The sequence below is a fragment of the Rosa chinensis genome, chromosome 5 (genome assembly GCF_002994745.2).
Source record: "Rosa chinensis cultivar Old Blush chromosome 5, RchiOBHm-V2, whole genome shotgun sequence".
NCBI classification, from domain to species: domain Eukaryota; kingdom Viridiplantae; phylum Streptophyta; class Magnoliopsida; order Rosales; family Rosaceae; genus Rosa; species Rosa chinensis.
In genome coordinates, this window is record NC_037092.1 from 53,239,969 (window position 1) to 53,384,147 (window position 144,179).

The window sequence follows — 144,179 nt, forward strand, 5'->3', positions numbered from 1 at the left end:
CCTGACCTCGGCCTTGATCTCTGCTCCACTGTCCTTCGTCGCAGAAAGGGTATCCCGACCCCACCAACTCGAAACCGCCCTCTGCCACCCATACCACCAGCCGGAACGCAGATCTCGCCAAGACTGGGACACCTAGCCGCCAAACACCTTCACCTGCGCCGCCCTCCGTGGCACGGACCTTGGTTCGACCCGAGACTGCGCAATTGCTCCGCCACACCCAGTCCCCTCTCAGATCGGAGGGACTCTGACCAGCAGAGCCTGACTCCTACAAACCTCGTGGCAGCAGCTCCCCACCACCCAGATGGTCTAACTCGAGTTCCTCGCCCAACCACCTCATCGCCATCCTTAAACCCGATTTCAGTCGAGCCCGGCTTGGTCATAATCTCGACGCCGTCCCAAACCAGAATGGGAAAGCAGCCTCTTCCCCACTCTGACGAAAAGCACTACAGGAAGACCGGATCTAGGAAAGCACCACATCCATGGCTTCTTCCCATTGACACGACACACGATCAGAATGAAGCTGATCAGAAGAACTTACCACAAGCCGAGATGCGAACCATGATCCGATACAGGGAACGATGGGAGCCGTGCGCACAACAACCGACACCGAGGACGACATCGGAACAGTACTCCATCGATGATGGAGAAAGGTATAGAGAGGCTGGAGGCAGCGCTCTCCCAGCCCTAACAGAGCGCTAGGTATTTTCATAATATTACTTGGGACTTAGCAACATGCAAAGAGTATATTGCTCGAGGGATTCTAAAGCTTTTACTTTAATTGTTTTCGTTTTCTAAACATAAAAAAATCCCAAGATTTCGTTGCTTTCTTTTGTTTTTTCATGTGTTTTCCTTACTTTAGTTTGGTTTTTGTTTGTGTTTTAGTTTAGATGTTATCTTTGTGTTTTATTTCGAGTTTGTTTTAATTTTTAATTTGTTTACTAACGTTTTATTTGTTTGTATGTGTTTTATAGGTACAACGTGAAAAGTTAGAAGTGTCCCTCAAATCTTTGGCATAGAACAATCGCTTTACCATTCTACAGTTTCTACTACAATCAAAAGGCTACAACGAGAGTGTAAATTGAAAGCTTATTTAGGCCTATCAACCTGGAAATTACTTTTCTAGAGTAGTGACCCTGTTATTCCCGATCCCCCCCGATCCCATCAATTATCGATCATTGTTTCGAGCACAGGGAAGAAAGATAAGAGATTCTTCATTTGTTCCATATCAGGATAATACACTTTAAGATGCAGGAATTTAAGAATTGGAAACCAAGATGATTTCGATATATCACTAGTCACCACCCAAAAGGGACAAATTAAATTTCAACCTCCAAAGTGTGTTTGGATGAGTGAAAAAATGATGAAATTTAATTGAAATTAAGGATTTCATAATCCTTAGAAGTCAATTCCCTCATTTGGCATTATCAGATTGGAAATTTTAAATTTCTCTATGGGAAAAAAAGAAAAGAAAAGGGAGTTCATTGTCTAAATTTCTCACTTCAATTTCTACCAAAATAGATGTCATTTATGAATTTCTTTGCATATTCAATTTTTATTTCCAAAACAAGGCTTTTTTATTTTATTTTTTTATTTGTTTTGAACTTTCTTAATAACGCATTCTAATTCCTAAATAGATACGACCAAGCAATAGAAATTGCAATTAATGAAATTTTTTTATTAATAGAGTTGTAGATTCCATCATCTATAAATTTTTACGAATTCCCAATTTTCTCATCCAAACGCACCATAAAGAAAACAAGAAAAAATATCTCCTACATTTTTGTATTTGTATGCTGGTTTATTTGGAAGTGGAGAAACAAACAGATACTTGATCTTTCCTTCTCTATTCGTATATGTCCTGAGAAAATTATTTTGGACTATAGTGAGCAATGGAAGAGTGCTTAATTCAAGGCTAATGGTTCTAGTATGTATAATTACACTATGCTCTCTTGGAAAAAGCCTCTTGTGAATTTTTGCAAGCTTAATATTGATGGAGTTGCTAATTTTGGTAAAATTTGTGCTGGGGGAGTAATTAGAGATCATGTTGGGAATTGGATTGCTTGTTTTCAGATTAACTTAATTAGGAACCGGTGAAATCTTTGATGCTGAAATTTTAGGTTTCTACTATTGTCTTAACTAGGTGTGGGGGTGGTCAACAAATTTGACCCTACAGTCAAGGCAATTAAAGAGAATTAACGGCAGTAATAAATGCGATAGTTAACGCAGCCGTAAATGCGACTATTAATGCGACATTCAGTGTGGCCATCATGGCCGCCAATGAATGACGGTTATTGCGGGAGTAAGTGCAGCCTTAATGGTGACTTGCTAGTCAAGATATTTGTGGCTTGCCAGAAAAGTTTACTTGCAGCCCAAGTTGTAAGTCGGCTATAAAAGGAAAGTAGAACGACCAGGTATAGAAAAAAGGAAAAAATTTGATTGAGTCCTATATTCAACTAAGGAAAATACTAACTTAGGCATCAGAGGGCCTTTTGCAGGTACCCCCCCCTTTCCTTTCTCACACCGACAACGGAGAGGAGTTACAGAGAGAGGTTACGTAGGGAGATTACAAAGGGAGGCTATGTAGGGAGACTGTATAGAGAGGTGATGAAGCAGAGGGAGATTACGGATAGAAGCAACGGAGGGAGCTCGCATAGGGAGGATACGGAGGGAGCTCGCATAGGGAGGATACGGAGGGAGCTCGCATAGGGAGGATACGGAGGGAACCCGCATAGGGAGGTTACGGAGGGAGCCCGCATAGGGAGGTTACGAAGGGAGCCCGCATAGGGAGGTTACGAAGGGTGCTCGCATAAGGAGGCTACGGAGTGGAGAAGAACCGTGGAGCGAAGACAAGTTACGAAGCCAAAAGGAGTCTTCACTTCATCAACATAAAGTCAACGACGAATAGAAACCTCTCGATTATCCCCGATTTAGCTTCCGCTCCAGTCTGCATTAATTGTTGGGTCAAACTCCTCTACGAAATTTTTCACCTCCAACAAGTGGCGCCGTCTGTGGGAAACACTTATCCCTAAAAAGTGATGGCGGGAGCTACCCCTGACGGGATTCCATTTCTGTCACTAAGGACTGGTAGTGACGAAATTCCTCCCCACCAACCGCCTCATGGGTCTATCCCGAGCCCCATTGGCGACTTGAACTTGCCTCCAGCTGACGAGATGCAAGGGCTGCGGCAGGAGCTCGAGCAATTTCGGAAGGAAAAGCGGGACCGCGAGGCTTGTCGTCGACGAAAACTTGAAAGGTTCCTGCAACTTGACAATGATTCGTCAGTTACTTGGGAAGACCATAGAGGTTTACATTGATGACATGGTGGTTAAAGGTAAGCATCGGAAGGACCACATAGAGCATCTAAGAGAAGCATTTGAGATATTACGGCGCTACGGCATGAGGCTCAATCCAGCCAAATGCATGTTCTGGGTATCCTCTGGATAGTTTTTGGGACATCTCGTTAGCAAAAGAGGGATCGAACCAAATCCGGAGAAGGTGGAAGCCATCATACAAATGCGCGATCCAGAGACCAAAGAGGATATACAAGTGTTAACCGGTCGCATCGCCGCGTTGAATCGCTTCATTTCTCGGCTCACTGATCGATGTAAACCCTTCTTCTGTGCATTGAAAAATAAGCGAGCCGATTTTTGGGGCTCGGAGCAGTCTGAAGCTTTGGCTAGTTTGAAAAAGTACTTATCCGGCAGACAGTTTCTATCCGTACCCCGCGACGGCGAGCCCCTTTGCATATATTTGGCGATATCAGATGTGGCAACGAGCGCTGCCTTGTTCAGAGAAGAGGGCTATCGACAAGAACCCATAGCATATACGAGCCGCAGTCTCCTAGACGTCGAGACTAGATATTCCCCGTCTGCAAAAGTGATCCTCGCCCTAGTTACTGCAAAAAGGAAGTTACGACAATATTTCGAGAGGCATAGCATCATAGTATACACCAATCTGCCAATTCGTGCCATCCTGTCGAAACCGGATACATCCGGGAGAATGGCCAAATGGGCTATCGAATTGAGTGAATTTGACATCACATATAAGCCGAGGTCGGCACTCAAGGGCCAAGCGTTAGCAGATTTCTTGGTCGAGTGTCATTTCCCAACACCAATCTCGGAGGGTTCATGGATAGACCCATCTTGGGCGATGCAAGTCGACGGCGCGCCCAATTTCTCAGGAGCGGGGGCAGGTATTGTACTTCAAAGCTCCGAGGATATCCAGATTGAGTGCGGATTTTCCAGCATCCAACAACGTGGCTGAATATGAAGCTTTGGTGATGGGCCTAACCCTGGCGAAGAAGCTGCGAATCCAACACTTGCAGGTATATTCCGACTCGCAACTAGTCGTTGGATTGTCCAATGACGACTACGCCGCCAAGGACGAACGCATGTCTAGGTATCAAGATTTGGTTTGAGGATTGATGTGCGGGTTTGAGCAACTTTCATTGGTCAAGGTACCTCGTGAGAAGAATTTCCGTGCGGTTGAGTTGGCTAAAGCCGCTTCAGGTTGCACAGAGATCACCAACATCGCTAAAATTGAGGTGCTCGAAGGACCAAGCATTGAAGGTAACAAGCCGCGCCATCGGGTCATGGCGGTCGAGTCAATTCCAAACTACTGGAGAGGTCGAATTGTCAATTACCTTGAATTTGGCATCCAGCCAGACGATCCGATGGAGGCCAGAAAGCTTAGGATGAAAGCTGCATGGTACCTTGTTGTCGAGGAGGAGCTTTTCAGACGTTCATTTTCCGGTCCCCATCTTAGATGCTTGGGACCTTCTCAGGCACTGCTCGTCCTCGAAGAAGTTCACGAGGGGTCATGCGGGGCACACCTCGGCGGCAGGACCCTCGCACATAAGATACTCTCTCAAGGATATTATTGGCCGTATCTCTCGCAGGAGGCTGAACAATATGCCAAGAAATGCAATCAATGCCAAAAGCATGCGCCAATCAGTCGTTCGCCAACTGAAGAGCTCCATGCACTAGCCGGTCCATGGCCGTTCGCCAGATGGGGAATGGATATAGTCGGCCCCCTACTGACAGCTCCCGGAGGACTCAAGTATGCGCTACTGGCTACGGATTACCACACAAAGTGGGTAGAAGCAGAATCGTATGTCACGATCACGGGGCAAACCGTGACAACATTCACATGGAAGAACATTATATGTCGGTTTGCCATTCCGCGGTATATCATATGTGACAACGGAACGCAGTTCAATAACCGAAAGTTTAGAGCTTTTTGTGACCGACAGGGCATTACGCTGCATTTCTCATCAAGGAGTTACCCCAAGGTAATGGCCAAGCCGAAATCACAAATCGAACTATTTTCGACGGAATCAAGTGGTGGTTGGAGCATAAACGAGGAAAATGGAGTGATGAATTGCAACATGTTCTTTGGGCTTATCGAACCACCCGCCGAAAGCTGATTGACGAGACTCCGTATGCCTTGACTTATGGGATGAAAGCTGTCATCCGTACTGAAATCATTCTCCCTACGGTTAGAACTCTCACGGAGGAGAGAGGAAATAACGAGAAGCAAATCATAAGGCACCTGGATCTCCTTGATGAGTGGCGAGAGGCCGCCGCCATTCACCTTGCTAACTATCAGAGTCAAGTGGCCCGATATTTCAGCAAAAGCGTTCGACCGCTCGCGTTTAGGGTGGGAGAGCTCATTCTAAAATGAGTAGTCGAAGACATCAAAGACCACGGTGCGGGAAAGTTTAAACCTGTCTAGGAGGTACCTTACGAGGTAACGGAATTCTACAGCAAGGGGACATACTGCGCGCGCCTCGGGAACCTAGGCACTGGACGCACGCTACCCCGCCCATGGAATGCAATTCATTTGAAAAAGTATTACAGTTAGGTAGGCCGCGGCCGGGGTGGCGACACGGGTAACATAGTTTCCTTCATGTCTCTCATTGTATTCAAACGCTGTTAACAACTTTCGTTCTTCATTGTATTCACATTGACTTTTATGGCCAATGGCCGGGATAATGCGGTGTTGTTTAGATAACTTGCGTGACCACATGGGCCTTACCCTCGCCGCAGGCGGGGGTGGGATGGCGTGCCTCTCCCCTTACCGCGGGTGGGGGGTGGGATAATGGACCACACCCTCACTGCGGGCGGGGGTAGGATGGCGAGATAGGTTTTTACATTTGCAGGATATGGCAGTTGTGCACGGGAAATGGGGGCAATTTTACCCCCGGAGGCCGTACATAACCACTGCTCGGTGGGCGGGTCATCCGGTTCGGTTTGGTTTCATATCCTTCACTATGCCACTTTTTGGCTTTTTGGAAGGCTCCACACTTCGACTAGTCTCCCTTTATGTTGTTTTCCTTTCTGCGCGTTTGCACGCATAGACAAGGCAAACAAGGGGGCAACTAGGGAATGGAGTACGCATCTAAGTCATGGAAATTCCGGTGACGGTGATGTGAATCTCAACACCCTCATCGAGGTTGACACCAACAAGGAGGGGGCACGAAGCCCGCCGTCAACGTGGGAGAAACCAAAGTTGTTTGGAAAGGCTAGCTCGTCTTTTCAAACGTACGTGAGGCCGTTCACAAGTGATATTTAAAATTTCGTTGCTGTATTATTAACATATCATGAAAAAGGAAATAGCAGTCACTTCTCGTGCGACTTTTATTACATAAGCACGAAATACAAAGACAAGGTAAGATGCGAGCATCCTCAAAACCGAGGAATGCCATCAGGTCCCACATAATATGGCAAAAGAGATTGGTTAATCTCCAGGAAGTTCATAATCATGCGCTGAAGATATTCGATCACCGCATCACAATAGCCATAACCCTGACTTCGTCTAAGAACCTCTCCCGCCTATAGCATTCACGTAGCTCAATTTTTAGATGTTCGGCGTGATCTTTGGAGTGGTGAACCTCCGCCGACAAATCACAGATCTTCACCTTAAGCCTACGGACCTCTGACATGGTGTGTTCTAGCGAATCTTGCAAGACAAAAGATTCTTCTCGGAGAGCTCGAAGGCGGTGCGATTCCTGGCTCTGAGCCCTGTCGATGCTCATGCTTTGACGTCGGGGCCTGCTGGAGCCAGTATCTCCCCCGGAGGCAAGGCGAGTGTTCATCTCCACAGCATCAGGAGAATCCAGCATGTCTTCGAGGTAGCGACAGAAGTCGTCGTCGAACCGACCCTTTTTTGCGCACCCGCGTGATCTGAGAAAAATCCCCCCCCCCCAAAAATAAATTCTGAAAAATGAATATATGGAATAATAAGGTGTGAACAGTACAAGAAATGCAAAGACCTGTTTCGATGAGCTATCAAACATGATCATGATCGAGGAGGAAGCACGACGGTCAGGAGTGCGTTCATTAACAGTAGGGATTTTTTTTCCATGACCTGCAGAGGGAAGTTCGGGTGATCGGGCACGAAGGCTGAGGATGACTCTAGAGGGCGTATTTTGGGGTGCCATGATAATAAAGTTTCACCTATATGATAAGGGAATTATGAATCAACCATGAGTGGAGAGCTACTTATATAGGCAAAGTTGAGATGGTATAGAATTCAAAATTCTGGAAATTAATCCAAGAATTAAAGAATCTGATCTTATCTCTAAACAATAAATTCCGACATTAAGAGCACAAGGTGTAACTGCTAATTCGAAAATTTGTCATTCAATGTGAAATATTCAAATCAGGATGGAGCATTGCCAGGAGATTTCGATATGAATGGATACAATCAAAATTTTAAAGTGGGGAAGTCCACATGCGAGGAGGCGTTAAAAGGGACAGATGATTCATTTATTAAAAAATTGCTGCAAGGGGATGACTGGAAGTGACGGAAAAAAAAAAAGAAGAAGAAGGAAGAATCAAGAAAAATGAAAGCAACAGACCAATGAAAAGTAAAAAGCAAAGCTCAGTTGCATCACAAAATATGCTAGAAAACGGAAGTATGAAGTAGTTATTTCCACTTCAAAACCAAACGCACTCACGCATCAAATGACACCTCCTCATCCTCATCGCCGGACGCGCTCGATGCCGACGAAGGAACATCTCCTGAAATCATGCCGCGAATGGGAGAATAAGCCATAGGTTCAAACCCGAAAAAGCGGTCAAACTCATCAGGACCTACGTAGCACCTCTTCTCTTTGTCTGTTAGAGCCTGATTCCACCCAAGTCGGAAGTATTTGGCAGACACACGTTTGATTTGAGCAGCCCCTTTTTGGAACTCCTCATCTTTGCTTCGAGTTACCAAGGCCAGGTCATTCTTCAGCTTCGTTATCTCTTGGTTTTTGTCCTCAAGGATGGAGGTTAATTCAACCATCATTGTCATCTGATCGTCGAGCTCTTTCTCCTTGAACTCGAGTTTACGATTCGCTTCATCGAGTTTCTGTTATTGTTTGGAGTGTAGAGCGTCAATGCCGCGTAAGAGGCGATGGGATGCCAGGAGAGCCTGTGCAAGAGGAAAGGGAAAAGGGAAAATTAATTAACAAAAGCAGAGATTCCGGAAAGAAGGAAAAAGTAAAGGTACTCACATCAAGTTGAGAGGCACAAACGTCATCGTACAGCGCTATAGGGCTTTTGGAGGGACCTCCCAATTTAGGGTGCGATGCTACAAAGGCACCAGCAACCGCCGACGCTGCCAAGCCATTGGAAGCAAGAGATTCCCCTGCTAAAATATAGGAACCGTCCCACTTCTTTAACTTGAGCTCCAAAGCTTTACGTGGCTGGGGGCACAAGAGTGGTTGGGTCCTCTTGCAATGAAGAAGTTCTCTAGATCATAGGATTAGCAGCCTCGCCCAGAATAGGTCCCTGGAAAAGCGAGCCTCCGTGCGAAGGAGAAAGCGGCAAAGGGCTTCGAGACGAGCTGGCAGAAGGAACATCAACCACCCCAACACAACGAGGAGGGCTCTCAACCTTCCGCTTCTTCAATTTCCGAGGAGGGGGAATCATCTGAGGTAGCTCCCTCACAGTGTGGAAAGGCACCCCCTCTTCCACGCCATCGCCATTAGTTTCCTCTTCCCTTTCCTCGGAATCCTCATGTACATCATCCTCCCTAGCCACCAAAAACCCCGAGCCAGGGATGACATTCCTGAACGTTTCCTTAGCTGTGAGGTACTCGACAAATACGAGTTCGCAACGCTCCGATACATAGAAGTAGCCCTCCATGCGCTTAACCTGGAGGGCTAATGACTTTCCTGAAAGAGACTGATCCACACATTCTGTACTGGCCAAACAGAGCAGAGGGGCGAATGGACGCCACATCAAGAAGGTTCCCAAGGGTTGCAAATTGGGAGGGATACCATCCTCGCCCAACCAGGTGTGTCTCAAGCCAGTCGGGTGGAGGTTGAACTTAGCCTGAGAAATTTTATAGGTTGGAAAATGAGAACTGAAATCAATCGACAAGTTGTAAAGAGAAATTATCATAATAAAGAGTGCTATAAGGACATATGATACGCACCAAGGTCGTTGACGAAGGCTTTTGGGGGAAGTAAATTCAATTCAGGAGACCGCCAATCACCCAGAATCATCAGGGCCCTAGATTTCCAATCGTTGTCGCGAGCGGAAATCCCTGTGAACACCTTCATTTTTGGGAAAGGTGTGAAATTGAAGTACCGAAAATGTTTGTTCAGCTTGGCACAGTTGTAAAGGTAAAGAAAATCAGACAACCCTAGGGAGACTTCCCATTTCAAACCCATAATCAAAAAAGCAGACAAGACAAGGTAGGAATTCTGGTTAAGTTGAAGAGGATGCAGACTGAGCACAGCCCACATAAGTTGGAATACAGGATGGATGGGGAACCTGACATAACGTAAATGATCGGGAGACAGTATCAAGGCATCGTCAGGAATATTCCTACCCGTGTAGATATTTGCATTTGTGGGAACAACTGAAAGCCTAACCGATGACGGGATATAATACTCCTCAGCACACTTCTCCAGAGTCGAACACGTCAGTTGCCAAGGCGTGGGTTCTCCATGGGTCTCCAGGCTCCCGTTCTGAGGTACAGATAAATCGGAAAATTTGATGCGTGCCATAGGGAGCGCAATGCCAAGCTGTAAAGAGAGAGCTAAAAATCAGAATAGGGGCAAGCAATGATAGCAGGGCCAAAATTTACGCACGACAAGAGGGCAAATTTAGATTTGGGCCAAGAGCAAATGTTGAGAGTGAGTTAAATACTACTAGAATGGACGACAACAACAAAAAGAGAAAAGGAAAAGAAAATCCAGGCAATACGGGGAAAAAAATAAATAAATATATATATATAGATATATATGGTAAAAGAAATAAAAGAAAGAAAAGAAGAAGGGAGGAGGCAATCGCAGCAGGGGGACAGAAGGCTTACCACTAGCTCTATCGAACTCGATGGAGCTGTGCGAGGCGTGGCCTGATGGATCAGCGGCGGTGATAGTAGGGTGGAGCACCGATGACCGAAGCTGCCGCGTCAGGGAGAAGCCGGAGCGTCCGGGTCCGGTGGAAGGGACGATGGGGCACGGCGAGGAGGCGTGTAGAGGGTGGAGTCTGGCGCCGAAGACGTGAGACGTCGTCGAGAGCGGCGAGGCTCCGGTCGAAGGCAAGCTGCAGACGCTTGCTTCCGGCGTCGTTGAGAGAAAAAGGTGGAGCACAAGTCCAGGCCGAGCTACCCTTTTTAGGAGAAGGACGGCGCTGGGCATGCAGAAGAAGTCAGAGAAGATTGGGGAGCCAAATCCCAAAAAATTCGGCCGAAATCGGTCCTGAAAAGCACCAGAATGGGCCGGAGACGGGTGGCGATCTAGGCAAGCTGAAGTCCGGGTAGGTTAAGGAGGGACACCGCATAGGGAGGTTACAGAGGGACCCCGCATAGGGAGGTTACGGAGGGAGCTCGCATAAGGAGGCTACGGTGAGAGGTTACCGAGTGGAGAAGAATCGTGGAGGTAAGACAAGTTACGAAGCCAAAAGGAGTCTTCACTTCGTCAACATAAAGTCAACGACGAATAGAAACCTCTCGATTATCCCCGGTTCAGCTTCCGCTCCAGTCCGCATTAATTGTTGGGTCAAACTTCTCTACGGAATTTTTCACCTCCAACACTAGGATTTTAGAAATCTTTGAGGCTAGAACTAGGAGATCTAGTTCCTGTTGTAACTCTTAGTCTTTTATTTGTTTATGTTTGGGCCTTTTAGGCCCCATTTGTTACAAAAAAAAAAAAAAAAACTACCAAAAATTTGTAAATAAATTTTTAAGTTTTTTTTGGAAATCAAATAAAAAGTAACTTAGAAAAGACAAAAAATGAGTGGATCATGTAAGAATTTAAATACATAAAACCAAGATCTAGAACTTACATGATCTCACAACATTAACCGTAAGGTGGAAAACATTAACTACATACCTTGTTCCATTGGAGCAATATGTAGTATATCAAGACGCAGCAGTTCGGCAAAGTCATTAATCCAAAGGCAATGGTTTCTCTCTCAGCCCTTGCACCTCAAACTCTCATACGTGTTTTTAGTACTTTATGTGTGTGCATAAGATGGAATTGTGCACTGGTTATATCGGGTGAGAGAGGACCAATTTCCGTCAATGACTTAAGTGATTTCCATCCATCATGGATATAGATATAGGAAATTCCCTCTGATTGATCAATTAGGATCCATCAATTAGTCTATCAAATCATATATGGAATATACACCATAAGCACCAATTATTTCATATGATCCACAATTAATAAAGGAGTAAATTCTTACATTCTCCTACTTGGATCGTGTGATAGAAAATTGGTGGTTTAATATACAAACATTAGGCGCGTAATACAATCGATTGAATCCATACTTTCATATGATCATCATACACACCATTGCAAGCACCCTACTAAAGTATGTCATGGCGGTCGTACATCAAATTTAAATAATCCCTTCTATGTACTGATTCTTAGTAAACTACAAACAGTAGCCAATAAGTCAGAGGTCTCTTAATGGTCCAACCATCATAACTCTAACATATAGAGAATTTCCTGTTGTCATTCATCCAGACTCATACATGTACATTCAATGAAAAACAGGAAATTTATTAATCAGAAACATATTCATTATAGAGCTTAGAGTGTAGCAAAAATAGAACAATCATTCTACAGACAAAATTTTGAACAGTCATGGGTTATGAATAAGACCCATTCTTTCAGCATGCTCAATGAATGCCTTTGGTCCTAACCCTTTTGTAAGTGGGTCTGTAATCATGAGTTTTGTTACTATGTTAACAATAGACACTCTTTGTTTTTGAACATCCTCCTTCATGGCAAGGTATTCTAGATCAATTCGTTTAGCACCTTGAGAATACCTATCATTTTTGGAGAAGAAAACAGCTGCGGTGCTGTCACAATGAATTCTTAGTGGCCTAGCAATACTGTCGACAACACTAATGTGATGCCCCAGAATTTCGTATTTATTTTCTGAGGATCTTCCTAAATCTAAATTATGGTTATTCGACGGTTTCGTGGCTCGTGGATGGAGCGAAAGTGTTTCGGATGAATTTTCATTCGGAAAATGTGACTTTAGGGGTGGCGCAAAGGTTGACTTTTTATTCGTTGGGATTCTCTGAAAACTTCCTTCATGAAAGTTGTAGAGCGCGTCGATACGAGTTCGTGGACATGTGGAGCGTGAGAATCGGAGTTCGTATGAGAAAGTTATGGCCATTGGAAGGAATTTCCATTTTGGTATAAATAGAAGTTTCCCGAAGGAGAAACTTACTATTTTCATTTGTTTCCTTTTCCGGAAACCATTTCACTTCCTCTCTCTTCTCTCTCGGCTGCTACCTTCAGTATCGAAGATTTCAAACTGACCTGACCCGAACCCAGACGATCCGACCCGACCTTTCCGGCGACGAAACTTTCCAGATCAGTTCGTCTCCTCCGTCTGGTCGTCCCTGTGGTGTCCTCTAGCATCGATTCTCGGTGGTGGCGGCGGTAGAAGGGGGTGCAGGTTGGTGTTTTCGGACCCGGTCGGAAATCCTTGTTCCGACGTCGGCGAGGCTTTAAGTCTGCTTGGTTGAGCTCAGAGCAGCCTCGTTGATCGATCCTTGGTGGTTGTTTGGATCGATTCACGTGAAAATTTGATCAACTCGGATTGGATTACTGTTCATGGCTTGTGAGGTAGTTTTCGACCCTTTATGCTTGTTTTCTAACTTCGAGCTAGTTAGGAAAGTTCACAAGCATGCTTAGATGAAGAATTTTGATGTTGGGAGTTTTGTGAAATATTGAGTTTTGGCCGGCGGCGGTGCGTCACAGCTTGTGGCGGCGTTCCGTAGGTGTTCCGGCCACTTAAGGAACTGTTTTTGGTATTATATATGTTCTACTCGTTGATACGAGTGTTTCGATATATAATATGCAAATTTTGGAGTTCGTATGGAATTGTTATGATTTTTGCAGTTTCATACCGATCGATTATTCTATCCGTGAGGATTTGAGCGTCCGATCGACTTGTGGTTAGGTCACATTGATCGTGGACGTATTCCGGAGACTTTGGGAGGTCTCGGATGTGGTTTCGCCTTGATTGGAGCCACTTTGGGGATTTTTGTTCAAAAACAAGGGTTTCGGACTTAAATCATTTGTGAATCGTTACTGATTTGAGATCATTGGTGATTAGGTGCTTCTCAAGGTGAATTGGACGAGTTGTTGGTGATAGTGTTAGTTCGGTTCTGTATAGAAGACACAATGGGATTCTGAGGTGAGTAATCTCACGAAGTTCATTCACGAACGGGAATACCCTTATTGTTTTGAGAGTTACTTATTAACTGCAAACTATAGATGGTATTAGTAGCATTTCTAAGTAGATGACTATGTGTGTGTGTGTGTATATTATGGGATGTGTATATATATATATATATATATATATATATATATATATATATACGTATTCATGTATTGGTAGGCATTCCTGCGCGGATGACTACATATAGATATATGTTTACATGAAATATATATGTTTTGGTGGTTTGTGGATTTATGAAAACAATATGCATGAAATGATGCTTTTTATTGTTTTGGGTTGTGGCTTTTGGAAAACAAATGGTGGGAAATGGTATTTCTATTGTTTTGAAAAGTGTTTGAGGATTTGAGAGTTACAGGTTGTGATTTCTCCTTTTGATTTGATTTAACGTTTTGATATGACGACCGGTGGTCTGAGGATTTGAGAGTCACAGGTTGTGATTTCTCCTTTTGATTTGATTTGACTTTTTGATCTGAGGGTCAGGTTGGCCCAAGGATCTGGGGTTGCAGGTTGCATCCTCATGGCAATATTATATCGTAAGATTGAACCTTGGCCGGGTGACAGGTTACGATTCAGTTAGAGCTCTAGTCTGTCTGCCATCGTACTTCAGGGATCTAAGTAGGTTACTTAAGACTCCTGGGTACATATTTTGTCCAGGTTGGACCTATTTGCTATTTTGTCCAGGTTGGACCTAATTATTGTTTTATCCAGGTTGGATCGATTTATCATATTCTACTTGTTAGGTTAACAATAGGTATGATTTATTTGTGTTGATGCTTTGTCCAGGTTGGACCTATTTGCTGTTTTGTCCAGGTTGGACCTAATTATTGTTTTATCCAGGTTGGATCGATTTATCATATTCTACTTGTTAGGTTAACAATAGGTATGATTTATTTGTGTTGATGCTTTGTCCAGGTTGGACCTATTTGCTGTTTTGTCCAGGTTGGACCTAATTATTGTTTTATCCAGGTTGGATCGATTTATCATATTTGAATTGTTAGGTTAACGATTTATATGATTTTGTCATGGTGTGACTTTTGTTGTTTCTTTTGGGAAAAGAGTATTGTTTTTGGAAGCATGGTATGTTTTCTTTATTTGTGAGTTGAAAGGTTTTCCTCGTTTCTGGCGTGAGTTGTGCATGTATGTTTAGGATAATCGAGGTTGAGGCAGCGAGTTAGCAGCTTTACGGTAGGAATCCATCCTTGTGACTTTACCTTTGATAAGGACTTCCGTTGTATAGTTACTCTGTGCAGCCTTTACGTTTTATTTTGTTGTTGACAATTTAATTCGTAAGCTTATGTAATATATAACTCTATGGAGCGAGTGTATATTAACTTTGAGGGTTCAGGGCATCAATATCTGTGTAAGTTAAAGGGGAAAAAGATTTCAGATATTTTGTATTGATGACTGAACGTTCACGCATGTATAATTATGGGATTATATATATCGATTTTCATGTGTGTAAAATCAGGGGCTTGACAACTAAGCCCTAAGATAAAATTCCGCAATCACAATGCATGAGTAGTGGCCTCAAAGACTGCTGCAAATTCAGCTTGCATGGTAGATGTAGTGATACAAGTTTGCTTTGCACTTCTCCATGAAACTGCCCCTCCAGCTAGTAGGAACAAGTAACTAGAAGTTGATTTTCCAGTATCAAGACAACCACCAAGATTAGAGTCTGAATAACCAACTACCTCAAGGTTATCAGGTCTCTTATATATGAGCATATAATCCTTTGTTCCTTGTAGATACCTCATCACCTTCTTTGCAGCTTTCCAATGATCCATTCTTGGATTGCTTTGGTATCTTCCTAACATCCCAACCGCAAAACTGATGTTTGGTCTTGTACAAGTTTGTTCTTAAACCAAACTTCCTACAGCGGATGCATAAGGAATTCTTTCCATGCCCTTCCGCTCCAATTCATTTAGTGGGCATTGGTTAAGGCTAAACTTGTCCCCTTTCTGAATTGGAGCAATGCTTGGTGAACATTTTTCCATTCCAAATCTCTCTAGAACTCTCTCAATATATGCTTTATGAGACAACCCCAATAGTCCACGTGATCTATTTCGAAATATTTCAATTCCAATCACGTAGGATGCCTCACCCATATCTTTCATTTTAAATTTCTTAGAGAGAAAATTCTTGGTTTCATGTAACAAACCAAGATCACTACTAGCAAGCAAAATATCATCAACATATAAAATCAAAAATATAAACTTACTTCCACTGACCTTCAAGTATATACATCGATCAACAATGTTTTCCTTAAAACTGAAGGAGACAACAGTATCATTAAACTTGAGATACCATTGTCGGGAAGCTTGTTTAAGATCCATATATCGATTTCTTTAATTTACAGACCATGTGTTCCTTTCCTTCTGATGAGAAGTCTTCAGGTTGATTCATATAGACTTCCTCCTCTAAGTTCCCATTTCGAAAAGTCATTTTCACATCCATTTGATGTAACTCTAAATCAAAATGAGCTACAAGTGCCATAATAATTCTGAGAGAGTCCTTCTTAGAAACAGGAGAGAAGGTTTCTTTGTAATCAATGCCTTCTTTCTGAGTGAAACCTTTGGCTACAAGTCTGGCTTTATATCGTTTATGTTGCCATTAGAGTCACGTTTGGTCTTGAAAACCCATTTACACCCAACTCTTTTACATCCTTCAGGCAACTCAACGAGTTCCCAATCTTTGTTTTCGTCCATTGATTTCAGTTCATCATTCATAGCATCAATCCATTTCTCAGAATTCTCACACTGAATGTCTTGTGAATAAGAAACCGGATCCTTACTTACTCAATGTCAAATTCAGATTCTTGCAAGTATACCATATAATCATTCGAAATAGCAGGTCTTCTATTTCTTTGAGACCGTCTTACTCCTATTTCTTGTGGTTCTTGTGCTACAAGTTCATTGTAAATGATTTCATTATGTGGGTTTTGGTCATTCATTTCTTGATCATTCACTACTTCTTGATCGTTCATTTCTTGATCATTTATTCCATGATCATTCATTTCTTGACCATTCAATTCTTGATTATTCAGTTGTTGTTCATTGTCATTAGGCTGTACAACAACTAGAGGAACAACACTTCTTTGAGAAGATATAAGTGCAGAAAATTGCATCCTAACTTCTTGAATAATCACTTCCCTCTTTTCACTCCCACTAATTTCACCATTTTCAATGAATCTAGCATTTCCGGCTTCAACAATTCTTGTACTATGGTCAGGACAATAAAACCTATATCCTTTAGACTTTTTTGGGTAACCAATGAAGTAACCACTTTTTGTTTTAAAGTCGAATATCTTTTCTTGTGGATTATAGAGCTTAACCTCTGCAAGGCATCCCCAAACATGTAGGTGCCTTAAATTAGGTTTCCTTCCCGTCCATAGTTCAAAAGGAGTCTTTGGAATTGCCTTACTAGGAACTCTATTCAGTAAGTATATAGCGGTTCTTAAAGCATGCATCCACAATAATATAGGTAATGTTGAATTACTCAACATACTTCTAACCATATCCATAAGAATACGATTACGCCTTTTAGCAACACCATTCTGCTATGGCATTTCTGGCATAGTGTATTAAGCACAAATGCCATGCTTTTCAAGGAACTTAGCAAAAAGACCAGGATGTTGTCCTGACTCATCATACCCTCCATAGAATTGACCACCTCTATCTGATCTTACAATTTTCACTTTTCTATCTAACTGTCTGTCAACTTCAGTGATGAATACCTCAAGGGCATTTACAGATTGAGACTTTTCATTCAATAGATAGATATAACCATAACGTGAAAAATTATCTATAAAGGTGATAAAATATTTTTCTCCACTAAAAGATGGAACATCAAAAGGTCCACAAAAGTCTCTGTGAATAATTTCAAGAAGCTTAGAACTTCTTGTGGCACCTTTTTTTTGTGTGTGTTTGGTTTGCTTTCCCTTTATGCAATCCACACAAACACCCAAATCAGTAAAATCTAAGTTCGGAAGAACCTCATTCTTTACCAATCTCTCCATTCTTTCTCTGGATATATGACCCAGCCTTTTGTGCCACAAGAAAGAGGAAGATTCATCTATCAAGCTACTTTTAGTTCCAACCTTAGGATGCAGGGTTAAAAGTGTTTCAACAAAAAGACCATCAAGCTTAATTTTATACAAACCATCAATCAAAATACCAGAACCAACAAAAGATTTATTCTTCAAAAAACTCAAACTTTTATTACCAATATTGAAAGTAAAACCATCAAGATCAAGTTTGGAAACAGAATTTAAATTTCGAGAACAAGTCGGAACATAAAGAGTTTGAAACAAATCCAAATAATGGCCGGTATCTAAAATCAAACGAAAAGTTCCAATGGCTTCAACTGGTGCTTTCACCCGGTTCCCCATATAGATAAAATTTTCATTTGGATTTAGGCTTTGGGTTGTAAGGAATCCCTGCATCGAATTAGAAACATGAATAGTACTACCTGAGTCAGCCCACCAAGTATTATAAGGAACTTCAGCTAAATTTGATTCGAATAATACATAAGCCAAAGGCTTACCTTTCTTTTCGAACCATGCCATACGTTTTGGGCAATCATACTGATAATGTCCATCCTTTCTACATAAATGACATTTGTCCTTCAGTCCCTTATTAGGAGCCTGAGCAGCATCAGCAGGTCCATTGTTCTTTGGTGGTCCGTTCTTAGCACCATTTCCAAGTTTTCTTCCAAATTTTCTTTCAGCTCTATGACCTACAAGATGAATGGAATTTTGTACTTGTTACTTAAGCCTTCCTTCCACTTGAACAAGCATACTGGACAATTCATTAACATTCCACTTATCCTTAATAGTGTTATAGTTAATCTGAAATGCTTCATACTGAGGAGGCAAGGAGTTCAAAATAAATTGAACAAGAAAGAACTCATCCACATTCATTCCCAAGACTTTCAACTTTGCTGCCAGATTAGTCATTTCAAGAACATGCTCATGCATGCTTCTCCTACCATCAAATTTCTTGGTGGTAAGTTCAGCCATTAATGTCCCTGCAAGAGACTTTGACATGGCTAGTTACTAACTTTTTAATTTCTATTCCGTCTGGCTGAAAGAGGTTAAACTCAAGCGCTGCTTGGGAGGCAACCCAATTGAAAAGCAGCTGTGAAGGAGTCAACAACACAGATTTGCTTTCTCTTTCCCTATTTCTTTTTATTTTTATTTTTCAATTTTTCTCTTTTGTTTTTGTTTTCGTAAATTTCTTTCCTATATGCTTAATTGTTTCATTGCATGCTTATGATTGATTACATTGAGGACAATGCAATATTTAAGTGTGGGGGAAGGGATTTATATTTTTGTCTTTTATTTTGAGTCATTGGAAAAGAAAAAAAAAATTGAAAAAATGTCAAAAAAAAAAAAAAAAGTGTGTTTTTAGGTAGTCCATTTTGTGAAAAAAAAAAAAGGAAAAATGTCAAAAAAAAAAAAGTTTTTGTTTTTGTTTTTGAGTCATAGGATGCCCTTTCAACTGTCTAGGATGATTTTATATCTCTGAAATTATGGCTAAAAGAGGATCACAAGATTGAGATGATTTTAAAATGGTATTCTTTGGTTAATTGAGATATATGAAAAATGTATGCATGTGTAGTGGATATGGATTTCGTGACCTTGGTACAGAATATGAGCATGTTAGGATGAGTTTTGATTCATAAAAGCCCATGTGAGATAATTGAGCCCATGTCCCTTTTTCTTGGAGTGAAAAAAAAAAAAATTTCTTATTTTCTTGGCGATGTTTAGATGATCTCATTATTCTTTCATTTGATTGACTGCTTGCCATAGATTAAGTTTGATGGACTAGAGAATACTAGAATTCTCTCTTGTGCTTGTTGAGACATTTTATCAATACATGACCCTGATTCTGGAAAGGATAGAGGCACCCTAGGAATTATCACCATTGCCAAATAAGCCTGTGTCCCCTTTTGTGCCCGTTGTGGGACTCCCCTAGATAAACCCATTTGAGCCTACATTAAGCCTTTTCTTTCATCACCCTTAAAATCTTTAACCTAAACCTTTGTATAGCTACACTCCTACCCTTTGTTCTAAAAATTTAGTGGAGCTATCTTTTGTGATTTTACTTGAGGATTTGGCATTGAGAATGAAGATTGAGACGAGGTGAAAGTTCAAGTGTGGGGATAGACTTGTCCATGAGAAAAAAAAATATGTGAAAGCTGTGGAAAAAGAAAATGAAAAGAAAAAAAAAAAAAGAGTATGGCTAGGAAGGAAAAAGAAAAGAAAAAAGAAAAAAAAATATGTGTTTATGGATTTTAGTCCCCCATACTTAGTGATCTTGGAGTTTGTTTTGAATTGAAGGCCCACTACAGAAAAATTTGGCCTTTGTCCATTTCACTAGAGTTCAAGGGAAGTTTACATTGAAGATTGGGCCCAACATGAAGACATTTGGCCCTTTTATGAGCCTTTGGGGATACTTGACATTTTGCCTTGGTGGATTTCGAAAATTGCCTCTCTACATCTACATAAGCTCTGCTAGGTTTTTAGGACACTTTGATAAATCTTTTACCTTTCGTTTCTTTAAACCTTGAGCCTTAGCCTCATTACAACCTTTGAGAAGACCTTCTTGATCCTTAAGATGGGACAGCCTTTGATGTGGAGATGAGTTACAAGAGTTGAACCTATGGCTTGGGTCCATTCGTGCAAGTAGTTGATATCTTTCATGAGATCTTTTGAAAAAAATTATATTCACAAAGTGCTTTTCGTTTCTTATATATGTGAGCTATTTGATTGCCTCAAAATATGTTCTCTCACATATAATTGAGTGATTATAAGCTTTTAAGCATTGCCTTGATCTGAGAGAAGAAATAGTGGATATACCTTGTGAGGATATGAATCATACTTATCTGAAACATGCTGAGCTCCACCCCATCACCATTGTTACACCCAAGTCCTACTTATGTATATGTGGATTATATGTTTCAATTAACTCTTGAATGCCTAAACATTGATTCTTGGTTGAGTGCTAATCTTGATGTAGTGAAAGTAAGAGATTTCTGAGACAAATAGTTGGAAGGCTTAGTAGTTTTTGAGTTAAGTGTCCTTGAGTCTTTTACATTTTCTATTCTTAGTGTTTTTGATGAGTCCTTGAGTCTTTGTTTTTAATTTCTTTGTTTTTATTTTGCTAAGGGACTAGCAAAAGCTAAGTGTGGGGGAATTTGATAGGAGCATTTTAATGCGACGTTTTAATTGTTATTTCCTCATATTTACTTAGTTATTTCCTTAAATAAATCCGTCTTGATTAGGAAAGTTTCCATCTTTAGAAAGTTTCTATTTTTAGTAATTTTAATAAAAGTTTCTATTTTCTAGGTACATTGGAATAAATGACAAGGAAATGAGCTGAAATGAAGAAATGGAGTGTTCCTGGTCCAACTAGGAATCCTAGTCAACGCAGGAATCCTGATGAGGCTAGGAAACCTGAAGGCATTAGGAAACTACATGGCTTGAAGATATTATGCGTGATTAAATCTGATTTTTGCATGGGAAATGATGGAGATAATGTGGAAATCAAGGAGATTACGTTGAGAAAATCAAGGGAGAGTTTCAAGGGATTGTGCAACAAGAAAAGGCTCAAAACAAGTCCAGATTCGTTCCTTAATTCCCTCAAGATATGTTGGCTGAAATTAGAGAATAAAATCTGCAATTTTAATGTGGGAATCAAGAGAAAATCAAGGGGAGGACATTAAGGATAAAGCCATGGAGAGATTTAAGGGAAGAAAGGTCCAAAATGCATCCAGATACATTGTCTAGGTTCATGCCTAGATATTTGGCCGAAAATTAAGAGAAAAATCAGAAATAATATTGGGAAAATCAGCAACAATATATTAGGGATTGATTTTGGAGCTTCCTGATTGGTTGAATGACATGGCAGAGCTGACGTGGCATTAATTCATTGGTTGGAGCTGTGTGGTGCAACCAGAAAATTCCTTGGAAATTAAATTCATGAAGCCTTGCCTTCCCCTATATATACCCTCCTCTCTAGACACCAAGACACCAAAAAAAAAACAGAAGAACAACACCACAACACCTCTTCATTCAGAAAAATTCTCTCCATTCTCTAGTTGCAAAGCTCTGCGTTTTCAAGCAAGGAGAAGAAAAAGAAGAATGAGCCGTGAAGATCATATCTTCCATCATCCACCTTGAAGGCTTGCTTCCAAGATTCAAGATCCAACCATCTAGCTCTCCATCTCCATCTCCACTCACGGTGTAATTCGTTCCTTTTCCTTGTAACCTTTTTGGTTTCCTTGTTTGATTTCGTATGAACTTGTTTCTAGTTAACAATAACGTTTAGGGCAAAGTTTAAGCCCAATTTCTATGTTTAAATAAAGGGAGGCCAAGGGAGAAGAAGCATAGCCGTGAGCATCCATCATCCATCTCCAACCTTGAAGCTTGCTTTCGAGATTCAAGAGACCACCACATCAATCGTTCATCACCATCTCCATCTCACGGTGTAATCCGATTCTCCTTTGTAACCTTTGCTTTGAACTCGTGGAGATGACTAGAGGATGGAGAAACTCACGGCTATGCTAAGAAGATTTTCTGATTTTTTTCTAAAGTGTAAATTGTATGGGGGAGAGGAACCCTTGACGTTGAGAAAAGGGGAGAATATATAGGGGCACGGCTAGGGTTCTCCAAGCAATCAGAAATTTCCACATCACTTCAACCAATGGTATGATGCCAAGTAAGCCTTGTGATGTGGTCCAACCAATCGTAGAATGCCAAGTAAGCCTTGGTGTGTCATCTAACCAATCAAAACTCTCCAAATTAATTCCCTAAATTCCTTTAATATATATCCTTGCCGAAATTATATAAGGATTTTCTGATTTTCTTCATTAATTTCGGCCAAGAATATCTTAGGAGAGAGTAATTGCCGAAATTCCATAAGTAAATTCTGATTTGCTTCACCAATTTCGGCCACAAATATCCTTGGGAAAGTAATTGCCGAAATTCCATAAATAAATGCTGATTTGCTTCACCATTTTCGGCCAAAAATCACATTTAAATCTTCCAAGAATATCTCTTTGCCCTTAAAAATCTCCCTTGAATTACTCCAATCAAAATCTTCAATTATATTTTTAGATTTTCATGTTGCCTCCTCCTTTTCCTCTTTGCATTTTACGGCAAACACATATTGTGATGCCCCGGAAATTCGTATTTATTTTCTGAGGATTTTCCGGAATCTAAATTATGGTTATTGGATGGTTTCGTGGCTCGTGGATGGAGCGGAAGTGTTTCGGGCGAATAATTAATTGAAGAATATGGTTTTAAGGGGGTTGCCTAAGGTTGACTTTTTTTACGTTGGGATTCTCCGAAAACTTCCTTCACGAAAGTTGTAGAGCGCGTCGATACGAGTTCGTGGACATGTGGAACGCGAGAATCGGAGTTCGTATGAAGAAGTTATGGCCATTGGAAGAAGTTTCCATTTTGGTATAAATAGGGAATTTCCGACAATAATTTCATAATTTTCATATTTCCTTTTTCGGAAACCCTTTTCTCTCCGTTCTCTCTCCTCAGCCTCCGTGCGACCCGACCCAAACCCGGTGACCCGACCCGACTTTTCCGGCCGTTCCCGACGTCCGCCGGCGACGAAACCAACGCAGACGTGATCGCCACCATCTCGCCGACCTCCCTCTGGTGCTTGACGGCGACGGAGACCATCGGAAAGTGGAGATCGGAGGAGCTACAGTAGACGTAGTCGGATCCTGTCGGATTTTCTCAGTTTCCGGCGACTCCTCGGCCGATCGTTCTCAGTTTCGGAATCTCCTCCTCCTTCTGATCATCCTCATAACCACCTTGTAGGACGATTTTGCGTGTGGAGTGGAAGATCTAGGTTTGAAATCTACGGTGCACAACGAATCTGGGGTTTGATCAGACGGCTGCGATTGGCCGATCTTGCAAGCTTGATCTAGGACGATCTAGGCCGAACCAGGCTTAGCTCCAGGTATGAAAGTTGCTCTACTCATCATGATGAACATTTCTGGTTGGCTTGATTGTTGTGGTGTTGAGTTTTGGCCGGTGGTAGTTGTGGTGGTTGCACCGCCGACTGTGGCGGCATTATGGTGGCCTTCCGGCCATGTAATGGTTAGTTTCTGGTATTGTATATTATCCACTTGTCGATACGAGCGTTTTGATATATAATACGCAATTTTTGGAGATCGTATGAATATATTGTGATTTTTACGGTTTCGGACCGTTTGATGCTTCGATCCGTGAGGATCCGAGCGTCCGATCGACTTGTGGTTTGGACATATCGATCGTAGAAGCGTTCCGGAGACATTGGGTGGTCTCGGAAGTGGTTTCGCCTCGATTGGCGTTACTTTGGGGATTTAGTTCAAAATAGGGGTTTCAGACTTAAATCGTTTGTGAATCGTTATTGATTTGAGGTCATTGGTGATTAGGTGCTTCTGAAGGTGAATTGGACGAGTTGTTGGTGATAGTGTACTAGTTCGGTTCTGTATAGAAGACGCAGCGGGAGTTTCAAGGTGAGTAATCTCACGAAGTTCATTTCACGAACGGGAATACCCTTATTGTTTTGAGAGTTATTTAGTTAACTGCAAACTATAGATGGTATTAGTGGCACTTAGAGTAGATGATTACGTGTGTGTATATATATATTATGGGATGTATATATATACATACGTATTCATGTATTAGTAGATATATGTTTACGTGAAATATATATGTTTTGGGTGGTTTGTGGATTTATGAAAACAATATGCATGAAATGATGCTTTTTATTGTTTTGGGGTGTGGCTTTTGGAAAACAAATGATTTGTGGAAATGATTGATTTCGATTTGTTTTGAAAAGCGTTGAGATTTGAGAAAAGTGTTGAGATTTGGGTATGAAAACAATAGGCATGAATTGATGCTTTTTATTGTTTTGTGTTATGGCTTTTTCTGAAAACAATAATTATGGAAATGTTGATTTCGATTGTTTTCAAAAGCGTTGTGATTTGTGTAACATTTTGGGTCCAATGCGACTCCTTTAATGTTTTGCTCTAAGGGACATTGCGGCCCGAGGATCGAAGGTCTGAGACCTTGGGCAGAATACCAGGTGACCACGTCTTTGGCCGGACGAGTGGTTACGTTTTTCAGTTAGAGCTCTAATCTGTCTGCCATATAGGTAATTCATGGGGTAACGGGAATTGGTTATTTACAACTCATGACATTACGTATTTTTAGGGAACAAGGTGTGAGTTGCTTCCTTATTAATGGTTTTTAAGGGGACAAGGTGCAAGTTGATTTCCTTATTAACGATTTGATAGAAATCAAGGTGTGAGTTGCTTTCTATGGTACGATTATGGTACAACTGATAGAATTCAAGGTGTGAGTTGTTTTCTATGTTTTAACTGATAGAATTCAAGGTGTGAGTTGTTTTCTATGTTTTATTGATAGAAATCAAGGTGTGAGTTGCTTTCTATGTTTTATTGATAGAAATCAAGTGTGAGTTGTTTTCTATCAATTTTCTATGTTTCGTTTTAAAAGGAAACAAGGTGTGAGTTGCTTTCTTTTATTTCGATTTGAAAGGAAATTAAAGTGTGAGTTATTCTCCTTTATTTCGTGTTTTAAGGAATCAAAGCGTGAGTTGTTTTCCTTATTTTTGGCGTGAGTTGTGTGTGGTTTGAGTTACTCATACGGGCTTGCAAAAGCTTACCGGGTTTGTTGTGTGACAACCCGGTACACTATTCAAACGGTGTAGGGGTTAATTCTGCAGGTTAGGATAATCAAGGTTGAGGCAGCGAGCTAGCAGCTTTACGGTAGGAAACCATCTTTGTGACTTTACTGTTATTTGGACTTCCGTTGTAGTGAGCTCTGAGGAGCATTTACGTTTTATCTTGTTGTTGACAATTTAATTCGTAAGCTTGTGTAATATATAACTCTATGGAGCGAGTGTATATTAACTTTGAGGGTTCAGGGCATCAATATCTGTGTAAGTTAAAGGGAAAAAGATTCCAGGTATTTTGTATTGATGACTGGACGTTCACGCATATATAATTATGGGGTTATATATATCGATTTTCATGTGTGTAAAATCAGGGGCGTGACACATATATATTCTCCAAAAATATCTCTCATGTGTCACAAACCCTAATTTCCATGGGCCTTTATCCATTTGCCGAAATCCATAACCTCTTGAGAGTTCTTGGGCCTTTGTGCGTCACCTTCAAGCCATGTCATCTTCTAATGTCTTCAAGAAGCTTCTTTCAATGCCATGACACTTCATTTTTCTGCTTTCCTTTCTTGGTTGACTCAAGAGTCTTGTTTTGGCAGGGTTTCCTCTTCTGGACAAGGTTTCCTGGTTGAAACAGGATTTCCTGGTTGAACCAGGAAAACTTCATTTCTTCTTTTCAGCTTATTTATGCAGCCCTTTGTATCTCATTTTGTCTCCTTCCAACATTGGCGAGCTCCTCTTTCCATTTGTGAGTTCATTTCCACTTTTTAGCTCCGAGGTCCTGAAAATAGAAACTAGTAAGAAAAATAGAAACTTTCCTAAAATGAAAAATGGCAACTTTCCTAAACTGAAAATGGAAACTTTCCAAAAATGAAAAATAGAAACTACAAAAATAGAAACTTTCTACAAATAGGAACTTTCCCAATCGAAGAATGGAAACTTTCCTAAACAGAGTTTTATTAAGGAAATAACGCAGAAAATGTAGGGAAATGCAGTTAAAACGTCGCATTAAAATGCTCCTATCAGACTTGTCAGCACTCTTGAAACAATCCTCAATGTCCTTCAAGAATTCCTTAGCAATTTTAGCTTTTGGAAGTGTAGTCTTATGTTGTTTGCTATAGTCATTCGCATAAGCATAATATAATACTCAGTCTATTTGACTTTTCCCAAGCCTTATGGAAAGCCTTTTCTTCATCAGTGCTTTAATTAGTTAGCGCAGCAGGTTTCTCGGTTTGGAGTGCCGAATCCAGATCCAGAACACCTAAGTGAAACTGAATTTGTTCACACCATTCCAAGAAATTCAGTCCATTGAGCACTGGAATAGATGAAGCATGCAAATGAAGCGAAACATGAGTTGCACCACAATAATACAAGGGCTCACAATGTTAATTCTTTGAGTCACTAAACATGTATAAACAGTAAGTATATCAACAGAATACTCCTTTGGGTAGTTATCATGCAGATAATTAACTAAAAATGATGCATTTATCGTCATTTGAGCAATGAGTATATTCCCAATCAGACAAGCTAGTAATATTTGGATCTCCAAAACTAATCAAACAGGATATATATCAAAACTCCATTCTATTCATTAATCATATGAATGGTTAATCTACCTTTGGGTGATTCTTAAATTCTTATGAATAATGAAAATTAATATTCTCATGAGTAAACCTTAAAACTTTACAAGGCAATTTTTCATTTCATATGCATCAATATCATAAGCAATTGATAATCATCTAATTTGATATTCATCAGACCTTACTAGTTTAACCACTTTGGTGACTAACAAACCGCCATACTATGAATTCAAAAGTTAAATGAAATAAACAATCAAAATTGACATTCATAAAACTAGCAAAACCAAACTACTAGCATTATGCCATTATTTCATTTGTGCTTACAGTACCATATTCAGAATCATATATCATAATACATAAGATGCAAGTCTGATAAAAAACAAATAGCTACAGATGAACAACATATGACCAAACCAGATTAATCATATAACTAGCGAAATGTTCATAAAAATATATTTTGTTGTAAATAAAATTCATATGCATATATAAAAGTGCAGGAATTATATGAACAACAAAACAATATATATTCCATTAACGAAGAATCATGAAAGCTCCATTACTGAGCTTTGATACCACATGTAAGAATTTAAATACATAAAACTAAGATCTAGAACTTACATGATCTCACAATATTAACCGTAAGGTGGAAAACATTAACTGCATACCTTGTTCCATTGGAGGAATATGTAGTATACCAAGACGCAGCGGTTCAGCGAAGTCGTCAATCCAAAGGAAATGGTTTCTCTCTCAGCCCTTGCACCTCAAACTCTCATACGTGTTTTTAGTACTTTATGTGTGTGCATAAGATGGAATTGTGCACTGGTTATATCGGGTGAGAGAGGACCAATTTCCATCAATGACTTAAGTGATTTCCATCCATCATGGAAATAAATATAGGAAATTCCCTTTGATTGATCAATTAGGATCCATCAATTAGTCTATCAAATCATATATGGAATATACAACATAAGTACCAATTATTTCATATGATCCACAATTAAAGGAGTAAATTCTTACAGATCAGAAACACAATAATAATCCAAAAATTGTTGAGCTCAGTTTCCTTACTTTTTATTCTCTTCATTCACGCTATGTTACTCTGGACATCGCACGGGTATAATGTTATATTAATAGAATAAGTAAATAAATAGTGTCTTGCCCCAAAAACCTAACCCAGTGGGTGAAAACAAACATAAAAAAGCAGTGAACAAAGACCCTAACCCCAACTGGTGGACTTGCTCCAAAAGATGGAAGAAAGTCAAGAGCGAAGTCAACCAAATGAGAAGTAGCCAATAGGTAATAATTAGTGAATGAATTTATTGCATTTGTTAAAGTGCATCTAAAACATAAGCTATTGCACTAGTTAATGTGCATCTAAATCTTTACACGTGTGCTCGTTATGACATCAAGTACTTAGACATTTTCCATTCATATCAATCAAATGATCTCTTAGCTTCAAATGTTAGTTTTCTACATAGATTTTTAAACTTCTTGCTTCTAATTCCGATCTTTTAGTGATATTGTGCATTCTTAGAATATGAAGCAATTATGTAGCTAATTAGAGCACAGTACAAGACATGAAGAAAATGAGCATGCAAATGATGATTAAAGGTAAATAAATGAAGTTAATGTGTGCACCCCGTGGAGCAATAAGATCCATGTGGCAATTCCATGGTAGGAATTAGCTTGAAAGGCTAAGCAGTTGACATGAAACAACGTGTTTTGACAACAAAGTTGGCCACATTGGAAAGAGAAAATTCCAATAATATTTTAGACATGATGAAACATTATGGACCTCGGAAACCCTAAAAGTAAAAAAGTGTATTCATTGACATAAAATGGGATTATCATGAACCACTGTCTTTTTATGGAGACATGGGATTATGAATATCATTCATAATTACAGTGTTACATATTATATTGAAGAGAGACATATAGCATGTTGTTGTCGTGGTATATTACAATTATCTAAATGGCACAGTGCTGCATATCCCAAAACATAAAGTGTATTTATATTGCCCAAGGCAACTTCCTGCATGAACGGAAAAGCTTTAAACTTACTCATGGAATAAGGAAAAAGTCCAAAGCTCATACGCACTCATTTTGTTATAATAAAGGTACGGCTAGCTACTCTGTTCACCACAGTTTCTATCTATATCAAGATAGTTTGGTTTAAATGTGTTGTTGATACATAAAAAAAAACAGTGTTGTATATTCATTCTCAATCTATGTGTTATCACCGAGTAAGTGTTGTTTAGGCACTTGAATAATAAAAATAACTAGTTTAGTAAGCAAAGTGCAATAAACCACATACATAATGCAGTTGAATTTTTAACTCTTTACTTTTCCTTTTCTTGCGTACTTGTGACCTTTTGGTCTCTGCTTCTTATTGAGTCTTTTTTGAAAGGTTCTTCAATTTCTTTTTAGGAGGCTCAGAAACAAGTGTAGGAGCCAATGAATGACTCTCATGGCATGGCAGAAAGCAACTGACGAGTTGAAGTATCTTCTTTATGTGGACGCCTTTGATTATTGGTTTTCACTTGTAGTTCCCAAAGTAATGTAGAACTTGGATTTATGAGTTCTTCTAAAAGTTGTTTCTTATTCTCATCATTTTATTCCTCAAACCACTTCTCAAATCTTCTCATATGTGGTCTCACATGAACATCGTTTAGATAAAAAAATTCAGCTTCATATTGGCAAAATGTCTTGCCTATTCTCTTTTTTGCAATTCTATTTCTATTTCTCTCAAGTCATGTAGCTGAATAAAGTTCTTGGCCCGCGCGCGAATCATAAGAAAAAGTCAAAAAACTGTCGAAGAGGATTTAATCCAGGCCTAATATCATCGATCGTCCCTCATTTTTACCGCCCATCTCTCCTCTCCTTATTTCATCTTCAGAGAGTTGATGAGGAGGGCGAGTTTCACTCATTCTAATTCCTTCTTAATTTTCTTTTCTGAATTTTGTACTGAAATTCAACTTTTATCATCAGTTGCTTATCTTAGGAATTGAAAATTGATTTTCTAAATTTTAGTTGCTTTTTGAAAATTGAAATGGCGAATGAGAAAGAGAATTGCGAAAGAATGATAGTTAAGACATTTGGCCAAATAAAGCTGAATTAAAAGAATAGAAAAATTAAAAAGGTGTAAGAAATAGATCCACAAGTACGAGAATGTAGATTGATTGTTAACGTTTCTCTATAGTTGCAATGTAATGCTATTCATACATGAGATTTGGTTCTATGATAATTAATGGGATCACGAATTTGGCTTAGACTACTTGCATAAAAATTCAGTTATCTCGGGCATTCTGGTTTTAAGTTTTCAAGGGTATCCATACATTTTTTCAACAAGGACTTTGCTTCGCCATTTTTCTCCACTTCGTACAGATGCAGAAGCGTACCCCCAAATTGTACATTAGTAGAGTCAATTGACCGAAGGTCTCCATAAAGCGTGATGATCACTAGAAGGCACTCTGAAGCAGTTACATGAACCTATAAATGAGGACACAAAATGCAACATACATTAATAACTAAAGACAAGTAGTATCTTTTCAGGTCAAAATTACGTCTTACTAAAGGCAAAAGTTTTTCGGAAATCATCTAAATCTCGGGTAATTATTAGTTGCTAAATTAATATTCATTAACTTGCAAGTAAAGGACAGTAAAAAAACTAAAAAAGAATCATTGAGACAAAGTAGCAAGAGAAAGGTGGAAAACAAATAAAAATGCAATGGTTGAAAAGAAAAAGAAGATATGCAAGAGGGCGGTTGGTAAGGTTTTGCAAACAAATTTACTATTTTTCAATGAATTTATAAGAAAAATAAATGCATTTGAAAAAAATTCTAACAAAAAAAATGAATGTAGAACGTTTCACCTCCCCCCATTGTACCAAAAAAACAAAGTTAACTTTAGGAGGGTTCTCAGATTTAGATAGCTTTTGTATTTTCCAGTCCAATAAAAGATGAGCAAAATTAAGAATGAAAAATAAGGTCAATCCACAGTCTAATTTAATAAAGTGGCGGGTAGGGCATAATCTTTACATATGTTTACTACACATGGGGATCCATTACTTTTGATTTCCTGATATTTACTTTAAAGCAATGGACAACAGGATACCGAATGTAATGTGCACAAGATACCAACAGAGGAAAAAGGTCACAAACCTGCCCAACTTTAATTGTGCTTATGCATTCGACAACTTGAGGTGCCACTGAGTGAAACAACTGAACAGAAGCAGTAAGAAAAAATAGATCAATAAATAAATAAAATAAGAGTTTACATATTGCATGGAGATATATAAAGGTCGAATAATCTCGCCTACCTCCCGAACTAACAAAATTATGTTGGCATGAGCGTAAGTTTCTTTGGAGTCACCCAGAACCTTCTGGTAACTTGAAACAAGTTCCTTTATCAATGAAAGGGCAGATATTTTGACTGCCACGAATATCAAATACCAAAGGTTTAGTCTTGTAAAGATAATTAAAAAAAAAAAAAAAAACAAAAGAGGGCCACACCACAAGAGGGTACCTGTCCATGGAAATCCAGGTGACAGAGCAGTAGTCAACACTTGCATCAAGTTCTTATGTTGTTCAAGAATATCTTTTATATTAGCCACATGAATGCAAGCGGTCATGCAGTCCAAGATTTTCTCATGTGAAACAGGAACCTGCTCAATTTGATCCTCATCTGCAAAGAAAGATATGTTCAAGGAACTGCAGTATAAAAAGCATGACTGCAAGGAATTTTTACTAGATTGTTTCCATAGAATAAAGTTAACTACATACATGCAGAGGCATGTTGATGCTTATTTTCTCTTGGAGAACCTCTAAGAGTATGTGGACAGTGGGGAATTATCATTGACGATTTTCCCCAGACCTCCCTCCCTTTCCGCACACTACACTTTTCCAATATGTTGTATATCTAAGTTCTTTTATAAAATGTATAAGAAAGTCAAAGTGAACTCCATGGTTATCCTTGCATAAGATCGATGAAAACTAATTATACCAACCTGCTTTAGCACCATTGCCAGCCAAAGTTGCTTTCCCAGAAACACTGAGAGTGGAAGCATTACACATATCGTATAACAATGGAAATGCCTCATTAAAGAACTCTTGATTACCAAAGGCTTTTACAACCTGAAAGCAGACACAAGAAGGAATGTTAACAGACATGTGTTAAGAACTTTGCTTAAATATTGTTATGGGAAGCAGAAACAGAATATTTTCCACCAAGGCCCACCAAAGAGTTAAAGAAAGAATATGAACGCAGGCATACAACTAAACGGTAATTCTGGGGACTGCACAGTACACTGCAGACGGAAAGTCTGAAAGCTGTACAATCAACTAGTTTGACAGGAAAAGGGAAAGACTGGAATTAGAATATCATCAGAAAGGATACTCGGGTTGACTAAATTAATCACTCAGGAAAATAAATCAGATTTCAAATTCATCAGACATTCGATTTCTTTGAAAATTCAACCAATACCAGATCTTGTTTACACCAAATTATTGGCAATGGGTAAAGAATGACAATATTCTGTATGTTATTATACCCTAAATGGTTAGAGCTCCCAAATAGGGGGTTCTATATTCTTCAAAACACAAAGTATATGCAAACCAGGTGGGCCCACACACATGAGTCGATATTGGGTGACAATGAGAACACAGGACCAATTCCCTCATCGAATTCATCTGGCTCAGCATGAATCTCCCGATCATGATTCCAACCCGGGCTCAGAGTGGTTCTAATGAATAGCTTGATTTGATACCATTTGAAATAATCTTATAACTAAACGGGAATAAAATCTTTCAATCTCAGGTGAATCAAAAAATAAATCTTTCAACCTCAGGTGAATCTTTCAAGGCAGGCAGGCGTTAGCAAAACCATTACAATACAATTCAGTTAAGACCATAGCAAGTTCTTGTTGATCGCATACCAACAATCTCAAACCAGGCCAAAGTGAAACCATCCTGTCCAGGAGAGAAACATCCCAGCCAAAATAAGATGGCTGCACTTCTAATATCTGCTAAAACAAAATTAAAACCACACCGCTGTTCTGCACAGGGTCCAACTTGAAAAAGTTCCCGTAAAAAAAGAAGAAGAAGAATTATTTACTTATAATGTTCCTTCCTTTACAATTTACATTGGTACCATCCCGACATCCAACTCTTCCACAACCATCAAGAAATTAAGATATTGTTATAGATTAGGAGTATAGACCAATAGATAATCTAAATTTGTTCATGCATTAGAAGCAAGGCCAACAGCACGAAGTGTGCACCTAGTCTGGGGAACGCAAAGAAATAAAAAAAAGGTACCACGGATCCAAAATGGAGTATTACCTGTTCAAGACACGATAGAGCTGCTTCACGATATTTCTTTGCCTTTTTCATGCATGCTGAAGATAATACCCTCAAAACTTCATTCAGAGTATGAGGATCATCAGTTGATATTGCTTTATGACAAGACACAGAAAGTGCAGCAATTGAATACAATAGAGCTTCCTTTCCCTGCCCACACCAGCGGAAAGAACTATTACTTTAAGTAAATACTCTGCTATCGCTAGAAGTGGAAAAGAGCAGTCAGTAAAACATCTTGCTTATTTAAATAAATGAATCTGTTCTCTACCTCCCATAACCGACCAGGAATCTCTTTCATAAGAGATTTGAGCAAGACATTATAGTAAGAAGCCAGGGATTCACCCAAAACTTCACTGAGTTTGGAAATAGCCTGGGCTGACTGCAAGTTGAAAAATGAGACATCAAAAATGTATATCAATATTTGAATTATAAAACTAATTAAAATGCAATTTCTAAACAGAGTGATGGCAGGGTAAAAACAAAGCAATAACATCTACCTTCTTTTTACTTGCCCAAGAAGATGTTGCAATGCTCTCACAAATAAGAGAAACAATTTCTGCCAAGTATAACTGGAGGGCAACACGTTCACTACTTGTATGCTCTTCCCACAACTCTTCAAACGAGCCAGAAACATACTTGTCATCGTCAAACCTGTTCACAAACATGTCAGATTATAAGGCAAATCAATAATATATGAACAAAATTTCATAATCTTTAGAAAGTCTCTAAGGACAAGAGTCAGCATGTTCAATGTCTAACAAAACATATACAAAAATGAAAGGTATGTTAACAATTTACTGAAGTAATAGCTTAGCTGTCATGCCTACTAAGATAACTCAGCACTGTACTCAAACTCATATGGCATATGTTAATAAATAAGATGATGAAACCTTCAGATAAAAAAAGAGAAAATATTATTTCTGGACTTATAACAGTAATAAAAGGAACCAGTAATATCCACACCTTGAGATAAAAATTACTGGAAGTATAGCTGCAAGATATCCATCCAAAATGTCTGAGGCCTTGGATGAATAGCTTTTCAATAAAACCGCACACGCCACTTGAGCATTTCGGTCACGTATATGCAAAGCTGCAGTGTCATCGATCAACTTTTCGGCCTGAGAGGCTACTGTATGTTTTAAAAGTACTGCACATGCATCAGCAAAGGCTCGTTTTGATGCAGCACTTTTTTCGTTCTCCACAACTGGAAACAACAGCCTCAGTAGCTTGCTCGTATATGGTTTGATTTCAACACCAACTTCTTGAACTAGTAAGGTAATAAAGCTGGCAACACCAACCCTGCACCATATACACAATAAGTCGTTAATAGAGTATTCCTCAAGTCATTAATGTTAGGTTTTTTTTTTTTTTTTTTTTTTGATAAAATAGAACATACCAATAGTATGCTCCAGTTCATAGATAAAGAATAGTACAGAAGACTACTCCATTGAAACATTTCTACTCAGAGTAGTCTATGCCACATAAAAACACCTCGCCTTGCAGGCAATCTAGTTTACCTAACTTTACACGCCGAGCACGCAATTGTGGTACGCTAAAACTAAATACTTCCACAAGACTCATAGAGACATTCTTACTAGCATAGACAATTAATCCAACTAAAACAACAAGACCACTACGTGCTCTTCCCCTCTAAAAGGGTTAGAGCTTTCGACAGGCCCTACCAGCCCAAACACGAGACCAAGCCCAAAAGCCCAGGCCAAGTGACAACCAGAAACAATGGCAGAAACTCCAATCTGCATCTGCCAATCCATCATCGCCGCCGCCGTCAGAGGTTTTGGCGGACGGCCTTGCCAGCATAACATCAACAACTCCATCCCTGGCCTCTTCACGTGCAGCAGACCAGGTTGATTAGCACCGGAGTAGGAACCCGATCTTTTGAGACTCGATCTGTCTTTCCTCCACTCCAATCAGCAGCAGCGAGGACAACAACAAACCTATGAGCACGACCACCACCTGCGCCCGATCCCACGTCCTTCGGGTAACACAGGTCCACACCACACAAGCAAAAGAGAAGCCAAGATCCTTGCAAAGGTAGGAAAGTCAAAACGAAAACCAATCACCAAAGAGGAAGAAACAGGCAACCGCGTCTGGGCGCAAGCGTGCCCAAGGCTTTAGAAGAAACACGCCGACAGACGACGGCATCTGGGCGCAAACGGGAACGTGCGCAAGACTAGAGCAATGAGGAGCTCTGCTAGGGTTTTTTTTTTTCTGAAATTCTTCATTAATGTTAGGTTGTGTAGTAGGGACTTCTTTTGAACTAGAACTGGAAAATGCTTACATTCTTAGGAATAGACTACAAAGTTATCGAAGAGAACAATGTAAGCTCAGCTCTTATTGCCTGTTGTTAACTCTCATGACAATGTTGGGAAACATTTTAACAAGATAAGCTTTTGCGAACCAGTGTAAAGAACTAATAAAACTAAACATGTGCGGAAGCAATAGATCCTATGAAAATGCAACTTCCCAATATTAACTGAAATATGATGGGCACTCTAACATTGGGAACTAGGAAGAGGCCAAGCTGTCAGAGGAAGTGCAATAATACAAACAAGTTGTTACAGTTAAAAAAGCTTAATACTTTGGGAACGTGGTAAACATAAGGAGTTTAACACTTGTAAGAAATATAATTAGGTTAGACAACAAAATTTAATCCAGAGATTTTATGCTCATCAAGAAAAGTTCAGAAGTAAAAGTAACATTATGCTGGAGAGTGTTACCATGTATATATTAGAATTATATATTTCATCACCAGAGTTCTTATCGCATCTCACACTCTGGAGTATCTGATGCAGGACAAGTAGCAAAAGAACTGTAGAACTAGGGTTTGTTCGAGTACTCTTGGATTTGGTTGCTGTGTTCTTGTTTTTTAAGAAGAAAAGGGATTTAGAATAAGAAAGTTAAGAAGAAAAGGATAGAACTACCAGCATCACACCAGTAAGTTTCTAGGCATCACACCTAAGGTTAGGTTGCATCACACAAACACGGATAGAAGCAAAAGCTTTCAATTTTTATCAACTCAAATCTGAAAATAAAAGACTACAAAGGCCTCTGTATATAGGGAGGCTAAGATAATTCTAGAAATCTAGAATAATTAGGAATATCCTTAAAGAATCCTAAAGAAATAATCCTAATAATTATAAGAATCCTAACAATAAAGCCTAGATTTATTTGAAGGGGCCGTGACCACTTACCCAATTTCAGCTTAAAAATTGTCCGCTTGCTCCACTAAGAGTTTTCTAACCCCATTTACCTAATTCAACATCTACTGACAGTTTTGCCCCTATTAATCAAATTGAAACTCACAGATCTCTCTCCTCTTAGACTCTCTCTCTCTCTCTCCAGCCGGCAGTGGTGACCACTCCTTCAACACCTTCTTCGTCGACCTCGAGCCCCGTGCCGGCTAGCACATCCCAAGCCCCATCTTCGTCGACCTCAAGCCCACCGTCAATCGCTGATCACCGTTCTGGTGCCGATCACTGATCTGGTGCCAACCACCCTCAATCACCGATCACTGATCTGAAGCTCCCATCCCGTTGCTGTGCCGGAACCTCACCAAACTAAAGCTCCGCACATGCCGCGATTTGACTGACGCAGGCATGCTGTTGTCCACAAAGAACTCCAAGGTTTGAAGAAGCTATCCTGTGGATCGTGCACCTTCGGAGCCAAGGGAATGAACGCCGTGCTGGAAAATTGCTCGGCTTTGGAAGAGTATAGGTGAAGTGGCTCCGGTTGATCTGATCTGGTGCCCAGAGCACTTTTTTTTTTTTGTGGTATACCTTGAGCTCCGAGAGTGGGGAAGGAACATGTACAATTGAACATATAAATTGATCAATTGTGTCTGTAATATATTAATTTTGGTTTTGGGAGTTTATGCAATTCACTTGAGGGCAATAATATGATTATTGGAGGGTAATAATATGATTATCGGGGGGCAATAATATGGTTATTGGGAGGCAATAATATGATTATTGGGAGGCAATAATATGATTATTGGGGGGCAATAATAAGATTATTTATTTAAATAAACCTACAAAACCTTCAAAATTATAAATATCTTCATTGTTTATTAATTATTGATCCCTAATAAACTTGTTACTGGGGGCAATAATATGTTCATTGGGGGGCAATAATATCAGACGCCGGAATCCGGTCACCAGTCCGGCAGTCGGATTCCGGTCACTGGACCGAGGACTCCGGTCACCGGTTGCCGGAGTCCGCGGCCGGCCATTGGTCACCGGAGCACATGAAGGTGGAGGATGACTTCTCTCTCTAAGTGAGAAACGAGAGGGCAAAAAAGCCAAAAATAAATAAAAAGAATAAAAAAAAAAAATTGGGTATTAGGGAAATAATCTCTTAGAGTGTTTTGGGTAAATGAGGTTACAAAACTGTTACTGGAGCAAATGGACAATTTTTAAGCTGAAATTAGGTAAATGATCATTTCCCCTTATTTGAAACTACTTTCCAAATCCGGACTTAGAATATTCTGCTCGTATCCTTCATCAGTATCAGACACCTCTCACGTTCCTTACCATATGTCCTCTCATTGTCTCCTTAGTCTGGCCCATGTTCATAATCATAGGCATAAACAATTTGTGCTATGGGTAGTGTATATATGGGTCCCTAGTCAGCAAGGTTACCAATATGAAACATAATCCATTTTCCTTGTTATATGTCCTTTCATTGTCTCCCTAGTCTCCTGTGTGTTTGGCTGTTATGTTTATATGTTCATATCCATAGGCGTACAAGTTTAAACATAATTGCGCTTTGAAGAACGTGTTTATTGGTTACGTATGTCATTCCCACCAAGCTCGATCTCTCCCGGATGAACCATATAGCGAAGAGAAACCATGAACCAGAATGGGAGAGCTTTCCCCACCCAGAGTCATTCCCCCCAACCCACCAAAGTGGAGTTGCATAAAAGCAGAATTTTTCGACTTTAAATGAGGATGATGAAGGCTTTAATGGTTCAACTGGAGGACATGGGTATATGCCTGACAGCTTTATAATTGACATCATGGGTCTGGGGCAGTTAAAATCAAGATGTTGGATGGTGTCATGCGTTCTTAGGCTGGTGTGGCAATGTTGGATAGTGTCATGCCAACTTTGGATGATGTAGCGTATCTCCCAAAGCTACAGAACACGTGTCGTGCGTACTTTGGCTAATGTGGGCATATCTCCCACAGCTACAGAACAATTGAATATCCTTGAACCACAGGGCTATTAGTGTTCCATACCAGGCAGAAGCATCAAAATCATGCCTGGTAGCATGGTCCTAATGAAGGGAGAAAAGTCTAATTAATAGTATCATCCGATAGGTACTACTCAGGCCTCAATATTATTGAGAAATGAAGTGAACAGGAGATCAAGAACTTGATGTAAGCCTAGTTTGCAGACATGGTAAATCATAATCCTCTTAAACTCCAATCCAGTGCAGAAGTTCCCATATACAGATCCATGACTGGGAAGAGCACAATTTTTTTTGGGAATTTAGTGGCGCTGATGACAAATGCAGAAGTGATACTTCTAACTCCACCAGTTCAGAGTGTTTAGAATGTAGAATTATAAGTTTTAATTTCCTCTTATTTAAGCATGTTTCTTATCAGCAGGAGAAAAGAAAGAAAAGATCCAGTCATCCGATATTTAATTTTTAGAAAAGAAAAACCATGAGAAAGTGATTGGAGTGCAGATAAATCATATATGTTCCTAATTGTCTGTTCCTTATGTTGTGCTACATTAAGTTGTAAAATTATATACCTTGTATTGAGACCAACCCCAGACCGAACCAATTGACCAAGACGAGGAACCAATTGATCTAATGATCCTGCGTCCACGACTTTTATGCAGAGATCAAGAGTTTCCCACATGGGAGAGCCTTTTGAGATCGAAATTCTCAAACTTTCGAGCTTCTCTGTCTGTATCCCAGCATTTGCTGCATGCAACTGGAAGTGCAAAACGAAATTGAACAAAGGCACAAGAAGACAGAATGAGCTAAATTCTAAACACAACTTACAAATAAAATCTTGCCTACCTCCACGTAATTAAGCCCTTGGTCCTCCAGGCTCGATAAACTTTCCAGCATGCAACAAACTAGATCAGATAAATGTGGACGAATTGCAATGCCAGCCCCCTGAAACAAATCAAAGATAAACGATGGTTGTCAATAACAATTGAATTCTAATTCAAACAAGAGAAGATTGACCATTTAAGGTTGAACACACACACACACATATGTTAGAGATGCTAACAGAACCTTTTTTTTTTTTTCCATTGTATAAGATTCAAATTAGGTAAGCATGAACAAAAGAACTATTTTTAAATCTCAAACAGAGGAAGAACAAAACATATATATCCGGGCTCAAGGAGCTAACCAAGTTAAGGTCTAACCAGCTTTTTGGTCCACATTGGCAAAGATTCACCTAGGCACCACTACCATGTTCAGATAGGTACTGTGGTCAACTGTGCTTATAATGACTAAATAGTAGTAGCTAGACATGCCACAAGAATAGAACAGGAAAAAAGAATTATGTTCCCTTAAATGGAATTAGCAACAAAACCATTTACCCTTGCTGAAGGAGCCAGCTGTACAGTTAACACACCTCAACAAAATGTAATGAAATTGGAAGTTTATCATATCATGGAATGTTCAACTAGTTAGGTATTGTTACTTGGTAAAATGGAAAGCATTATATTATGCTGGGGTTCCATATGGCATTTCCCTATAAGACAACTCCATAATGTATTTAATAAATACTCGACTTCCCTTGAGAAGTGTATATAGCTTTTGGACCTTTCATTTCTTGCATATCATGTGGAAGTCTGACTATCTAAGGCTCTGCTGTTACTGAGGTTCTACTGCGGTTATTTCTAACTTCCACAGTAGGGGCAGTCTATTTCTTATGTATTTTTTTCTGTTACTTGTTTTTTCTTTGTATGAGTATTCTCTAAGTGGGCCTCTGCTAACTTCTTGTTTTATTTTTCTATAGGAAAAGACTTGTTTGGGTTGCTGACGATTGAGCAAATAAAGTTGGTCCGTTTCCTAAACCAAAGTTAAACAAAATGAAACTAAAGAGAGAAAAAAAAAAAAAAAAGCAATGCCATTGTTAGAGAACACAACTTTGTGTCCAGTCAAAATATTTCTTAACTGATCATAAAGCAATGCTAACTGGGGAATAGTTATTTTTCTATAAAGCAGAAGAACAATACTAACCTTTGCAAGCTTCATAACAACCACTATAGATGCCTTTCGAATACTATCAACTTTACTTAGTATGCCTTCTGTAAGCAAAAGAGGCAGAACAAGATCCATTGTTTGGCTTGCATCTGATACATCAGTTAGGGTGACATCAGAAAGCCTCACCGTCAATGAAGTTAAAACACGGCATAACTTGTTGCCAGAATTTCGAACAGTCTCTTTAATATCATTCATGGCATGGAACGCTGCTGACCATAACTTCCTTAAATGCTTCCCAACCTTTTAACCCCACAAAATAGAAAGAAATAGAGCCAACAAAAACCATATTAAGATTTTATCAATATAGGAACAAACAGAGAACAAATTATGTAAATATGGAATTATGCAGATCACCAGCGTACTCACTCAACATAAATAACGATAACAGAAAAAGAGTGGATAGAAATATGAAAGTTTTTATTCCCAATATATGAGAAGACTAGCACCTACATATAGGTATGAACTGAGGGGGCAAAACACAAAATATGGCAAAAATAAATACTAGTTCAGGACAGACACAGGCCATGTTCGGGAAGTCTGTGAGCACACACCTATACAAACTAACAAATTTTTCTAAAGTCCCGCCAAGTCTCTAAGAACACTCTTTTTCTTTTGTATATATGTCCAGTGTCCAAAGTTCAATCACTTATTGTTGAGAGAAAAATAAAAAATAAAAAATAAAGTTTAATCACCTTATATAAGTTGATAAATTAGACCACAGCAAGGAAAACAAATAAATATATTTCATTGACCAAAGTTGCACAAGCAGGACTTCACAGGGGATCACCTTATCAGTAGGTGAGAGATATTGAAAAAATGGTGCGTAAAGTCGGGCTTGCACAACTTCATGCAGGAGAAGATCTCTGAGTTATCTATATCTTAAACATGTAAGCAATGTAACTTAAAAAAAAAAAAAAAAAAAGTCCTAGTATTTACACCTAATTCCACCTACTGCAATTTGCACTATATAAACGATGTCTATATCACCTGATCAAACTTCCGGCCCTGGATAATATCTGCAAGGGCAAGACAGGATGCCTCTTGTGTGCGCCAAATCCTAGATCCACATTGTATTAACAAGTCATCAATAATGAGGTCCAAGTGTTCATCAATGGTTTTCTTTGAATCTTCCACCAGTGACTTCCATATGTGTGACATAGCATCCTAGATACATCGTATGAAAGTATGAACAGAAAGTTAATACAAAGATGGATACTTTCAATCTGTAACAACTCGTAATAGAAGGAAAGATGAAGGATGAAATACAACTAACTGAAGAATATAGGAAAGACACATTAATAATCATTTGACATTGAGAAACAGATACCACAGATGAGTTAGAAGTTATAGAGTTGTCACTGTTAAGAATCCATAGCTTTCATAGTTTAGGAAGAATACCGACTTATCTCATACCTGCACATTTTTGTCAGGATCGTACTGATAACGAACAAGCCTTGGAATTAAGGACCGCAGGTGTGGCTTCAGGGCATCTCCTGCTTGCTTTGCTATCTTTGAAAAACCAAAGGCAGCACCCCTCTTTGAATTCAGAGAAGTTTGATAATTAGCCAGATCCATAAACTTATAAATCAGATCTGGTTGTCCCATCTCATTCGCTACATAGCACAGCTCCTTGTATGTACTGAGTTTGCCTCCACTAAGACCTTCACCAATAACTCCCTTTGGAAGAACGGAGTCTTCAGCAAGCTAAATAACAAAATTCTAAACGCCTAAGAATACAAAGTATTGCAGATTGACAGAAAGAGACAGAAAGAAAGAGATGTATATACTGACCTTTATAGCCCTTTTTCTCTTCCCGGAACCTGTCAGAGTGTTTACAAGTGCATTTACCAAGTTTCCTTTCATTGATGCATCACCAATTTCATACACAACACTCATCCCTTGTGAGGCCAGCTCCTGCGTAAGTTCATTTTGTTCACCAAGAAGGTGTGAAAAAGCCTCCTACATGTACACAAAAATTTATAATCTCATACATCAAGTTACAACATCCATCACATGTCAATTTAAATATTCATCAGAAATGACTGATCTGTATAAATTTCCTCCCCATAACCATAAGCTCCATAAAATAAATGAATGAGACTAGATACATAAAATAATAACAATAATTTACTTTTTCATAGTATGAGCAAATGAAGAATTAAACAAAGATGAGTTTCATGGTGAAGCAACAGTATATTCTATAAATGACAAACATGTCAGAAGGAATTTAAATATAGAAAGAGGTTTAACTCAATAACATATAAGTAAGGATACTACACTACCAAATGTCATATTCTCATTGATCAACATAATGATCATTTTTCCTTGAGTAGTTTAAGATCTTGTGTTCTAATCAACTGTAAAATCTTAAATCCTTGCAGTTATAAAGACAACCACCATGACGATCTCTTCCAATCAGTCTTGAATTTGCGAATTCCTTATCCACAACCACCTTTTTTTTTGTAGCTCACTTGTTCTAACAGAACTTTATTTCTTCTTACAAAAAAATTTGGAATATGAAAACGGTGCTAGCTGATTCCATATTTGACCATGGACCAATTACATCCGCGATTAAAATACCCTGATGGCTATGATTAAAGCACTTTCATTTGAGTATTGTAATGTAATAGAAGATAACTTTTTAAATTGAATCGTGTGAGAAGGTGAATCAAAAAGATATGAATGGCTAAATGATGACTGAAATTCTCCAAGCAAAAACCTGAATTTCTGGCAGCATTTTCTGAATAGCTCGTTGATGGCCACAATACATGGTAATTGATAATAGCCATACAGTTCCAGCACAGCGATCTTCTTTTCTTGTACTGTATAGAAGATCGTCAAAAAGCTTTTTAGTAATTGCTTCTCGAACCATGTCATCACGATCTTTATTAGCTTCATTCATTTCCATGGGGCTATGTTTTGAGAGAGATAAACTCGCATCTCCCATGAGAAACTTAGAAGCCATGGAGAGTGAATAATTAGTGGTGAGAATCAAATCAGTAGTCACCGGAACACCACGCCACAAAAACGACAGTGCCTCGCCAGCGGCAAAGAGGATATCCTCAACCTGTGTTAATCAACAGTTGCAAGGATTAGAAATTTTACTTTTGCATGCGGTTGCAACTTAGTACTTCCACCTAGGAAATCAGCGCGCCAGCCTTTGTTAATTTTCATCCGCTACCAGACTTTTTCAGGAGCTTTTGACTGAGTAATGGTGGACATATTTAAACCTTGGTAATTTCTAAGTATGCAATTATTGACTAGTGAATGACAAACATGGATAAGACGACCATTTACATGTTTTCTATATGTGCACTACCTTACTAAGTATAAATGACTCCAGATGCTTAACATATATTTCCTCACTGGCAAACTCAACTTTGCTTAGAATTTTTCTTCTTTTCTTTAGTTAATAGTTGACGTACCCACAACATATCCCCATATCATTATTAGATTTCATAAACTAAGTAACCAGAACCAACCTAACAAGCTTCAATAATTAATTCAAAAGCACTCTTGATTCTTATCTTGTTATCCAAGTTGGGATAGGAAAATAGGAACTGAATTCCTTTCTTACTGGTGGAGAGCTTACCTAATAAGACAATTAGTGTACAAGAAATATAAGAATTAGTTTGTACAAACCTTAGATCGGGAAAGACTGAATATCAACTCCAGGGCAATATTAAGACACGCGGATGATGTTTCCTTGACACAGATGTGGCCAATGGATATAATAATTTTCTGAATTGCTTTGGTATCATCACCCTTTACTAGCTTTCGCAATCTTTCTTGTAAAAGCACCAGAATATCAACTGCAGTTCAATTCATGAGTAATAAAGATCTGTATCTAATGGTATAGATAATACATGATATGAGAAAAAACAAGTGGGTCACCTGAACATGACTCAATAATAAGTGAAGGCAATGCAACGATCAGTCCAATATGACCTAATGCTTGGACCGCTACTGATGCTAGTGTCGCAGTCTCAGAATTAACAACATCGACAAGTAACTTTAGGGTAGTTTGAAATAATGCCTCTGGGATCTGCAGAAATATAGACGTAGTCAGACATAATCACATAAAACAGCGAACAAAACAAGTTCAAATTTGAACATAAGCAAACTGAAGACTTTTATAGATATAGAAAGGAAAAAGAAAAAGAAAACAAATGAGCAGTAACTGAAGACAAAATTTATTTGGTAAATAGCAGACAAAACCAAAAGAACTGAAATAAAGAGTAACATAGCTTACATACTAATTACCAAGGGAATTATAATTCTATACGTTGCAACCGCTAGCCCAAGTCAATATGGGCCAGCTAGCCCAAGTCAATATGGGCCAGCTAGCCCACTTGGGTATCCTAAACCCTGCCAGCACACACACAATTTTGGTTTCCTTACACAGAGAGCAACTACTAGATAGGCTTGATGACTGAACATCTGGAAACAAAGGATGGACTTGGCATACTTATATACTATCAGCAAAACAACTGAACAAAACAAAAGAAACAAACAGAAAATCTAATGAAATACATTAAGGTGAACAGGGGCTATCAAGGCCAGATTTCTTTTCCTAACAGAAAAAATTAAAACATAAAAAAATAAAAAACAAAACAAAAAAAAAAAAAACAAATTTTTCTTTCTGAACTAATTTATGTTTGAGAATAGTCTTCTCCTGTGTATTCAAGAGCTTCCTTACTTTCTTTGTTTATTAGGATATGTAATAATACAATCCTGCCCACCTAAGAGACAGTTTTAATGAACTGTGAGGGACATCTCAACCACATATTAAATTTAAAAGCTGAAATTATAACAACTTAAAACTGTATATTTATTTTAATCCATTAAATTCACTTGTCCGTCATAGTCCCTCAAAAAATGATCCTTAGCTGAGCAGGCCTCATATAGATATTATAAAGGAAAGCTCGAGTATCACCCAAATAACTGAAAATATAGAATTAGAGGGAACAGCATCATTTATATAACTTACAGCTGGTTTTCTAGACATACAATCTGCAGTTACATAACCTAATGCACATAATGCTCCGTGTTGAACCTCAAACCTGGTAAATTAAACCAAGTCATAAAATGAGAAGTTATGTCTTTATAAAAGCAAAATGTAAAACTAGAAGACAATTTTGCTAATCTCAAGCAGGTAAACATTATTTTTTGTAAAAGATAGATGCAACCAACCTTAACTTATGTATTCCCCTTACTGAGGCAATTATTTCAGAAATAAGATCACATGAAGCAGCTGGAGGAAGAACGGAGGAAGCAATACCAAGTAATCGTGCTGCAGCTTCACGGGTATCTAAGTCAATATGACTCAATAATTGTTTTAGCCATTGAACTTTTTTTGCATAACGTGAAGCTACAAGCTGTAAAGAACTATGATTTGTCAGATGTGCACATGAAGAGAACAGGAAAATAGGAAATAAGATAAAATGCAGTCATGAGTCATGATCATGACCTCTGGAATATGAGATCCAATCGCAATCAATGCATTGGAAGCCTTGGCATGCAACTCAACAGACCCTTCATATGCCATAGCATGTTCCAGAAGTAAGCACATTGCTTCTACAGACGAGTGAAACTGAGTTGATCCTTTAATTGAATTATTATGCTCCAATTCTGACTCAAAGCACTTCAACAAAAATTCAATAATAACTAGATACGTTTTTGAGGGAAACTGAAGCTTCTGCTCCCGCATCTCAGCTGGTTCTGACAAGTTTGGCCGATGTGAAAGAATATAATCTAACATGTCTCCAAGTTTGGGGTAATGTAGCTCTTGTATCTGCTCACTCATACTTGACCCATCATCTTTCATAGGAAAAAGGCCTTCAAATGCAATCTCCCTTCGTAAAAGTTAATACTTTAGGGTTCCCATAATAAATATATCTATACAAGGATATTACAAAGAAAAAAATGCAATAAAGAGGATGGCAATAGTAATTCTATGAATAAAAGGTTTATAGAAATGTGTACACGTATGCATGTACATATATTATTTTCCCTTTCTTTTAAAGAAACAAAGATACAATTAAACTAAAACAAGATACAAACAAGGTGGATAAGAACCTAATGAGAAGCGAGGTAAAAATAGAACCAACTGAAACCCAAACAGCAAAAACAACTAAGCCCAATAAAAGCAAGATGGGACATTCGGACTAAAGAGCTAGAAGAACAGAGCCCCTCCCATATATGCAATTGCTGAGAACAAGTCATCCCTGAAGTTCAACAATCTTAGAGAGGTATGCAGCTGTCCAACAATTTTAGGTCTAGGGACATTGTTGTTAGTTGGATGATGACTTCTGTAGTTTGAGGATCGAGTGTTGGATTTATGGGCCACTGTCAATGTACTAACTTTATGCTTTTGTTGGATTAGAGCACATGGCCCAAAAACAGATGGGAACTATAAATAAATATGATCTTAGCCAATAAAGGTTAGACAAGTAGTCCAACACAGCAGCAGTAACACGAATAGGAGGCTCAGATGGGGAAGCAATTTTCAAGACTGTACTTATCTTTCCATTTAATAAAACGCTCTGCTTCCTATAAAATGATATAAATAAACATCCTGGATCCAGTTATCACTCACTCGCTTACATCCACAATGAAATGAAAGAATTTGGTAAAGGGATGAGAAACAGAAGTTGGAGTGGGAATAAATAACTGATAAATAAGCTGTTGGTCAGGTTGGATTTATTGTGGGAAATCTGTTCTCACCTACTGCTTCGTCTCTGTTCATATGTAATCCGTTTGTTATTATTTTATGATAATGACCCTATTACATGGCCTCCTTATGAGTTGGAACTTTTTATTCTGCAGAGTGTTACAGACATTTCATAATTTGGTGAAGCCTATGACAACAAACTCAGGATTTGTATTGTATACGTAGATAACTAGGAAACCAAATCCTTCAAGCGAATAGTATCCAAAGTCCAATGCAACCTAGGCAAGGACAAAGCCACTCCAAAGTGGGCATAGCTTATGGTATTTCTTGTCACGCCTAGTGGTTTTGGCTTGGCTCCAGTAAGATTGGGAGAAGATGATTCAGCAGGGGTGTGGATAGTAAAGATAAAATAAAAAGCATAAGCAAGTTTATGCTTATTCTAGAGTTACCAAGAATAGAAGATTTCATTACCTTATATCCAATTTAATATCAGCAGCCCCAAGCATACAGATATACCGGCTTGGACAATGTTGTAAGTCAAATAAAGAAGTCGCCCATCTTATAGCGCAGAATCTTACTTCACTTTGTTCCTGGTGTGCAAAAGTAAATTAGAACTCGATTAGGAAAAGTATTATGAAACCCCCATGAAGAATATATTCTAATTCCAGAAATTTAGAATAGAGATCGATTCCACCAACATGCCAGAGTAAGATACCTCTTGAGTATACTTGAGCAAAAGAGTCTCCAGATCCTTTAGTACTGTTGAGGGGGCTCCCTGTAGGTTAGATAATTACCAGGATCACTAACTTGTATTATGCATAGCAGTAGTTGTTCAAAGGACATAAAAAAATAATTTAATTAATTAATAAAAATCATATATATGTAAAATCTAAGTGTCATATATATATATATATATATATATATATATAGACACACACACAGTCCGTCACCACTATGGACGTCCGTTCCTTTTCTTAGGTACGGATTTCAAGTTTTTTCCCACTTTCCGATCACACATTCGCATCTTAACCGTTCAGTTTTGAGGTCCTAATGTATAGATCATCTCTGCAAAATTTCAGCCAAATTGATGATCGTTAACGCTTTCAAAACTGCAATTTACAACAATGTACACGAACGGTTCCGGTTTGACAGATTCGGTTCGTTCATGTAAATTGCAGTTTTGGATGCCTTAACGATCATCAATTTGGCTGAAAATTTGCAAAAGTGATCTATACATTAGGACCTAAAAACTGAACTATTAAGATGTAAATGTGTGATCGAAAAGTGGGAAAAAACTGGAAATTCGTTCCTAGCTTAGGAACGGACCTCCGTTCCTGAGCAAAGTTCTATATATATATATATATATATATATAGGAAGCATAACAAGCCATGAAGATAAGTACTCCTATACGAGAGCCCATCAACTTTTACAATAAGAAAGGTTAATGAAAAGCTACAAACTCAAGGGAGAATAATGTAAAACTTATGGTTCTTTTGTTTCAGTCTTTCCCGCTCTCTTTTCTGATTGCAAGCTTGGTGGATTTCTTTTCCACTGTTTTGTATCTCCTCTATTTAAGCTATATTGTTTCATCTTTCTTTTTACTTAAAAATAACCAAATTTCATTCAACTGAATTGTTGTTTCCTAAAATGAAATAATGATTTGATGTTTAGATCAGTTTGTAGTTGTAGACGAGTTGTAAATATTGTCTGTTGGATAACTTGTCCATGGCATAAACTTTTTCCAATCACTGAAAGCATACTATTTCATAATTAAAAATGAAAGATCATCTGAAAATAACTTTAACCAGAAAGAGAGAAACTAGTATACCTTATACGCAGTGGAAAGAGAATTTGTTGCTTCTTGAATACTGAGGCGAAAATATTGGGTCTCTACCTTCAATGCATCAAAAAGACGCACAGCCATGTCAGTCGTATCTCTGAAAAAAGAAAATTCAAAATTAAATATTGTTACACAATAAGTTCGAAAAAGAACACAGATTTTTTATTTGAACACCCATACTTACTAGATATTAACTAATAGTAAATGGTACAGAAATTTCCAACCAGTAGAAAGAAAGCAAAGAAATTGAACCTGAAAAGCTGAGGCATCCGCTGTGCAAGCAATCCAATAGCTTGATAAGCGAAAGTTCTGGAGTCCCTATGAGTAGCATCTGGGTAAATTTGGTACCAATATCAGAGTGAGATTCTACCACTTTAATATAATGGTAAAAGATACAAATAAACGAAACTTGCGGGTTTATGGAATAACCTGATTCTGAACTTGAAGCAGTGTCAAGTGACTTCAGTATTCCACTCAGAATGACAGGGCCCATAAGTTTAAGTTGATCGATTATGGACTGCACGCATATAAATTAAAAGAAAGAGAAAACATAGAGAAATAAATGTTAATTGACTAGACAAGAAAATTCAACTTAAAGAGTTAAAACCAATAGGAAACAACATTAAAAAAGATAAAAAGAAACATAGAGGTGAAATACAAAGAATGAGTGATGAAATAAGAACTAACAAAAAAATTGACAGGTTTTTATATTAGTTTGCATGTAAATAAGGACCTTGACAACTGTCTCAAATTGAACACGAACTCTAACTTAATAAACCCCAATAATTTTTCTAATAAGCCGAAATCAGACTTCCGTAATGTCATCATGTGAAATAATTCAGGTACTGAATTGGTGGATCAAAATCCACCAAATTATACATGTTTTATTCTTTTTCTTCTCCATTTCTCAATTTTTCATTTCAAAACCGAATAGCTAATTACTGACAACTATAAAGCTAACATGTCAAACTGTAACCTAGAGACGCCTTCTTCAGCATACCTCCTCAAAAAAAGTTTCAGAGGGAAAACAAGATATGCACCAAATCATGAGATCCTTACATGTTTAAATACCCAGACAGTGAATTCCATTCCCAACTGCTTCAACCTTGATGTGGTATCACTTCCTATTAAGTTTCAAAACCAACATAACAAAAAGAATTATCAGTATTAAGGCTTTCTATCACATTGCAATACATAGGTGACATACAAAATAGAAATAATTATGATCAAGACAAGTATATCCAGAAAAAAGAGATATAAAATGGATCAAAGTTGGAAATTGTTTGCAGCTGATATCATCTTGACATTCAGTCAAGAGGAAGTTGGTTACAGCAGATGTTATCTTCAGATGCAGTGAAGATCACGTAACTAGCATTAGTGGAATTCTAGTCCTATGTGTTATATTTTGTTTCTTTTTCTTTCTTCTTTTTTGGATAGATGAGGGCCTTAAAGAGACTTTGTTTATCCTTTTAATAAGGTTAGCTTCATTAAAATAATATATATAAATAAAACATAAATACTTTTGCAGCTTGCAGATTGGAGTACAGAGATGGCATCGAGCTGATAGAAAGTCTGAATGGTTGCAGCTAATTTCCATCTGTGATATTTAGACACTGTTCCTACAATTTTTGGATTCCTCTGCTACAAATTGTTTCTAATTCAATGGCATTGTTGTAATTTCTAAACAAAAAAAGGGCAAAATCATCCAGATATGCATGAGATAGGCGTTCACCTTACTCTGAAGAACAATTTAATCTGACGAATGATCAAAAAACTTTGGACCACACTGAAACACTCGTTAACACCTTTTGGTTGCAAATGAGAATATGGATCAAAAATATGGGAATTCAATATCTTTTTTACCCTGAGAAGACAATTTCCATACCATAGATGCAACCAAAAATGCACTGCAAGGTTGAAGGGAAACTGTTAGCGGCTGTAATAGACCGGCAGAAAATAGACATCATTTTTCCTTTCAAAGCAGGACTTGCTGGAGTGACTCTAGATTCAGGACCAACATTTTGAGATGTAGCAGTTCCTGCATTTAATTGGTACATAAATGTGTTAGATACAATAAAATAAATAAAAAGATATTGTACATGAAAATGAATATTCGTTTTAGCCCCTGTATATCAAAAAAAAAAAAAATGCAATCTAACTTGGCTGATGTAAATAAAACTAAAGTATAGATAAAAGGCCTGAACTCCATGCATGTATATTAAAGAAACAGAATCAAGGTTTAGAATACAAGTACAATGGATGAGAAATTTATCAAAAACCTCAAGACAAATACATAAACCAAAACAGGAATGTGTTTGATTTGTCCTAAAACTGATGTATAAAAAAATTAAAAAATTAAAAATAAAAACTGAATTTCATTTTGATAACTAAAATAGTATCTGAACCCTGAAGAGAGCAAAGCCCAAAGAGATGCTCAAAACGAACCATAATCTCATCCCAGCTTCCACAAAGATCCTTTTTTTCCTCTCCATACAACGATAAAAAAAAAATAGCCAAAAAATCATCTCTCCCTAAAACCATGCCCCCTTTCCTGCCTCTGAAGACAAGATGAGATGTAGAAACATAGGCTATACTTCTTTCATTCATTCCTGTAGCGGATGATTCGCTTCTCCGCGGCAGTCTACTCATTCATTGATTAGCTGGTGGTATCTGATACCACTCTATCTGTGCTTTTCTAAATAGAAGGAATAATTACATCCCAGGTGACAAGAAGTCTACTGATTTGCAAGCTATGTGGGGAAAACTATAACTCAAAAAAGCAATAAACATCACAACAGCAAGCAAAATAGAAACAAAAGAGCTAAAACACAGCAGCACTCTAATGATAAGAAAATGCCTGGAATGGACTATTTCAGAATTCTGAAAAGTCAAGAAACTGACCCCAACTGGAGCTATAATTTTAACTAACCATAAAAGTCACCCTGTTATGCTAGTTTCTGATTAAAAAAGGACTATGAGCAGCAGAGTAGCTCAAACATAGCTCCACATAAGGCCAATACAGATACTAATGGTATAATAGAATTTAGAACAATCAGAAAAGTGAAAATCAAATCCAAAATTATAAATGGCAACCAGCACATGTAAACCAATTAAAACAAAACAAAAGAACTTTATACCCCTACCATTAAATAACAAAAAAAGTCTGTTTATGAGGACTGAATCATCTGAATTAGCTCCAGCAGCCTTCTTCTTTACAAGCTCCTCTCCTCTCTTGACGACAAGCTCTTGACTAGATTCAATCAATCATAAACAAATACAAATCCAAATATTAAAGACCTATCAAAATATGAAGGACACTAATTAAAATGCTATTAAGATTACATATAATGGGAAAATTAGTATATACCAATCTATGGAGGCAGTCAGGTAGAAAGGATAAACGAGCTCAGGGGCCAGCTCCATGGCCTCAACAACATTCAAGATCCCTAACTGCTTGCAGACAACAAAGTGACTAAATGTCCTATTACCCAATATATGTTTACTCTAAAAATAAGATTGCTACGAGAAAATAATCACACGCACCATGAGTAATATGCAAGGACTAATAGCAATAAAAAGTTCTACTGTTAAATTAACACTTCTGTAGGTAAAAGAAAATATTAACACACACCATGAGTAATATGCGAGGACTAATAGCAATAAAAAGTTCTACTGTTAAATTAACACATCTGTAGGTAAAAGAGAAGTTATCTTTGTTTCTTTTCTTCTTCTTCTTTTTTTTCAGAAGACATGATGAGTTTAGTATATAATAGAGATAGACCAAGGGCGGATAACCAGTCCATAGACAAGGGCTGTGAGAAAGAATCTACAAAAAGTGATAGAGACTAAGAGCTAGAATAACAAGAGAAACAATTCTCACTTCATAACAGCCAAATCAGTATAATATAAGGGAGCAACCCTTAAAACCAGTAACGGCACTCGATCCTAAAGCTTTTCCATTCCCGCGCTTTTCATTTCCAATCGAGAAAAATCAAGAAACTAAATAACCACATAAATAATGCCAACAGCAAGCTCTCCGTATCTCTCTTGCCTTTCCCCAAAAGCCTGGAAAAGATTACTCAACAGCTAAGGAGATCCCTATGGAGTATACAACAAGTTCCAATCTCCTTGAGATTGGAGCATGTGAGGTCTTTCATAGGTTTGGAAGATGAGGAGACGAAACGGGAGGTAGACCTTTTTCTTTCACCCCAAAGATCCTTAAACCCCCAATTTGGGAGTGGAAAGAAACAAAAAAGTTCATAATGCTTAAATTTTTTGCCAACATAGCCATTTAAGAACTACAAATTTAGGGAAAATGATAGGGGTTTCTTTCTGCCCTAACTCTCATCCAAATAAGGGAAAAACACTTTCCCAACATTTTCTTTCTTCCATTCTCTCTCTAACCAAACAATAAAAAACAAGACCAGACATATTGCATAATGTCTTCCTACCCATTTGTCCCGTAAGTAAATGTAGCATTAGATAAACCATCTATAATGTCTATATGATAATAATTAGTATCACAGAACAAAGGTTTTCAGCCTGTACTAAACCTACCTTTCTTGTTAGAAGCATATCACTGTTCAATGATTGTCTAGCTGTTACGCGGTTGGCTTGAGCAATTGAAAGTCCTGGCGGGCATTCTCTGTTTTGAAGAGGCATGAACAATTTTTAGTTTGATATTGCAAAAAGAATGTTGTTTAAAGAGAACTGCTTTGAGATTTATATAACTCCACTAGACCTTTGAGATGATGGCTGATATAAGATTGTGTGAAGGCAAAATTCGATAAAAACGTTTCTGTCTTGAGAATCGTTTATCAGTCCATACTTTGCAGCAACTTCTCCATCTATTCCGCTTGTGTGACGTTCACCAATGACCTGAAATCAAGTGAGAACACAGTTATAAATATTCATGTAAAAAAGAACCCACACATTGCAACACTTATTGTAGGATTTTCTTTGCAGAGGTTTGACTCGGATACCATGCCCAGCTTTGTTGGTTTACCATCTTTTTTGTTTTTAAAGGAACAGCTTTTTATTGAAGAAACAAAAAGCATAATACAAAGGAGCGGACAGGAAGTACACAGAAAACACTAAGGGAGATAGCAAGAGCATTAGACTAAGCATCTCAGCTGTCAATAAAACAGCAAAGTCTAAGAATGCTAGACCACAGCAGCTTGCTATTTAGAATAATAGAGGAAAGTGTAATATTGAGGCCCATAGACAGCCCAGAATTTGGCTCTCTCCCACAGATCTTCAATCCACGCCACCATATGCTTCAAAAATCCCTTTATTTCTTTCCATCCATACCACCGCGCATCCCCAAAGGATTTGGCCTGTTTTTCCTTTGCCAAATGCAGAAGGCTTTCACTTAACAAATAAATCCTCCCAGCCTCCCTAAACAACTTTTTCCATAAAGAAGTAGCCACTTCACAATGCACGAAAACATGATCACACTCTCCCCTTGAGCATTGCATAGAATACACCGATGTGAAGGGAAACAACAGCCTGGTCTCCTCCCTTGAAGTATACCTCCCATGCACAACAAGCCATCCCAAAATCTTTACCTTAGGAGGAACCTTAGCTTTCCCGAGAAAGTTTGCCAGAGCACAGACCAGATCTGAGCCATCACTATTCACTAATTAGGTAGCTGTGAAAGGATTTGCATGAGAACTTTCAAGCACGCTTGAGCCACCATCTCCTTTAATCCAGGTTGCAAAGTGATTGGAACAGCAAGTTTTTAAACTGTTGAGTTGTTGGTTTACCATCTATAGTAAATATTTAGGCTATTAAGCTGCGAAGCAACAATTTTTTAGGCCAAATTCACTTTGTTTAAGCCTCTTGTTTCTTCTTAAGCCTAACCTATGACAGTATATCTATCTAAAATTACAGTACAGAGGTCAAAAATAAAAAAAAATAAAAAATTGTGCGACAAGGGATAGAAGAAAACCATATAAAACTGTGAGATACCTTTATAACAAGTCTGAGTATAATTTCTTGGTGCTGTTGAGGAAGCTTGGAAACGCCCAACAGAAGCATGGGTGACAAATTTTCCTTCTCCTACAACAGAAACATGAGATATCATTCGATTTTGTCAACACTAACTAATGAACATAAGAACAGCCCAAGGGAAGGAGCAAGAAGAGAAACCTTTCTATCGGCACGATCCATTGCCATCTCGAGGTAGAGAATGCAAACATTCCTCACGATTGGAGCAGAATGAGCTTCCGAGTATATAGTCCATAGTTCAGTCAAGGGCAAACCAATCTCAGGTTGATGCTTCACTCGCTTGTTCACATGACTAAGTATTTCTAGCACCTGTCAGAAAACCCCAATTTCAATTCAATTTCAAGTCCACAATCTAACTCTACACCGATATAGTAGAATTTTAGCTGTGAAATTGAAGATTAAAACCCTAGACACACAGAGCTTGCTTCAGAAAACCAATTAGAGAGAGAGAGGGAGGTGACCTTGTTCCGGACGGCGGAGGAGTTGGAAGAAAGGGAGGAAATAGTATAGGGGAGGAGCTTGGAGAGTAGAGGTTGGAGGTTGGAGTCGTCACGGAGAGCGAGGCGGGTGAGCAACCGGTCGAGCATCTCTTCTTTCTCTTCATCCGATTTGGAAGATGATACCGACGATGGTGTTTCCGCCATTTCTTTCACCGCACGACACACAAATTTGGCGGTAAAACTTTTTTTGCAGACTCGACTGCTGGGTTTGATTTCTTATAGCTTTTTTTTTTTTTTTTTTTTATGTCTTGTAGCTAGCTTGTGCAACATTCAATGATTTCAATCATATACCAGCCCCGTCGACTGAGAAAAAAAAAAAACGCATATGAAAGGACAAAAGAAAGGGCGGGGGCCCCAGAAGAAGAAAGAGGGAGAAAAAAAAAAGGAGCTGACGCGGCCAAGTGAAAAAAAAAGGAAAAGAAAGGGCGCGGGCCCAGAAGCAGAAAGAGGGAGGAAATACATAAGGGGCTGACGCGGCCCAAGTGAAAAAAATATTAAAAAAGGGCGCGGGCCCTAGAAGAAGAAAGAGGGAGGAAAAATAGAAGGGGTTGACGCAGCCAAAATGAAAAAAAAAGAGAAAAGAAAGGGCGCGGGTCTCAGAAGAAGAAAGAGGGAGGAAAAACATAAGGAGCTGACGTGGCCCAAGTGAAAAAAAAAAAAGAGAAAAGAAAGGGCGCGGGCCCTAGAAGAAGAAAGAGGGAGGAAAAACATAAGGGATTGACGCGGCCCAAGTGAAAAAAAGAGAAAAAAAAAGGTGCGGGCCCCAGAAGAAGAAAGAGGGAGGAAAAACATGAGGGGCTAACGCGGCCCAAGTGAAAAAAAAAAAGAGAAAAGAAAGGGCGCGGGCCCTAGAAGAAGAAAGAGGGAGGTAAAACATAAGGGGTTGACGCGGCCCAAGTGAAAAAAAGAGGAAAAAAGGGTGCGGGCCCCAGAAGAAGAAAGAGGGAGGAAAAACATAAGGGGTTGACGCGGCCCAAGTGAAAAAAAAGAGAAAAAAAGGGTGCGGGCCCCAGAAGAAGAAAGAGGGAGGAAAAACAGAAGGGGTTGACGCAGCCCAAGTGAAAAAAAGGGCGCGGGCCCCAGAAGAAGAAAGAGGGAGGAAAAACATAAGGGGCTGACGCGGCCCAAGTGAAAAGAAAGAAAGGGAGTGGGGGCCCCAGAAGAAGAAAGAGGGAGGAAAAAAAGAAGGGGTTGATGCGGCCGGTTGTGCCCACTTGCACCAACAAGTTTGTATTCCTACTATTCTCTTAAAAAAAGACTTCTAAGGGTAATCATATTTGGGTAGTGCATTTTATATCCTATGTTGACTTTTGGGTCTAAACTTTGTTTTTTCTTAGAAAATCTGTTTACACTCTTGAGAAAAACAAACCTTGCATTCAACATGCTTAATTTTTTCACCTAACGGTTACTTTAACAGGCGGAATCACTGCTACTTGTTTCTATCTTAAGCTGAGGCAGACGTTCTAAAAACAGAAAATCTAGATTTAAAAGATAATAAAGGAATAAGGTTTAACACAAATAAAAGAAACAACATGTTTATGTTTATATATAAAGATTGACAAAATGGATGGGTTATCTGAATTTATTTATTCAAACATAATTACAAACTAAGAAATTCAGAGCCTCATTCTCAGGTAAACAGCTAAAAAGCTGTTTAGCTATCCATAAGAATGATAGATACTTACTTGAGAAAGAAAGCACACTACTCCACTCTAGACAGGAAGGAAAGAGCACACTGCTACTATGACTTTCTTACTTCTTGAGAGAAGACTCTTCTGCTCAATTTTTTTTCTCATGCCTTACAAACTGAACCTAAGGCTCCATTTATAGGGAGCGGAACTCAAACTAGATTTCAAAACATCAAATGTACAGCACAACTCCATTATTTCCTGCTTTCATGAGTGCTCCTAATGATGGAGGTCGGTTGGCGAAAAGAAGATTCCTCTAGGTGAAATGTTTTTCACCTTGTTCTTTTCTGAAAAGCAAAAGCATCTTTAGGAAAAACCAAAGTTGCTTTCGGTGCTTTTTGCACCTGCTGCTTCATATGTTGTCGTCTGTTTCAGAGTTGTGGCCTAGGACAAGAGAGTTGTCATCAAGGGTCGAAAAATCGCTAGGCGCTAGTCGAGTGGTGGGCTGGGGAGGATTGCCCAGGAGCCTAGGCGGTTTTGTATTTTTTATTTTTATTTAATTTTTATAACTTTTATTTATGTAATTAAAAATATATAAACTTATAAAGACTCAAAGAATAATAAAATTGCACCTAGAAATCTAGAATATTCAAATTTTAAGAGAGTCCTAAATAAGCATACATAAAGATTAAAGACTAAAGTGATAAAATTGCACCTAGAATGTTCAAATTTTAAGAGAGTCCTAAATAAGCATCCATAAAGATTAAAGACTAAAGACCTAAAGTGATAAAATTTCACCTAGAATGTTCAAATTTTAAGAGAGTTCTAAATAAGCATCCATAAAGATTAAAGACTAAAGTGATAAAATTGCACCTAAAATGTTCAAATTTTAAGAGAGTCCTAAATAAGCATGCATAAAGAGTTAAAGACTAAAGTGATAAAATAATTGCAAGCCTAAATGGCTAAATCTCTAACTCTTCCTCTCCATATCCATCCAAAACTCATTCGGTATCGGACTCAAACTCAACATCCTCTTCTTCTCCCTCCTCTTCAGTGTCCTCATCCGATACAAAATCTTCATCATGAAGCTCTCTTACCTCTACATTTCTAGAACTTCTCCTAAGCCCACTATCCACTCCCGAAGACTCTCCCTCCATTTCACTAGTAATATCCGAGTCATCTTCTTCATCACCATCATCCACAATCCAGCCTTGAGCCTTGCTAGCTTCATTACCAAGTAACACATCTACACCCAACTCTTGAGCCCTTCTCTTTTTGTTGATAATCTTGGCATTGAATTGGACATAGACTAAATTGTTCAATCTTGAAGCATCTAGTCTATTCCTTTTCTTTGTATGGATCTACATTAAAAAAAAAAAAATATATATATATATATATTGATAAGTTAGTAACAAATCAACCATTATGAGAGAGTATTCTTCTAGTCATTTGAAAGAAAACACTTACTCCCTCAAAAGTGCTCTAATTCCTCTCGCACCTGGATGAACTTGTAGTTAAAGAGAGTATTCTTCTAGCCATTTTTTGCAATTTGGGTGTTCCATTTCCATAATGGGACCACCATCCAACTACATATGCACAAACCCACAAACAAAACAATAACAATAAGTAAACAAAATAAATATCATGACTCATGAGTTAAACAAATTAAATATCATGCCTTGTAATTTTCACAAAATAATGAAATAGTCTTAGTTTCTTACCCGGATCATACTTGTCATCATTCTTTGCTGCTCTTCCAAATCTACCCCCTTTGCTCTTATACATCAACAACTCTTCATTTGTCACCACACTTTGGGTCTCAAGGTCATCGGGAAAGAACTTCTCCACACAAAGAAAGAACCCTTCCATGACAACTTAATCATATTGAATGTCTTCATCCTTGTAGAAGTAATAGGGGTTCAAGAGGTAAGCAGCCAAATGTAATGGACTATCAAGACGACCACGGGCTTTTTCATCAATAATCTCTATAATTGGCCGATAATTGGCCTCTTGATGTTTGAATGCCTCTTTAATGTCTTCCTTTGCCTTGAGTAATTCTCCATACAAAAAGCCCATTGATGGCTTTTTATCCCCATCCACAAGGCGAAGCACCTTAAACAAAGGAGCAAACACTTTCAAGAAAAGTGTTACCCCATTCCAAAAAGAGGTGCTCAATACGGTATTATATGCCACTTTCCCCTTGACACTCTTAGAATGTTTGCAAGCGGTCCCGTCATCACAAGCAACCATACACCTCAACTCACTCTTCTTCTCCATCAAGCTTTGCAAAGTTAGAAAGGAAGTGGCAAATCTAGTGACTCCCGGCCTCACTATGTCTCTTTTCTTTGTATGCTTCCTCATCAAAGGCAATGTCTTGTGATGTGCATAGCATAGATAAAGAAAGTGAATGCCTTTTCCTTCTCAATCACTCCTTTGAATCTTGTTTGGTTATCAATCCCTTGAAGCATGAGATTCAATGTATGAGTGGCACATGAAGTCCAAAATATATTTGGCCTCTTTATCTTCAACAAATTCCCCGCCGCCATATTGTTAGTAGCATTATCCGTCACTGCTTGAACTACATTTTGTGCCCCGACTTCTTCAATGCATTTGTCAACATATTCAAAGATATAGGCCTCGGTGTGTGATTGATCCGAATCTTCCCTTGAAGAAAGAAAAGTAGTGCATTCCTTGCAATTGACACATAAGTTCATAATGCTTCTTCTTTTTCGGTCGCTCCAAGCATCGGTCATAAATGGAACAACCATTCTTTGCCACTCTTCTTCATGCTTCTTGAGTGAATTTTTAGTCCTCTCAACCTCTTCCTTCAACAATGGCTCTCTTAGTTGGTATTGAGTTGGAGGTCGGTAACCCGGGCCAAATTGACCAAGCGCTTCTACAAATCTTTTAAAGCTTTCATTATCAATGACATGAAATGGAATGCCGGCTTCATACACCTACCTAGCCAACCATTGATGCACACTATGTGTTCTTTCCTTCCAAATAGCATCATTAATGTTTTGTTGAACCATCTTCTTGCTTCCATCAATTGAATAATCGGGAGTGATTGAAGATGCAAACTTGTCCATAGGCCCAAGAAAGTGCGGCCTTTTTCTTGACAAACTTGGCCATTCAATTTCTACATCTTCTACATCATGTGATTGAGAAACTTCAACTTCTTCCCTCACTTCCTTCTCATGCATATCTTTTTGCTTTCTCTTAATTTTTGCTCCCTTTATTGCGGCTATACATTTGGCTTTATCGGCATCCGTAGAATTCTTGCGTGAGGCAACATTCCCCTTGATGTTGGCAATGTGTTGCTTCATTCTATGTATTCCACCACTAATTACTTTCCCACGCAACTTACACTTCAACTTATCTAAGTTGTGTGGATCCGCCAACACCGCAAAGTCTCATCCAACATCGTTTGACCCACGACTCAATGATCTATCCACTTCATTAGTAGCATTAGATCCTCCGGAAGATGCCATCAGGGAAGCCCTATTAATAAACAAAAACAAACAATGATTTAACAATAGTGGCACTGTGGCAGAATGTATAATTGTACATGCATTAACTAATTTAACTCATTAATTCATTATATATTTATATGCATTAAGCCATTAACTAATTGTCTAATTTAAGTCATTATAATTTAACTCAATGATACAACAGAAACATTGAGATTATCAATTTCCAAAACAACAAGCCTACTACCTACAAGGCTACAACAGAAACATCCAGATTATCAATTTCCAAAACAAATGCATTATCAATTTCCACTTTTCCAGCAACAAGAAGAAGATTATCAATTTCGAAATTTCCACTTTCCAGCAACAACTTAACTCAACAAGAACATTATCAATTCCAGGCTCCAGCAACAAGAACAATAACATTATCAATTTCCATTTTCCAGCAACAAGCCAACAACTCAACAAGATGATTATTACTTATTCACTTTCCAGCAACAACTTAACTCAACAACAAGATTATCAATTCCAGCAACAAGAACAATAAGATTATCAATTTCCATTTTCCAGCAACAAGCCAACAACTCAACAAGAACAAAGATTATCAATTTCAGATTATGATTATCAATTCAAGCAAAGATTATCAATTTCTCAGAACTTACTGTGGAGAAGCTGGAAAATAGAGGAGTTGTGGAGCGGAGGGGCGAAGAAGCTGCCGGTTGAGATGGTGGAGGAAGAGTCGATACTGAAGCGAAGGGGTGAAGAAGATTCCGATCTAGTTTCAGAGCTCAGTCGGCGTAGAGCAGTAGAGTAAAGAGAGAGCGACGAAGAAGCTGCCGGTTCCGATCTGGTTCCAGAGTGAGCCGCGCGCAGAGCCGCAGAGAGAAAGAGAGAGTGACAAAGAGAGAGAGAGCGACAGCACGGAGGAGAGGCTAACCAGCGACGGAGGAGACTAAGCTAGATTTGCGGCGTTTTGGCCTTTGGGACGAACTAACCCTTTGAATTTGGGACTTTAGGTCTTAATCTCGCGAATTAAAAAAAAAAAAATAGAAACGCCCGACTCACCGCCCAGCCGCCTAGGCGCACGCCTAAATCACAAACGCCCAGAAGCTCCAATTTGCCATTCCTCGAGGTGGAGAGGCGCCGCCTAAGCGGCCTGGGCTGCCGTGTTTTAGAACATTGGTTGTCATCCATTCTACCTTTAACTTCATTATCTTCTACGTCTGTATCTGCATACATCTTATAGTGGTTGTTAGTTTCAAGCTTTTGGATCCACTGTAAGCATGCTAATGTAGAATCGATCTCCTTTCTCTTGAGAGATAGAAAAAGGTCACTGCTCACAACTTTAGGATGATCATAGGCAGTGATTATAATTTTCTCTCCTGCTGCCAGGAATGTGTTTTCTTTATCTTCTTCGATGATCTTCTGGATATAGTCGAGGGACATGGCCTTCATCCAAGGAATGCTAGAGTTTGGTTGGCGATTGTATCCCACACATGCAGGCTAAAGGTACCTTCCTTGGGATAATCCTCACATAATGATATGGGGAAATATATTCAACCTCACCATTTCTATTCTGAATCCATTCTGGAGGAGTTGATCTGAATTTCAACCTGAGGATACAGTCATTTTTTCTGACATTTTTAACTGTATTGACTATAATCGGAGGTAATCCTTTGAGATCATCATTGGTTTTAGTCCAGAGATTATGGACAATCAATAGAAGTTTACTGACCCGGCTCTTCAATCAACGATATATTGCTCCCTCTTAGTAGCAGATGCCCATGCTTTGATTCGAAAGCCCTAGCCAGCCCCAGTAAGATCGGAGTATTGAATTTATCCTCCATTCATTCAGTCCAGTTTGAACCTGTCCCAGCAACGAACACCTTCCTAATGCAAGGTGAGGCTCTGCCCTTCCACTAGAATCCACTCCGGATCGGGGAGCTGCTAGTCCAACTTATTGAGCAGCCGAGATATTAAACAAATGAATTCCTTGGCCTCACCCGGAGATGAGAGGGAGGGTCGATTTTACTCGAATCCTGGACCTGATCTATAATCCACCCGTCTTTCCCAGTCCCCGAAACAAAATCATTTTTAACAAGCCAAAGCTTGTGTTCTTGAGGGTGTTCACTCTAAATATTGACTACATACCTTCCAACATAAGGTCCAGGGACTACGAAGAGAGTTGGAGGGAAAGAGTCGGAATTCTGACTTCCAATGAGAGTATGAAAGTCAAACCAGTCTAGTTCTGTTAGTGCTAAAACAGGAACTCTAGCACTTTCAGGATCTTCAAGATACTGGATTTTTTTTCATTCTGGACAGCCATCTGTTGTGTATTTTTATAGACTTCTTCAAACTGTGGTCTAGCATTTTCATGGAGTTCTTCAGCTAATGCAAAGAGAGCTGGGAACATGATTCCACTGTTTTTTTCCTAAAAGGTGAATAAGAGGTTATCTAAAATTGCCTTATGGTGATATGCTAGCCTCCTGCCAGTTCTGAACACAGGATCAGCAAAAGTTTTTAGTTCATAATTAAAAATTTTGGCCTCGTAACCCCGTTGGGGTAACCGGTGGTTTTGGCCTCCGGTACCTGGTGGCGTGGCCCCAGGTAGAATGATGTAACCCCGTTGGGGTAACCGGTGGCTTTGGCCTCCGGTACCCGGTGGCGTGGCCCTGGGTAGAATTATGGCTTTGGCCTCGTAACCCCGTTGGGGTAACCTCGCCGATTGGAGAGGATTTATGTAAGGATATGACCTTAGCTTACCCATTGGGGGTACCGTGCTCGGAGCGAGGATTTTAAGTGCCTCATGTTGCGCTTATTTAGTGCCGCATGTATGCATGTAGTAATTTTAATTGACGGGCAATTAAATTGAAGCATGGCATATGTGTTTAACATGTACTTGTAGTGGAAATGCTAGTGAGAATTTGCACTTTGTAAGCATGCTTAAGAATTATGGAGACATTTAGAGCATGACATAAATATTTAGGCATAGTGAATATGTAAAGCATGGCATTGGCTCCACGTGAAAGAAAGTAAGATAATGACTTATCTGGAGCCGATAGAACGAGATTTTAATAGTGTGAAAAGAATTGAAGTATCCGATGATGAGGCTTTATTTGAAGTGCTCCAATCGACCATCGAGGTATTGGTTCCATTATGAGGAAGTTCCCAATAGGGATAATCGAACCTCAAGAAAAAGTAAATGATTAGCATATAAGTTTGTAATAAGCAACATCAATAGTTTACTTATGTGTAGCCTATCAGGCATGTGAAGCGATGCGCATATAGGATCTGTTTGTATGGATACAAAGTGCCTTGAAAACTAGAAGTGTATGAGGCTATTTGATTATGTAGTACCAATGAATAAACATAGAGTGCCCATAGATGCGAGTAATTGTTCATGGAAATTTGATGGACTAGATTGCTCTACGTAACTAAGACTTCCTTGAATCATGGTGAAATAGCATAATTATAGTTACATGCATGACAAGTAAACTAGACAAAAGTACTACTCCAACCATAGGTATTGAGTAGGCATTTGAAAGTGTAAAACTTCTAATTTATTCTTTGCTGGAAGAATAAGAGGCATGCATGCTTGGATTTAGAGGTCACCATGGGCCGGGCTAGGGCCAGCCTTACCATAAATTTTAGGGCTTAGGATAGGGCCGGGTCGGGCTTTGACCAAGTCAACAAAACTTAGGGCCGGGTCGAAGCTTCAATGTGTAAGCCCTTACCCGCCCTTAAGGCCCATTCCGCAAGGGTCGAAAGGGTCGGGCAGGGCCAGCCCTTTTAGACAGGGCCGGGCCAAGCTTACTTGAAATAAACTCAAACTGGAGGGGAAAAAAAATTCTTCAATATATGCAATTAAACAGAAGTCCCTTAAAACTTAAGAAAGTAGTCTGCTGTCTAATGATATCAATTTCATCAACTGAAACTGAAACTTTCAATTACTTCTTTAAAAGCAATGAGAAGAGCTGTGATAAGAAGAGCAGTCTGATGATATAAATTACTTCTTCAAAAATAAAAAATTACAAAATAAATCATTCTTGTGGACTTGAAGATTCCTGCAATTATGTCAATGAACTTCCACCATGCTCTATTGTATTCAGAATTCCTGCAATTATGAATAAAGATTCCTAATTGATCAGTACTCAATTCAATTTATATGAGAATATGCAAATTTACATTGATTGAACTCACAGGAAACTTCCCTTGTTTGACAGATTCTGGTGATTCATTAGACTACAAAATTATCAACTGCAGTGTTGAATGAAAACAAAAATAACCAAATTAACAGATGATGAAAATCAATATTCAAACCAAAACATGTTAACAGCACAAAATGGCTAATCTACATGAAAATTAAATCCACAAAGCAATATAACCAGACTTTAAGGAATTCTAATAGATTGGACATCATGTATTTTTCTCATTAAGATTGGCCCACCAAAATAATAGAGGGCACGAATAAAGGTTTTTTGAGCAGACAAAGTTTTTGCTAAAACAAACAGAAACTTGCAGAAAAACAATTCAATTTTTAACACATAAAAAAGCTCTGGCCACTAGATCTATGATGAAGAAAAAAAAAAACCCAGCTTGGGCTAGTGGGAACTAAGACTACAAGTATAATCAATAATACAGATGTACATACTAGGGAAGTCTTAACTAGGTTTGGCACTATCGGCTGGGCCCCATCGGTGCTACCAGGTACTATGGCATGGGCCGGGTTCACGACCCACCATGGCGGGACTCATATGGGATGTCACCCTGGGCACCCAGGGCCCGGGGCAAGGCAAGCACAGCCCATCTGATTACACAGCAGAAGGTTGATGAGGCATCAGGAGAACAATCTGCGTCCCACATTGAAGATAGGGGAAACTCCTTTCCCATGCTCGAGTATTAAAGCATCAGTACAACTACCTTTTACGGGTAATAACTCCTTCATCCACTATTTACTTGATACACTTGTATATTAGTTTCTCACTCAGGCATCGGAGAGGTGTAAACCGTCCGGTACGGTTTACCCCTCTAACTCTGTGTTCTTGATTCAGGATCTAGGAGTTGGATCGGTACCCCAAACGGTGCAGCATTCTGTGTGAGGTACCCGGAGAAAGCCACCAGAAACATTGGCACGCCAGATAGGGGCTAATCATGACCGAGCCGGAAGGAACGGCAGGAGAGGGTAGAAGTGTCGCCCAGGCACTGATATTCTCTCCGGGTACGTCATCAGCAGAAACGCTAGGTGTTGGAGGAGAAACGCATGGTCTCGGATTCTTGGACCCACAGAGTACGGGCAATCCACCAATCATCTAGCAACCGCAGGCCCCGGATCAAGTAGCCCCGGTATCAGAGTTGGAGTCTATGCGAGCGGAGATCGCAGCCTTCCAGGAACAACAAAGTACCGATCGGGAACAGCAGAGTACCGATAGGGAAACAAACCGCCTTTCTCAACAGATCAGGAGCTGGAAGATGAAAACACTGCGCTGGCCCGAGCACTAGACATGAGACACCAGCACAATGAGGCACTCACCCAGGCCCTGGCTAGAGCATCCCAAGTAGCGACAGGCGTAAATGCTACCCCGGTAACGGTAGGCCCCAGCCTCGCCCCATCCCCGTCTACGGAAGGCGGTCACCCGATGATCCAGGTACCGGTAGACTTATTCCTGGAAAGCCTGAGGCATCTGCCACCACCACCGTTACCACAGCCAGTTCAAAGTGACCCACCAGTAACCGATGCAAACACGACATTGCTTTTGGAAATGAGAAACTCTTTGCATGCCCTGCAGGCAAGGGTAGAGGCCACAGAGAATAGGGACACCTAGAGAGCCCTGACCACTTACAAGGACCGTCCGGGTCCTTTTACCCAACAAGTTAGAGGCGCCATTCGAGCGAATATATTAAAACCACTGAAGATTGACTATACGGGAGTTGGGAACCCATACCAGCACCTACAGGCTTTCCAATCGCAAACAAGCTCCAAGGGATATACGGATAAGGTGTGTTGTAATATGTTCCAGGAGACCTTGTCAGGGGAAGCTTTGAGTTGGTTCTATGAACTGCCGATCGGTTCTATAGGGAATTTCAAGGAGCTAGCTGACAAGTTTGTAGCTCGATTCATCTTACGTACCGATGGGATACACACACCAAAGGGCCTGCTAAAGAAACTTTGAAGTCTTTTGTAAATCGATGGCAGGCGGCTACCGCTAAGTGCCGGGACCTTAATAAGGAACTGGCTGAGCTGGCTTTCAGGAGGGGCTTAAGGTGCGGAGAATTTCTCTACGAGATTAACCATAACCCTCCGGCTAACTACGACAAGCTGATGGCTACAGCCATCAGACACGCCCAGGCTGAATTTGAAACGTACGGGGACACCCCCAGACTAGAGCTAAGGGTTTCCACCCCAGCCCCGGCGGTCATGGATGAGCCACTAAAGAGGGAGTGGGTCCATAGTCAGGACCGGTCACCCCATACCTCGAGCAAGAGAAGCAAAGAGTCCTCATCCAGGTCCAACAGTTACGGGGCCACTCAGCCTCACCGGGAGCAAAGGGCATAGCAGGCCCCGCGAACACCACCAGCACCCCGGTACGAGGTGTTCACTATCCTTAACGCTTCATACGAGACTATTTGGAACGAGAACAAGGATGAGATACCTGGACCACCCCCGAGGAAGTTCCCAAAGAGTAAACTTACCCAGTAGGATACCGGAAGGTTCTGCACATATCATGAGGATGCCGGACACAATACCAATCTCTGCGTGGCTTTAAAAATTACTATTGAGTCCCTTATCCAGAGGGGCAAGCTTCAGCCGTACCTGCCTGCTAAGGAGATAGGAGCTATAGATGTGTACGGCCAGATCTTCACGATTCACGGTGGGGGCCCGAAAGAGTTACCTCCCCAGAGGAAGAAGCGAAATTCTAGTTTCGGTCACCCGGAAGTTTTCAATTTCCACAAGGCCCCGCAACAAGACGGAGGTACCGGATGGACATCTGTCACATTCCTGCAGGAGAAGGAAGTTGATCTGAAGATGCCTCATGATGATCCCTTCCTGATCACACTCCAAATGGACCATTACATAATGTCCCAGGTACTCATGGATACCGGGGCCTCGGTTAGCGTATTATTTCGCGACGCATACAAAGCTTTGAACAGAGGAAGGGCCAAGCTGTCACAAGATAATGAGCCCCTCATTAGCTTTTCAGGAGATATCGGCCAGCCACTTGGATCAGATTACCTATAGATCACAGTAGGGGAGAGTCTGAATTGTTCAAGCATCAAAACAAAGTTCATTGTAGTTGACTGCGTCTCATCATATAATGCTATCCTGGGTCGACCGGCACTCTGGCGTCTGAAAACCTTCATTGCAGGTCACATGCTCATGATGAAGGTGCCAACGCCGGTCAGCATCCCCACCATCCGGGGTGATCAGGCTGCGGCGAGGCAATGCTATTCTTTGACTGTATCTCGCGGCAAGGGAAAGTCTGAGATGTTGCCCGTAGCTACTAACCCTCTGACGGACAGGTACGAGGATCCCAGAAATGATACCGACTCTGACAAAGAACGGCCCAGTGCCGTGGAAGACATTGAAGAGGTGGTACTATCAGAGCAGTTCCCGGACAGGACTGTCAAAGTAGGTACCAGGCTGTCTCCGGTTATCAGGGAAAAGTTGATCTCGTTCCTCCGCTCTAACGCATCTGCTTTCTCCTGGTCATACGAGGACATGCCTGGTATACCAACTGAGATAGCCACGCACAATCTAAGCATTATTCCTTTCTCAGCACCGGTAAGACAAAAGCGAAGAGCCTTCACACACGATAAGTACCGGGCTATCCAGGTTGAAGTGAAGAAGTTGATGACCATCAACTTTGTCATGGAAGTGACATACCCCCGGTGGTTAGCCAACGTGGTCATGGTACCAAAGAAATCTCCGAGATCATGGCGCATGTGTGTGGACTACACAAATCTCAACCGAGCATGCCCTAAGGATAGCTTCCCGCTCCCGTGAATTGACCAACTAATCTACTCCACTGCTGGGTACCGGTTACTCAGTTTCATGGATGCGTTCAGTGGGTACAACCAAATTCGAATGAACCAGGCAAACGAGGAGCACACTACCTTTACCACAGACAAAGGTCTCTATTGCTACCAGGTCATGCCTTTTGGATTGAAGAATGCAAGTGCCACTTATCAGCGACTTGTCAACTCCATGTTTGAAGAAGTCATCGGTACTATCATGGAGGTATACGTGGACGATATGCTAGTAAAAAGTTTAACCTCAGAGGATCACGTAACCAACTTGTCAATTGTCTTCACCATCATATTACGCAATGGTATGCGGCTTAACCCACAGAAGTGCATCTTTGGGGTCGAGGTAGGAAAGTTCCTCAGGTACATCATTAGCCATAGGGGAATTGAGGCCAATCCAGAGAAGGTGCAGGCTATATTAGACATGGTATCCCCAACCTACTAGAACGAGGTCCAATCTCTTATAGGTAAGGTAGCCGCCCTGTCAAGATTCATCTTCATGCTGACGGACAAGTGTACTCCTTTCTTCAGACTGCTAAAAACCCAGCACGTCGAGGTAATAGCTTGGACTGCTGAGCACGAGGCTGCTTTTCTTAGCCTGAAGGCATACTTGTCAGAGGTACCTCTACTTTACAAACCTGTTCCAGGAGAAATACTCTACATATATCTTATGGCATCTTCGACAGCCGTGAGCTCAGCTCTGATTAGGAAGGACTCCGATTGAGAGTACTCGGTGTACTACGCTGGAAAAGGTTACACTGGTGCAGAATCCAGATACCCGGACATTGAAAAAATAGCATTGGCCCTCCTGTTATCGGCCCATAAGCTTAGACATTACTTCCAGGCACACTCAATCACTGTTTTCACTAATCACCCATTGAGGAAGGTTTTGCAGAAGCCAGAGACATCAGGCAGGTTAATTAAATGGGCCATCAAACTAGGGGAGTTCGATATCAAGTACCAGCCCCGGACAGCTATTAAGGGCCAGGCAGCGACAGATTTTATTTCTGAGTCAATTCCCTCTCATAACCCACCCCCGGGATCACCTGAACCACCAGCCCCGGATCCACCTCCACCAAGCACTTGGCGATTGTATGTTGATGGCGCATCTAACAAGAAGACAAGTGGAGCCGATATCCTGCTAATTAGCCCGAACGATCAAGTCTACGAGTACGCCCTCAAATTTGCCTTCAAGGCATCCAACAATGCCGCAGAATACGAGGCACTCATAGCAGGTCTGTAGATCGCCCGGGAACTAGGTGTGCAGCACCTTAATATCTTCGATATACACTACTAGAATTTTGGCCTTAGACATCATGACAATTACATCGGTGAGGAATTCACGCGATGTAAAAAAATATCATTAACATCGATTCCTCAAATACCGATTTCTATGCATATTACTGACATCGATTTTTACTGTTGACTGATTTCTACAATTTAATTCTAAAAGATAAAAAAAGGCGGAAATGACTAAGTTTAAAATTTCAGCACGCGGGGACCAAAATTTTCGTTCCCAACACACACTTAGTCAGTTTTTCCACTCTCTCTAACAGCCCATTTTCATCCTCACTCACTGTCTCTAACAAAACTGGCCACCAAGCCATCTCTGTAGCTCTTCCCCGAAACCCTAGCCCTCCCTCCTTCCTCTCCCGCTCTCTTTTCACGGCCACCACTACCTCCCTCTCCTCCGCTCACTCCCGTTACTATCTCTCCGGCGCCATGCCTCCGCTGACAAGCTCTCTCTCTCTCTCTCTCTCTCACACACACACACTTTCTCTCTCTAAAACCCTCTTAGTCTCTCTCTGGAATTGACAAAGATGAAGTCTATGCAGCCTCCAAGGAGAAAAGCGCCTCCGCCTTCAGATCTAACTATAAGGCCTTGGATTCAAAGCCTTCGCCGGCGGCTAAGTTGAAGAGTCTGTTGCCGCCAAGGCCGCCGCTGTCAAATCCTCTCAAACGTAAGCTGGGACGCTTCCTAAGAACTCCGTCCATGAAGCCTCTGGATCTCTTCGTCGAGGTACTTCTCTGTTTCTTAACCGACCTGGATCTCTTCGTCGGAAACCTTCCCTTCACTGTTAGTGTGTCAATTTGGATTTCATGGCTTGCTTAGTTGCTACTCACTCTTAGTGAGTTTTGCCAAAAGATTCAAACTTCGTGGGCTAAAGTTTTACCAAAATTCCAAACCCTAAATTCATCGAATTCTGCGCTAAAGTTTCGAGCTTGATGAGTTTCATTTGCATTTTGCAGTGATTGAGTTTCTGGGCTGCGTTCCTCTGCTTCAGCGCCTACCCAGCTCCTCGCTCAATAAAATCGCCCAGCTCGTAATTCCAAAGCACTACGGTGAATCCCACAACCTCATTTTTTACTGTGCTATGAAATTTCAATTGTGGTTTTGTATGATCTCAGGGATGGCACTGTCAGTTGACTGAAGAACAATTTATCTCTGTGAAGGAACTAGTACAAATTCAAACTCAATATTCAAAGGAGATCTGATTTAGGAATAATAACAGTTTGAGATTTTGCAACATTAAAAGCCATAGTTATGTTTTCAATTGTTCTTCACCGATTTTATCATTTCTTTTTACTAGTGTTAATACTTTGTAGTTCAGGAAAAAACATGTCCTGTTCCCATTTTACACTAGATAACAGTTTTGTCCTACACACAGTTTTGAGTATAAACTGTAATTTTTGTTAATCTGTTATTTCTTATCTGGACACTAACTTATGTTTAAGTTCAGCTGAAAACAGCTATCAGTCGTGCAACGTCCAGAAATGATTGGATGACTATCAGAGATGCCCTTGAGGTGTCTGCTGAAATGTTTAAGAAGGATGGAAATAATGTTTCAGATTATGTTCAGCGTCATCTTATATCTTTGTCCATTTGGGAGGAATTACGGTATCTTGTTACAAGTCGTTTGGCCCCAGTTTCTTCAAACAACTGATTGTGATGGTCTATAAGTTTTGCTTATCTGTTTTAAAAACCGGTTGTTAATTCTTCTTGTTGGACCATCACATTATCAATTTTAATGCTTAGGTCAAACCTCAAATTGAAAAAAGAAAAAGAAAAAAGAAGGTCTTATATGTGTAGATCAGTTGCAGAACATGGAATAAGTCATTACAGTTTGAGTCTCCTTTGGTGTTCAGAGCTACAGAACTACTATATAATATCAGGTGTAACTAAGTAAACCGAATGGTTTTGTTGGAATTCATCATCAGTGCAGAGATATATAAGAATTGTGAGAGGAACGAATGAATGATATATTATTGATAAGAAACATGCTAGCAGCACATGAAACCTAAACTTATCTAAAATTTGCCATCTCATCCTATTCTAATTGCCCTACAGTTTAGTTGTCCTATTAGTTAATTACGAAGTGGGCTGATGGTTCACTGTTTATGTTAGAGAACTCTCTATCTAATGTTTATCGGTCTTGCACCCCCAACCCCCGCCCCCAAACCCTTCTCCTCCCCTCCTAGAAAAACTGATCATTTTTTTTTATCATTGCAGTTTCTGGGAAAGCTACTTTGACTGTCTAATGGAACGGTCTTCAAACAAGTAAGAATTTTAGACTATTTATCTGTTAGACTACTCAATCCTGTGTTCTGCACTTATGATCAATCTGATCTTTTGTGATTGCATGAGTGCACACTTATGCTGTGTCTGTAAGTTTAAACATCTCATAAATTGGATGGGCTTTTGGGTGCACAGAATGCAAATTATAGCGATTAAATGTTCATAGCCTTCAGGTGGTCTTGCCCCATTGCGTAGTTTGTCATGTTTGATTTGTTTATTCAACCAAATAAATTGAAATTGACACAGCACAATTTGGTCCCAATATCTGTCAATTCCTACCCCCATACACTTCTTTTTTTTTTTGGGTAGATTGTTAGGAAAACCAAGACTAATCAGAAAAACAGTGAATAATTCATTATATGGCTTGAAAATAGTATTTATTGTGCTGGTCACCATGTATTCTTGAAGTAGTTTTATTCATTGCTTTTATTTATTTATCTTACAGAAGCATGAACAACTATTCCTTCTTTTGGCCTTGGTGAGCATGCTTTGGTTGTTGGAAGACTTGGCCTCTCTTCGAGTCTTTCTACTCTATAGTATCCTAATTCTCATTTTCTTATATGTCCTGGATCCATTGTTTCTTATTCTTTGAGTGTCATTATTATGATTCTTCAAATGTGGTCATGTGCTTCTTGGAAAGACAAGTCCCTTAGTCCAACTATCTTGAAACTTCTCTTTCAAATGTGGTCATGCATGTGCTTCTTGGTTAGAGTACAATATTAAACTCTGCTAGCAAAAGTACTCTGAAGAAATTAGCAGAAATGTCTTGGTCTTAATTTGTGTAGTGCTTAAAATACTTGTGTTGCAAGACCCAGTAATCAGGCCACTACATGAACTGGAGAAAAGTAACTTGGAAGATATTCTAATTAAACGACCAGCAGAGGAATGTCTTGTCTTAGTTGCTGCGTCTTTTTCCATGACTGCTTCATTGAGGTAAAGAACTCAGATTCTTCATGACTTTGGTGTGAGTTTTTAGTGATATGGCTTTAATTTCTGGTTTGAAGTATCTAAATATAGGGATATATGGATTCTTGAAATTACGGATTTCTTGATTGTTTGTGGCTGATCAGCTTGGCATTGAATGTGGTTTGGGGTTTTGCCCAAATCGGTTTTAGTTGCTCTGCTCTTAACCATTGAAATTATTTCTTGACTCTTGAAATGCGTAAAATGTAGCTTGATTCTTTGGATTTTCCTATATGGGTGTTGTTTGAAACCTTATTTAAGTATATTCATATTATTTATAAATGTAGTGTATTATTATAATAATTACGAGAAAGGTGGTCACCTCAACGCCTTGAGGCACTCGCCTCGCGAGGCTCTAGGTGGTCGCCTTTGCCTTCGCTTTCGCATTTGAAAACATTGGAAAATACCATTATTTACAAACATCAAGAATCTGGTTACTAAGAATTTTGACATTAAAATGTACCATTGAAGCTGAGGATACTATATAAGTATTTTTTCTTTCTTTCTTTTGTTGTCATTTAGATCACTATGCCACAATATTATTTACTCTCCTGCTTAGTGCACAAGAAACAAGAAACTTCTAGGGCGCCATGTGAAATATTATCTGTTGCAAAGTAGTATTTGCTTACTGTTATCATCTATTGTTGTTATAGGTCGACCAACTATGCCTCTTTGGTGACTGATCAGCTATCTTTGGTGGAATTACACATGGTTCTGTATTTCTTCTCTATTTATACTTTTCCTGGCACCTCTTAATTATTTCCTTTACTTTTTGTAATATGAGCATAAAAGACTAATAATAACAAATTTGGTTTATATCATCATGAAGGCTAGACTAGGACTTCCTGATCTTGATGCATGGTACATGATTGAAACAATAGCTGAGAAGAACAACATTGGATACACACAATTTGTAAGTAAATTTTTTGTTTCCTTTTGGTTTCTACTCAAGTTACAGTAGTATCCTTGTGTTTTTTATTTTATTTTATTGCCCCTTCCTCTTCTTTCACTTTTCCACTTGAATTCATAAACTGATGATGTTCCTTAACTTTTTCACTGGTTTTCAGATAAAGTTGAGGGGGTTATTGTTGCATGTTCAATAACTACGAATTGGTTACTGGGGAATCAGTTCTTTCAAGGCCCAATCCATGTCTCATGCATTAGCATCTCCACGTTCAAAAGATGCTGCAGTTGAGAGTCAGCAACCTACCGAGGCCTCCGGTGTTGGGAGGAGCTGGGTTAAGAGCATGTTCAGCAGGGATAATTCAACCAGATTAAACTCTTTCAGTATTGTTCGCAAATGGACTTCTGATGGTGGCTCTCCAAGTATTTCAATTGCTAAAATTAGTTGCTTGCATTTTATGTTTTTTCAATACATCACCATAATTTCTTGTCATGAAGCTACAAATGAAAATGGGACATCTCGTAAGCGAGAATTATCTGCAGCTGGACAGAAGAAAACCCAAACCAATGTTCGAGTACTTAGAGGCCATACTGGCCCTATCACTGCTCTACATTGTGTAACAAGGAGGGAAGTTTGGGATCTAGTGGGTGACCGTGAAGACGCAGGTTTCTTCATCAGTGGGAGCACAGACTGCACGGTGAGCTTCGCATTTTTAGTTGCTTCTACCATACAACTCCATTCACAAGAGTCTATCCTGTAAAGAGTTATATTAATTCTTTCAGCAATCTTTCAGGTTAAGATCTGGGATCCTAGTTTACCTGTTGATTATGACTTATGCTATTGAATATATTCAAAGTGGCCGGGCAACGAAGACTCAGAAAGTATACACCCAAGAGGAACTTGACGAGGTCCGCATTGAAGTAGCTTATTATTTGCAGACTTTGCTATAGATGCTGACTCTACCAAAGTGATTTTGAGTAAGGCTAGCTAGATTTTGTAGAAGCATTTTGAAGTAGAACGTTGTACAATTGCAGGTGAACTAAACTGCATGTAGTTATTTCAATGGTCTATTTTGGGCTAGCCTTGTTGTAGGTTGGGGTGTTTTTGCCTATTTTTGGAACTATTAACAATTCTGCTGTTCTACAGAAATTAATGCAATGCCCCATATTCAGTTAATTCAGAATGTCATGTTGTCGAATGTGGATTACAAGCATTTTAGCAGCTATAATTAATTTCTTGGACATCATCTCATATAAAGGATATGATGTATATACACCTGTTTCAAATCAGTGTTAAACTACAAAAATGATGTCAATAAAGGGATAATACATCAGTTTCGAAACTAAAATTGATGTCTCGTTTTTCATGGATAACGACGTATTGAGTAAGAAGCGATGTTTAAAAGACTAATCGACGTCGATGTAAACTATAGGGAACGATGTCTAGCATCAATGTGGACATTGATTTACAATTTGGGAAATGATGTCTGAAATCAATGTGGACATCGATTTATAATTTGGGAAACGATGTCTGGAATCAATGTGGACATCGATTTACAATTTGGGAAACGATGTCTAATATTAATATGGACATCGTTGTTAACCTAAAATCTGATGTAATATAGTAAAATGGACATCGCTCCATAAAAGGAAAAGATGTTTATTATAATAATGCACATCGTTTATTATATACTAAGGAATGTAGATTGAATCTTAAATAGTAGGATATATGGAAAATATGCGTGAACCTCACAAACGGTAGGCAAAATGAAAAGAATCCGATGTCTGATACCATATAAAACATCGTTTTTAATATGAGTAACGATGTTAAAATGAATACTCATGCTATTGGACCTATACTTCATTAAGCATTAAATGCCAAAATATGAAGGTTTAACAATATCTAAACACACTAATATGTCATCATAATAACTGTTTTATATCGGTTCCATAAGCTTATTCGATGTCTATTGTTGAACTGGACATCGGTTTTTGACCGATGTCTTTTTGTTCGTGATCTTTAACATCACCCACTAAGACATCGGATGGTTTTTTTTTAACATCGGTTTTTGGCCGATGTCTAAGGCAAAAATCCTAGTAGTATTCAGTGATTCTCAGTTAGTCGTGAACCAGGTCAGCGGTAACTTCGAGGCAAAGGAGCCCCACATGTCCTCTTACCAGGCCCTAGCCCGGGCATTGGTTCTGAGATTTACCTCTTACATTTTCACCCAAATACCGAGAGCAGAGAACGACAAGGCAGACGCCCTTGCTAAGATTGCGGCAACTTCTCCAAGTCCTCCCTACGGGGCCACTAAGGTCGAAATACTAGAAAGGCCTAGCACTTCTAAAACGGTGTCAGAAATATTTACGGTGGATCACACAGTCTCCTGGATGGACCCAATTTTGAAATACATGGTCGACGGTCTAGCATCGGACGATAAGGTCGAGGCCAGGAGACTCCAGTTAAGGTCATCTCGATACACGATCATGAATGGCAAATTATACAGAAGAGGTCACTGCTTCCCCAACCTGAAGTGTGTAACACGGGAGGACGGTCACAAAATAATGAAGGACATACACGCTGGTGTATGCAGTAACCATGCTGGAGCCCGGTCTCTTGCACACAAGACCTTGAGGGCAGGATATTTCTAGCCAACCATGTCGGCCCTAGCTCAAACAATATCTAGTTCTTGCCACAAGTGCCAAATGTATGCAAATATCCTAAGGGCACCGCCCATTGCCCTTTCCATCCTCCGTGCACCTTGGCCGTTCTGTCAGTGGGGCCTGGACTTAATCGGTAAACTTCCCACAGCAGTGGGACAATTTAAATATGCCATTATCGCTGTAGACTACCAAACAAAGTGGGTAGAAGTAGAACCTCTTGTCGCTATCACCACGGAAAAGGTGAAAAACTTCCTGTGGAAGAACATCTACTGCAGGTTTGGGGTCCCGGACACCATAGTCACAGACAATGGTACCCAGTTTGACAATGATGAGTTGAGGGCTTACACAGAAAACCTGGGCACTAGGATCCTCTATGCATCCCCGGCTCACCCCCAGACCAACGGTCAGGTCGAGGCTGTCAACAAGATAATCAAGAAGATATTGAAAAAGAAGCTCGACGAAGCCAAGGGTCTTTGGGCTGCTAAACTCCCAAAGGTGTTGTGGGCTATCAGGACCATGGAAACGGAGGCCATCGGAGAGACCCCTTTCTGCATGGCTTTCGGATCTGAAGCGGTTCTCCCTATTAAAACACAAGTCCAGAGTCCCACGATCGAATACTTTGACGCGGGTACCAACTTAGAGGGCCTACAGCTCGATGCTGATTTACTCGAGGAACGAAGGGCTGTGGCACACATGTATAACTTGGCAAACAAGCGGAGGATAGCTCGTTATTATGATGCCAAGGTACAATCCCGGACACTGAAGTTGGGGGACTGGGTCATGAAGCAGGTCTACCCAGAGCCCCGGGGACTGGATCCATCCTGGACAGGCCCTTACAAGATCATTGAAGAGGTAGGCCCCACAATCTTTTACATCCGGGACATGGACAGAGTCATTTCCCGGCATCCATGGAATACCCAACGTCTACGGTACTATTACAAGTAGCTCCCGGAGCATCTTGTCCTAGCTTTTGCTTTTTGGCCATACAGCTATGGCAAGCTACCCATCGAGTACTCATTCTGTATTAACCACCATGTGGTACTTGAATGAAAAAATGAATTATTCAGACCATTTCTAGCATTTTTTTACCTACACCGGTCATTCCCGGACATAGCTATTGTCAGTTACTCTATTCCGGTAGTAAGTGATGCAAGTAGATGCTTAAAGCAAGGTATAAAATCCTAGTAATTTTAATTCCTTTCCAATTCCCATTCAAGTTCAAAAAATTTCCATTCACAAAAAGCCTGGTCTACCAGGCAAAGGAATTAAGCCATTGTTCAGGGCAAGGATAATTTCTACTAAAAAAAAAAGAGGGGAAGTGTTGGTTATATAAATATCTAATCCCTAAGGACTACTGCTCGCGGGCGGTACTCTGGGATCCACCGGCACCAGACTTGGCTGCCACCTCCTGGTCTTTCTTCTTCTTCTCAAGAAGCCCCCGCCTGAATTTGGCTTCATCTAGGTACCCGGCTGCCACCCACTCCTTGAACTTCATGATCACGGCCTTGTCTTGAGCAGCAGTTAACATATCAATAAGCTCTTGGGAGCCCTTGTACTCCTCCACGACCTCATGCTTCTCCACGGGAAGGTGCTCCTCCAGGTGATCTGCCCTCGCCTTCCATGACGTGGCAGATTTTGCAGCTTCTTTTTCAGAGTCCCGGGCACTCTTCACTTCATCCCTCTCCTCAGACATTTCGCCCTCAAGCTCCGCGATTCGTTGCTTCACCGCATCTAGCTCGTAACCATTGTAGTCAAGGACTCAATATTCTTCTTCAAGGAGTCCCGCTCCATCTCCAGCTTGGCCTTTTCCCCATGCAGATACTTCACCTGCCCGGAGAGACTGCTAACCTCCTCCTTCAGGTGCGTATCTTCCTCGCTGGCATCAATCGCGTACACATTGAAAAGTGCCTGCAAACACACCGTTAGCTACACCATAAAAAAGTTGCAAGACAAGGGTAAAGCAAACCCATACCCGCATCATTGACTCCCGGGCAAGGCGGCGATTCTCTTGCAAGGTATTGTCTTTGGCCCGCACCCGATCGAGGTCTATGTCCTTCAGGTCGCCGAGCATGGAGTGCACGAACTTTTTGTCAGCAACCCCGTACTCACTCAACAGTTGTTTAATGGGCTTCTTGGGGATTACCGGTATGGCAGGAGACAACATGCCAAGCGAGAGCGGCGACTCTAGTCCTGGGTGATTTTTCTTCTGCCTCTTCACCCCGGATTCTTTAACATCTCGGCCGGTATACGTCGCCTCCTGCTTATCCCCTCTTCGGTGCCGGTGCCTATGTGATCTCTTCTTCTCACCTAGAAGTAAGGCTTCATCGCTTCCAGCGGACCGAGAAGAAAGAGATACAGAGGGCGGTACCTTTTCCCTTCCGATATCGGCTATGGTGACAACATTCCAGGCAGAAGGCTGCTCGACTTGGGTCACAGGAGCATCAGGGTCAGGTTCCCCGTATCCTACATCAGTGATCTCCAGTAGGGTTTCTTCAACGGACCGACCCGTAGCCTTCGACCCCAGGTCGACTTCAATGTGAAGGATGTCTTCTCCTTGGCTCATCAACAAATCCATCAACTGGTTGTCGTCCATTCTGTCGTCCTCCTTACCTTTCCGGGGTTTCCTTTTCGGCGCTTTCACTGCAATCAGTTCAAAAGTTAGTCACTAAGGTAAAAAGACAAGAATGACATACACATACACATATTTAACAGATATATAAGCCTCACCGGGGAGTCTCCCTAACCCTAGCCTATAAAGTACAGAGTACCGGATGAATCTATAAGAGCTTCTCTCATCCTCACTCCAAACAGCGTATACCCGGGCTATCCTCTTCCTTTCCACCTCGGATAATGCGTAGGCCTAGTCCATGATAGCTCAGAAAGTACCGGTCAGGTGCCACTTCTTATTCTTAATTTTCCACCGCCCCCCAGCTAGAAATACTTTATTCCTCCACCTTTTGCTCATTAAGGTAAGCATATCGGTAACTAAAGGCTTGTAGTCCCTGGCAGCAAACGTCACGATATCCATACACGACAGCTTCCTTGAATACAGAACCCTGTATACCGCGCGAAATTCATTTATGGAAGGCCACCCCTGCTGGCACAAGTCCCACATGGCCATCATACTATAGATTTGGTGAACTGCATTCGGAGTCAACTGCCCTAGTGACAGATTCAGCATCCGCAAAAGATACTGTAGGCACCGGGGCAACGGTAGCGATAGCCCTTGGTGGAGCTGGTTCTCGTGCAGCGCCACCCATCCTGGGGGAGGATTCGCAGCCATTTCTCCAGCCTTGAGAGGCCTAAGCTCTACCTCGTTCGGTATTCCCCACTTCAGCCTCATGGTGATGATCTCCTTCATTGTCATACTTCTCCCGGGTTCATCGCATACGGTCCCATCCACTAATGTGTACCTTGGTTTCGGGATGCTCTCAGGAATTGCCACCGTGACTACCGGTGCCTCCGCAGATCCATCCTCGCTCTCACCTTCGTCGGTCTCCTCAATATTCTCCGAGAACACCCCAGTCAAGGATCCGGTATTCTCCTATAATTCCTTCCCGGTTCTACTTCGCGCCAGGTACTGGTCGATATCCGCTTCCGCTTGCCTTACAGAAGACTGATACGATGATCCCGCATCCTCGGCCTTGGTTTCTGATTCCATCCTAGAACTATGACAACCGGGACCTCAAAATTCGCTTTATCTGGAATCAGAAACACAAAGGTTAGCCTAACCAGATCTAAGACCATGTTGAAGCGCAGATCACTCCCCACTTCAAGCAAAACCCAGAAATTCAAAGCAAAACCCAGAAATTCAAGCAAAATCCACAAAACCCATCATACTCGAAATCTTAGGAGAAACCCAATGTTGTCTCCAGACGCTACCTATACACAAACTGACAGGACCCGCCCCGGATTTCAACCCGAAATCCGAGGTAGCCCTGCGGGGCCCAATTTACAAGAAATTCTACCAAAAATTTGGCGGAACTTCCTCTAAAATGGACTACCCAAAACCTGTAGAAAACATTTACACTTCTAAATCAATTCATCTCATGCTCCTGGAGCCACCCTGCTCCCCAAATCAACATCATCCCAATTTATATAACACCAACCACAACTTGAATAACATAAATCCCATAGCTAATCAGAGCAATTCTAACAGAAAGGTATATAAGGAAAACCTAATTCAGAGGCAGACGCGGAAGCCATGCTGTTGACTATGCCTCAACTCCATGTACGTCCGACCTCAACTAATTTCGCCTGCAAACTGGGCATTTGAAACCGAAGGGCCCAGGGGAAAGTACATAAAAACGTTAGCGTGAGTGGACAAAAATAAACAATTTTAAACAAAATGGGTTTTTATACTTTCTCACAATTATTTCATTAAAAACTTTTGATGCATGCAATAATTAAGAAAACAAACCACGAGAAGCTCCACTCAAGAAAAACCGACTAGCCCCGCTAGTCACAAATAACCACAAAGAAGAATTGAAATTCCGATGCTAGAGAAATAGGACCAGCCCCCCGCTGGTGAAACGGAAATCGGACTAGCCCCGCTAGTCAAGAACAACAAATAAAGGATATGGGGAAAAGATTTCACCATACGGGAATGGAGCCTCCCAGGCTCTACCTACCCTCAACTGCCACTCACACATAGATTGTGCGAGGAGGAGAACTAATAACCTCAACTTCCACTCACACATAGATTGTGTGAGGAGGAGAACATTACCTCGACTGCCACCCACGTGAGGAGGAGAATAAATCACCTTGACTGTCACTCACAAACACAAAGTATGTGAGGAGGAGAATAAGCTACCTCAACTACCACTCACAGACACAAAGTCAGTGAGGAGGAGACCTAATCACATGACTCGCGTATGGTGAGGAAAAAATCATCGAAAACCAGTAAATCCATATAGCTTCCCCACATTTCTCACAAGATAAAATCCATGTAGTCAACGACGTGACCCCGCACGCCAAAATAGTCTCGAAGTCATAAACAAATGGGCGAGAAATAATAAATCATTATAATTTCCTTAGGAAATCCCATTTCCGATAATATTCCCGAAAATCTCAAAATCATCATTAAGGCATTCCCAATGCCGAAACCGAAAGTCGATAAATATAAAAGAGATAAATCGATAGATCAACGGCGTGTCCCACACGCCAAAAATATTCTCGGATCAATAATGATTAAGCAAGGAAGTTCAATAATAAACTAATATTCCATCGAAATCTCATTTCGAAAATCTTTTAAAATCTCAACTCGACGAATAGAATATGATTAAAAAGTAAAATTTTCCGGAAGTCACCTCGGAAATAAATAATTCGTCAAATAATATATAAATCATAACCAACCTCTGAAAATCATTATTGAAGTAAAACCACGAGATAAAACGAATCAACCTCCGAAATTTTAAATCATATGCTCGAAAGGTAATATATTAATTAAATAGAGCATACTTAAAGAAATAAATGCATGCATCATTTATTTAAAAATAAAAGTCCACTCACAGTACTATTCCAACGATCACGTATACGAGTTCCTTCATCAAGCCGGAGCTCGGTATGTCACCCTATACACGATTATATTCCGTAAGCGACAATTCGACAATTTAATACGAATTCCATAATCAAAACCTCACAAATCAACTCTCCACTTGTTTTCAGATTCAACCCAAATTATACCACTAATACCAATTCATTATCTTAAAGGTTCTAAGTCAGAACCGAGAGATATCTGACGGTCGGATTCTCGTAATTCGATAATCGAAACCCTAAACTTCAAAATTCCTAATTAATTCCAAGTTTCTCCAAAAATTACCAAACTTCACATACAAGCTCTACACAATTTATAGGATTTAATGGGCTAAAAACCGGAATTAAAACACTGCCCTACACGCCTCCACACGCCACCAACAGTGGCAGCGCGTGGGCCCCACGCGCCACCGGCAACCACCTCCGATGACCACCAAAATTTGGCAGCACCATCTACTCAACAAACCCATCCTCTTTCTCAACTACAACAAGTTTCAATTTTACCTGGAAGAGCTCCAATTTGGCCGGTGAAAAATTTCCAGAAATTCCAAGAACCCTAGAAATTGAAATTGTTAATTCGAACTCTACAATGCAAATTGAAATGAAAGGCCTTAGGGGAAATGATCTATGTCAAAAACCGAACCTTCGACGCCAGTTTGGTGACCGGAGACTGCCGGAATTGGAAAATATCGGCGTTGACTCAAAACTGCTACAGTGACCGTCCTCTTCTTCTTCTGGTTTCTGCACCTTCCACAGTTCATATTAATCTACGAAATGAACCCAGAAATGAAGAGAAGGAAGAGAGCTTTCCAACGACATCTTATACGTCAAAATCCGTCGCCGGATGGAGGAGTTATGGCCGGAAGAAGGTGACGAGGTCGGAGAGGAAGAGAGAATCGGGGAGAGAGAAAGGAGAGGGCTCGGTAAGTTTCCGAAAATGGAAACTTACCACAGTAACTCGGCTATTTATAGAAAATTACCATGAACAGTAATTTTAGTATTTTGGCCATAACTTTCGCATATGAACTCCGATTTTTACGTACCACATATGCACGCGCTCGGTTTAACGTCCTCTACAACTTTTATGAAGAACATTTTCTCAAATTTTGACCCGAACAAAAAGTCATCTTTTAGGGCCGCTAAAAGTACTAAAACGACAGTAAAAGTGAAAGTAAGGGTCGTTTACCGTCCAAATAACTAGTAAATTGGTATATTCAGGTTCGGGACGTTATAAAAACTACACAAGCATTATTCCCATTCCCTCTTCATTACACACAAATCCTCAACAGAACACATCAATGGCAGAACCAGAGGAAGAAGAAAAAAAAATCGCTCAAAATAGAATGAGAGGGTTCTGACCTTTTTCTTCAGCAGGCAATCGATCGACCAAGAGGCAAGAACACCACTTCCTCCCTGGCTCCCTCTTCCTCGCCTCGGTGCTGCAAAATCCACAGTCTCTCTCTTTCTCTCTTTCTTTGATCTCTGAGGATTTTCCCGAAAGTGAAGGGAAACAGTCTGTTTCCCTCTTAAATTCAATCTTCAAAGCATCACAGTCGTTGAAGACGAAAGGCCTTCAACCGTAGGATCACTACACGTGTCCCACGCATCTCCCCATGCCTCGAGACTGGCAGATGAGGGGACGGGCATTTATTGCACAACCCACTCCACCCCACGTGGCTGGCATGCACCACCAATCCCATCGGGTATCAGAGGCTCAAGTCCTCATTCTACCCTTCTGGGTACAGGAAACTCAAGTCCTTATTCTACCTTTCCGGGTACCGGAGGCTCAGGTCCTTTTTCTACCCTGTCGGTTATCGGAGGCTCAAGTCCTCATTCTACCCCATCGGGTACCGGAGGCTCAAGTCCTCATTCTACCCCATCGGGTATCAGAGGCTCAAGTCCTCATTCTACCCTTCCGGGTACCGGAGGCTCAAGTCCTCATTCTACCCTTCCGGGTACCGGAGGCTCAGGTCCTCTTTCTACCCCATCGGGTATCGGAGGCTCAAGTCCTCATTCTACCCCATCGGGTATCGGAGGCTCAAGTCCTCATTCTACCCATCGGGTATCAGAGGATCAAGTACGTCCTCATCCTATCCCATCGGGTATCAGAGGCTCAAGTCCTCCAGAGGTACCCAGAGATTTCCCTTTAACCTTTATAGGTTAAATTGGGAGCACTGTAGATTAGCTACCTACAGCATAACCTGCTCAAGACATCTCTTGCACGGGAACTTGGGGGACTCCCTACAGGCACACTAGTGCCAAACCTTGTGACTAAAAATAATAAGTCCCCACCCAAGAAACATCTTGAGCGGGAACTTGGGGGACTTGTACATACTAGGGAAGTCTTAACTAGGTTTGGCACTATCGGCTGGGCCCCATCGGTACTCCCAGGTACTATGCCATGGGCCGGGTTCACGATCCACCATGGTGGGACTCATATGGGATGTCACCCCGGGCACCCAGGGCCCGGGGCAAGGCCAGCACATCCCATCTGATTACACAGTAGAAGGTTGATGAGGCATCAGAAGAACAACCTGCGTCCCACATCGAAGATAGGGGAAACTCCTTTCCCATGCTCGAGTATTAAAGCATAAGTACAACTACCTTTTACTGGTAATAACTCCTTCATCCACTATTTACTTGATACACTTGTATATTAGTTTCTCACTCAGGCATCGGAGAGGTGTAAACCGTCCGGTATGGTTTACCCTCTAATGTTGTGTTCCTGATTCAGGATCTAGGAGTTGGATTGGTACCCCAGACGGTGCAGCATTCAGTGTGAGGTACCCGAAGAAAGCCACCAGAAACAACAGACAATATGTAATTGTAAAGAATCTGACCACAAACCACCATAGTCTAATTATCAAGTGTGCGTCAGAAACGAAGTCCTCACCTTCAACGATACGACGATGACTGACAACCTCCTCCCGACGATGCAGAGCATCGACACTGTGCTTTTCTCTCTAGGCCTGGACAAGCCAGTCGCCGTCACTACCGAGCTCGTTCCCGCCGTCGACCTGAGAAGAAGCTATTAAGACAAGCCCTCACCGACCGAGACGGAGCGATCCACCAAGCTGTAGCGTTCATTGGGAAGGAAGATAGGGTTTTCTGAGAGAGGCGGCTGTGGTCGATTTGCTGTCTGAAGACTTTGATGCTAGCATCGAGGGTTGGAGACTTAAGTTGGACTTGGATGCTTTGGCGTTGGGCTTCATACCTACTAGGCTGCTAATAAGTTTGGGCCTCAAAAGCGACAGACTCAATGTCAAAGACCTATTCCCTAGTATAACAGATGCAAATAATTCTCCATACTTCTATAGTTTTATACACATGTAATAGAAAATAATAAAAATAAAATATAAGTTTTAGGGCTGGGTTAGGGCCGGGCTTTAAGGGCTCAATTGGGGCGGGCCGTAGGGTAGGGCCGGGCTTTATTTATATGACCCATACCCTACCCTATTTAAGAAAGGGTTGGGTCGGCCCGCCCTAATGGAAGGGTTGGGTCGGGCCGGGCTGGCTTTGGGCCCAAGGGCCATATGATGAGGCCTACTTGGATTCCATTATAATTGCATGATGGGAAAGCATGGATACCATGTATATGTGTAGGCATAATTAACGCATGGCAGTTTCACATTAGGTGAGCAAGCCTAGTCTCTAATACACATGCAGCAGCTATGTACAAGTTTGTCTTCTTTTGATATGCATAGATACATATATGTAATGGCTGTATGAATTGGTATTTGAAAGTCTAGCATGGGTCAACATATGTAAAAGCTATCATAAGTTGGAAATTGGACGGTGGCAGGATGCTTGGACAGTACCAATTTAAATAAGTTTGGCCATTAGCTCTACGTGTGGTGTACAAATGTGTGATTTGGATTTCAAACATACGTGTAATGTCAACAGGTGACAATGCCCATTCAGCCAATAATAGAAAGACATGCTATAGTCATGATATAAATTGCACCGCGTATTGTTATCATGTTTGATAAGAATCATGGCTTGATAAGATAAAGCAGGTGAAAGAGCTTAGTTTGGGATTACTGTGCTGTGAGAGGAAGCACTTTCGAACTTGTTGTGAGAGGAAGCAGCTGAGGTGTTTGGTAAACTGTTTTTAAAAGTGTTGTGAGAACGAAAAGCAATTTGTAGGTGTTTGGTAAGTTGCAAGGCAAAAGTACTTTGGCTAGGTATAATTACCAAAATGGGCATATATGCTAAGATATGCTACTAAAATACATAATTTTGTTCTTTGATTATGTAACTATACCAAGTAAAAAAATTTCTCATGTATTATTCTTGTACCCTTGGTTGGACCGAATAAAAGATTTACTTTAAACTCTTTAATATGCATATTATGTTTTACTATTACACAAAATAAAAGATTATAAGTTATTATTTGTGTAATTCTGGGAAAAAAAAATTTAGGGGGGTGTATTCAATCTAGATTTTAAATGATTCTGTCTGACTTCTTATAATCTGTGGATTCTCATGAATTCTATAGAATCCACGGATTATTTTAACTCCATATGGATTTATACAGATTCTAATATATTGTATTAGTAAGATTTGTTTGGATTTTGATAAGTTCATACACTGAATATTTTCTTTTATGCCTTGAATCAAAATCAACTTTCGCACCACATTGGTGATTGGATATATCGTGCCTCTCTTAGAATTTTCTTTCCTAGCTAGCCTTGAAGATCCAATTTTTTTTTTTTACATTCTTGATTTCCCTTTCATAAAGCAAAGGCCTTTACTTTAAGTTCAATCGATAAATTAAGCAGTCAATTTCTTCACCCACTTACCATGTGAGCAACTATTGTAGGTTCCACAAGTAACTATATGAAATTTTACTACAACAACATACATACATTGATATATTACTTTGATATAAGAAGTCAAATCCTTGTACTAATATTGGCAGCACACAAAAGTAAAGTTCCATATGAAGAAAAAGAAAAACACAGCCGAAGCATACATCAATTGGAACGCAATGATCATATAGCATTAGCTGATGCTTAAAGGGAGCTTCGAAACAAGAAAGCAAATGATACTCGACGATAATAGGTTAATTTGAATGATACTGATAACCATGGTAATCGTCACAATGCCAGTTTACAGGTCCTATTCAATTTCATTGTCTAGTATACAATGAAATTTAACAGCTAAGACAACTTCATCAGCACCATATATTACTAGTTCAATAATACATCTTGCTTCCTCATTAATCAAAAGGCCTGTTTCACTTAAATGCTTCTCGAACTTGCAATCTCTGGGAATACTCATCTGTCATAAACTCTTAGTGGACTTCTGAAACTATGACTGTTAGTCAGAGTCACCTAAAGAGTTTTTAAATGGTTTTGAATGCTGATGCAGAACTCCATCTTGATGGTGAAAAATAACTCGAACCTTGATGATCATACATTAACATAAACACTTCAGCATCATATTCATCAGAGAGCAGGCAGAGAATCCAGTCCTGGATATCTTTGCTTATTTCAAAAGGGAAAAAAAATAATAAAAATACAAACCAAGTAGAATATGATGATCAAAAGTCAGAAAATGTTGTAAATCTTCAAGGTAGAATTGTCGATCATATTTATTGTATCTGGGAAACTTCCCAGAACTCAATATAAGCATACCACGTCAAGCTTCCTAGATGTAAAATGATTAGATTAAGAAATAAGAGTGCATGATTGAATTAAGAGTAAATGCACAAAGGTGACAAAAGTGGACAAATTTAGCTTTTCAAGGATAGTGACCAGGTTTGTAGTTCATAGATATATGCAGTATGATGTATGACCACAGCTAGTGAAGAGGAAAGGCTTGAATATTTTTGCATATGTACTAACTAGTTCCATAACCTCAGTTTTATTTATTAACCCCGTAACCCCTTTTTAGCCATCTTGAATTTAAACACACAAAGGCAAAGCTGCTTAAATTTACTTCACAAGGAACGTGGGTATTCTGACCAATCTAAATGTTCTCCTACAAGCACCAGTAGGTTTCAATAAAGAGCTAGGGACCAGAATATATCAATTTCACACTAGTATGCAAAGGTTGAATATATACATATAAAAGAACCAGTAGCCAAAAAAAAAAAAACCCAGGTAGCATCATAATCAAAGAAATGAAATCAAAAGGTGAAATAATTGGAGGAACTGGAATTGAATTGAAAAGTGTGAGAATCTTACTTACCCCGTCTCTGTGTGCAGAAATTTGGTACCCAAAATACCACAAATTGACCAACTCTAGAAACAGGGCCGAAGCTAGTTGTTTCTGTTAGCGTGAGTCATGGTTTAATATTAGGAATAGAATATATTGTAATTATTTCATAGTTAGTACTTGCCTGTTATATTCTTGTAATCCTCTTTATATACCTCCACTGTGAGATGAATAATATATCAAACAATTCACTCTCTAAATCTCGTCTTGTTTGACTTGGTATCAGAGCAAAGATCCGGAAGGACTTTGTCTCTTTAGTTCTTTTTGTCTCAATCCGAGGAATTGGTACAGAACCAAACCACTTTGTTTAGGTTTGTTTTTTATCGTCCTCTATTGTTTATCAAGACTGGTCTTCGTTTCCTTAGAGACCGACCCTGTGTCGCTTCCTTATCAATCCAAACCGGGTCCACTGTGTCAAACCAACCACGCCAGCATTCAGACCTCTAGACTGGTCTTCGTCGCACAGATTGCAGGCTCCATCTGTTCTGACCGGCTTCGCCTTACTTTCAGACCGGATTCCTCCCCCATCCAGACCGGCTTCGTCTCCAGTCCAGACCGCCACCGTTTTACGCCGTTCAGATCCAGTTGCCGGCGTCGTCCCTTGCTTTCTAGATCAGATTCGTCGCCTTTCTCCAGGTCGTAACTGGTCCAAAGATTCCAGATCGATTCTCCAGATCCGTTTTTCCAGATCGTGCCACACCGACCTTGCCCAGATCGTGATCCTCTTCTCCGCCACGTTTTTTGTCAGCCTCCACACCGGCCGTGCCCAGATGACCCACCTCCATTCGTCTGCTCCAATCTCCAGCCTCGAACAGCAGAAAGCAACTCAACCCAGTCGATTCAACTCGACCCAGTCAACTCAACTCGGTCAACTGTCAACTCCCTCCAACAAGTTCCAAAAAAAAAAAGGAAAAGAAGAATATGTTATTGTTTTTGGAGCTGTTTCTGTTCTTATTTCCGCTGCATACTTTGGGATTTGTGTGTTTTTTGCTATTGTAATATTATAATAGGTGGTGATGACAGTCAAAGTTCTAAGGCCAATGAGGTGCAGAAGGTTGAGGTCTCTGTCAAGAGCTCAGAAGGTGGTTCTTTCGGGGGTACCAAACTCACTGGTACCAATTTCCGAACATGGAAGAAGATTATGTCAGTTTATCTCCGTGGAATCCACAAAATGGGGCATGTGACTGGAACAATCAAGGCTCCTAGGGAAGATGATGTGGAGGCCTATGCTAAGTGGGAAGATGATGATGGGTTTGTAATGTCAATTCTATTTCGAGCCATGACTGATGATGTGCTACAAATGGTGGAAGAATGTGAAACTGCTGAGGCGATATGGAAGACATTGGGGGATTTGTATACCAACGAGTCTGATTTTATACAGGTTCATGAGTTGATGTGTAAAGCTGCTAGTATGCAATAGAATGGGCAACCAATCTCTGTGTATTTCACCAAGCTGAAGAATGTATGGGCTGAAATTGATCAGAAGCGTCCTTGCAAGATCAAGAATCAGGAAGATCTTGTGTGGTACCAGAAGGAGAAAGAGCTAGAAAGGGTTCATGTATTCCTGAGAGGGCTTGATGAGAAGCATAGCAGTGCCAAGGGAGAGTTGCTCAGAATGACAGACCCGCCTAGTTTGAACACGGCTTTTACATACATCTGCAAGGATAAGTCTCAGCAGGAGAGTGTCAAACATGCACAGGTTGAAGTATCTAGCCTAGCCATTTAGGCCAAGTCACCGGCACCGTTCCTTCATCAGCAGAGTTTGGCCCCACTTCTTCAGCAAGGTTTCCCACAAGGCTTCACCAACCGCACTCGTCCTCAATGTTCTTATTGCAACGACTTTGGGCATGTTCGGGAGACTTGTTGGAAGTTGAACCCACACCTTAAACCTAAAAAGCAAGGCTATCGTCCTAAGGCGAAAGCAGCTGCTGTTCAATTGGTCCAAGAACCAGATTTCTATCGCGTGGTTGGCCAGGATCATCATACAGCAGGTGGAGTTACTCCTACAGCCTCTATAGCTGGTCGAGGTAAAATTGGTATGACTTTAAAGGTTTCTCACTTTGTTGGTTCTGATACATGGATTATTGATTCTGGTGCCTCTGACCATATGACTTATGATAAATCATATTTTACTGAGTTGTCTTCCCTACTAGTGTCCTATGTCACCAATGCCAATGGTGAGGCTTTTCCTGTGTTAGGGTCAAGGTCCGTGCGTATTACTCCCACTTTAGAAATTCATAATGTGTTATATGTGCCTGACTTGTCTCATCATTTGATATCTGTTCCACAGTTGAATGCTGAGTCTAAATGCTCCGTGACCTTTTATCCTATGTATGTGATTTTTCAGGATCTCCTTACCAGGGAGTTAATCGGTCGGGGGTATCTGAGGGGCAGATTGTTCCATCTGGATCAGACATACGCAAGGGAGAAACCAGGAGCACCGTCCCGCGCCGCTTTGACTTCGAATTCTGATATGCTAAGTGAAATTTGGTTGTGGCTTCGCTGTTTAGGGCATCCGTCTTTTAGTCTTATGAGGAAAACCATGCCTACTCTGTTTATTGGTGTGGATGAGTCTGCTTTACATTGTGAAACATGTGTCTTGGCCAAAAGTCATCGTGCTACTTATTCTCCTAGTATTTCTAATAAAAGTGTTATTCCTTTTGAGTATCACATTCTGATGTTTGGGTACCTTCTAGAGAACCCACTGTGTCCGGTATGAGATATTTTGTGTTGTTTATTGATGATTGTACGAGATTGTCATGGGTTGCTCTTCTTAAAACCAAAGATGAAGTCTTTCCAGCTTTTCAAACTTTTCGTACCCTTTTTCAAACACAATACCATAGCATCATTAAAGTCCTTCGTTATGACAATGGGGGAGAATATGTTAATCATGTTTTCCAAGAGTTTTTCAAAACCCATGGGATTGTTCACCAAACCACATGTCCACAAACACCAGAGCAAAATGGAGTGTCTGAAAGGAAAGACCGTCATTTACTTGATATGGCTCGTGCCCTACTCTTTAGTGCTCATATGCCTAAGTATCTTTGGGGCGATGCTATTCATGCTTCCTCCCATCTTATCAATCGTCTTCCATCTAGTGTCCTTCATGGGAAAATTCCATTTGAGGTTCTTGCCTCTCGTGTTTCCTTACCTTCATTTCATAATCTGCCAGCTCGTGTCTTTGGTTGTGTTGTTTTTGTCCACATTCCTAAAAATCAGCGGTCTAAGTTGGATGCTCGAGCGCTTAAGTGTGTGTTTGTAGGCTATGGAGGTTATCAGAAAGGGTACAAGTGCTATCATCCACCAACCAGAAAGTACTATGTCACTATGGATGTTACTTTTTTTCAGGACATGAGTTATTTTTCCTCCTCCGATGCAGCTCTTCAGGGGGAGAATTCATATTTTGAAGAGCTATATCATTATCATGGAGAGGGGGAGGAATCAGAAAGCGGAGAAGAAGTCACACAGACAGGAGGTATTTTGACGGATCCAGTTGAGAGCATTGGCTCATCACTTCCAGAAGCAGAAGCTCCAGACATCCAGACACCAGTTTCAGTTGAAGACACAACTGCCCCTACTACCATCACTTTTACCCCTGACCCACAACTTCCTGGTACTGAAGATCACTCATTTAAGGTATGTCCACCCACTAGTACTAGCAATAGTGAGTCTAATGTTGAGCAATATGTGTTACCAAATAGGACCACTCGAGGTCAATCAGCCAAAAGATATGAACCTACTCTTACTGCCAAATCAAAATACCCAGTAGCCAATTATATGTCCACTAGGAGGTTGTCTAAGTCATATGAATCATTTGTGAATCAAATATCTGCTGTATCAGTACCTAACAGAGTGTAGGATGCATTGGGGGATCCAAAGTGGAGGAAGGCAATGGATGAAGAAATGGAAGCGTTGCAAAAGAACAATACCTGGCAACTTGTGCCTCCACCACAAGGCAAGATGGCTGTAGGCTGTCGTTGGGTGTTTACTGTGAAACATAATGCAGATGGATCAGTGAATCGATACAAAGCACGCCTTGTAGCAAAGGGGTTTACTCAGACGTATGGTATTGACTATGATGAAACATTTGCTCCTGTTGCCAAGATGAACACTATTTGGGTTCTGCTATCGTTTGCTGCTAGTTTAAACTGGCCACTCCGACAGTTTGATGTCAAGAATGCATTTCTTCATGGAGAGTTAGCCGAGGAAGCATACATGTGCCTTCCACCTGGGTATATAGTTGCTTCTCCTAGTGATTTTGTATGCAAATTGAGAAAGTCTCTGTATGGTCTCAAACAGTCGCCTCGTGCTTGGTTTAGGAGATTTTCACAGTTCATGCGGAAGGTTGGTTACAAACAGAGCAACTCAGATCATACCTTGTTTCTCAAGCATCAACAAGGGAAGGTAACAGCTCTAATTATTTATGTGGATGATATGGTAATCACTGGCATTGATACTGTTGAGATGGATAGACTGCAGAGACAGCTAGCCTCTGAGTTCGAGATGAAGGACTTGGGTGAACTTAAGTACTTCTTAGGAATTGAGGTAGCCAGGGGGAGAGAAGGGATCTACCTGTGCCAGAGGAAGTATGTTCTTGACTTGCTAACAGAGACAGGTTTGTTGGATTGCAGACCTTGTTGGGTAAATTATCTTTCTTTAGATATCAAATTCTTTGGCTTTCTGTTAGTTTTGTCCAGACACTGAGGATTTACTTTAAACTTTGGCGTGCTCATAAGTTTAGAAATATATATAGCTTGTCTATTCTTTTTACTTTGTTGTAACCACGTTAAAATATATTGTAATTGTTTTAATATGTATATTGGTTTTCATATAAGCGTAGAACCATTCATTTATATATTTACTGCCTATGATGCACGGATACGTCAATTAATTTGGCATCGTATCCCGTACCTATCCGGAATACGGGTACGATGCTCGCGGATATGCGTATCCGGATTTGGATTCGGTTTGGATACGTGCATATCCTATGGAGATACGTAAGTTTGTAAATAAATTGGATACATGGGGGTAATGATGACTTTTTACTCCAGAAAAAAAAAAAAAAAAGATCGGGACCACCTAATCTCAGATACCTCCTTTTCTTCTCTTTTCTTCTGCTCCTCTTCGCAAGCCGCAAGACTTCTCCTCTTCTGATAGGAGCATTTTAATGCGACGTTTTAACTGTTATTTCCTCATATTTTACTTAGTTATTTCCTTAAATAAATAAATTTTAATTTAATTTTTATTTTCTAGGTACATTGGAATAAATGACAAGGAAATGAGCTGAAATGAAGAAATGGAGTTTTCCTGGTCCGAATAGGAATCTCAGTCAACGCAGGAATCCTGATGAGGCTAGAAAACCTGAAGGCATTAGGAGACCACATGGCTTGAAGATTACGTTGAGATCATCTTTGGAGAGTTTCAAGGGATTGTGCAACAAGAAATAGTTCAAAACAAGTCCAGATTCGTTCCTCAATTCTCTCAAGATATGTTGGCCGAAATTAAGGAATTAAAATATGCAGTATTAATGTGAAAATCAAGAGAAAATCAAGGGGAGAATGTTAAGGATAAAGCCATGGAGAGATTTAAGGGAGAAAAGGTTCAAAATGCGTCCGGATACATTGTCTAGGTTCATGCCTAGATATTTGGCCGAAAATTGTAAATAAAATCAGATTAAATCTTGGGAAAATAAGCAATAATATATTTGGAAAGATTATGGAGTTATTTTGGAGCTTCCTGATTGGTTGAGTGACATGGCAGAGCTGACGTGGCATTAATTCATTGGTTGGAGCTGTGTGGTGCAACAAGAAAATTCTTTAGAAATTAAATTCATGAAGCCTTGCCTTCCCCTATATAAACCCCCCTAGACCAACACAACACCACCACAACACACATCTCTCACTCAGAAAATAAACATTAGAAAAATTCTCTCAATTCTCTAGTGTTCAGAAGCTCTGCGTCTTAACTAAGGAGGAGAAGAAGTCATGCAATACATCAAGATTCTAGCCACCATCCGTCTTTGTGTCGTCCCTAGAAGATTGCTTGCTTTCAAGGATCTTCAAGTTCTTCGTCTCAAGGCTTGTCATCCATCTTTCGAGGTGTATTTCATACTTTCTTCTGTTTTCCTTTGTTTGATTCGTAGAGTTATGAATTCTAGTTAACAGACGTTAAGGGCAAAGTTTAAAGCCCGTTTATATGTTTTGAAATAAAATTGTGATTTCTATGTGTTGATTTATATGTTGCTTATGTGAGATTGCTTAATTGATTTTGGATTACAGAAAACTTTTATATGTATGTGTTCTTTGGTGGCCAACTTAGGATATATGCATGTAATTGGAGCTAGATTTAAGTAGTGAAGGCTTTGGACAAAAGTCGAAATCAATTAAGGAGGATTGCAAATAGATGAACTTTTTCATACGTGGTTGTGCACTTTGGTTGACATCCTTTTTTTGTTCTTCATGCATTGAATGTATTCTTGATTAGCTAGCTTTCTAGACTATGATTACATGTTCAATAGGTTTAATTTAGGTGTTTTCACTTAGATTAAATATTGAAGGAAAGTAAAATGTGGGATATTGTTTGCTTTCTAACGTTTCATATGGTCAACTTCTTTCTCATGACATATAAAATCAACTATAGGAATTGTAATCGGATTTCTTGCATATTAATGTGGTTTTGATCTTTATTCCTTGCGTTCTACCCTTGTATATATGTTTTTACTTTTTCTTTATTTTATTTGTTTAATTTTTAATTTTAATTCTAAACCCCCTTTTTATGTTAATTTGTATATATTTTTATTCTTCGTTTTATTTTTGTAAATAATACTTTTTACTTTTATTAATTAATTATTTGTTTTTGCAATTACAAGTGTACCCTCAATCTCCGGCTAGAACGATCCCTACTTATTCTATACTGATAACTACATGCAGGGTTAAATTGCGCGCTTGCTTTTAGCGTATCATCTTCACAAGCCGCAAGACGTTTGTTCTGAATTTCTGCCCTTCTTCTCAGATTTGTACCCAGTACCCACCTCGTCTCTTAACTCTCTTCTGTTCTGCAGCTTCTGGTCTTCTCCTCATATTTGTTCTTCAATTAGTTGAATGCTTCAATTCGGGTACGTTTGTGATGGATTGTGAATTGTGAATTTGTGATCCAAGGCATGAGTTACGGGTAGCTGCTTGATAACCAGGGGGTTTAGTTCAATTAATATGTTGACTCAAGAAGTCAAGATGAAAGTGTTGGCTTTGTGAAGCCTGGGTCAGAAACAATGGAAGCCCGAAGCCATTTTATGAAATTAAGCAAAATACCATTCCAGAGTATAATTAATGGCTTTTTTTTTTTTTGAGTTTTTCTAATATTATATATATAAATATATTTAATTGACGTATCCTTCACATACCCGTATCCTATTATATTTAATATTTGCCGAATCTACGTATCCAGATACTCGTACCCGTATCGGTGCTTCTTAGTTTACTGCATATTGGTACATTTTGTTGTGAGTTGTGACTTGGTTTGAGTGAGAGTTACTAAGTTTCTCGTTCATTTTACCTTTATAATTGGAGAATCAATCTTCCTACAGGACTACAAACACAAGTGTCTAACTGAGGAGAGTCATAAGGAAATGGAAATAAACTTGGGGAAATTGGCATTCGACCTCAATTTTCATCCATCGGCGCAATTAGTGACTACAGGTCTCATCGATGGTGACCATCACTTGTACCGATATTCATCTGGTTCAGTACTTGAAAGGTTCAAATATTTACAAAAAAATTCGGCACCCTTTTTCACATTTCTTTATTTTAGATTCTTTTGATATCAAATGATTAACACTTTATGGTTATAGGGTGTTGGAAGTTCATGCACATAGTGAACTTGTGGAGCTGCTCGGTTCGTCAACAGTGGCAGTGGTAAGTTCTTGTGCAATCACATTGTTGTTAACATATTGTGGTATAACTGTTTGGGCTAATAAGCAGCTACTGATGAATTATGTAGCCATTTTGACGGGGTCTCCAGACCACACAATTCTTGTTACGGATGTGGAAACTGGTTCTGTTATCGCTCGCCTTGAAAATGCTCATGATTCTCTCTCTCTGCTATGTTCTTAATCGTATATTCAAGAGTGCTCATTTTGGTCATATTCTGAAAAATCATATATTCATCTGAATCAATAGACTTTAACATTTTTATTTTATTTACTTTATTAGGATTGTGGGTTAGCCACTAATCCCCATGGTATGATAAATTCAGGTATAATATTTCCTATCTTGACAATGATATGTAAGCTTGCATAAATGTGTATCAAGTCAAATATGGTCCTTGTAAGTAGTTCTATCCGCTTCTGAAATGGTGGGCAACTCAAGTGTAATACCCCGAAAATTCGTTATTAATTTCTCGGAATTTCTTGGAAGTAATAAGTGTTCGTTAGTATGATTTTGTGGTTCGAGGATAGAGCAAAATTGTTTCGGATGATTAATTATTCGAAATACACGTTTTAAGGGGTTACGAAGTTTGACTTTTTATACGTTTAGATTCTGTGAGAACTTCCTTCATGAAAGCTGTAGAGTACGTAGATATGACTTCGTGGACATGCGGAACGCGAAAATCGGAGTTCGTATGAAGGAGTTATGGCCTTCGGAAAAAGTTTCCATTTTGGTTAAATAGGAAAAAAATCCGAAAATATCAGAAAATTGGAAAGTTTCCAAAAACATAAACTCTTTCTCTCTCCTCTCTCCCGACCCCAGTTTAACCAGCCACCTTTGCCGGCTTCGTTCTCCGCCGTCCGACCACCATAGGCCGAAATTCTTGTCTCTATCTCTTCGCCTCACTCCCATCTACAACCCTGTGAAGTTTCACGACATGGGTCAGTCCGTGCAAGATGCAGCAAGGCCGGGAAGTTTGGCGGCGACGCTGCAAATCTCCCAGATCGGAGCTCACGATTCCGGCCACCTCAGGCGATGATTCATAGGGGCTTTTCAAGCCAAAAGGACGTAGAAGTTTTCTCCCAAGGTGGCTTGCAACGATTCAACCTGTGGACCACGAATTTGGAAGATTGGGAATCTAGGGTTCATCGGTTTTCAAAACTTGCGAGGTAAATTTTGGCCAAATGGCTTTGATTCTGACTTTTTGCAAGTTATGAAAGTTATAATTGGAGTTGAGATGAAGATCTTTTGTGTTGGAAGTTTTGTCTAATTTTGACTTTGGGTGGGCGGCGGCGCCGCCGCACCGCCCGCCACTATGGTGGTGGTTTCCGGCCACCCCAGGAACAGTTTATGTTCCTCTTTTTAATCTATACATCGATATGATCATTTCGATCTATAGTTTGTAATTTTTGGAAATCGTATAAGCAAGTTATGAATTTTAGGGTTTTTGGTTCGTTCGGTTTTCGATCCGTGAGGATCCAGCCGTCCGATCGACTTGTAGATTTGATATATTGATCGTATAAGTATTCTGATGACTATGTGGTCTCGGATGAGGATCCAACAATTGGATCATCGTATAATTGTGTTTTTGTGAATTATGTTCTAAGTTGAGATCGTATGTGATTAGGTGTTTGATGAAATTGTTTTGGGCGAACAATTGTTGATTGTGTGATCTTGGCTGTTAGAGAAGACGCAACAGGAGTTAGAGGTGAGTAAATCTCACGTGGTTCATTTACGAACCGAGTTATTTAATGTCGGAATTGATTGATAATTGTAAATCGTTTTAGAAAATAAAGATTTGTTTGAAATAATATGAACTCGATCAACTACGGTTCATAGGGCTACGACTCACAGGTAAAAAAATGAATTTAAGTATAAAATGAATTTCTTGGTTTTAATACGTATGAACTATAGTTGGTATTAGTGGTCATTCCTACGTGAATGACTACGTGTCTATATATATATATATATATATATATTTACGTGGAATATATATATTGGATGGTGTGACATTGGTGAAGAAATGATTGAGAGTTGATTGAATTATCATTTCAAGTATTTAGTCTTCGTAGCAATACATTATATCATGGAATGGTTGATTATGTTGTGTTGAAAGAGTACTCGATGTTGGTGTGACATTTTGAGTCGTGTGGGAATTTTTAAATGTTTTCGGATCTAAGGATCTGGTGTCACAGTGGTGACTGTTTTCTGATCTACGGATCTGGTGTCACAGTGGTGACTGAGGCAATTATATCGGGAACCACACCTTTGGCCAGGTTAGTGGTTACGATCAGTTAGAGCTCTAGTTTGTCTGCCATTGTACTGCATGGGAGTGACACGTTGGGTTACTTGAGGCCCATGAGTACACGTGTTTTTAAAAGAGAGTTCGGGTGGGTTCTTTTTTTTATTGTCCAAGAGGGACTTGATTTTCATATTATGGGTGAGTTGTGTTAATATGATTTTTATCACTTTTGTGATGTATGTTACCTTAAGGGGTAAGGATGTCGAGTTTTGGAAACGAGAATGTTGTGGGATTATTTATTTGTAGTTGATGGGTGATCATCGACTTTAGCGTGAGTTGTTTGACTCCTTATTGATTTTCCTCTTCATTCTAATGGTTGATTTTAATTGTAATCTCCTGAACTAAACTATACGCAGGGATTACTGTGGTTTTGGTTGTATACTTTTGGTGATTTTCTGAACTAAAATTTTATGCAGGGATTATCAGTTTTCATTTAGAATGATTTGAATTGTCATGGTTGTGACATGTGCATTCCTTACAAGGAAAAAGAAAAGGATTTGTTGTTAGAATTAATCATTGTGTTAATTTATTGTTCTTGAGTTGGAAAGGCGTTTTTATGGTTATTTTGGTTTACTCATATGAGCTTGCAAAAGCTTACCGGGTTTGTCGTTTCAATCCGGTGCACTACTCCACGGTGTAGGGTTTATTGTGCAGGTCAGAGTAACAGTCATCAAAGCTGAGGGTTGGTTGCTGTTGTAGCTTGGACGTTGAAGTGTACGTTAGTTTTATTCTTCCGCTGTGTAGTGAGTGTGTACATTGATATGTGACTCTAAAGAACGAGTCCGTATTTAATATTGGTGAACTCGGTTTGTTTTATCGCTTAATTTAAATGAAGAATTTTCTATGTGTTTTCTTGTGCTTGTTAAGTTTCGCGTTTCGGATTCGAATTTCTTTATTCGAAATTTGGGGCGTGACATCAAGGAAATGATCACGAATGAAATCTGGGGTAAGCTTGATGGTTTTGCCAGTAATCTTGATCATGATATTACCACATTTGAGTCTTTCTGGATGAAATAAATGGTAAAACTTCATAACTAGCTCATTATCATAACCCTTATTAGGCCAGGGCATAAACCTCCGAAAAACTGATAACCACCCGAACCGAAGAGGAAAATCCGGTTCGGTAACCTAACCGTGCATAAAACGACGTCGTTTTGAAGGTGGACCGCACCGAAACACTTAACTATGCTGCGGGTTCGGTTCATGACCTCAAACCGCCCGCATTGAATCGAACAGGACCGATTGTTTTCTAATATATATTTGATTTATTTTTAAGAATTTTTTATATTATTTCTCTATTTCTGATTGGTAACCTTAGTCCCACACGACTAACCCTAAGCCCCTAAGGTTCTATCTCGTCGCTTCCTTCTATTTTCCAATTTTTCCCTCTTCTCCCACAACTTCTCTCTCTGGGCCGCTCCTCTCTACCACCGATGCCAGCACTCATCTCCGCTCATCTTTGCTCCTCTCTCCCTTCTCTCACGGCCTGAACCTCATAGCCGGTAAGATTAGAGTAGTTTAACAATGTTCAAAACTTCAAATCAAGTTGATACAAGTCTGGTTCTTAATTTTATTTTCTTTGTGCTTATTAGGAGTGAAGAAACAAAGAACGAGGAAGAAGGTACTGGTGTTAGAAACGTGTCCCAGATCTGTGCTGGTGTTAAGAAGGTACAGAGTACAGACTATAATCTGCTTTGTCTCCGTTTCTCGTTCATTGTTTTCTCTTCATATGTACACAGACACACACAACAACACATCTATTCGTCTTCTCTGATGGGTCAATCTTGGAGTCATCAGATGGTTGATTAGTAGTTAGGTTATTAGATGGTTGATTAGTAGTTTGATACTTTGATGCATTTCAAGAAAAGGTTTTGCTTATTTGGGGCTTTGAAAATCCATTTGGGGCTTTCTGATTTTATAGTTTATTTACTTATTAATGCAGTTCAATTGCTTGTTGGTGATTGAGTTTCATTATTTTTCATGGCTATGTGCAGATTATGGAGGGGATTTCCTCAACTCCAACACCGAGTCCAACTGGAACGGCAGACTCTAGCATTGGGATGACCACCACACCGAGTCCCACAGTGACTCCTACTCCTGCAGTTGTCCAAAGTGATATTCCAGTCCACCACTTCCACACTTCCTGGAGAACAAGATGGATCAAGCAAGAGGAAGAACAGCTCAATTGTGTGGCAACATTTTGAGAAGTTGAAGAATCCAGATGGGAGTTTCTTGAAGCCAGGGCGTTCAAGGTGCAAGTACTACCCCCAAACCTACGCAAACGACTCCAGAAGCAATGGTACATCAGCGATGAGGACACACGTGATGTACCAGTGCAGGAAATCGCCAATCTATGTCCCGAATAAGAGGCAGAAGTACTTGCCCTTTGATTCGGCTGATAGTGGAGGTAAATTAATTGTTGTTGCTTATGATAAGAAGACTTCTAGGCTAGCTTTTGCGAAAATGGCGGTTCGTGATGAATTGCCATTTTCTTTTGTTGAGAATGAAGGGTTTAAGGATTTCATGAAGGTGACTCAGCCTCAATTTAAGTCACCTTCTAGGAGAACAATAGCTAGAGATATCTGGAAGCTTTATGAGGCTGAGAGGGAGAGGATTAGGGGGTTTTTAGCTGTTAATCAGCAAAGGGTTTCACTCACAACGGATACTTGGACAAGTATCCAAAACATTAATTATATGGTGTTGACTGCTCATTTCGTAGATTCTAATTGGAAGCTGCACAAGCGGATTTTAAACTGTTGTGTGATTCCAAATCACAAGGGTAAAACAATAGGCAAGCTGGTTGAATCTTGTTTGATTAGGTGGGGGATCGATAAGGTTTTTACAATTGTTTTCGATAATGCAAGTCCAAATCAGGTGGCCCTAGACTACATGACGGAGAAGATAGGAAATTGGAATCAGTTGGTGTTAGGAGGCAGTTTTCTGCATTTGAGATGCTGCTGCCACATTCTTAACCTCATTATAAGGGATGGTATGGAGGAGCTAGACTCTTCCATCGATGGTATTCGGAATTGTGTTAAGTATATTAGATCATCACCTGCAAGATTAGAGAAGTTTAGGAAATGTGCAGCTCAAGAGAAGATTGAGCATAAGGGAGGAATCGTACCTTTAGATGTTTGCACACGATGGAATTCAAAATACTTTTGGATCTTGCGTGCAAGTATAAGAAGCCTTTTTTTAGGCTTGAGGATGAGGATCAGCAATTTGAGAATTACTTTCAAGAGAGAGTGGGTGGAAGCAAGAGACAAGGACCTCCTAGAGCTGCAGATTGGGAAAAGGCAGCTAGGCTCGTCAAATTTCTCAAGATCTTCTATGACGCAACCTTGAAGTTTAGTGCCACTAAGTATGTAACTGCTAATGAGCCTCTACTTTGGATGTGCACAATTGTTGGTGAGCTTGATAAGTGCATAACTAGTGAGGATCCTCTTCTTGTTAGCATTGGCACCTCGATGAAAAAGAAGTTTGACAAGTATTGGCTGCACTTGAAGATTTAAACAAAATTCTTCTTATTGCCGTGGTTTTAGATCCAAGATACAAGCTATTGTATCTTGAATTCTTCTTCCCAAAGCTGCAAGCAGATCAAGGATGTGTGCAAGTGATGATCGATGACGTGAAGACAACCTTGAGCTCACTGTTTGATTTTTATGCAGGTAACTCTTTACTGTTTTTTCTGTTTTCATATTTTCGATTTTGTATCACAGTTTATAGTACAAGTATACACTAATTGAACAATTTTTTCTTGAATTGTAGACGAAGATCCAGCTGCTGTAGCAGCTTCAAGGAATGTGACAATGCCAAGGATCGAGTCTACGCATCAGCAAGTTGATGAGGATAGTCATGCAACAAATCTGCATCAGTTCAAGCTTGTGCGGCAAGAGAAAGATGTTGTGGTGATCAAGAATGAGCTGAACAAGTATCTATTGGAAGCTTCAGAAGACCTTTCGAACCCCAAGTTTGAAATTTTGGCTTGGTGGAAGGAGAATGCTCCAAGATACCCCATTTTGTCCCAAATTGCCAAAGATGTGTTCGCTGTACCTGCTTCAACAGTGGCGTCATTCAACCTTGGAAAGAGAGTGGTGGACCCTTTTAGAGCTTCTCTTACCCCCAAGATGGTTGAGGGATTGGTTTGCTTAAGTGATTGGCTAAAGGGAGCGGGATTTGATGCATATAAGGAACCAACCAAAGATGAGCTGCAGCTTTATGAGGAGTTGGAAAAGTTGGAAATTGGTAGTTTTCATGTTTGCTGTTTTGCAATGGTATAATAATGGCTTGTTCAGTTTCTGTTTTGCACATGTATAATGAGTTCATTGAGCTGCAATGTTGGCTTACTTGTTTTTGTTTTTTTGTTTTGCACTTGTTGGGAATTTGATGGATAAATGGAGGAGCAAGTGTTGTTAGTGACACTGAGGAATGAAGTGAAGGGCTGGATTGCTTGGAGGAAGATGGAAGTCGGCACTCGGCAGCACTGGAGTTTGGGATTTGCTTGTTTGTTGGACTGCCATTTATTTTTTCAGTTTTCTGCATTTGGTGAATTTAGACTTTGGGAATGGTCTGTAATTTGGCACCTTGATGAACCCCTATTTCCTTTTCTGTATTTGGTTAATTTGAACTTTGGGAATGCTCTGTATTACACTATTAGTGTAATTTTAGTAGTTGGTCTGTATGTTTGTTTCTTCTAGTGTTTGCTTATATTTTTTCCACATTTGGTTGATTAGTAGTTGGGAATTTGGTTTGCTGGAAGTAGAATATTTCAAGTTTTAGTTGATTTTTTTTTTCTTTCAAATTTGGAGGCTGCCAAATTTCCAGGTTTTAGTTGGATGTTTTACTATGCGGTTTGGGTGCAAACCGCACCGCACCGCACCGATAAAACGGTGCAACCGAAAATGCAGTCCAAACATTGTAAAAGCGGTTGCGGTGCGTAAAATTGGCCTACCAGATAATGTGGTGTGGTTGGTTGCGGTTTCAAACCCAAGCCGGTCCGAACCGCACCGAGCCCAGCCCTAACCCTTATTATCTCAAGTAAAGGCTTTAACTCATTCCTCTCAATGCTCGCCTAAAGGGTTTTAAAGGGTGCGGGAGCTTCATAAGGTTCAAAGCTCACATTCCTTTTGGGATGAAAATATCTTTCGAAAGTAGAGGAACTCTCACACAGTCACACCTAATTGGCTAATTCTCTTATGTGAAGAAGGGACAAAAAGAGAAGGACTGAATCACCACATATGTCAATTTCGCATGGTGCTGTAACTCTTGGTATCTTGATAAATGGATCGTTGGCGGTTATGCAACTATATGACCTAGAAGCAAAAGTATATCAAACTAAATTAGATAACATAAAACATCACACAAAGTTTCAGAAAACTTGCTATAATACAATGACATATGCAATTCAACTACTCTTGAAGCAGGATTTACCAACTAACAACTAATGCGATAATATATACATAACACAAGCTTCATCGTCTACTTAAGGTTCTACATTAGTTGCAACAACACACAATTACATCATGAGCTTGAAACACTTGAAGTAACAACCTAGAAACCAAAACCTAGACAATTTAGCAACATTGAACAACCTAGAACTATCAACAATAACATTTAGACAATTAGAATTACCCACATTGCATCACAATTCAAGTATAGGCAAATTAATCCAAATTGAAGCAACAATTCAATTATTCATAGTTTCACAACCTACAAACTAAAATTAAATGACAAAAACAACTAAACTCACCGTTAAAACTGAAAATTTCGAGCTAGGGTTCTAGCCATGGTGCTCAACAATTCATCATCAAATTCTTCCAAATTAACACTAAAATCTAATAACCCATAACTCTAACAATCTAGAATAGCAAACAAACTAAGCAAAACCGACAAGAACCACATAAAAAGAGCCAAATTTCAAAGAAGAATAAAATCTTCATATTTTTTGAAGAGAAGTCAAACAACACAAATCAAACCCAAATCACCAAGAAAGTGCTTGAGCCTTGAACTTCAGAGAAAAACAAGCTTTCCCAGAAGAATTTCTTCACCTTTATCATCATTTTGAGTATGTCCACTTAGTATGTGTGTTGAATAATAAAAAAAATATACCCACAATGTACAAAGCATGTAGCTGTCGCAATATTATTCAAAAAAAAGATGAGGATAATGACAGCAATTAAACAAATGTTTAGTTACAAATTATCTCTATCTCAAATTCAAACAAGCTTCAGCGCCAAAAACTTGTTGTGAAATTTTAATTATAACTCGCAAGCGCACGAATCGTCGTTAGTATAGTGTGCAAGTACGAGGTCGTTCCAACTGAGGATTGATAATCAATTTAAATTCTAACTCAATTAATCCAAACACAAAATCACAAAAACACAATGAACAATTAAGATAAAGAAAGTATTGTTTTTATATTTTTTTGAATAAAGAAATAATGTGAAACAAACAAAATAAAGTTTATAAGTTGAAAAGCAAAGATGAAAAAACCTAGGTCCTATTTCTGTTTCAATGCAATTAACATATTCTTTTGTTTCTTTTCATGACAATTCCCGTATCTAAGTCCAGGTACGGCACTTAGACCATAGTTTTCCTCAAGTGTATGATTCTCTCCAGGTACGGCAGAGGTCGTATATCCTAACATGCAGTTTATCCAGGTACGGCATAAATTTAACACATAGGACTCATTACGTTCTAGAAAACAAGAGAATCATGCAAACCATTACTTCAGGTACAACAATAATGTAATTCACAACTCTTAATCACAAGAAGGTAATTTGAATTATATTGCAGGTACGCCTCAAATTCATCTTCTAATTACAAAGAACTTAAACATAAAGCATAAATTCAAATAGTGACTAAGAATTCATCATAAAGAAACTATAAATTCATCAATAAATCATCAAAGTACATAAACAATCATGCTAGGGCATCATCCTAACCCTAGAAAAAGGTTTAGCAAAAGATAACTAAATAAAACATAGGAAAAACATAAAAAGAATGGAAGGGAAAAGAAAGGGACGATGGATGAGTCGTCTCCGCTCCTTAGGCATCTACATTGTGCTCCCGAGACTCTCCTTTTTCATGTGAAATTCGTGCTCCCTTATATAGGGAAGATTTCTGCTCATCTTTGGCTTCATGTTTCCTTGTAAAACTTGGGTTTAGATTCCTTTCTTCATTTGGAATGGGAAAACCTTGAAATATCTCTTGTAGAAGTAGGAATATATGTGCTCTTTGAATCCTCATCTGAATCAACTTCCTTAAAACATTAGAATTTGCCATATTGTACGTGCAGCGAAACTTGAGTTCTCCACGAATGGTTGTAAATTCCCGAGCAGGTTTCCTGTCTGACCTATCTTCACTCAAATAATCATAACTTTCTCCAGAAGTATCGAAATCAAGATCCGTAAAATTATACAGAAAGTAGACATTCGTAGCTTTCCGGTGATATAAGACTCATTATCTGATTCGATCTAGGTAACTCCCAGTAATTCGGGGAAGTTGGCTGTTCTGCACAGGCAGATTTTGGGACCTAGGCGTCTTTCAATCCTAGTTAGCTCATTTTAGCTTCTTTTCTTCTCTTTATACGAAACAAACCTACAAAAACACTAAAACATGTAAATGAATCATAAATAAGGAGAACTAAACATAAAAACCGAGATTAAGAGGCATAGAAATATAGGAAAATATGAGCACATCAAAAAGCTACAAAAAAACAGAAACAAAAGAAAGCATTCAAATTGTGATTCAAATATCTCCAAGTGAGATAAGAACAAAGTGGCAGGGGGTGTCTAAGTTCAATATCGGAGTCAAGGAGGAAATCTCTGTTCAGCAGCTTATCCACGTGAGCCTTGGGAATTTCAAATTTGGATTAAATTCTGCTCACTACCTTGTACTTTCAAGGGTTCATCAGTTTAGTCTCTACACTTCCAATTTAATCAGAAAAGTCCTTGCACTCTCCAATTTCATTAAATCGATCCAATCCGTCACTATTCCGTCAATTTTCGCTGTTAAAATGCTGACGTGGGACCTTCTAACAATAAAATTTCCTAAACTACCCATTGCTAGGCAGCCTCCCGATGCGTTAGTGTTGTGAATGCAGATGGGTAGTTTGGAAATTTTTCCCGAAAATTGACGGATTGGATCGATTTGATGAGATTGGAGAGTGCAAGGACTTTTCTGATTAAATTACAAATTCAGGGACTGAACTAATGAACCCTTGAAAGTACAGGGTAGCAAACAGAATTTAGTCCTTCAAATTTCAAATGAGCGTTTATCCAGCCTCTAGAGCCTTCGCTGCCTCCCATATAAAGAACACAAAGCTGCACAAGAAACGGACAGAAAGGAATAGAGAGGAGTGAGTTATATTTGTGCATCAGAGTGAGGTAGCGTTTGAGAGGAAGAAATAGTGAGAAATTTGTAGTTACCTAGAGACGACAAATTGACAATAGGATAGCTTCATATTCAGGTATCCTGCTGGTCCTTTCTTCATGGTCTTTGTTGCTATTTTTCCTCTATTATTGCTGATGTCTTCGTGAGTGCAGACTTGCCTCTACTTCTAAGTACAAGAAATAGTCCTTCCATTCCCCAAACAAACCACTCCGGCCAAATATGCCAACAACACCATCACAACTCACAAAGCCTCAAATCCCTCATTGTTGCCCACCAAAATCAGAAAACAAAACAAACAAATGCACCTCTGTTTGCCTTTGTGTTAACAAACAGTGCAGGTCCAAGGAGACAAAAAAAAGAAGCACGTTCACAGAGATGAAGGAGGAGAAGAGATTTCGGCAAGGGAAGGGGCTCACCGGTGTTTTCGGCCTTCTTTCGATGCCTATACTGCGGTGCATCCTGCGTATGGGTGGTGGAAGCAAGGTCCAAGCTAGAGGGTTCACTGCACTTGTTTTTGATGCCTGTATCGCGGTGCGTCCTGCATATGGGTGGCAAAAATAAGTGTCAAAGTGAAAGCATGGGGCTGCCAGTTCACACCAAATACAAATTTGCAAAGTTCATGGACTCACAAAGTGAAGAAACTGTTCTGGAGGAATCTTTATGTAGCGCCAAAGGAATAAATTACTCCACCTGCAGCAAAGTCATCATCAGAGTGGTATCACAGAAGGCGAAGTTGCTATCTTGTACGGAAGGGTATTTGACTTAGCTCACCCTCGATCACTAGACTGCAGCCACACAAATGGAAGGGAGATAGGAGTCGTCTGGTTCCTGTTACCTGGCACAAGATAGTGGCAGAAATGTTGGAGGGATAGATCAACTTCTATAAAGGATGGAACATGCCTATTCACTCCTAGATAAATACCTGGCCAAGATGCAACATTTTGTGAAGATAAGACTACCTCTGGCAAGTGATGGTTCAAATGGTGTCTGCCATGCTTTTCTTCAAAATTGTGTCTGGAAGATGGAAAAGCAATCTCATGATCAGCAAGAAACAAAAATGAAGCCCTTGCTTTTGGTTTCATGGTCTTGGCTACACAAAAGAAGAAAATGGAAGCTTAATGTTGGTGCCGATTTCGGCATCAACGAGTCAACGGAAGTTCCGTTGAAATCCAAGTGTAAAGTAGTGGGGTTGCTTTCTTGAAGTAGGCCCATCTCTTCCTTCGATTAGTTTGATTATATGTGTGGCCTTGGTCATCCACCTCTTGTGACTGAAGGTATGGCTTCGGTGGTCTTGTGCCTGGTCTTGGGCTTCCAAGCTCCCGTGTTGGGTGAAAGTGATAGCCTCACGTCGGGCTTCCTCCACCTGATGTTGGGCTTCCAAGCTCCTTTCTTGGGTGAAACTGATAGGCTTGCCTTGGGCTTCCTCCACCTGATGTTGGGCTTCCAAGCTCCTTTCATGGGTGAAACTGATAGCCTTACGTCGGGCTTCCTTCACCTGATGCTGGGCCTCCAAGCTCCTTGTTGGGTGAAACTGATTGTCTCGTCTCAGACATCCTTCACCTGATGCTGGGCCTCCAAGCTCCTTGTTGGGTGAAACTGATTGTCTCGTCTCAGACATCCTTCACCTGATGCTGGGCCTCCAAGCTCCTTGTTGGGTGAAACTGATAGTCTCGTCTAGGACTTCCTTCACCTGATGCTGGGCCTCCAAGCTCCTTGTTGGGTGAAATTGATAGTCTCGTCTAGGACTTCCTTCACCTGATGTTGGGCCTCCAAGCTCCTTGTTGGGTGAAACCGATAGTCTCGTCTTGGACTTCCTTCACCTAATGCTGGGCTTCCAAGCTTCTTTCTTGGGTGAAACTAATAGGCTTGCCTCGGGCTTCCTTCACCTGATGTTGGGCTTCCAGCTCCTCGAGTTGGCGGGGCTCTATGGAAAGGACCTACAAATGTGAAGAGATAGAAGGTTATCAGAGGACCAGCCTAAGGTCAGCCAAACTGTGGCGACCCGGAAACCGGATTACCACAGCGCCGCCTCCTCAAGGAACTCTACACCCGCGACACTTGGAGTAAGTGTTTTGGGTCTAGAGTTCCTCAGAGAGACAAGGCCTTTAGGTTGGAAAACAAGAAATCTATAAGCCCGAAATTTTTGGGCTTGTATAGTGGGCTTGGCTCGTAATCACAAGATTACGAACTAGGCGAGGAAGAGGAAAGGAAGGTGGTGTTGTGTTGAGTTTTAGAACCTATGTCAATTTTTAGTTCTTAGCCCAAGTTTGCATTAAGTTCATTGAATGGTAAGTTACGTGAGTCTTCTAGGTCTCGTCCACTAGGACCTAAACTCAAATGGAACAGGCTCGTTTCAGAACAGCATCCACTTCGAGGGGTGTACAGGACTCAAATCGACTCCAATGGAGCTGAAATTTTGAGGCTACATAGAGGAGACATAGAAGAACAACTTTGGTGAAGAAAGTTTTCTGATCAGAGGTCCCTAATCAAGATTTTCGAGGCTCGCAAACAGACTGATGTGTCCAGGGACGAGAGGAAAGGTGAGAAGAGAAGGGTGAATGACGATTTATGGCCTGGGTTCTCCCTTTTGAAGATCTGAGATGATGTTCTTGGAGGAGTTGCCATATGCATGCTGGCAACGTGGAAGGGAGGAGCTGAACGAGGTTCCTTTCTCTCAGCCCAATTCTGACGTGAATAAGGAAAGAGGAAAAGCTCTTTGCGTGTGAAAGAGAAGGCTCAGCTTGGGCAGATAAATTTGGGTAAAAACAAGAAGTTGTAAAAACCAAAGTGATGGGGAAAAATAAAAGTAAAATAAGTAAATGCAAGTAAACTCAAATTAAGGTGTTGGCAAGACCAAATAAGGATTGGGCCTCACCAAGCTTGTATTTGGGTAGAAAAATGGCAAAGTAGATTTTTGTCGAAAAATGGCAAACTACCACAATAATTACAGAATAACACTAATAAACAGCGGCACTACGATTTGAAAAGTAGCAAATAGTGGATAACTGTACGATGATTACTGTCCAAAGCAAGAAGATATATGTAAGGAAAAAGAAACAAACCTTTGATGCCAAATCATCAACCTTTTGTTGAAGACTTGAGAGTATCTTTGATTGTTCTTAAGCTTTTGCTCCAGCTCAGAAACATCATGCCTGCAAATGAACGTTGATTAAACAATCAGAATGTTATTATATCCCAAATTAAGTAGGTTGTCCTAACTCCTAACTACATCAGTTTGGGTTTTACTTTAGATGTTATATCAGAAACGAATTAATAATAAACTGATGTATTGAAGTGGTTTTGTTCTTCTGATGCTACAAAAACAACGACCAATTTAAGTCATCCTGGGATCATTGACTAATTAATTTCTTAATGGCTAATTAAAAATATGTCTATGGGCCATCTTTACAATTCAGAATATGCATTGGGAACTAAAAAGAAACCAGCTTAGCAAGGGCATTTTCTTAATTTGCCTACTATCTGCAAGGGAACCGAAAAGAAACCAGCTTAGCAGGTATAGGGTTCTCAACTCAAAACTTTAATCCCCAATTCAATATCTGCAAACTCAACTAAGATAATATCTAATATTTCTGAAGCACCAAAGCTCTCAGATTTGGTTGGTTTCCAGAATAGTTTCTCTTAAAGATTCCCATGCCAGTTCAAACCACTTCCCGATTACTACTTTCATATAGATTGCACAGAAGGTATATTCAAAATAAATTAATCACAAGTCATACCCTCTTATTTGTGTGTAAATCAACTGACAAACCTTTTGACTTCATATTACTAAGGTTATGCAATAAGGGAAATCAAGTAAACACACCTTATTCTAGTTGCTTCCAGGTATACATGGCAGACATAAACAATTACATAAATTAAAGTCTAAGACTTGCTGGGAAGAACGGAGAAGACAAATCAACTTTAACAAAACCTAATCTTTGACATGATTACTCTTATTCATAAGCGAAGCACAGACACCCATTTCAAAATTGAGCTCAAGCAATATGCAATAAACTATGAATTTAAAATACCCACTTCAGAGTCATCAATATCAATCCCTGTACATACTTGTACATTTGCAAGCATAATTAGCTATAATGAGCCACGCTCATTGTACCGCCAGAGGTAATGAATCTCACCAAGTGGGTGACCTGCGGAGACACAGCCAAGCTGGCTACCGCCCGAGCCCGGGATCGCCCCTAGGTCATAGTTAACGCGCCGCCACGCGCCGCGTCAAGTTAGCATTAGAAGCTCCAGACGCTGGGAATCGAAGCACATCAGTCCCACATCGAAAACAAGAAGAAGATCAACCTTCTCCTCACCTATAAAAGGTTCTTTCCTCTCTCCTCATTAATTACGCATTTACTACTCATTTATTGTTATGCTGCCCATACAGTGTCTGACTTAAGCATCGGAGAAGTGAAGACCGCCCAACGCGGTCTCCCTCTGACGCCCTGTCTCTCGTGTTGCAGCAAGCGGAAGTCATCTAATCCTCGGAGTAGTGGTCCGCCCACCGGACCCGCGTTAAGCGAAGAATCGGCTACCGCCGGACTTGAGCATTAACATTGGCGCCGTCTGTGGGAAGCCTTGAAAAAAAGGTCACCACACCATCACCATGACTAACGATAGCGGGGGAAACGCTGAAGAACAGGCAGATCAGTCTGCCATTCCCCAACCCACCAACCCAACGGTAGGCATCAACTGCGCGCTATTCACCACCCCCGTAAACCCCGGTGGTGAGACAAACCCAAGTAGCAGCCGCCCGCCAGGTCAAGACCTCGCCTCTCTATATGAGCTGGCACTGGCGGATCTTCACAAAGCAAACAGAGAGCGTGAACAAGAACGCAAGGAAAAGGCCGAGGTCCAAAAGCAGGTGGCCACGCTTGTGTCACGCTTTGACGAGCTAAAGAGAACGCTAGAGGCAACCACCAACCTGGCACGAAGTGAGCAGTCACAGAGCACCAGGCACAGCCGACCTGGTACAGGAACATTAATACCAGCACCAATTGTGCATATGCAAATCCCGCTGCGCCCACCAGAGCTAGCGGAAATGGGGCCGCCCCCTGTACCCCAGCTAATGTTGGAACAGGAGGCAGAGTCATCACTGCACACTCACCGCTCGAGACCTAGGGCAAGAACCGATAGAAACCCACCCGCTCCCAGGCGAGGATCAGTTCAGCGGAGTACCCGGCTAGACCCCGCCGGCGATGCAACCGCTCAAATACTGGAAAGGATGCAGCAGTTGGAACAAAGGTTAATCCGGGAGGAATCAGGCACCCCAGTGCCAACTGCAAATCCACTTTTCGCGTCCAGGCCAGGACCATTTACCGCTGCAATTTTGCTGGCCGTCAGACCAGCGTACGCAAAGACTCCAAAAATGTCACATTACAGCGGTAAGACTTATCCCTTCGTCCATATGGACACCTTCAAGAAAGTCACCAACAACAAGGGATTCGATGACGCCACCCTGTGCCACTTGTTCAGCGAAACGCTGGACAATGAAGCAATGAATTGGTTCTTCGAATGCCCGCCGGGATCCATTGACTCATTCCAGGCACTATCGCACGCTTTCCTTTCCCGGTTCATCCTACTGTCTGCTGGACACCACAATACAAGCCAATTGTTCAACGTCAAGCAGGGTACGGAGGAAACACTGAAGGCATTCGTCACAAGGTGGCGAGCGGCAGCTTCTCAATGCCGTGATCTTGATAAAACAATGGCTTCGGCGGCTTTTAAGCAGGGACTCCTCAAATGGTCATTTCTCTATCACCTCAACTACAATCATCCAAATGCGGTATACGACCACCTCATGAGTGAGGCGGTCATTCATGCCCAAGCAGAATTCATCACATATGGAGAAACCCCACCGCCACCAGCAGCACTAGCAAAGTCGACGCAACCCTCCTCCAATCAATAGACGTCCGCTAACAAAACCCCCAATTCACCGCCAACTGATAAAAAGAGGGGGTGGCAGCAGGGGCAGCACCAGAACAAGCGGCAGAAGGACCAACACTATAAGGGAAACCGGCCATCCCACGGGGACAACCGCAACAAACATACGGAGTCTTCCCAGCGGTATGCAGTATTTACAGTCCTCACGACCTCATATGAAGAAATATACAATCAGTGCAAGGATCAGATCCCACCGCCGCCCCCGAGAAAATATCCAAAAACAGGAAAGCCAAGAAACACCGGTAGGTGGTGCAAATACCACGAGGACAGCGGTCACAATACCAACAGCTGCAACGCTCTCAAAAAGACCATTGAGACCTTGTACCGTGATGGTAAGTTGGGGCAATTCAAGGTGCGCCAACCGCCACCTGTGATCGCCAACATTGAGCCCATGGGCCGCATCAACACAATCGACGCAGGTGCTCCAATCACCAACATGTCTCACAGAGCTAGAAAGCGTTATGCGCGAGCTAATCAACCAAAGGAAGTCTGCAACATCCGCTATGAAAGATCCGCCAAACTCCCAAGGTCTGGTTGGGAGCCTATTACCTTCTCAGAGGAGGAGAAACGCGGAGTACATCTGCCCCATGACGATCCTTTCTTAATCGACGCCATTCTCGGCAAAATGTCAGTGGGAAGAATCCTAGTTGATAGCGGGTCCGCTGTCAACGTTATATTCAGTGGTTGTTACAACGACCTTAAGCGGAACAAAAAATTACTCCAAGATCATGAACCACTGCTTAGCTTCTCCGGTGACGTCACGCAACCGCTGGGTTCTGACTATATGCGGCTAGTTATCGGTACTAGTCCATGTATGGCTAAGATACATACGGAGTTCATAATTGTCGATTGTGTCAGCTCATATAACGCCATCATTGGTCGGCCAACGCACAACAAACTTAAGTGCATCATCGCCGGGTACATGCTGCTCATGAAGTTTCCCACACCTAACGGCACAGGCTGTGTCAAGGGAAGTCAACAGTTGGCACGCAAGTGTTATTCTACGACCATAGCACAATCAACCCGCCGCCATGAGATTCTAGCGGTAGGCAGTCAGGCACCGCCACTAAATATTTTTGAGGACCCCAGGGATGACGAAAAGAAGTACGTAAGGAAGGAGTCGGCCAACCCGGAAACATCATTAAGAGTCGTCAGCATCTCTGACGAGCACCCTGAGCGGACAGTCCGCATAGGCGCTCAATTAGACCCAGAGCTGGCGGCGGAGCTCACCCAGTTCCTACAGTCTTTGCCTGGTCATATGCAGACATGCCAGGTATCTCCCCTGAAATCATCACACACAAGTTGAGCATCAAACCATCCTTCTACCCTATCAAACAAAAATGCAGAGCCTTCGACGAGGAGAAGTACCGTGCTATAGGAGAGGAGGTTGCCAAGTTGCTGGGCATTGGGTTCATCAGCCAGGTCATCTATCCCCAGTGGATTTCCAACCTGGTTATGGTCAAAAAGGCTAGCGGCAGGTGGAGGATGTGCGTCGACTTCAAAAATCTTAACAAGGCGTGCCCAAAAGATAGTTTCCCACTACCCCGCATCGATCAATTGGTCGATGCAACCGCTGGACACGAACTCCTCAGCATGATGGATGCTTTCTCCTGCTATAACCAGATCAGGATGCATCCCGACGACCAGGAGTGCACCACATTTACCACCGACAAAGGCCTGTATTGTTACAATGTGATGCCTTTCAGTTTGAAGAATGCAGGGGCAACTTACCAGCGATTGATGAACGCCATGTTCGCGGAGCATCTGGGCAAGATAATCGAGGTTTATGTAGACGACATGTTGGTCAAGAGTATAAAGGCCAGCGGACATGTGGCAAACCTAAAAATCATAATAACCATCCTCTTGGCCTACAGTATGTGCCTCAACCCAGAAAAGTGCTTCTTTGGCATCACCGCCAACAAATTTCTGGGGTATATTGTCAGTGAACGGGGCATCGAGGCCAACCCTGACAAGGTGCAAGCCATCCTCGACTTGAAGGACCCAGAATGGAAGGTGCACGTCCAATGCCTCCAGGGCAAGCTAACCGCCCTGTCTCGATTCATCTCCAGACTGACCGACAGATGCGCCCCATTTTTCAAAGTCCTTAAGACAACCTACAAGAAAGTCATCGATTGGAACCCACAGTGCCAGGCGGCATTCCAAGGCCTAAAAGAATACCTGGCGGCAGTTCCACTCCTTTCCATTCTTGTGCAAGGAGAAACATTATACATTTACCTAGCGGTATCACAGTTAGCGGTGAGTTGCGCCATCGTCCGATGGGAAGGCCAGGACGAGCTCCCAGTGTTCGATGCCGGTAGGGGCATGAACGGAGCAGAAACACGGTATCCACCCTTGGAGCAGCTTGTTCTCGCACTCATCGTCGCCACCAGACGCCTCCGCCAATACTTCCAGGCCCACACAATCCATGTATTAACCAATCAACCGCTGAGACAGGTAATGCAGAACCCTGAACATTCGGGGCGCCTCAGCAAATGGGCCATTGAGCTCAGCGAGTTTGACATAGATTACAAACCGAGAACCGCCATGAAGGGCCAGGTGGTAGCAGACTTCATTGCTAAGCTCACCGAGCGACAGCCCGAATCCAAGATCGATGTACCGCCTGAAGCGGAAATGGTGACAGCCGAGGAGCCGGCTCCCCAACAACCTGACTGGAACCTACACATGGACGGCTCCGCTTGCGCCAAGGCCAGCGGCCCCAGAATCATCTTAACAGGACCAGGGGGCTTAGCGTCGAGTACGCATTGAAATTCAACTTCAAGGCCTCAAACAATATGGTGGAATATGAAGCACTCATTGCCGGCCTACTCCACGCCATCGATTCAGGGGCGGACAGTGTCAACATCTTCAGTGACACTCAGTTGTTCGTTAACCAGGTCAACAACAGCTTTCAGGCCAAGGACCAGCAGTTAGTGGCATACTTAGGATACGCCAAGACGCTGCTCAAAAAATTCAAGTTCCACACCATAACACAAATCCCGAGGGAAAAGAACGCCAAGGCTGATTCACTGGCAAGACTGGCAACCGCCTAGCCACACCAGAGTCCAGAGGACACAAGGGTGGAGTGCCTGGACAGGCCAAGTATCACAAAAACCCTGGCAGAGATCTTCAACATTGAGACCAATCCTAGCTGGATGGACGAAATTATTCAGTACAAACGCAACGGGACATTGCCAGAGGACAAGATCAAAGCGCGACAACTCCAGCGGAGAGCAACCCGCTACAACATACAGAGCAGCAAACTTTACCGCCAGGGATTCACTCACCCCAACCTCTGCTGTCTAACCCCAGAAGAGGGAAGGGTCGTGCTGGCAATAATACATGGCGGAGAATGCGGAAACCATTCAGGCGCCAGATCCTTGGCTAATCACACAATGCGACAAGGCTACTTTTGGCCTACGCTTGGTGATGATGCCCGGCGGATAGCAAAATCTTGTCACAAATGCCAACAATATGCTGATCTTCCACATGCCCCGGCAGAACCTCTGTCGGTTATCGTCGGTCCCTGGATTCACTCAACGTGGGGCCTAGACTTGATGGGAAAATTCCAAACCGCCAAAGGTCAGTTCAAATACATCATTGTCGCCATCGACTACAACAGCAAATGGATAGAGGTGGAGCCCTTGACGGCAATAACTACCGCCAAGGTAATTCACTTCCTCTGAAAGAACATCTACTACCGCTACGGTGTCCCGCACGCAATCATCACAGACAACGGCACACAGTTCAACAATAAGGAACTCATCTCTTTCACCGCCAACCTGGGCACCAAGATGCGTTTTGCATCAGTCGCTCACCCCCAAACCAACAGCCAAGTCGAAGCGGCAAACAAGATAATCAAGAAGCTGTTATAGAAGAAGCTCGATAAGGCCAAGGGTTTGTGGGCAGAGAAGCTCCTGGAAGTTCTATGGGCCATCAGAACAACCCCAACTTCCGCCACAGGCGAAACCCCCTTCTGTATGATGTTTGGAACTGAGGCTGTCCTGCCTATCGAGGTAACCCAACCAACCGCTAAGGTCGACGGCTACTGCCCCGAGACCAACAGCGACGGCGTCAACCTCGACATGGATCTCCTAGAGGAAAAACAAGACGCAGCCCATTTGCGCAACCTCCAAAACAAGCGACGGGTATCGCGTTTCTACAGCGCCAGGGTCAAGGCCCGCAACCTCCAACTGGGGGACTGGGTAATGAAGGAAGTCATACCACCACCAACAGAACTCCACCCAACTTGGGAAGGTCCATACAAAATTGCAGAAGTCATTAGCCCAGGCACCTTCTACTTAATGGACAGGGATGGCGTCACAATGACCCACCCTTGGAATACCGAACACCTTCGGTATTACTACAAATAGTCATGCCGCTACCCAAGAGCATCTTGACTTAGCTAAATTTTTGTTCAATATTTAACTAAGGGAAGCTACCCAACGGGTACGACCCCGCTTTTGTAAACGCTGTTCAGACAGCTATCAATGAAACGAGGAATTATTCAAACCATTGTTACCAAGTCTAGCACTGGGGTCAACTGGCAACGCCAGTCAGTGGACTACGTCCGCTACATTGTGCACTTGGACCAATTTTAATTCCTTTAATGTTTCATTCATGGCCAAAAACAAAATTGTCAAGACCTCTAGCGGTACACACATCATCACAAACACACACAAAAAAACAAAGTATAGGAGCTTAGGTTCTGAAATTTCATTTATATCCCAAGTCAATTACATCAACTATTTATGCCTCAGTGGCTACAAAAACTTTCCTACTCCTATTTTCAGGGGTTGGCGGGGTTGGCGAGATCGGCTCTGCTACCTTCAGCATCTCCACTGGCGGCCCGCGGCGGATGTGAACGGCTCGTCTGGTCAGACCCTCGGGCTGTGGGACTTGGGGTCTCTATCGTGCCATCCGCCCGGGTGTGGGCCGCCAAGAACCCAGCACGAGACACCTAGGACTGGGTAGGCGTCCGCTGAGAGTTTCCCTCCGGGAGTCCGCCACTCTCCCCGCTACCCGAGCAGGCTCCTTCAACCTGACCAGGGGCGGTACTTGTTGTCGGCAGAGCTTCCTTCGATGGCTGCACGACCGGCATCGACGCTTTCGCCCAGTCGATGGCGCCTTTCTGCTGCAGCATTTCCACATTAGCTAAGGCACCGGCCTTCGCTGCTTCAGTCAGCGCCTTCTTGTACTCCGCCGACTGCTTGTATGACTCAACAGCGGCTGCCGCAGCACGGCTCTACTCAGCCTCCAGGCGAGCAACTTCACCCTCTAGCCGCTTAACCTCGGCCTGTCTGGCTGCGGACTCCAGCTGAAAGATCTCAACCTTCTTATCCTTAGCGGCCACCCTATCCCACAGCAGGGACATGTCTTGCTCCAACTTGGAGAACTATTCGTTCCGCTCCAAGTGCCGCTCAATGGCAACGGACAACTTACCACGGGCGTCTGCCGCATCGCAGTCGGCCTTTGTCAAGCATCGCTCGACATCAGCCAACCTTTCCTAGGCCTTCCCCAAGTCCCTCTGTAGGCCCGCCACCACCTCCCTAAGCTCCCGCTCAATTAGGGGCAGTTTTGACGCCGCCTGGAACATCTCATGTAGCCCAACGGCGACGTGCCCAAAGGCTGTGCTGAAGGGCGATTCGTTGACGGCGGTCGACCGTACAATCCCCTCCAGGCCGCCGAACCCCAACCGCTCGCAGAGGTGATACAGGAACTCCCATTCACCGTCATTCAGGAACTCGGCATAGGCGGCGAATGAGTCCAGGGCGCTCGTACCAGCCGCTTTCGCCACGTCAGCTGGAGCCTCGGGCAGAGCCTGCCTTGACTTCTTAGGCTGCTCACGGGCCCCAGTTATCTCCACTTCCTCCTCTTCCCCTCCCGAGTCGGGTTGACGGGGTTTCTGCTGAAGCGCCTGCGTGCTTCTAGCAACGGCAGGCCTCGAACCCCCGTAGGCAGCTCCAACCCCGCTATGGTGACACCCTCCGTTAGGAGCACTACTTTCTTCTGCAACCCTTGTCCTGTCGCCGACGCTCTCTCTTTCCTCGGCGCCGCCTCGCTCGCCACGCCTGTCCCCACCTGAACAGCAGGCAGCCCATCACCACCAAGATGAGAGTGGTGCAGCATTGGCAACACCACCGGAACCTCAGACGGGCTCAGCGCCAGCGTCTCCGGGTTCACCACCGTCTTCTGAGCCACCAGCCTAGACGAGTACATGGATTCTAGGAAGTTGTTAATTTCAGCGCGGTCCATGGCTTTCGTGAAGGCGTCACGGCTCCGGCGGAGTTTCTAAAAAAAAAAAAAGCAACAAACCAATCAGCATGACACAATCTCACCAAGGGTGTGGTATAACGGAGGGTACTTACCAACGGCACGAGTTAGTTGCTGATCCACCAACAACTCCCAGCCTGTAAGGAGACGAAAGTCCAGCAAGTTACAATTCCGCCAGCAACCTCTGATGCGAGCCACGCGGCACTCTTCCTCACGAGTCAGGTTGTACCGTAACCCCGCTGCACAAAAAGGTCATTATCAGTGCAAGAGTACAAGGCAGTAAAAAAAAAAAAAAAAGGAAAAGGCCCCGCCAAACATGTTCGGCGGAGACCGACAAACGACCTCGGATGGGCTGAAACTCCGACTTAATTCTAAACGTCGGCTCCCCGTCGTTGGACCCCGCCTAGTACTCCTACCCCGTCGTGGCAACGCAGAAGGTACCCCGCCAGTAGGACATGGAATCCCTCAAGTTCTCGATCAACTTGGGCGCGCCTTGACGGCGACTCAGGTTTACCTGCCCTCTGCAACCTTGGCGTTTAATGTACACCAATTCGTAGAAGTGCAGCACCTCCGCCACAGTCGGTCCCTCGCAACCTGACAACCGCCATAGCGAGTTCATCGCCAGCAGCAACCACCACATATTGGGGCAGACCTGCCCAAAGGCAATGCCAAACTCGCACACCAAGATCTGAAGGTTTGGCAACAGTGGGAAGGTCACTCCCTCACAGAATATAGCCTTGTGCACAACGGCGTGGCCTGCTGGCAGGATCGAGGCCTTCTCCTCCACCGTCGGCGGACGCAGCTTCACCACGTCGGGCAACCGAAACACCCGCTTCAGCCGGTTGCCGGCAACAGCAGTCATCCTACCTCCCGCCTCATCAACAGGGGTGCCGTCCTCAAACACCCACGCCGACTCGGTATCCTCTCCCGCTACACCTCCCCCCCCCCCCAGCGGAACCGCTGGCTGCGCTATTGCTTTCTAAGCGCTCTTCGTGCATAGTATGGGCAACGGCAGCCTCCCCAGCCCTAGAACTCTCTGGACGCGGTGCACGACCCATAACTACGTCCCACGGTATGGTCTGTAGCGGCTCAACCTCTAGCGGTTCTGACAGTGAGGTTCCTGCACGGGCAGACGGACGCAACGAGTCAATAAAATTTCTATCCGCCGCGCTGAACGACACTTCAGATCCGGAATCCTCACTGCTCGAAATCTCTATGACGTCGGTCATCCCAAAACCGTAAAACCCAAATCAGTTAGCTCACACAAGATCTAACTTATACCTATATCAGTTAGTACCCAAGAACATCAAGAACAGTTACCCATAAAATACCAAAACAAGAACAAGCACTCAAACCCAGATTCGACCATCTAGCAAACCCCTAAAAGCCCCAACTCTGTCAAACACAGCAACCCATCCCCAAACCCACTCTCATACCCTCACAGCACATCAACGAACAACATCACAGAAATACCCAAAACCCAGAAACTCGCCATGACAGACATTCAATGAAACAGGGATACAGATCAGAGTACCAACCTCAACGATGGAGTCTCTCGTAGGAGTTTGAGCACACTTGTCTTCGAGGCCGAAGTTCGTCGGTTTCTCCATGTATGATGACTCAGCAATATCGCTTCAGCTTTCTTCTCTGATCACAGACGCAGAGAGCTTGAAGACGACGAGTATAGTTCAAAGTTTAGAGCAGTGTCAAAATCAGCCAACTTCCCCCCCCTTTTATGTCAACGTCAAACAGTTCAACGCAGTCCGCTGAAAAACGACATCAAATATCAGCCGTCCACGTGTCCCACAACTCCAGTTACTCTCCGGATTAACCGAGGCGACGCCTCGGTTACAAAATCCATCATTACTTAGCATTAATGGCAGGGAGACGGCTAGGCGGAGGAAACACGCCTCCGCACTCTAACCCTCTAGGCGTTCGCCATGTGTCAACCACCATCAGACAAAGCGTCTAGTGGAAGCCTCTACTTTCGGGAATAAGGGGCCAATCGTCAGCAATATCCGCTGAGCGAAACCTCGCTAACGGAACTTCCCACTTATCACCGTGCAAGTGTCAAAGTCCCCGCTAGCGGAACTTCTCACTTGTCACTTTCCAAGTATCGAAGTCCGCTGAGCGAAACTCCGCTAGCAGAACTTCTCACTTGGCACTTTCCAAGTATCGAAGTCCGCTGAGCGAAACTCCCCTAGCGGAACTTCTCACTTGGCACTTTCCAAGTATCGAAGTCCGCTGAGCGAAACCCCGCTAGCGGAACTTCTCACTTGTCACTTTCCAATTGATGGGGTCCGCTGGGCGAAACCCGGCCAGCGGGAATTCTCCTTTAACACCCTACGACTGTCGAAGTCTCCGCTGAGTGAATCCCCGTTAAGCGGAACTTCCACTCATCAACTTGCAACAGGCAGCCTCTGCCGACAGAGCTCCCTCCGCTTGCAAACCCCGTGCTTTGCTGAGCGCAACTCCACTCAATAGCTACCACAAAACACGTCTACGCGACGCTGTTTCCTGCTACAACTAGCAGGGGGTATCCGCCAGCGGCGAATCCCGAGGCTACGCCTCACTCTGACAACGACCGCCACGCGGTGTTACGATCAGACCATCCCTACGGGACACGGGGACTTGTCAACAGTCTACGACGACCCTGATCAGGTACGTTGACCCCCGTCACTTGGGTACTAAGATTGGGCTCGCTATCCAACACCCTCTGCTCCGCGCAGCTTCCCCTCAACAAACAATTTGCCGACCATCCGGAGGTCCGTCTTGGCTAGGGAGTGGGGGACTCCCTAGCGGGCCTAGCAGGGGCCCACCCGAAAGGGTAAAAAGCGTTCGCTCAGTAAGTCCATGGCTGACAACGCACTGACGCTAATTATGCTTTTTGCAAGTCTAAGCAGAGAAAACGCTTCACACCGCCGATCAACTCCCCAACCAAGATTGCCCTCCTTGACTGGGGACTTGGGGGACTCTTACATACTTGTACATTTGCAAGCATAATTAGCTATAATGAGCCACGCTCATTGTACCGCCAGAGGTAATGAATCTCACCAAGTGGGTGACTTGTGGAGACACAGCCAGGCGAGCTACCGCCCGAGCTCGGGATCTCCCCTAGGTCACAACTAAAGCGCCGCCACGGGCCGCGCCAAGTTAGCATCAGAAGCTCCAGACGCTGGGAATTGAAGCACATCAGTCCCACATCGAAAACAAGAAGAAGATCAACCTTCTCCTCACCTATAAAAGGTTCTTTCCTCTCTCCTCATTAATTACGCATTTACTACTCATTTATTGCTATGCTGCCCATACAGTGACTGACTTAGGCGTCGGAGAAGTGAAGACCGCCCAACGCGGTTTCCCTCTGACGCCCTGTCTCTCGTGTTGCAACAAGCGGAAGTCATCTAATCCTCGGAGTAGTGGTCCGCCCACCGGACCCGCGTTAAGCCAAGAATCGGCTACCGCCGGACTTGAGCATTAACAATCCCAAAAATAAACATCCAACAAACTCACTCGAAGAAATTATTTGAGGGAAAAAAATGGAGAGAGAAGTTGGTACATTTAGAGTAGAGAACTATATGAGCTTATCGAATCAGAGACAGCCTATCTTCCATAAGCACTTGAGAATAGCAGAAGAAGACTATGCAAGGAAGAAAAGCTATAGATCGAAGTCAATGATGCGCGATGGGTGATTGAGCAGCAGAGCACATCGATAAAACTCGGCTTTTTTTTTTCTGCTCAAAGAGAAGATACCTGGGTTTGAGTAAATGAACGGGGTGAATTCTAAAGTGAATTTGGTGAGATTCCATGGTGGGAAGCTGAAACTTGAAGAGGGAAAATTTGAATAACCGGGAAAGTGAAACTTTAGGGTTTCCTTTTTCAATTTTGGTGCAGAGTGCTGTGATTTGGGAGACTTATATTTATACCTCGATATTATTGTTCTCTATGTTTGGGTGTAGCGAATCGAACCTGTGACGTTATACCAAACTTGGAGGCGCCTTTGTCTTAATTACGTCCTTGTTTAGCTGGATGGGCGTCCATGCTTCCCCCCCCCCCCCATATCTAAGTTTAAAAACAAGAGTTATCGTTTTGAAAAAAAGTAATAGATAAAAACCGGTTTGCGCTTCCACGTGATCGTCACCACGTAATTACAATCGCCTCAATGAAACCTTGTAGCAACCACCACTTCACAAGATCCTACCAAGATACCAAATAAGTGACATTAATCACGATAAACTAGGCTAGCTATTCACTCACATTACTCTCCGAAGAAAACCTTTCCTTTAACCTAATTACTAACTAATAACCAGACTATTAGGGCTCTAAGGGAGAGTTGGTTTTTCAGGAAAAAGTGGCAAAAACACCTTTAGAACACAAGTTGTCAAAAGCTGGAAACAGAGTTTAAGTAGGAACTGTTAAGGGTCAAGGAAGAGTGTCCAAAATACTTGAGGTGATTCTTGGAAAATTTTGGAAAGAAGATGGTTTAACAACCAACTCAGTAAGAATGAAATGGTTATAGAATTTTGAGTGAAGCCATGTGAAGAGTAAAGGTTTCAGAAGCTAAAGTAAAACAATGTGCAGGTTTTCTCCAGAAATAACAGCTTCTGTCCACCTATTTCAAAATTGCCTAACTAATTCTAAAAAAATGATTTTGGGGTGATTCAAATTCTGAAATATTCATATATGTGTTTACTATCTTTCTCCAGAAGGAACTGATCCCAAATTCTCAACGGTTCAGCTCCAGTTTTGAAAGGAATGCAGCTGGGTCAGATTATACTGGAAACTGAAAACTGCAGAAATTGGTTCTTTTGTGTAAAGCTCGTTTGGTACCCAAAATGGCTGGTTAAGTAGACTCTAAGACACCTATAGAAAGTATCTAAAGCTTCTAAAGGCTTAAAGTCTCATTCACCCAGGCTTCTAAAGGCTTAAAGTCTCATTCACCCTTCAATACTATAAGGGGAAGGTCTTGTAGCTCACTAACATGATGTTTTGAAGACATGGTGTTTGGACAACAATAACACAAATAAACTCTTTGATCAAGCATGATTGCAATGTTCAAAATAACCATGCTCTAGCACAAATCCAACACACTTAAGAGGCATGTCTAATGCTCCTAATGATCTATAGCTCAGGTTACGTTCTAATACTATATGGACAGGTGTTGTAGCTCGATGACATAATGCATTGAAACATGATATTTGGACAGCTACAAACAACAAATAACCTTTGAACCAAATATGATTCTAATACTCAAGGTGTAGCCATGACCTAGCAGAATCCCTAGACATTAGAATGGATGACAAATCAAAATTAAGGCAGCAAGATACCAACAATAGCAGTGACAAGTTCATAATCTTCAAGGATTCGTAATAACAACCAAAAATATAGAGTTTTATGGAAAACATGATACTCACCAAAGACTAATCAAAAAGGTGAGTTTCTCTTGAGGATTTCAACAGGAAAGAGAGCTGAGGGAGCTGATTGGATCGAGTCCAGCCGCAGGCCAAGAAGTTCGCTCAATCTTGAACATGCAAAGTGCAACAGAAACTTCTCAATATGTGGAATTTTTGTTTTGAACGTATGGAGCCTAAAAATTGAAGAAAGAAAGGGGAACTTGATGGTTCCAGAATCTTACCAAGTGTTTGTATCAGTCTCAAGTAAGATGTGAGGGATTCGGATGGAGCAAGAGAGGGAATTCAAGCAGAAATCCGGAACAGGCTTGTTTCAGAACAGCTTCGGCTTCGAGGGGTGTATAGGACTCAAATCGACTCCAATGGAGCTGAAATTTTTATGCTACATAGAGGAGACATAGAAGAACAACTTTGGTGAAGAAAGTTTTTTGATCGGAGGTCCCTAATCAGGAGTTTCGAGGCTTTCAAACAGACTGATGTGTCCAGGGACGAGAGGAAAGGTGAGAAGAGAAGGGTGAATGACGATTTATGGCCTGGGTTCTCCCTTTTGAAGGTCTGAGATGATGTTCTTGGAGGAGTTGCCATATGCATGCTGGCAACGTGGAAGGGAGGAGCTGAACTAGGTTCCTTTCTCTTAGCCCAATTCTGACGTAACAAGGAAAGAGGAAAAGCTCTTTGCGTGTGAAAGAGAAGGCTCAGCTTGGGCAGATAAATTTGGGTAAAAACAAGAAGTTGTAAAAACCAAAGTGATGGGGAAAAATAAAAGTAAAATAAGTAAATGCAAGTAAACTCAAATTAAGGTGTTGGTAAGACCAAATAAGGATTAGGCCTCACCAAGCTTGTATTTGGGTAGAAAAATGGCAAAGTAGATTTTTGTCGGAATTTCCTTGAGTTTGAAAAACATAGGGAGTAAATAAATAGTATTTTTATAAAGTCGGAGGGATGGTTGATGAGCAAATGTCGGGTAAGGCGGGTAGGAATTCAACTAATGGTTAAGAAATAAAGTAAAACGAGAAATCGTAAATGCACGCACAAGTATATTTCAAAATTATGCAAACATGTTATTATGAGCTACAAGAACCTTATTAGATCAAGAGAGATGTTCGGGTCAAAGGTCAACTAACTTATTGGGATAGGTTCACTAGCATATCCGTCTATTAGGTGTCCAAAGTAAATTTTGGACTCTAACCTTATGCTATTCTTGGACCCAAGGCCCAAGCCCAAACTATTTCCAAAAGTCTTTGACCAAACAAAGGTCACGAAAAATTATTCCGTCAAAAAGTGATGTTCGGAATTTCACGGGGTCTACACAAACACTCTGATGCCTAAGTTAGATAAGTGTGTGTGAACATTTATGGAGATTGGAGAAGAAAGAATGATGCTTAAGCAGTTTGACATAAGAATGAAGTTGACATGTCAATAGAGAAAGAGAGAGCATTTTTGGCATAGCTTTGGGAGAGAAGAGAGAGTTCAAGTCCTCCCCTCAGCCTTGTGAAGGCTGGGTATTTATAGGAGAAGAGAGTTGACGTGGAAAGGGAAAGGCATGGCTCAATCCCATAAAATCGGGGTGTCAGCCCCCCACTCTCTGCCTACTGACACTCCAGGATGGGCTGGTGTCACCACGATGTGGTCTGGTTTGGTTGAGATGGAAAGGACAAAGTATGGGTTCTTCCCTAAAATCGGAGTGTCAGCCCATACCTTCTGCTTGCTGACACTCCAAGGGATGGCTTTGACAGAGTTGGTGACAGGTGTCACCACCATGTGGTCCGATATGGTTGGTGAAGGGTCAGAGACAGGTGTCGCCTATCCAAGCTTCCCTTTTCTTGGAATTACTCTTAGGCCATGCCTTATGTCGGAACTTGACACGTGGCATGGTTGGTGAGATTTTGCTTTGATTGGTGCTCCATGTCTCTTCATGACGATTACATGTGCATGAGCTTGGAGGTCGAGGCTTTAGCCTTGGAGCTCGTGGTCATGATCCTTAGAGGTCGAGGCTTCTAAGCTTGGGAGTCGAACTCTTGGTCTTAGGGGTTGAGACTCTTGGTTCCTTTGGACTGTACTATTCTAGTAGTGAGGTCGTGATATGCTTTTGCCTTGCCATCCAAGATGGTGAGTCAATCACATGGTGACCGTCCAAGACTTAAGAGGTGGAGATCCAAGGTTGGAGACTTGAAGAACAAAAGTGAGGCATCTCACTAGTCATGATTATTTCCATCTTAGGGTTATCTTTTCTTTCTCGATGAAAGGTTTAAGTGCGTTGAAGGGTCAGAGTCCTACGTGGACTCTTTCACATTTCAACGCGTACCACATGGAATGAGTTGAAAAGTCAAAAGAATTTGTCGAACCAAATTATGACATCAACACTTAATTCCACTTATTTGCAGCAGAGCAGAAGCTTTAGAATATGCATAATCGAAGCAGCTATGCTGCAAGTCTTTGGAAGGATAAATGGGTGGGTGAGGAGCTTGTGAAGTCTGTAGATTATGATCAACAATATCACCCGTTCCTTAATGACTTGGTTTGTGACTACATTGAAAATAGAGAATGGAAAATACCTTGGAGTTTCCGTAGAGCTCTACCCGCAGTTGCTGATGCCATTCACAGAGTTTTGCTTCCCATTGTTGACGTTTGTGACGCTCCGGTCTGGGCGTCTGAAAGGTCGGGAGCCCTCAGTGCTGCGGCAGCGTATCAGTTTCTCTCTGCGCAGCAGCCTGTGCTATCGTGGTGTAGAAGGATTTGGCATAGCTCAATTCAGCCGCGCAAGAGCCTGGTTGTCTGGAAAATATGGCTGCAAAGGATTTCAACTGAGGATTTTTTGCAACGGCGCGGCAGATCACTCTGCTCACGGTGTTACCTGTGCGGGACTGCAACTGAAACAGCCCAGCACGTCTTCTGGAGCTGTGCGGCCTCTGTTGGAATTTGGAGCTGGCTTTTTCCTTTATTCAAGATGCAATTCACGCCAACGTTTGGGGTTAGTGATCTGCTCCATGATAATTTATTTACTACCTTGTCCTCTTCCTCTAAGATTCTTTGGTCCATTTCGGTGTGCAATATCCTATGGTGTGTGTGGAATGAGCGAAATGCATTGAAGCATTTGGGAGGGGCCTTTGACTTTTTCAAATTGAAGCACAAGGTCATTCTGTCAATTAAGGAGTCAGCAGGTTTAGTCTTTGGTGCTTCCTCCAACAAGCAGTCAGTGCCTATATTTGATTTTCTAGGTCTCTCTCAATTAAGGCCTGCGACTCCAAAGGTTGTCCAGGTAATTTGGAGTCCCCCCCCCTGGCTCATTGGGTAAAGGTCAATACGGATGGATCTTTCCATGATAGTCTTCATGCAGGATATGGAGGTATCTTCCGTTGTAGTGAGTCCTCATTTTTGGAGGCATTTGCTAAAAGAGTTGACGTCTCTTGTGCGTTGGATGCGGAGGTGCTGGCGGTGATTGACGCAGTACGTATTGCGAAATCAACTGGGTGGATGTCCTTGTGAATTGAAGTTGACTCTTTGATTTTGCTTAAATACTTCAATGAACCAAATAGCGTCCCTTGGAGGCTTCGCACACAGTGGAAAACATGTTTGCATATGGCAGGTCAAATGAACGTTCACATTTCTCATATCTTCCGTGAGGGGAACTCGGTGGCTGACAAGCTAGCGAACTATATATGGAGCCTCGCATGATGATTTTGCTTGGTGGGATGAGATACCCCAGTTTCTGCACTCTTCCTTTGGACATGATTTTTCTGCATGTCCATCTTATAGGTTTTCTTAAGCAAAGTTTGCATTTGTTTGGTATGTCATGTATTACTTTTGCAAGGATCTTTCTAGAATGTTCCTGCTTTATGAGCTCTTATTTGTACTTTTTTGGGGTTGGCTTTGGTAGCGTCCTCCATCCCCTGTACTGTTATTGGTTTATCAATAAATTTCCGAGAGAGGACGATGAGTTAGTCCTCCTCTAGTTTTTGTAAAATAAAAAAAATTAAAAAAAAATTTCTTTTTCAGAACAAACCAAAAATAAAAGATCAAGAAGCATGCGGCAATTACATTTAATTAAAGAAGCAGAAATCACTCCTCAAGTAGCCACGAAGCTTTGTGGTGGAGGAATGTCTAAAATCTGCAGATAATTACAAATAGCTTTACACATAAGCTTGTCAAAATTAAAGCTTCCAAAATATATAATTGATCATGTGTGCTGCAGACATGTATAATTGATTATCAAATGCAAGAGACAAACACTTGAGTCTATTTGTATTAATTAAAGGGATGGAAAAGTATGCTGTAGTTTTTTTTTTTTTTTTTCTGAAATAGGAATTGAATGGCAAAAGGACAAGAGCCAAGGTCCAGGCCTTTGAAAAGAGACATAAAGCATGCAATTGAATCGGTGGTGTAATTGAATAATTTTAATTGCATCGGTGCTCGGTCAATCTCAAGTGGTGAGAACAAGTTAAAAGGAGATGACTTCTTACCAGTTCCGAGTTCCAAAAAGATGCAATCTCAACAAAGACGAGGCTTTGAATCTTTGACAGGCAGGACTGACAAATGGAAACATGCAGATCGATTAAAATTACATCCCAAAACAAAGGGTTTCTGGAGGAAAGAGGCTTACCCAATATGCGTTCTTGATGGAGAATACAGAATCAAGGTGGGGAGTGTTCCTATTTATACAGAGCCCAAGGTCCAGACTTCTTCTCCGAATTGAACTATAAGAACCAAGCTTCATCCTAAATATCATCTCTATCACAATCTGATGATCACGCTAAGATGTTATCAGAACGATTCGAAGCTTATCAAGTCAGCCAAGAGGAGGCATTACGTCTGGCTTCTGGAATTTTAGATGGAAGACACCAACTGAGTTTCAAATTGGATATGATAGATTGATAGTCATGAGAGTTCAGATCAGTACTCACGATGTGAAGGCTTTTTGGGCTCTGTTGGGTGCAGAAGTAAATTAATGGGTGTCCAGATCAATCTATGCACCACAGGTTTTTCTTTTGGGCTCTGTCAAATAACTTGTCCACAAGTTTCGAAGCTCTACAAAGCCCACTCCAAGTCAGAAATTCGGGCCCGACTGAATTATTCATCGACAAGTGAAAAGGTGGCACAAAGCCCATTGCAAAATTCAGGGCCCATTACGAAGCTCGGCACATTCGGGTGCCCAATTCAAATCAGTGGACACTCTACTAAAATCGGGTGTTCACCAAAATATGTTTTCTCGACGAGTTCAAAATACATATCCGTTGAGTAAAAATTGATACAAAACCGAAAATCCCAAGTGTTGAACTACAGTGGTTTGATCCCTTCACGGGGTATGTAGGCAGTCTGGATTTAAATCTAGATGCAACCGCGACCTTAACCGAATCCCTGGTTTTCTCTAGACCAAATTCACCAAATCCTTGTGACCACAAAAGTCATCCAAATTTCCTTAAAGTCACCCAAACACTTAACCAAAATTCTTTGGTGGGTCATTTACCCATCGAAGCATCCAAACCTTCCCAAAAATATCTGAACTACGAGTGGCTTGATCCCTTCTGGGGTACGTAGGCAGCCTGATAAACACTCTGGGTGCAGCCGCAAAATCAAACAAACACACTCCTCTCCATGGAATTTTTGTCGTCATATTTGGAATCAAAGGGTCTTCCCTTGAAGCAAGGGATTGTAATTAAGGGATGTTCTTTATCTCAAATGGGTCCGAACTTAACATAATAAAAACCCTATTTCCGTTAATAAAATAGAGTGAGATTGTGTTGAGTACATTTTATTTACATTTTTGCTCAACAATGTGTTGGCTGTCATTGACCTGAGATAAATTAGCCAACAAATCCAAGCTATAATCACTCATCTGCACATAACTAATGACTCAAATTTGTTATTTTTGTGTGGATATATTCATACATGGTTCCAGAAAACCTATAATTAAATGCACAAAATAATGAGGGCTATGCAATTAGACTTAGAAGGTATCGACCCAATTTTACTATGACTCAATAAGTATTTCACATCAAATACAACAAACAATAATTGCTTAAATATAAACTCATGTCCTATGATTGCACTATTCCACCTACCATCATGGACTTAACTGTTATGTAGAATACGTACATATCAAAAACTCATTCATTTGTGGGTATCCCGAATCTACGACAAAATATATTCTTGTCAAATAATAAAATATTAAATTTGACAAAACTTCATACAAAGTATCAAAAATTTTACAAAAAAATAACTATAATCAAAGATATCACCCAGTGGAGGTTTTGAAAAATTTATATCGGGATTTCAAATAACCAATGGAAACATTCTTTTATCATAAGCAGACCATTCCCAACCGGCACATGCATAAATAAATTGCATTTTGAAATTACATACAGATCCAGCTCCTATAAAGTGAGGAGGGTGTGAATTTACTTCAAATTCATAAAATTCCGAAGCTCTGTCTAATCTAAGGGTCCTGACAATTGACACATCATTCTTCCACAAATTTTTAGTTTTTTGTCTAAACTTCAGTTAACTTGCCATTAACTCTAAAAAACAAATTGGAGATTTTTCATCGGCACATGTTTCTTCTTTGCGTCAAGTTCATTCTTTTTGCTTCCTTTCTCTTTCTCTTTGCTTCCATGGATGCGGACTAACTATAGAATGACTTCTTGCTAATTGTGTTAATTAATGAAAATACTAGATGGAACAATAATTGTACAGAACTTTTCACATAAGAATTTATCTAACGAAAATATAATTCATAACACGGATAATTGCTGACGCAGTGTAAACCTCTCCACTGAGGAAACTTCACTGCGTGGCTTTTAACGTAGCCAACACGAAAAGATAATCCAATATGAAACACTAGAGTTTACAGAATACAAGTAGTGTTGTTCTCAACAAACACTTTCACTTAGCAACACATGCTAACTTGTTTTACAACCGTTCTAACTTCTGATCCACAATTCTAGATAATCTATCTTCAACTTTTCTTGCTCTCGAATTGAGTCACTGATCTTGAGAGTAAGAATGAATGATCATGCAATGAAAATACATGAAACAAACACTGAGAGTTTTCAAAGACCGATTTGAACAACCAAGCTATAAGTTCAAGTAAAAACCAATTTTATGCAAAAACAAAAACTCTACGAATGAATTAGTTTGAAAACCCTTTTATAGGAGCAGGACTCCCCCTCAAGCAAATCATATCTTAATCACAGAATAAGATAAACATGGAAGGGTTTTAAAACTGTTTTTAGCATGTAATCAGATATGCATATATAAACAGATTTTGAGATCAATTAAAATCAATGCATATCAATTTAGAATCATGTAAATATGATATGTATTAAAGAGACCTTTATCTTAAGATCAGTGAGATAGTTTCCTTGAAATTCTCTTCATGCGATCTTCCTTTATTTCCTTTGTTTCTGCGAGCAATTAGGAGAGTATCTCTCCTAGTTCTTTGCATGTCTGTCGTCCTTGAGAGCTTGGGAAGGTCATGTGTTGAAGGGAGTAGGCCAAGTACTTACAATTAATAAGTTCATCGAGAAAGCAATACACAAATCGGATATATTATGTACAACATAAGATTAAGGCTTTTGTAAAATTTTGATTTGAAGGGGAATTCATGGAGTCCAAGGGAGATTCATGATCGAAATTTAAACTGCTCTGAAGAAACACTTCAATATATTTGTTTAAATTAACAAGTGTTTGACTATTGTGGACAAAGTAACTGGTAATAACCAAAAGGAATTTTAACTTGTTACCTTTACAGATCCATCGATCGATGTCTTACGAAGGCTTAGAACATCACAATATATTTGGTAAAATGGGTAATTCTTATTTTTTATATTTATTTATACGTTCATGTATATGGGAGAATTCTTGGATACCTTGGTGTTTGCCATACCCTCATTTTGTTAAATATTTTGGACCATTGGATTAGTAATATATCCAATAGTTCAAAATATTTAACAAAATGAGGATATGGCAAACACCAAGGTATCCAAGAATTCTCCTAGTATAAGAGTCTGAAATTGCAAGAGTTATTAATGTCTTTCATTTTTGAAAGGTTACTCGAGTTATAAATCCAATAAATTGTTCATTAATCACATTTTCTTGAATATTTTGATCATTTTGGCTATTTTCTCCTTTTTCTTCCATTCTGGGTGGTTCTTCATTTGTAGGTTTACTCTTGAGTTCTGTAATTTTTGTTTTTAAAAGAATTATTTCTTTCTTAACTTGGTTTATTTCTTGCTGTAAATCTGAAATTGTTACTTCAGATTTTTGTCTTTTATCGAATCTTTGAAAAATATCTTTTATGTTATAAAGGTCATTTGACTGATTTTCTTTTCCTATATTTTCTTTAATTAAATCTTTGAAGATAGTAAGAAATTGAGCTTGAAGTTCTGTGTCTTCTATTTTTGAAGCTATTTCTAAAAACTCATTTTTTATTTTTCGGGAAATCATTTGAATTTTTAATTTGTTTTTGCAATTACAAATTTTTATACCTTCTTTTGAGATTTTACATCCTGTTTCTTCTTCATCAGAACTTGAAGTTTCTAAGAAGTCAATTTCATCTATTTGTAAAGCTTCTTCTGAATCAGAGTCGTCATAGTCTGAGCTATCTGATTCCGAATCAAGCATGATTTTGAGCGGTTTATTTTTTGTTTGACACGACAATCTTTTTTGTAATGTCCTGCTTTGCCACATTTGTAACAAATAGGAAGTTTTGAGTTTTGTCCTGAGTCTTTCTTAACAAATTTTCTTTTGTATTTTTTATAAGGTTTAGAGCTTGTATAGGGTTTGGATGTGACTTTTCTGTCAGGGTTTGATTTATGTTTTTTATAATATTTTGAATATTTTTTATGATGCTTTGGCTTTTTTCTAGAAGGAGATTTGAGAGATTGGTATCCAAATTGTTCACAAAAAGATCATAGTTATTTCTTTGTTGTGATCTGATTCTTTTTCATTTGGGCTTTTAACCTAATATCATTACAGAGAAAGCTTTACGTTTGAAACTATTCTTGTCAGAATAAAAGTCTTTCCTTAGGTATTCTTTGTCTATTTCAAAGGGTTTTAATATTGTAAAAATTTGAAGATCTCTTATTTCTTCTGCAACCATTGAGGATTGAGTTGGCGAAGCTTGTCTCGTTTCTTGTTCTTCTACGGTATGGAAAGGCCTTGGTATTGTAGAGGATTCATCTAAGTTTCTTAAATTAAGGTTTCTGAGATTTCTTTCATTTTCATGTGAGATTGGGATTGATCGGGTAGATCTCCTTGAGCTTGAAAATTGTCTACAAAGCAGATTGTTTCCTGTACTACTTGATGCAAAGCGTATGTTTACGCTTCCATCAGAATTTTGGGAAATATAATCTACTTGATGGCTTTCTATGGGTTTTGGAGGAACTGCCTCATCAAGTTTCCACTCAGAGGGTAACTCGATATCAGTCCACTTTATCATTTTGGGTATGACAATATTTGACTTTCTCATATCTGTTTCTAATAAAAGAGTTTGACCGTTAGGATCTGTAGATTTTGCCTTTGTACTTAACAGAGTATTCATTACTCTCACTACTAGAATTTTGCTCTTAGACATCACGACAATTACATCAGTGAGGAATTCACGCGATGTAAAAAAATATCATTAACATCGATTCCTCAAATTTCGATTTATATGTATATAATTGACATCGTTTATTACTGTTGACCAATGTCTACACTTTGATTCAAAAAATTTCAGAAACGCGGAAAGACTAGGTTATAAACTTTTGGGAACGCGGGGAACAAAATTTTCATTCCCCCCACACCTAGTTATTTACTCACTTTCACCATTATCTCTCTCGCTCTTACCCGAAACTCTAGCCCTCTCCTCCTTCCTCTCCCGCTTTCTTTCCACGGCCACCATCGCCTTCTTCTCCGCTCACTCCCGCTACTATCTCTCTCTCATTAACCACCTCCACCCCCTCACCGGCGCTATCACCTCCACCCGCAAGCTCTCTCTCTCTCTCTCTCTCTCTCTCTCTCTCTCTCTCTAAGATCTCAGAAGATTTCAATCTGAATTAATTGCGTTAATAGTGAGTCACTGCCACTGAATTCTTTGTTTTCTGTTTGGGTCCTGAGAATTTTGGGGGGTTTTCAATTTTAAGGTTTTAATTATAGATGGGTAGAGATTTGGGGATGCCTGCGTTCCCTGACTGAAGAAGAGTATTCTTCAAGAGTGAGATTCAGGGGAGGTTGTTTGTGACGGAAGTATTGATTGTGATTAGTCATGTTAGTTATTTCATTCCTTTGCTTGGGTTTGATAGAAGGTTGATACCTCAGGATTATCTCATCTTTGTCTCGGGATCAGTTGGTGAGTAATTGATGCTCATAGTATAGTCAGACTTTGATTTTTGATATCTTATATTCATACATGTTTACTAGTTCTTATTGTTAAGTTATTCCTTCTGTCCCTTTCATAAGAGTGAGTTGGGTTTGATGTTTAAGTCTGTTATAGGGTCATCCATGTTGTTTATTTGCAGATGAGTTCGGCGATTTTACAGCAGAGCTTAAATGTCCTTGTTCCAGCTTGGAATCAGTCCTCAAATTATAGCATCGATTATCATGCAGGTTTACTTCAGCTAGTTAACTTTAATTTCTGCTAACTAAGTGAATATCTTTTATAGCTTCCTTGTAGATTGGATGTATCCTTTTTGCAACTAACAAAAGTAAATGATTATTTGTATGAGTAACGATCTTTGATATCGAGAGTACAAGCATGTACAATGTGTTTCACTATTCTGTTGTGACCTTATCTCGTCATATCAAAATGAAGTAGTTTTCCCTCTTCTTCTCTAGATATATTTATTATTATTAGATATCCTAATCATAGATAGATGCTAGCTTGTTTTATATGCTCTCTTATTTACTTTAGGCTCTATGGATGACTTCAGTTTATTTCCTCAATTTCACTCAAACTAATGAAACTATGAAAGATATGAAGGTACTTAATTCTTTGAGATATTGAAATTACAAATCTTGATGTACAGGTACTCTGTTATGTCGTCCCCTCCCTAGTAAAGCTGCAGAAAGAAGGCTTAGATGGTCAAGAGAAGATTAAGAGTTATATGTGTGTCTCATTTTTAGCTCAAGATGTAAGCCAAGTTCTTTTTTACATAATTTTGCAATAAATTACTTTAGGTCAGTATTTAAAGCAAGATTTTGAACCCTGGGAGTGTTGTTTTTGTCTATTCAAGATGGTGGATGTCTCTTGGCTTTGCAATTGTGGAGGATGTGATACGTGCTTGTTATTCACTTCGTTATTCAATCTATGTAGCTAGCCGCATGTAATGTGGTACATACATTTTATTTAATTGTACCTAAGGTTATATGTTTGTTATTGTTAAAGCTAGCAGTTAGTTTTTAAATTAGTTTTATTTTTGTTTATTAAGCATCCATGCTAGTTTCACTTATTTGACACCTAGAAGCCACCTAGCTCAAGGTCTTATCTCTTCCACCGTTTGGCTTTCACCTTTTCTTCTTTTTCTATTTTTCCTCCCCATTGAGATACTAATCTGGGATGGGTACCTCTTTGTTTTTCTGTTGGTAGAGCCTAAGAATAATTACTGAATCTTTTTTATGTGATGGCCATTTTATTTTCCTATTTCAATTTGTCTTGTGGATTTAAGAACTTAATCAGTTACATCATTGCATAGGTTATGCCATTGCAGGAGCTGAAGCTATGTTTGTTAATCTAGGACATTTCTCTGTACGAGCCATACAGGTTGGCCGATCAGTAGCCTTTACTTCTCTGCCTGTTGTTTTATCAAAAACCTTACATAGTCTATACATCTTGCACTGATTGCCTTCTCTTTTGTGGTGTTCCCATGCCTCCTTTTTGCTTACATGGGTCAAGCTGCTTATCTTATGAAATACCCTGATTCTTCTCATAGAATATTCTATGATTCTGTACCAGGTGACCGTCCAACATCATGGCTACCTATTCATTACAATTTTACTCTAGTTGTTTCATAAGGGACATCTCTTGGCGTTTGGTGCATTATTCTGACACTTCCCGTTCTCGAATTGTGTGGAGAAACAGATAGTCTTTTTTGGCCAGTCATTGTGATAGCCACACTTGCAGCGATGATTGCCAGCCAAGCAATGATATCTGCTACATTTTCATGTGTCAAGCAATCTATGGCTCTTGGATGCTTTCACCTTTTCTTCCTTTTCTATTTTTCTTCCCCATTGAGATACTGATCTGGGAAGGTTTTAGATTCTCTTTTAAACGTTTTGCTTGTTTTCAGTCCAACTATATTGAGTTATGTCTCCTTTCCTTGGTCCACTTCATGTTCTCACAATTGTGTGGTATGGGTGTTGTGTTTCAAGAGAGCAAGTTTTTCAAGTTTTCGGGTTACTGTTGGTATTTTTTTTACACTGCTTGCATTTTTGGTGATTTGTGATGTTTGTTTATCTATATGCAGGGGAAGCCTCCTGCATATAGATAATGTGGGTAATGCTGCAGCAGCTCTCATGGCTCGTCTTGCTCCTAAAGCCAAGGTATCAGATATACCAATTTGTTGTCGTTTTGTTTTTAGGGTGGTAGTTACTGCTTCTGTTATGGTGATACAATAAGCCATAAGCTCCATCTTGGTCTGTTGATCAATTTTGATGTATGAGTAGAAAGATTTTATGGTGATATATGCTTGAAGTAGAATCTGATCCCCAAAAGAGGGATGAATATTTACACAGATTGATGAGTCTCCCAAATCAGGTTAAATATGAATACCACTGTTTTAGGACCTGTTCATATCCTCCTTGCATGCACACACAACACACACTTGCAAAGTCGCAGGTGCTGGTAGTATATTGTGTGGCTTACGAGGTACTTGTCATTCAGAAATGGTCCGAGATCATTGGGCAAGCACACCAAAGTGTCGAAGTTCTTAAAGATCAGGAAGTGATTCGAACCGTTCTTAATATATTACAGGTATACATTTCTTGAAATATAATGGTGGTATCCTGTAGAAAATTGATCCATACTATGCTTTGCTGGTCAAACTATATAATGCAGCCTGATTATTATCTTCATTTTCTGTGTTCTGTGACTGTTTTGTTGAATATTGTTTATTTTGTGTACATAAGATTGCAATTTCTCTTTCGTTTGTCAGGTTCCTAAATGGGCTTTTTACATGTTAATTTTTTTTCTCTTTTTGTCTGTGTATCCAATGTCTGTCATAACAATATTAAGTGTGATAATAGTCGTTGTTGACCATCCTTTAGTTGGTCCTGTTTTGGATATCAGTTGTAATTATTCTTTGGTTTGCAGACAAATACAAGGGTTGCCAGCTCTCTTGGAACATTTCTCTTAACCCAGATTTCATTGATCTTTTTCGACATGCTTAATGTCTACAGGTATAACCAACATTTTCAGATGTTAGTCGAGTTTCAGTTGTCCAGTTATATATCTTCATTTCAAATATTGTAGTGATATGCATGGATATATTTATTTTCAACAGGATGTATAGTGAGCTTAATTGTATCTAGTACTATTGCTGAAGGGGGGCCTTTCACTTCTAAAACATCCTATGTAAAATATTGTAGTCACTGGTTGCTTGCATCCCAATCTGGTTTATCAACGTACCACTTGTGCATTTATAATATAAAGTAATACCTCTGGGTATGGTTTCCCTGTAATCTTTTTTGTTTTCTGATTAAGAGTTTGGTTGTCTGCAGTCAATTTCACTGAGTGTCCATGTAACCAGCGATGAGAAGGTATGGATCTAGAAGACTCAAAATTCATCTGTGTGGAAGTGGATAGCTTGGTATAACTTAATCTCATTTTTATTTTTGTTTTGTAGAAAGTAGTGCAAAGATGACCTTGCTTATGGAATGGTACACAATGACCGTTTTACTTATTTGCAAGCCTTTTGTTTTGTATATGGAGAAGTTTAGGCCATATGTCCCCTTCTCCCTACTCTTTGTACACTTTTTATCAAAAATAGTATTAATGAGAATTTTCTTTTGGTTACCACTTGTATTCTCATTGTGATAATTTTCTGGTGAAGAAATTGATTTATGCACATAAGAAGCAAACCACTTTTAAACTAGAAATTGAAGCAAAAAGAACGAAAACTCAACAACTTAATATAACAAACTGAGGTCATAAATGACTAAGAACATCAGTTCTATGTCATAAATGACTAAGAACATCAGTTCTATCTATAGAACAGATGTCTAATATTGATATATAAATCAATTTCTTTCGTAAAACGATGTCACAAGAGGAAACGAAATCAGTTTTTTATAAACCAACCGATGTCTGGAGTCATTTTATACATCAAGATGTTATAAGAAACTGATGTCTAGAGTTATTTTTAATATCGGCTAAAAACCGATGTCTAGGTTTTCATGATCTTTAACATCACCCACTAAGACATCGGACGATTTTTTTTTTAACATCGGTTTCTGGCCGATGTCAAAGACCAAAATTCTAGTAGTGTCTGTAGTGAATTAGGTATATGACAGCCAAGGGTTGTTTTCCTGGAGACGTGTCATAACCATGTGTTTTGACATTTAAGGTTAAAGCTTTTAAAAGTCCTGGATCATTAAGTGACACAGGAAAGTTTGGAAAACATTCAAAGTGAATAGGTCCATTGCAAAGACTTGATTCAACTAATCCTAAAATTGAGTCTTCAAAGTTTCTGTGTCTACAATCACGTAGAGCAACAAAAACAGAGGCTTTGAGACCATTTCTGGTCAAGGGTTGAATTCCTACTTGTACTGCACCTATATGCAAATACTTGTAGCCTTTCTTTTGGTGTTCTGCTAAAGTCTTTTGAGTAAACATTTGAATAATTTGATGGTCAGAACTAGGGCTGCCACTTGGTTTGGTAATTACTAAACCGACCGAATACCAACCGATATTTTAGATTTGGTAAACCGACTTTTTGATAACCGAGACCGATAAAACCGAAATCGAAAATTACCGAAAAATTTGGTTTGGTTTTGGTAAATACCGAATCTACCGATTGTCTAAATATTAGCTTTATATACCATGGTTTGCAATACACATACATGTATATTAAGAAATAAACATAAAAGTTTTCATAATAGTATGAACATTACTCAATATACTACATAATTAATAGTACATGTATTTTGAGTAACCTAGTCCAAGATGGTTAAATAATCTAGTTTTATTGAAAATAGATAAAATTTGATGTCATATATACAAAAGAAAGCTATGATTAGTAGATGAATATGAAGTTTACGATTATAAAATTGAAAAACCTAATTCTGTTCATTCTAATTTATATTACAAAGAATTAGTTGTTTTAAAGTTGGTAATACCGAAAACCGAAATACAGAATTTGGTAGATATGATTAAAAACCGAAAATTTTGGTTGGTAATTCGTAGCTCAATTTTGAAATCAAAAGCTTTGGTTTTGAAGTTGGTAATACCTATAACCGATTCGAACCGACCGAGTGACAAGCCTATTCAGAACCTACTTCAATAGTTTGTTCTTCAGTCTTAATTGAATATAAAGTTTTGAAGTCAAAGGTTCATACTTTGTAAATTTCATTGTAGCTTTTCTTGGGTAACTTCCAATTTCCTACAATTTTAGTTAAGCTATGAGAAGACCACTCCTCACAGTTTAGCATAGTATCTGAAATACTACTCGATTCAGAAGTCATCGGGATTTAAGAGATTTTAGAGGGAGACGAACTTAATTCTTAGGTTGAGGTCTCTGACGAGGCACCCAAGCTTACCAACGGTTTCACTGCGCCTCTCTGCGACTTACTACCGGGAACACAAGTTGCTACTTCCTCAAAGGACAACCTCCTAAGGTTTGGGTCTCTCTCTCACTAACTTCCCTCTCGGCCTTAGAGAAGATTCGGATAGTGACTCTGACGTCAGTGAAATTGAAGAAAATTTCAAAATAGAAAAACTAAAATTTCCCCCTTCTAGAAATTATTATCCAAGACCAACTCCAATAGATTTACAATTTGAAGAAGCAAAACTTGAAAAACATGTTGGATATTCTGCTGGTACTTTGTATGAGTGGAATATAGATGGCATGAGTGAATATAGAATCATACAACATATCAATGAAATGTGATTGCTAGCAATGTTTACAAAAATACAAAAACAGATAGAGAAATTGGTCTAAAAGGTCTTGAATTTCCTTCTTGCAATATTCTAATAATTCATTGTTCATTTGAATTGGTTTTGCCTTTGTAGGTATTTTCCTTTCGTCAAAGTCTTTTTCGTATGGTAATTCAACCATGTGAATTTTCCTATTCCAAAAAGCATTTAGGATGTTTGAGCTTACTTCTTCTTCAAATTAAAAAATTCTTTAATTCTATTTTGTAAAAAAGGCTGTTGAAGTTGATGTTTAATTCTTTTAATCAACCAAGAAATACCAATCAAAATAATGCTAAAGAAGATCAAACAACAAAACCACATAAATTATCTTAAAGAAGATCTACAAATTAAAAGAATTGAACATCAACTTCAACAGCCTTATTTACAAAATAGAATTAAAGAATTCTATAGTACATGTGCTATAGTCCAAAATTATAGCACTAGTTGAAACTTAGCTTACCAATCAAAATAATGTGGTAACCTAGGATTTAAAGCTGAGTAACCTAGAGATGTTAACCTGGGATTTTTCTTCATAACCTATGTGATTGCGTCTCTGTTTCTTGGGTATTAATAGGATTAATAATCTAAATAAGATTTGTGCTCACCAATCAAAATAATGTAGCATAATCTCCTAGGTTACTCAGCTTATCACTGGTAATATTGATTCGTATAGCAGTTTTCTCATTAGTTAAAATTTCAATGCTATTATTGAAATAGCATTTGCTACAATAATTGCATTGAAATTTTGCAATAATAATAGGTTTGAGATATGAGAAAAGGTTGCTCCAGGATTATAGCAGGATTTCTTACATTAGTTATCGGTAAGCATTATGAAGAATGCTTTTTGGTTTGGGTCTCATACCAGAATCTCATATAATTTGGAAGTCGCCTAAGATTTAGCATAATCTTATGTGCCCACTTATTTCCTTCTTGCAATATCACATTATTTATCAACCAGGAGATAAATTCAATATGTGCCCCCTAGTCGCAAATAAGTTCCTCTTTCTAGTTTGTCAAACATTATGAAGAAAGCTTTACATTTGAAACTATTCTTGTCAGAGTAAAACAGGAGGGAGGACAATAGGATATTTGGCTTCAACAAATCTTAATTGTAGAGGATTCATCTAAGTTTCTTAAATTAAGGTTTTTGAGATTTCTTTCATTTTCATGTGAGATTGGGATTGATCGGGTAGATCTCCTTGAGCTTGAAAATTGTCTGCAGAGCAGATTGTTTCCTGTACTATTTGATGTAAAGCGTATGTTTACGCTTCCATTAGAATTTTGGGAAATATAATCTACTTGATGGCTTTCTATGGGTTTTGGAGGAACTGCCTCATAAAGTTTCCACTCAGAGGGTAGCTCGATGTCAGTCCACTTTATCATTCACTGGTAAACTCATTTAGATGACCTTTTAGCATTATAATTCATTGTTCTCAAGTGCCAGTCTTTAACCTAGTGCAAATAGAAACAGAGACCAGATTATGTAGTTTCTAGAAAGAATTCTAGGTTTATTTGCAATATACATGGTTTATAATTTATTGCAAGGTCTTGAATTTCCTTCTTGCTAACAAATTACCAAATATGACTTCTTTGAGATGGTAATTAAGCCCCTCAATTCATTGTTCATTGTTCACCTGCATTTCGCAATATTTGGTGGGAATTATTCCTTGTTGAATACAGTTCATTTCTGCTCCTGTATCAATCAAGGAGACTATTTGGATAGTATAAGAGTTCGGAGATGTATCCCAAGGTAAAGGTGGTAAGCTGGATTTGGGTTAGCTCAGGCTAAACTGGAATTGAGGGGCTTAACTAGGTTTGAGTGGCTTCACAGGATTTGGAATTTCTAGACTGCTAATAATTCAAGAACCTTTTTGCACCTATCTAGTCTTTTCTTAATCATTGAAATAATAATTTGAAAACTTTCAAAAGGCATATCATATAACTTATAACAATCATGATCAAAAGATTATGGATCTGCATGAAGAAGGACAACATGATATCTTCCTTCAACAATTTTTTGTTGTAAACGTATCTTTCGAAGTTGAAATTGATATTCAGCAATATCTAATTTTAATTGTAAGTATAAAGACATAATAAAATAATATCAGAATAATAAAAGTAAAATACCTTGAGTGTTGAAACTTGAAGAACAACTTTGATTGATGAAAGTATTTGAATATAAGATCTTGATGAGAGCAAGTATGCAGGTTACTATGCAACTCTCAGACTAACTCTCTTTTTAAACTCTTTTTCGAAACCTCAAAGAAAACTCTAAAAATAACTCTGCCTACATTGTTACATTTCATGGGCTTTTATAGCCGTTTGACAATACTATTATAATACAGCTGGAAAGTAATTTGATTTCTGATAGACTTGAGGAGATTCGTCAAGATAAGATTCTGCCGAACCTGTCAGGCTTTGAAGACTTGGACGTGATTTTCTCTTGCATGAATTCATGCATCTTGGTGTAGTCATTTTTGTAAGGTCATCATCGGTCACCATCACTTGCTTTATGCATGTTGAAAAGGAAGTCTTGGTTTGAAATCGTTGCTTCTGAATGTTCCTAGCAAGGAACGTGTCAACAAAAGGTGAACTTTGGGAAAGGTTGCACTATTCACACATGTCCCAATTATTAGGGTTAGGACACCTGTAAAAATTGGATTTTGTCTGATTGATGGAGATCTGATTTGGTTTTTGTCCGATTGGAGATCTTTTGATAGAATCTTACTATTTGAGGGACAGCTGTGTGACTAAAAATCATCGAGCACAAAAGCATCAGGGTCATGATTTGCGAAATGAGACTGGACCTCATCCGTGATGTCATTGTCATCATCTCCATTGTCACTTTGAGATATTTGAGATAACACTTCTTTGAGTTTTAGGGCATACTCGTGAGGAGAACAGATGCTTGCTAGCTAACTTTGAATCTTGGACTTTTGCAACAGGAATTGGCTTTGCTCTTGACTTTGAATTACTTATCCTTGTTCCCAATATTAGGGATGATTTTTGAACCATTGGAGGAGGGACTCTTCCGAGAATTTGTCAATTAACTGTGAAGCCATCCCACCACTTTTGTTTGCATCTTCTGGTTAGTGTTATTGCTTGGTCTTGATTTGCTGGAGATACAATTATATCCCACGAGAGGATCCATGCAATGTTTTGGAAAGCATAAAAAGTAAAAACTGCATCAAAGGGTTTGATGACAGAGATT

The 144,179-nt window shown here is 40.4% G+C and overlaps 4 protein-coding genes and 1 long non-coding RNA gene across 8 annotated transcripts; 3 read left to right on the forward strand and 2 right to left on the reverse strand.

Annotated features, from left to right (window-relative positions):
- Positions 1-30,110: 30,110 nt before the first annotated feature.
- LOC112202403 (proteasome adapter and scaffold protein ECM29) lies at positions 30,111-55,890 on the reverse strand. Of its 3 annotated transcripts, XM_024343408.2 has the most exons (35): positions 55,593-55,890; positions 55,273-55,440; positions 55,093-55,182; positions 53,864-54,000; positions 53,680-53,767; positions 52,490-52,572; positions 52,266-52,372; positions 51,008-51,160; positions 50,182-50,246; positions 49,552-49,639; positions 49,375-49,453; positions 49,111-49,219; positions 47,997-48,056; positions 47,753-47,871; positions 46,079-46,463; positions 45,802-45,986; positions 45,599-45,671; positions 44,503-44,653; positions 44,251-44,420; positions 43,328-43,675; positions 42,400-42,567; positions 42,022-42,312; positions 41,596-41,772; positions 40,585-40,848; positions 39,406-39,504; positions 39,132-39,316; positions 34,320-34,655; positions 33,854-34,007; positions 33,625-33,735; positions 33,339-33,506; positions 32,006-32,132; positions 31,525-31,683; positions 31,319-31,431; positions 31,161-31,220; positions 30,111-30,489 (listed from the first exon to the last, which is right to left on the reverse strand). In XM_024343408.2, the coding sequence occupies exons 1-35, from the start codon at positions 55,773-55,775 to the stop codon at positions 30,292-30,294; spliced, it is 5,451 nt and encodes a 1,816-aa protein (XP_024199176.1). In that variant the 5' UTR covers positions 55,776-55,890; the 3' UTR covers positions 30,111-30,291. The 3 variants fall into 3 exon arrangements, 2 of the variants coding, with proteins under 2 accessions (XP_024199176.1, XP_040362033.1); XR_002937341.2 differs by lacking the exons at positions 30,111-30,489; positions 31,161-31,220; positions 31,319-31,431 and adding an exon at positions 31,782-31,891 and having other exon boundaries at positions 31,657-31,683; XM_040506099.1 differs by lacking the exons at positions 30,111-30,489; positions 31,161-31,220; positions 31,319-31,431; positions 31,525-31,683 and adding an exon at positions 31,877-31,896.
- A 12,217-nt stretch (positions 55,891-68,107) lies between these two features.
- Positions 68,108-69,994, forward strand: LOC121049226. The gene is made up of 4 exons (XM_040505896.1): positions 68,108-68,670; positions 68,794-69,114; positions 69,283-69,370; positions 69,479-69,994. Exons 1-4 carry the CDS (start codon positions 68,108-68,110, stop codon positions 69,992-69,994), a joined length of 1,488 nt encoding a protein of 495 aa, XP_040361830.1.
- Positions 69,995-70,433: 439 nt separating this feature from the next.
- On the forward strand, positions 70,434-75,371 carry LOC112168075 (DENN domain and WD repeat-containing protein SCD1). Of its 2 annotated transcripts, XR_005810729.1 has the most exons (8): positions 70,434-70,771; positions 71,002-71,650; positions 72,263-72,310; positions 73,114-73,261; positions 73,945-74,002; positions 74,121-74,204; positions 74,359-74,892; positions 74,989-75,371. XR_005810729.1 is itself a non-coding variant. In XM_024305196.2 (7 exons), exons 2-6 carry the CDS (start codon positions 71,535-71,537, stop codon positions 74,392-74,394), a joined length of 342 nt encoding a protein of 113 aa, XP_024160964.1. In that variant the 5' UTR covers positions 70,434-70,771; positions 71,002-71,534; the 3' UTR covers positions 74,395-74,892; positions 74,989-75,371. The 2 variants fall into 2 exon arrangements, 1 of the variants encoding a protein (XP_024160964.1); XM_024305196.2 differs by lacking the exon at positions 73,114-73,261.
- A 48,814-nt stretch (positions 75,372-124,185) lies between these two features.
- LOC112164474 lies at positions 124,186-125,153 on the reverse strand. Its single transcript, XR_005799596.1, has 3 exons — positions 125,088-125,153; positions 124,867-124,973; positions 124,186-124,242 (listed from the first exon to the last, which is right to left on the reverse strand). It is a non-coding gene; the product is annotated as an uncharacterized LOC112164474 (long non-coding RNA).
- Positions 125,154-137,329: 12,176 nt separating this feature from the next.
- LOC112168307 (protein EXPORTIN 1B-like) lies at positions 137,330-138,405 on the forward strand. Its single transcript, XM_024305429.2, has 3 exons — positions 137,330-137,379; positions 137,720-137,809; positions 138,149-138,405. The coding sequence occupies exons 1-3, from the start codon at positions 137,353-137,355 to the stop codon at positions 138,305-138,307; spliced, it is 276 nt and encodes a 91-aa protein (XP_024161197.1). The 5' UTR covers positions 137,330-137,352; the 3' UTR covers positions 138,308-138,405.
- The last annotated feature ends 5,774 nt before the right edge of the window (positions 138,406-144,179 follow it).

What these genes read in the sequence shown, in the direction of transcription:
- LOC112168075 (XM_024305196.2), top strand. Translation starts at nt 71,535, where the DNA reads ATGACTATCAGAGATGCCCTTGAGGTGTCTGCTGAAATGTTTAAGAAG. An exon ending in ATGGAACGGTCTTCAAACAA is followed by an intron (nt 72,311 to 73,944) that starts GTAAGAATTTTA and finishes TTGTTGTTATAG; the next exon opens with GTCGACCAACTATGCCTCTT. An exon ending in ACATTGGATACACACAATTT is followed by an intron (nt 74,205 to 74,358) that starts GTAAGTAAATTT and finishes ACTGGTTTTCAG; the next exon opens with ATAAAGTTGAGGGGGTTATT.
- LOC121049226 (XM_040505896.1), top strand. Translation starts at nt 68,108, where the DNA reads ATGAAGGTGCCAACGCCGGTCAGCATCCCCACCATCCGGGGTGATCAG. An exon ending in GAGGTAGGAAAGTTCCTCAG is followed by an intron (nt 69,115 to 69,282) that starts GTACATCATTAG and finishes TCCTTTCTTCAG; the next exon opens with ACTGCTAAAAACCCAGCACG. An exon ending in TGAAGGCATACTTGTCAGAG is followed by an intron (nt 69,371 to 69,478) that starts GTACCTCTACTT and finishes TCCGATTGAGAG; the next exon opens with TACTCGGTGTACTACGCTGG.
- LOC112168307 (XM_024305429.2), top strand. Translation starts at nt 137,353, where the DNA reads ATGGCTCGTCTTGCTCCTAAAGCCAAG. An exon ending in GTCTTGCTCCTAAAGCCAAG is followed by an intron (nt 137,380 to 137,719) that starts GTATCAGATATA and finishes CTTGTCATTCAG; the next exon opens with AAATGGTCCGAGATCATTGG. An exon ending in CCGTTCTTAATATATTACAG is followed by an intron (nt 137,810 to 138,148) that starts GTATACATTTCT and finishes TTTGGTTTGCAG; the next exon opens with ACAAATACAAGGGTTGCCAG.
- LOC112202403 (XM_024343408.2), bottom strand. Translation starts at nt 55,775, where the DNA reads ATGGCGGAAACACCATCGTCGGTATCATCTTCCAAATCGGATGAAGAG. An exon ending in TATCAGCCATCATCTCAAAG is followed by an intron (nt 53,768 to 53,863) that starts GTCTAGTGGAGT and finishes TCTTCAAAACAG; the next exon opens with AGAATGCCCGCCAGGACTTT. An exon ending in AGAGAAAAAGGGCTATAAAG is followed by an intron (nt 42,313 to 42,399) that starts GTCAGTATATAC and finishes TTTGTTATTTAG; the next exon opens with CTTGCTGAAGACTCCGTTCT.